General features: G+C 47.6%; 1 protein-coding gene across 1 annotated transcript; it reads right to left on the bottom strand.

The window, feature by feature from the left end:
* Nucleotides 1–63,833: 63,833 nt before the first annotated feature.
* RETREG2 (reticulophagy regulator family member 2) lies at nucleotides 63,834–138,917 on the bottom strand. The gene is made up of 9 exons (XM_063933868.1): nucleotides 137,511–138,917; nucleotides 119,144–119,250; nucleotides 113,430–113,460; nucleotides 111,253–111,397; nucleotides 110,762–110,846; nucleotides 110,541–110,672; nucleotides 106,794–106,888; nucleotides 105,506–105,641; nucleotides 63,834–66,631 (listed from the first exon to the last, which is right to left on the bottom strand). The coding sequence occupies exons 1-9, from the start codon at nucleotides 137,789–137,791 to the stop codon at nucleotides 66,123–66,125; spliced, it is 1,521 nt and encodes a 506-aa protein (XP_063789938.1). The 5' UTR covers nucleotides 137,792–138,917; the 3' UTR covers nucleotides 63,834–66,122.
* Nucleotides 138,918–144,179: the final 5,262 nt, after the last annotated feature.

The raw sequence follows: 144,179 nt of genomic DNA, 5'->3' as shown, positions 1-144,179 counted from the left end.
CACCTGTCTTCTGACTTCTGGCTCTGCAAGGGGGGTGACGGCGGGCTCTGGAAGTGCACCCCTAGGTGTACCTAGTGTTCCAAACCCTCAGGAGCTAATGGTGTCCTGTAGCCAAGAAGCAGAGCATTTAAACTCCCTAGAAGTAGGTCTGACTTCTCTCGCCTAAGTCCCACGATGCAGGGAGACCGTTGCCAGCAGCCTCCCTGAAAATAAAAAGCCTAACAAATTCTTTTCCGAGAAACTCAGTAGAGCTCCTCAGTTGTGCATCCAATCTGCCTGGGCACAGATTCTAAACTGGAGTCTGGAGGAGGGGCATAGAGGGAGGAGCCAGTTCACACCCCTTCAAAGTCTTAAAGTGCCCATGTCTCCTGCAGATCCCGTCTATACCCCATGGTCTTTGAAGCGTCCCCAGGATCCTCTAGGACGTATGAGAAAATATGTTTTTCAAAAAACCATCAACTCTTCTGTCTGTGACATCATTTAATGGTGTAGATGGCAAAGGCAAAATAGATTTTCGCACTAATCGAATGGCGTGCGTATCTACCTTAGGAGGCACTTCTCTTTTTAAACAGTCCCCAGTTGGAAAAGGGTAGTAAGAATCCCATTTTTTTGGAATTCTATATTCCCTATTGGGCGTAGCCCAAGGTTCCTCCATAATTTCTGTCAGTTCCTCTGATCCTGGAAACTCAACCCTGTTTTGGGACGTTTAAACACAGGTGCCTTAGTTTTAATTATTGGCTCAGCTGAATCCTCTAGAGACAAAATAGCCTTCATTGCTCCAATTAACTCAGCTATATCCTCTGAGCTGAAACCCTCTATTTGTTCTTCATATGGTGAAGTAGAGTATATGGAGTCATCATCTGTTGTATCATCCTGTATAGCCTGTGAATTTGATGATATATTTACCCTTGGTTTATCAGCTTGTTGATTTGTAGAAGCTGTAGGGACTATACCATAAGATGGGAGCTGCATGTATGGGTTAATAGTGTACCCTATTCCTGAGGTTGAAGCTGCAGGGACCAACCTGTCAGCTATACTGGATAAGGTTTGTGCAAACCAGGCCCAAGGTGGATCTACTTGTCGCTGAACAGGGATCTGCCTTGCAATCTGCTTGTCACAACTGAGGGCCTGAGCTGACGGGAGGCAGCCTCAGCTGTAGGGGCTGAGATGTACCGGAACCTGGGAGGTTGTATCAGACCCCTGGACATGTAAGTAACATGAATAATAACTGCCCGAAGGCGTGACCACGACAACTTGGATAAAAGTCAATGATGTTTATTATGACAACTCCGCAACACAGCAGCAGTAAAAGAAAACGTAAAAGTCAGCAAATAATAAATACAGTTCCTGGGTACTACAGGATGGCAGGAGCCACAGGGCACTGGTAGTGTGAGATAGTTCTTATGATCTTCTAGATGGAAAGTCCTTACCAGGCCCGACTGTAGCAATGGAGATAACCCAGGATTGTGCCAGCTGGTGTTCCAGGAAAAGCTGGGTTGCTGAAGGTAAAACAGCTGCTGTGGATACTGGCTGGAACCAGACTGTTGTTAGCACGGAGTGGATACTAGCTGGAACCAGTTAAATAATAGATGAACTTGGGAGCGATGAAATATGAACTGAAATGTAGAACTTGAGAGCGGAGAAATAATAATACCGGTGGAGAGTGGTAAAGTGTAGAAAGGACACCGGCCCTTTAAGGGAAGCTGTACTCTGCTGGAAGCTGAGCTGGAAGCAGGTAATGTTGTAGCTGGAAACAGATGAATCCACAATGGATTGGAGAGTCAGGCTACACCGCAGGTGGAATGCTGGTGCGGGTCTCTATGGTGGAAGTCTTGAGACAGGAGCTGGAACCTGGAAGACAATCACAGGAGAGAGACAAACAGGAACTAGGTTTGACAACCAAAGCACTGACGCCTTCCTTGCTCAGGCACAGTGTATTTATACCTGCAGCAAGGAAGGGATTGGCTAGGCAATTATGCAGATTATCAATACTGAGAACAGATTGGTGGAAATGATCAGCTGACAGAATCCAAGATGGCTGCGCCCATGCAGACACTTGGAGGGAAGTTTGGTTTGTAATCCATGTGGTAATGAAAACAGTAATGGCGGCGCCGGCCACCGGAGACAGGAGGCGCCAGGCTGACAGATGCACATCCAACCACGCGGACACAGCGGAGGCCGCGGCTGACGTAATCGCCACTCAGACACTCTGCATGCAGAAGTTCAGGGACGGCGGCGGAGGCCGCGGGAGACGCCATGCCAGGTGTAATATGGCGTTTACTGTGACAGCGTCCCAGAGTGACAGGAGAGGATACAGGAATGTACACATCAGGATAACAGATGGGGTCCGGTCCTGGAGCGCTGAGCCAGCCTTAGGAGGCATCTGATGGGTAAGAAATGGCGTCCAGATACCCGGATCGTGACAGCACCCACCCCCCTTTAGGAGTGGCCCCAGGACACTTCTTTGGCTTTTGAGGAAACTTGGAATGGAATCTCCGGACCAAGGCAGGAGCATGGACATCAGAAGCATTGGTCCATGAACGTTCCTCAGGACCATAACCCTTCCAGTCAATAAGATATTGTAGTTGACCGTAACGGTGACGTGAGTCCAGGATCTTGGCCACTTCATACTCAACGCCTCGTTGAGTTTGGACTTTCGGAGTTGGAGGAAGTGAGGAATGAAACCGATTCAAGATCAGCGGTTTCAACAGGGAAACATGGAATGTCCTGGGTATTTTTAAGAAGGGAGGCAACTGGAGTCTGTAAGCAACAGGATTGATGACTTGTTCAATCTTGAAAGGACCGATATAGCGAGGTGCAAACTTCATACTGGGAACTCTTAACCTCAAATTCTTCGTGGATAACCATACCCGATCACCCACCTTGAGAGCAGGAACTGCTCGACGCTTCTTATCCGCAAACTTCTTGTACCTGAACGATGCCTTGAGCAGAGCTGATCGTACGCTCTTCCAGATATTGGCAAACTGATGCAAGGTGATATCCACTGCGGGAACAGAAGTTGCTGGAAGCGGTTGGAACTCAGGGACTTTAGGGTGGAATCCAAAGTTAGTGAAGAATGGTGTTGAAGCAGATGAAGAATGATACTGGTTGTTATGACAGAACTCGGCCCAGGGAAGTAATTGAACCCAGTCATCTTGAGAGGAGGACACATAGATGCGGAGGAAGGCCTCCAAGTCCTGATTCACCCTCTCGGTTTGACCATTGGTCTGAGGATGGTAAGCCGTGGAAAACTTTAGCTTGACTTGGAGGACTTGACATAAACTTCGCCAGAATTTGGCTGTGAATTGAACTCCTCGATCTGAGATAATTTCTTCAGGAAGACCGTGGAGTCGGAAGATCTCTTGTATGAATACTTGAGCCAACTTGGAAGCTGACGGAAGACCGGTGAGAGGAATGAAGTGTGCCATCTTGGTGAACCGGTCAACTACCACCCAGATGGTATTAAACTTGTTGCACATGGGTAAGTCTGTAATGAAATCCATCGACAAGTGGGTCCATGGTCGACGGGGAACGGATAGTGGAACCAGTTGCCCCGCAGGCGACTGGCGGGATACTTTATGTTGGGCACACTTTGGGCAAGATGCAATAAACTCCAAGACGTCCTTTTTCAGAGTTGGCCACCAATAGGACCTAGAGATAAACTCCAGGGTTTTTTGGATACCTGTATGTCCGGCAAAACGGGAAGCATGGGCCCAATGCATGAGCTTCTTCCTTAGCATCGGCTTCACAAAACTTTTCCCTGATGGGGGCGTAGAGTCCATCCCTACCGTGGAGAATGCCAACGGATTTATAATAGGATGCTTGTCTGAAGACTCTGACTCATTTTCTTGCTCCCATGAGCGGGAAAGGGCATCGGCCTTGCGATTCTGAGAGCCCGGACAGAACTGGAGTTTAAAGTCGAACCTGGAAAAGAAAAGTGCCCATCTGGCCTGACGAGGGTTGAGACATTGTGCGCCCTTCAGGTATAAAAGGTTCTTGTGGTCTGTAAGTATGGTGATTGAATGAGAAGCTCCCTCCAACAGATACCTCCACTCTTCTAGAGCGAGCTTGATGGCTAGCAACTCCTGGTCGCCAATGGCATAGTTGCGCTCAGCTGGGGAGAACTTCCGGGAGAAGAAACTGCAAGGGTGTAAATGGCCATCTTTAGCCCTCTGAGATAACACCGCTCCTACTCCAACGGAGGAGGCATCCACCTCTAAGATGAAAGGAGAGTCGATGTCAGGCTGTTTCAGAACAGGCGCAGAGATGAACCTTTGTTTTAAAAGATGAAATGCTTGCATGGCTTCTTCAGACCACTTGGACGGGTTAGCACCCTTCTTAGTGAAAGCAGTAATAGGCGCCACAATGGTGGAAAAGTCTCGTATAAACTTTCGGTAATAGTTGGCGAACCCTAAGAACCTCTGGACCCCTTTGAGGGTTAAGGGTACCGGCCAATTTTGGATTGCTTGTAGTTTCTCAGGATCCATCTCTAGTCCGGAACCGGACACAATGTACCCTAGAAACGGAATGGACTTGACTTCAAAGACGCATTTTTCTAATTTGCAATAGAGATGATTGACACGGAGACGGGACAGAACCTCTTTAACCCAAAAACGATGTTCCTCTAAATCGTTGGCAAAAATGAGGATATCGTCTAGATAGACCACGACATGACGGTATAGAATGTCTCTGAAGATCTCATTGACAAAATGCTGGAAGACAGCTGGAGCATTGCTCAATCCGAAGGGCATGACGAGGTACTCATAATGTCCGTCACGGGTGTTAAAGGCGGTCTTCCACTCGTCACCCTCACGGATCCGGATGAGATTGTATGCACCTCGCAAGTCCAGCTTTGTAAAGATGGTAGCTCCGCTAACTCTGTCAAAGAGCTCAGTAATCAGGGGTAAAGGATAACGGTTCTTGATGGTAATGTCGTTCAAACCTCTGTAGTCGATGCACGGCCGCAGACCACCATCTTTCTTTTTTACAAAAAAGAAGCCTGCGCCGGCTGGAGAAGAATAAGGTCGAATGAACCCCTTTGCTAGGTTCTCTTTAATATATTCCTCCATAGAATGCGTCTCAGGCAGAGACAACGGATAAGTTCGGCCTCGAGGTGGAACCTTCCCTGGAACGAGATCAATCAGACAGTCCCATTCTCTATGAGGAGGAAGGATATCAGCAGAAGCTTTACTGAACACATCCGTGAAATCTTGATATGGAGGAGGTGGAACATCAGACGACCTGGGGGAGGAAGAACAGACAGGCAATACTTTAAACAAACCTGTCTCAGCACAGGAGGAACCCCATGCCAGGATTTGCGTAGTCGTCCAATCAATTGTAGGATTGTGAAGACGGAGCCATGGAAGGCCCAGGACCACAGGATGTGTGGCTCTTGGAATCACTAAAAAAGAAATAAGTTCGGAATGAAGAACTCCCACTCTCAGACGAACTGGCAGAGTCCTTAAAGAAATAACTGCATCAAAAATTTTGCTGCCATCCACGGCAGTTAAAGAAATGGACGAAGGAAGTCTCTCGGTGGGTAGGGACCACCGTTTAACATAGGCTTCGGTAATAAAGTTCCCAGCTGCTCCGGAATCAAGGAGGGCAATGACGTTCCGATAACGTTGAGCAATTTGGAGCGACACTGGGAGATTACAATCATGAGGAGATGGAGAGGAGATCATCACTCCTAGCCGGCCCTCTCCTAGGCGAGCTAGGGTTTGGAGTTTTCCCGGACATTCGGGACAGGCATTGATGGTGTGAGACGGAGCTGCACAGTAAAGACAAAGAGACTTGGAGAGACGTCTTCGGCGCTCAGCAGGAGTTAAACGGGAACGACCAAGTTGCATGGGCTCATCTTTAGATGGTGACAGTTGACGAGGAGGAGGAGCAGAAGATTTTGGAGCAGATGATCTTCCACGCTCAGTAGCTCTCTCTCTGAAACGTAAATCAACTTTCGTGCAGAGTGAGATTAGCTCATCTAACTTAGAAGGTAAGTCTCTGGTAGCTAACTCATCTTTAACACGCTCAGATAAGCCATGCCAGAATGCAGCATACAGGGCCTCGTCGTTCCATGCCAGTTCGGATGCCAGGATCTGGAACTGTATCAGATATTGTCCTACAGTACGTGACCCCTGGCGTAAACGGAGAATCTCGGATGAAGCCGAGGTTACCCGGCCTGGCTCGTCGAAGATGCGCCTGAATGTTGACACGAAGGCAGTGTAGGAAGATAGCAGGGTGTCGGACCTCTCCCATAACGGTGATGCCCAATCAAGGGCTGAGCCACTGAGAAGAGAAATAATGTAGGCAATTTTTGTACGGTCACTGGGAAAATTGCCAGGTTGTAGCTCAAACTGAATCTCACACTGGTTGAGAAATCCCCTGCAGAATCTTGGAGATCCGTCAAATTTTGCTGGCGTTGGAAGATGAAGACGTGGAGCAGAAATGGGTAAGGTGGGTGGGGTTATAGCTGGAATCACTGTGGTTGACGCACCAGACGCGCCTGATCCACGGAGAGTTGTCTGAATCCCATCCAGTCGAGTAGAGAGATCCTGGAGACAGCGGATGATGTGGCCCTGTGCAGCCTCCTGATGTTCTAGTCGGGCTGCCAGTTCTTGCATCGGCCTGGCCGCTTGATCCTGGTCTCCGGCTGGATTCATTAGGTCAGTGCTTATTGTCACAACTGAGGGCCTGAGCTGACGGGAGGCAGCCTCAGCTGTAGGGGCTGAGATGTACCGGAACCTGGGAGGTTGTATCAGACCCCTGGACATGTAAGTAACATGAATAATAACTGCCCGAAGGCGTGACCACGACAACTTGGATAAAAGTCAATGATGTTTATTATGACAACTCCGCAACACAGCAGCAGTAAAAGAAAACGTAAAAGTCAGCAAATAATAAATACAGTTCCTGGGTACTACAGGATGGCAGGAGCCACAGGGCACTGGTAGTGTGAGATAGTTCTTATGATCTTCTAGATGGAAAGTCCTTACCAGGCCCGACTGTAGCAATGGAGATAACCCAGGATTGTGCCAGCTGGTGTTCCAGGAAAAGCTGGGTTGCTGAAGGTAAAACAGCTGCTGTGGATACTGGCTGGAACCAGACTGTTGTTAGCACGGAGTGGATACTAGCTGGAACCAGTTAAATAATAGATGAACTTGGGAGCGATGAAATATGAACTGAAATGTAGAACTTGAGAGCGGAGAAATAATAATACCGGTGGAGAGTGGTAAAGTGTAGAAAGGACACCGGCCCTTTAAGGGAAGCTGTACTCTGCTGGAAGCTGAGCTGGAAGCAGGTAATGTTGTAGCTGGAAACAGATGAATCCACAATGGATTGGAGAGTCAGGCTACACCGCAGGTGGAATGCTGGTGCAGGTCTCTATGGTGGAAGTCTTGAGACAGGAGCTGGAACCTGGAAGACAATCACAGGAGAGAGACAAACAGGAACTAGGTTTGACAACCAAAGCACTGACGCCTTCCTTGCTCAGGCACAGTGTATTTATACCTGCAGCAAGGAAGGGATTGGCTAGGCAATTATGCAGATTATCAATACTGAGAACAGATTGGTGGAAATGATCAGCTGACAGAATCCAAGATGGCTGCGCCCATGTAGACACTTGGAGGGAAGTTTGGTTTGTAATCCATGTGGTAATGAAAACAGTAATGGCGGCGCCGGCCACCGGAGACAGGAGGCGCCAGGCTGACAGATGCACATCCAACCACGCGGACACAGCGGAGGCCGCGGCTGACGTAATCGCCACTCAGACACTCTGCATGCAGAAGTTCAGGGACGGCGGCGGAGGCCGCGGGAGACGCCATGCCAGGTGTAATATGGCGTTTACTGTGACAGCGTCCCAGAGTGACAGGAGAGGATACAGGAATGTACACATCAGGATAACAGATGGGGTCCGGTCCTGGAGCGCTGAGCCAGCCTTAGGAGGCATCTGATGGGTAAGAAATGGCGTCCAGATACCCGGATCGTGACACTGCTGAAACGCAAAACAATTTGCACATAACCCATCGTGTGCCAGAGTTTGAGTTGATAACCCCACCTTGCAGGATAAACATGTTATGAGTGTTGGTTTTACTGTTAATGTAACCTCGTCACCTTTGCCACTCTTAGACATGATAAACACTCAGCTTTTTCACAGTCTACTACACAATCTGTGACTGAAAACACTTTACATGTATAAAAGTGATATCAATCTGACCCCAACCCAAGCACCAGCATTGAGGTTCAGAAGAAAACACTGACAAACATATAAAGTCAGCAATCACACTAGCAGTCAGTCACATGTTATATATTAGTCATATATTTGTCATATGAGCCTATTATCAACTACAAACACATTTCAAGTATGTAGGAGTACATCTACTGTATTCTGTTCTATACAGTTATTTTAATGTATTCAGACGCAATTGCGGAGAAAACCACAGTATTGTACATACTCATATGCAATAGGCACTAAACTTAACTATTCGTACTGACAAAAAGTAGATAGAAATTTAGTGCTGTATAACCCTTACTCCGTAGAGTGGGATACAGGGAGACTCACCCCACTTCCAGGATCGATCAATACGTTAGCAAACGCTGAGTGGATCCAGACGCTACTAGTGTACACTGCCCCTCCGGTAACTTTCAGTAGACACAGACGCTCAGTGAACGTTAGTGCATGCAGACGCTCATGTCTGCGACCTGGTCACTTAGCGGTAAACTTTAGTGTATACAGACGCAGCGGCCTATGCTGCGACCGAGTCCCCTCATAGTAGCGTCTGAGACGGAAGTGAGGCAATCAGTTCATGGTGGGAGACGCATGGTAACTGGTCATGAACTGGGGGGAGGGGCGACCAGGAGAGCATCTGATTCCCCACTGCTGACATCAACCTTAGGGATTGCAGCCTCAAACTAATCCTGGCGCCTTATGATCCCTAAGGCCTAGCGCTGGAGTACCTGTGGTGGCGGCGCGCCAGCTACTGTTTGGTAGTCTCCTCCCAAAACAGTGCGGCTGTGTCCGTATTCCCCTTCTAAGCGGAACCGATGCCTTACCTTCTCCCCGTGCTCCGGCCACAGCCTGGTAACGTCTGCTGGACCTGCTATTTACATACGACACAGACATCCGTCGAGACAGCACTTGTACCGTGCGACCCGGCGGAGAGTTGTTGGAGCGACTCTTTCCAATATGCGTGTAAGACTATAAAACTAAATCAAATAAAGTTTAGGGCTGCCAAAAAACAGCAGCCCTGTGAACATGGTCCGGCTCCTGCCGCACCAAACAAAAAACTGATTTGACTGAGTCGGTGGGCGGGATTATATGGCCTAACCCGTTGCATCCTGGGAGGCCAGAAAGCTTGTGATTGTTTGGTGCCAATCCGCTGTTGCTCCATCATATCCCAATGTTATCCTGTGGATAACCTGTGGACCCTGCTGGAGAAAATTAAGATTTAAAAATAAAACAAAACACATTTCACCCCTTTTCACCCATTTAGTGGTGGACTTTCGAAAATAAGAATTTACTCACCGGTAATTCTATTTCTCGTAGTCCGTAGTGGATGCTGGGAACTCCGTAAGGACCATGGGGAATAGCGGGCTCCGCAGGAGACTGGGCACTCTAAAAGAAAGATTAGGTACTATCTGGTGTGCACTGGCTCCTCCCTCTATGCCCCTCCTCCAGACCTCAGTTAGGGAAACTGTGCCCGGAAGAGCTGACACAATAAGGAAAGGATTTGGAATCCCGGGTAAGACTCATACCAGCCACACCAATCACACCGTACAACTCGTGATACTATACCCAGTTAACAGTATGAATAACAACTGAGCCTCACGAAAAGATGGCTCATAAAAATAACCCTTTAGTTAGGCAATAACTATATACAAGTATTGCAGACAATCCGCACTTGGGATGGGCGCCCAGCATCCACTACGGACTACGAGAAATAGAATTACCGGTGAGTAAATTCTTATTTTCTCTGACGTCCTAGTGGATGCTGGGAACTCCGTAAGGACCATGGGGATTATACCAAAGCTCCCAAACGGGCGGGAGAGTGCGGATGACTCTGCAGCACCGAATGAGCAAACTCAAGGTCCTCCTCAGCCAGGGTATCAAACTTGTAGAATTTTGCAAATGTGTTTGAACCCGACCAAGTAGCAGCTCGGCAAAGTTGTAAAGCCGAGACCCCTCGGGCAGCCGCCCAAGAAGAGCCCACCTTCCTCGTGGAATGGGCCTTTACTGATTTAGGATGCGGCAGTCCAGCCGCAGAAAGTGCAAGTTGAATCGTGCTATAGATCCAGCGAGCAATAGTCTGCTTTGAAGCAGGAGCACCCAGCTTGTTGGGTGCATACAGGATAAATAGCGAGTCAGTTTTCCTGACTCTAGCCATCCCGGAAACATAGATTTTCAGGGCCCTGACTACGTCCAGCAACTTGGAATCCTCCAAGTCCCGAGTAGCCGCAGGCACCACAATAGGTTGGTTCAAATGAAACGATACCACCTTAGGAAGAAATTGGGAACGAGTCCTCAATTCCGCCCTATCCATATGAAAAATCAGATAAGGGCTTTTACATGACAAAGCCGCCAATTCTGATACACGCCTGGCCGAAGCCAAGGCCAACAGCATGACCACTTTCCGCGTGAGATATTTTTGCTCCACGGTTTTAAGTGGCTCAACCAATGCGACTTTAGGAAATCCAACACCACGTTGAGATCCCAAGGTGCCACTGGAGGCACAAAAGGGGGCTGAATATGCAGCACTCCTTTAACAAAAGTCTGAACTTCAGGCAGTGAAGCCATTTCGTTTTGGAAGAAAATCGACAGAGCTAAAATCTTGACCTTAATGGAACCCAAGTTGAGGCCCATAGTCACCCCTGACTGTAGGAAGTGCAGAAATCGACCCAGCTGAAATTCCTCCGTTGGGGCCTTCCAGGCCTCACACCAAGCAACATATTTCCGCCATATGCGGTGATAATGTTTTGCGGTCACATCCTTCCTAGCTTTAATCAGCGTAGGAATGACTTCCTCCGGAATGCCCTTTTCCTTTAGGATCCGGTGTCCAACCGCCATGCCGTCAAACGCAGCCGCGGTAAGTCTTGGAACAGACAGGGCACCTGCAGTAGCAGGTCCTGTCTGAGCGGCAGAGGCCAAGGGTCCTCTGAGATCATTTCTTGAAGTTCTGGGTACCAAGCTATTCTTGGCCAATCCGGAACAATGAGTATAGTTCTTACTCCTCTCCTTCTTATTATTCTCAGTACCTTGGGTATGAGAGGAAGAGGAGGGAACACATAAACCGACTGGTACACCCACGGTGTCACTAGAGCGTACACAGCTATCGCCTGAGGGTCCCTTGACCTGGCGCAATATCTTTTAGCTTTTTGTTGAGGCGGGACGCCATCATGTCCACCTGTGGCCGTTCCCAACGGTTCACAATCAGCTGGAAGACCTCTGGATGAAGTCCCCACTCTCCCGGGTGGAGGTCGTGCCTGCTGAGGAAGTCTGCTTCCCAGTTCTCCACTCCCGGAATGAACACTGCTGACCGTGCTATCACGTGATTCTCCGCCATCAAAGAATCCTTGTGGCTTCTGCCATTGCCACTCTGCTTCTTGTGCCACCCTGGCGGTTTACATGGGCGACCGCTGTGATGTTGTCTGACTGAATCAGAACCGGTTGGTTTTGAAGCAGGGGTTCTGCTTGACTCAGGGCGTTGTAAATGTCCCTTAGTTCCAGAATATTTATGTGTAGGGAAGTTTCCTGACCTGACCATTGTCCTTGGAAGTTTCTTCCCTGGGTGACTGCCCCCCAACCTCAAGGCTTGCATCCGTGGTCACCAGGACCCAGTCCTGTATGCCGAATCTGCGGCCTTCGAGCAGATGAGCACTCTGCAGCCACCACAGCAGAGACACCCTGGCCCTCGGGGACAGGGTGATTAACCGATGCATCTGGAGATGCGATCCGGACCACTTGTCCCACAGATCCCACTGGAAGATCCTTGCATGGAATCTGCGGAAAGGACTTGCTTCGTAAGAAGCTACCATCTTTCCCAGGACTTGCGTGCAGTGATGCACCAACACCTGCTTTGGTTTCAGGTGGACCCTCACCAGAGATGATAATTCCTGGGCCTTCTCCTCTGGGAGAAATATCTTCTTCTGTTCTGTGTCCAGAATCATGCCCAAGAACAGCAGACGCGTCGCAGGAATCAGCTGCGACTTTGGGATATTCAGAATCCAGCCGTGCTGATGCAGCACTTCCTGAGATAGTGCCACGCCGACTAGCAACTGCTCTTTGGACCTCGCCTTTATAAGGAGATCGTCCAAGTACGGAATAATCATGACTCCCTTCTTTCGGAGGAGCATCATCATTTCGGCCATTACCTTGGTAAATACCCACGGTGCCGTGGACAGACCAGACGGCAACGTCTGGAATTGGTAATGACAGTCCTGTACCACACCCTTGAGGTACTTTGAACTTGAACTTTTTTATATAAATGTTCAAGGATTTTAAATTTAGAATGGGTCTCACCGAACCGTCTGGTTTCGGTACCACAACATTGTGGAATAGTAACCCCGTCCCTGTTGAAGGAGGGGTACCTTGATTATCACCTGCTGAAGATACAGCTTGTGAATTGCCGCCAGTACTACCTCCCTTTCTCTGAGGGCAGCAGGCAAGGCTGATTTGAGGTAACGGCGAGGGGGAGTCGCCTCGAACTCCAGCTTGTATCCCTGTGATACTACTTGCAGAACCCAGGGATCCATCTGTGAGCGAGCCCACTGGTCGCTGAAGTTCCGGAGACGCGCCCCCACCGCACCTGGCTCAGCCTGTGGAGCCCCAGCGTCATGCGGTGGACTTAGAGGAAGCGGGGGAATATTTTTGATCCTGGGAACTGGCTGTCTGGTGCAGCCTTTTTCCTTCTTCCCTTGCCTCTGGCAGAAAGGAAGCGCCTTTGACCCGCTTGCTTTTCTGAGGCCGAAAGGACTGTACCTGATAATACGGTGCTTTCTTAGGCTGTGAGGGAACCTGAGGTAAAAATTTTGACTTCCCAGCTGTTGCTGTGGATACGAGGTCCGAGAGACCATCCCCAAACAATTCCTCACCCTTATAAGGCAGAATCTCCATGTGCCTTTTAGAGTCAGCATCACCTGTCCACTGCCGGGTCCATAATACCCTCCTGGCAGAAATGGACATTGCATTAATTCTGGATGCCAGCCGGCAAATATCCCTCTGTGCATCCCTCATATATAAGACGACGTCTTTAATATGCGCTATGGTTAGCAAAATAGTATCCCTGTCAAGGGTAACACTATTATCTGACAGGGTATCAGACCACGCTGCAGCAGCACTACACCTCCATGCTGAGGCAATTGCAGGTCTCAGTATAGTACCTGAGTGTGTGTATATACAGACTTCAGGATTTCCTGCTGCTTTCTATCAGCAGGCTCCTTCAAGGTGGCAGTATCCTGAGACGGCAGTGCCACCTTTTTTGACAAACGTGCGAGCGCCTTATCCACCCTAGGGGATATCTCCCAACGTGACCTATCCTCTGGCGGGAAAGGGTACGCCATTAGTAACTTTTTAGAAATTACCAGTTTCTTATCGGGGGAAACCCACGCTTCTTCACACACTTCATTCAATTCATCTGATGGGGGAACAAAACACTGGCTGCTTTTTCTCCCCAAACATAAAACCCCTTTTTAGTGGTACTTGGGTTAATGTCAGAAATGTGTAACACATTTTTCATTGCCGAAATCATGCAACGGATGCCCCTAGTGGATTGTGTATATGTCTCAACCTCGTCGACACTGGAGTCAGACTCCGTGTCGACATCTGTGTCTGCCATCTGAGGTAGCGGGCGTTTTTGAGCCCCTGATGGCCTTTGAGACGCCTGGGCAGGCGCGGGCTGAGAAGCCGGCTGTCCCATGGCTGTTACGTCATCCAGCCTTTTATGTAAGGAGTTGACACTGTCGGTAAATACCTTCCACATATCCACCCACTCTGGTGTCGGCCCCGCAGGGGGTGACATCACATTTATCGGCACCTGCTCCGCCTCCACATAAGCCTCCTCATCAAACAAGTCGACACAGCCGAACCGACACACCGCACACACACAGGGAATGCTCTGACTGAGGACAGGACCCCACAAAGTCCTTTGGGGAGACAGAGAGAGAGTATGCCAGCACACACCACAGCGCTATTTAATCAGGGATTTACACTAATAGAAAGTGATTTTTCCCTATAGCTGCTTTTTATATACAGTTTGCGCCTAAATTTAGTGCCCCCCCTCTCTTTTTAACCCTTTGAGCCTGGAAGAAACTGCAGGGGAGAGCCTGGGGAGCTGTCTTCCAGCTGCACTGTGAAGAGAAAATGGCGCCAGTGTGGAGATAGCCCCGCCCCTTTTTCGCCGGACTTCTCCCGCTCTTATAATTGTATTATGGCAGGGGATTTTTACACATATATAGCTTATTATGTTATATTATGTGTTTTTGCCAAAGTTAAGGTACTCTAATTGCAGCCCAGGGCGCCCCCCCCCCCAGCGCCCTGCACCCATCAGTGACCGGAGTATGTGGTGTGCATAGGGAGCAATGGCGCACAGCTGCAGTGCTGTGCGCTACCTTAATGAAGACCGAAGTCTTCAGCCGCCGATTTCCAGGACGTTCTTCTTGCTTCTGGCTCTGTAAGGGGGACGGCGGCGCGGCTCCGAGACCAGACGACCGAGGCTGGGCCTGTGTTCGATCCCTCTGGAGCTAATGGTGTCCAGTAGTCTAAGAAGCCCAAGCTAGCTGCAAGCAGGTAGGTTCGCTTCTTCTCCCCTTAGTCCCTCATAGCAGTGAGTCTGTTGCCAGCAGATCTCACTGAAAATAAAAAACCTAACAAATACTTTCTTTACTAGGAGCTCAGGAGAGCCCCTAGTGTGCAACCAGCTCGGGCCGGGCACAGATTCTAACTGAGGTCTGGAGGAGGGGCATAGAGGGAGGAGCCAGTGCACACCAGATAGTACCTAATCTTTCTTTTAGAGTGCCCAGTCTCCTGCGGAGCCCGCTATTCCCCATGGTCCTTACGGAGTTCCCAGCATCCACTAGGACGTCAGAGAAAAATCCCTTCTTATTCGGTGCCTACGTCACAAAACAAAGCCACTGTCTAAATTTCAAGTTCCTAGTCCTCATGGTTCCGGGGATTTCGTGATGAGTCAGTGGGCGGTAGTCAAATCTCCTTTCTAAAGTGATCCCCGTTATCACGCATATTTCGCCCATAGTAATCAGGTTTAGCTGCGTAAAGGACTGGACACCCTCGCTACCCGGGGGTAGCAAGCTGAAATTATTATACCACGCACATCAGCAGAAACAGAACTGGTGTGAAAGGGGTTGAAAATAAGAATTTACTTACCGATAATTCTATTTCTCATAGTCCGTAGTGGATGCTGAGAACTCCGAAAGGACCATGGGGAATAGCGGCTCCGCAGGAGACTGGGCACAAAAGTAAAAGCTTTAGGACTAGCTGGTGTGCACTGGCTCCTCCCCCTATGACCCTCCTCCAAGCCTCAGTTAGGATACTGTGCCCGGACGAGCGTACACAATAAGGAAGGATTTTGAATCCCGGGTAAGACTCATACCAGCCACACCAATCACACCGTACAACCTGTGATCTGAACCCAGTTAACAGCATGATAACAGAGGAGCCTCTGAAAAGATGGCTCACAACAATAATAACCCGATTTTTGTAACTATGTACAAGTATTGCAGACAATCCGCACTTGGGATGGGCGCCCAGCATCCACTACGGACTATGAGAAATAGAATTATCGGTAAGTAAATTCTTATTTTCTCTGACGTCCTAGTGGATGCTGGGAACTCCGAAAGGACCATGGGGATTATACCAAAGCTCCCAAACGGGCGGGAGAGTGCGGATGACTCTGCAGCACCGAATGAGAGAACTCCAGGTCCTCCTCAGCCAGGGTATCAAATTTATAGAATTTAGCAAACGTGTTTGCTAGAGATGAGCGCCGGAAATTTTTCGGGTTTTGTGTTTTGGTTTTGGGTTCGGTTCCGCGGCCGTGTTTTGGGTTCGACCGCGTTTTGGCAAAACCTAACCGAATTTTTTTTGTCGGATTCGGGTGTGTTTTGGATTCGGGTGTTTTTTTCAAAAAACACTAAAAAACAGCTTAAATCATAGAATTTGGGGGTCATTTTGATCCCAAAGTATTATTAACCTCAAAAACCATAATTTACACTCATTTTCAGTCTATTCTGAATACCTCACACCTCACAATATTATTTTTAGTCCTAAAATTTGCACCTAGGTCGCTGGATGACTAAGCTAAGCGACCCTAGTGGCCGACACAAACACCGGGCCCATCTAGGAGTGTCACTGCAGTGTCACGCAGGATGTCCCTTCCAAAAAACCCTCCCCAAACAGCACATGACGCAAAGAAAAAAAGAGGCGCAATGAGGTAGCTGTGTGAGTAAGATAAGCGACCCTAGTGGCCGACACAAACACCGGGCCCATCTAGGAGTGGCACTGCAGTGTCACGCAGGATGTCCCTTCCAAAAAACCCTCCCCAAACAGCACATGACGCAAAGAAAAAAAGAGGCGCAATGAGGTAGCTGTGTGAGTAAGATAAGCGACCCTAGTGGCCGACACAAACACCGGGCCCATCTAGGAGTGGCACTGCAGTGTCACGCAGGATGTCCCTTCCAAAAAACCCTCCCCAAACAGCACATGACGCAAAGAAAAATTAAAGAAAAAAGAGGTGCAAGATGGAATTGTCCTTGGGCCCTCCCACCCACCCTTATGTTGTATAAACAGGACATGCACACTTTAACCAACCCATCATTTCAGTGACAGGGTCTGCCACACGACTGTGACTGAAATGACGGGTTGGTTTGGACCCCCACCAAAAAAGAAGCAATTAATCTCTCCTTGCACAAACTGGCTCTACAGAGGCAAGATGTCCACCTCATCATCATCCTCCGATATATCACCGTGTACATCCCCCTCCTCACAGATTATCAATTCGTCCCCACTGGAATCCACCATCTCAGCTCCCTGTGTACTTTGTGGAGGCAATTGCTGCTGGTCAATGTCTCCACGGAGGAATTGATTATAATTCATTTTAATGAACATCATCTTCTCCACATTTTCTGGATGTAACCTCGTACGCCGATTGCTGACAAGGTGAGCGGCGGCACTAAACACTCTTTCGGAGTACACACTTGTGGGAGGGCAACTTAGGTAGAATAAAGCCAGTTTGTGCAAGGGCCTCCAAATTGCCTCTTTTTCCTGCCAGTATAAGTACGGACTGTGTGACGTGCCTACTTGGATGCGGTCACTCATATAATCCTCCACCATTCTTTCAATGGTGAGAGAATCATATGCAGTGACAGTAGACGACATGTCCGTAATCGTTGTCAGGTCCTTCAGTCCGGACCAGATGTCAGCATCAGCAGTCGCTCCAGACTGCCCTGCATCACCACCAGCGGGTGGGCTCGGAATTCTGAGCCTTTTCCTCGCACCCCCAGTTGCGGGAGAATGTGAAGGAGGAGATGTTGACAGGTCGCGTTCCGCTTGACTTGACAATTCTCACCAGCAGGTCTTTCAACCCCAGCAGACTTGTGTCTGCCGGAAAGAGAGATCCAAGGTAGGCTTTAAATCTAGGATCGAGCACGGTGGCCAAAATGTAGTGCTCTGATTTCAACAGATTGACCACCCGTGAATCCTTGTTAAGCGAATTAAGGGCTCCATCCACAAGTCCCACATGCCTAGCGGAATCGCTCCGTGTTAGCTCCTCCTTCAATGTCTCCAGCTTCTTCTGCAAAAGCCTGATGAGGGGAATGACCTGACTCAGGCTGGCAGTGTCTGAACTGACTTCACGTGTGGCAAGTTCAAAGGGCATCAGAACCTTGCACAACGTTGAAATCATTCTCCACTGCGCTTGAGACAGGTGCATTCCACCTCCTATATCGTGCTCAATTGTATAGGCTTGAATGGCCTTTTGCTGCTCCTCCAACCTCTGAAGCATATAGAGGGTTGAATTCCACCTCGTTACCACTTCTTGCTTCAGATGATGGCAGGGCAGGTTCAGTAGTTTTTGGTGGTGCTCCAGTCTTCTGTACGTGGTGCCTGTACGCCGAAAGTGTCCCGCAATTCTTCTGGCCACCGACAGCATCTCTTGCACGCCCCTGTCGTTTTTTAAAAAATTCTGCACCACCAAATTCAAGGTATGTGCAAAACATGGGACGTGCTGGAATTTGCCCATATTTAATGCACACACAATATTGCTGGCGTTGTCCGATGCCACAAATCCACAGGAGAGTCCAATTGGGGTAAGCCATTCCGCGATGATCTTCCTCAGTTGCCGTAAGAGGTTTTCAGCTGTGTGCGTATTCTGGAAAGCGGTGATACAAAGCGTAGCCTGCCTAGGAAAGAGTTGGCGTTTGCGAGATGCTGCTACTGGTGCCGCCGCTGCTGTTCTTGCGGCGGGAGTCCATACATCTACCCAGTGGGCTGTCACAGTCATATAGTCCTGACCCTGCCCTGCTCCACTTGTCCACATGTCCGTGGTTAAGTGGACATTGGGTACAACTGCATTTTTTAGGACACTGGTGAGTCTTTTTCTGACGTCCGTGTACATTCTCGGTATCGCCTGCCTAGAGAAGTGGAACCTAGATGGTATTTGGTAACGGGGGCACACTGCCTCAATAAATTGTCTAGTTCCCTGTGAACTAACGGCGGATACCGGACGCACGTCTAACACCAACATAGTTGTCAAGGCCTCAGTTATCCGCTTTGCAGCAGGATGACTGCTGTGATATTTCATCTTCCTCGCAAAGGACTGTTGGACAGTCAATTGCTTACTGGAAGTAGTACAAGTGGGCTTACGACTTCCCCTCTGGGATGACCATCGACTCCCAGCAGCAACAACAGCAGCGCCAGCAGCAGTAGGCGTTACACGCAAGGATGCATCGGAGGAATCCCAGGCAGGAGAGGACTCGTCAGAATTGCCAGTGACATGGCCTGCAGGACTATTGGCATTCCTGGGGAAGGAGGAAATTGACACTGAGGGAGTTGGTGGGGTGGTTTGCGTGAGCTTGGTTACAAGAGGAAGGGATTTACTGGTCAGTGGACTGCTTCCGCTGTCGCCCAAAGTTTTTGAACTTGTCACTGACTTATTATGAATGCGCTGCAGGTGACGTATAAGGGAGGATGTTCCGAGGTGGTTAACGTCCTTACCCCTACTTATTACAGCTTGACAAAGGCAACACACGGCTTGACACCTGTTGTCCGCTTTTCTGTTGAAATACCTCCACACTGAAGAGCTGATTTTTTTGGTATTTTCACCAGGCATGTCAACGGCCATATTCCTCCCACGGACAACAGGTGTCTCCCCGGGTGCCTGACTTAAACAAACCACCTCACCATCAGAATCCTCCTGGTCAATTTCCTCCCCAGCGCCAGCAACACCCATATCCTCCTCATCCTGGTGTACTTCAACACTGACATCTTCAATCTGACTATCAGGAACTGGACTGCGGGTGCTCCTTCCAGCACTTGCAGGGGGCGTGCAAATGGTGGAAGGCGCATGCTCTTCACGTCCAGTGTTGGGAAGGTCAGGCATCGCAACCGACACAATTGGACTCTCCTTGTGGATTTGGGATTTCGAAGAACGCACAGTTCTTTGCGGTGCTTTTGCCAGCTTGAGTCTTTTCAGTTTTCTAGCGAGAGGCTGAGTGCTTCCATCCTCATGTGAAGCTGAACCACTAGCCATGAACATAGGCCAGGGCCTCAGCCGTTCCTTGCCACTCCGTGTGGTAAATGGCATACTGGCAAGTTTACGCTTCTCCTCCGACAATTTTATTTTAGGTTTTGGAGTCCTTTTTTTACTGATATTTGGTGTTTTGGATTTGACATGCTCTGTACTATGACATTGGGCATCGGCCTTGGCAGACGACGTTGCTGGCATTTCATCGTCTTGGCCATGACTAGTGGCAGCAGCTTCAGCACGAGGTGGAAGTGGATCTTGATCTTTCCCTAATTTTGGAACCTCAACATTTTTGTTCTCCATATTTTAATAGGCACAACTAAAAGGCACCTCAGGTAAACAATGGAGATGGATGGATACTAGTATACAATTATGGATGGACTGCCGAGTGCCGACACAGAGGTAGCTACAGCCGTGAACTACCGTACTGTGTCTGCTGCTAATATAGACTGGTTGATAATGAGATGTAGTATGTATAAAGAAGAAAGAAAAAAAAACCCACGGGTAGGTGGTATACAATTATGGATGGACTGCCGAGTGCCGACACAGAGGTAGCTACAGCCGTGGACTACCGTACTGTACTGTGTCTGCTGCTAATATAGACTGGATGATAATGAGATGTAGTATGTATAAAGAAGAAAGAAAAAAAAACCACGGGTAGGTGGTATACAATTATGGATGGACTGCCGAGTGCCGACACAGAGGTAGCTACAGCCGTGGACTACCGTACTGTACTGTGTCTGCTGCTAATATAGACTGGATGATAATGAGATGTAGTATGTATAAAGAAGAAAGAAAAAAAAACCACGGGTAGGTGGTATACAATTATGGATGGACTGCCGAGTGCCGACACAGAGGTAGCTACAGCCGTGAACTACCGTACTGTGTCTGCTGCTAATATAGACTGGTTGATAATGAGATGTAGTATGTATAAAGAAGAAAGAAAAAAAAACCACGGGTAGGTGGTATACAATTATGGATGGACTGCCGAGTGCCGACACAGAGATAGCTACAGCCGTGGACTACCGTACTGTACTGTGTCTGCTGCTAATATAGACTGGATGATAATGAGATGTAGTATGTATAAAGAAGAAAGAAAAAAAAAACCACGGGTAGGTGGTATACAATTATGGATGGACTGCCGAGTGCCGACACAGAGGTAGCTACAGCCGTGGACTACCGTACTGTACTGTGTCTGCTGCTAATATAGACTGGATGATAATGAGATGTAGTATGTATAAAGAAGAAAGAAAAAAAAAACCACGGGTAGGTGGTATACAATTATGGATGGACTGCCGAGTGCCGACACAGAGGTAGCTACAGCCGTGGACTACCGTACTGTACTGTGTCTGCTGCTAATATAGACTGGATGATAATGAGATGTAGTATGTATAAAGAAGAAAGAAAAAAAAAACCACGGGTAGGTGGTATACAATTATGGATGGACTGCCGAGTGCCGACACAGAGGTAGCTACAGCCGTGAACTACCGTACTGTGTCTGCTGCTAGTATAGACTGGATGATAAATAATGATATAAAAAATAATAAGATTTTACTTACCGATAAATCTATTTCTCGTAGTCCGTAGTGGATGCTGGGGACTCCGTCAGGACCATGGGGAATAGCGGCTCCGCAGGAGACAGGGCACAAAAAGTAAGCTTTTAGGATCACATGGTGTGTACTGGCTCCTCCCCCTATGACCCTCCTCCAAGCCTCAGTTAGGTACTGTGCCCGGACGAGCATACACAATAAGGAAGGATCTTGAATCCCGGGTAAGACTCATACCAGCAACACCAATCACACCGTACAACCTGTGATTTGAACCCAGTTAACAGTATGATAACAACGAAGGAGCCTCTGAAAAGATGGCCCACAACAATAACAACCCGATTTTTGTAACAATAATTATGTACAAGTAATGCAGACAATCCGCACTTGGGATGGGCGCCCAGCATCCACTACGGACTACGAGAAATAGATTTATCGGTAAGTAAAATCTTATTTTCTCTAACGTCCTAGTGGATGCTGGGGACTCCGTCAGGACCATGGGGATTATACCAAAGCTCCCAAACGGGCGGGAGAGTGCGGATGACTCTGCAGCACCGAATGAGAGAAACTCCAGGTCCTCCTCAGCCAGGGTATCAAATTTGTAGAATTTTACAAACGTGTTCCCCCCTGACCACGTAGCTGCTCAGCAAAGTTGTAAAGCCGAGACCCCTCGGGCAGCCGCCCAAGATGAGCCCACCTTCCTTGTGGAATGGGCATTTACAGATTTTGGCTGTGGCAGGCCTGCCACAGAATGTGCAAGCTGAATTGTACTACAAATCCAACGAGCAATAGTCTGCTTAGAAGCAGGAGCACCCAGCTTTTTGGGTGCATACAATATAAACAGCAAGTCAGACTTTTCTGACTCCAGCCGTCCTGGAATTATATATATATATATATATATATATATATATATATTTTCAGGGCCCTGATAACGTCTAGCAACTTGGAGTCCTCCAAGTCCCTAGTAGCCGCAGGCACCACCATAGGTTGTTTCAGGTGAAACGCTGACACCACCTTAGGAAGAAACTGGGGACAAGTCCGCAGTTCTGCCCTGTCCGAATGGAAAATTAAATATGGGCTTTTGTAAGACAAAGCCGCCAATTCTGACAATCGCCTGGCCGAGGCCAGGGCCAACAGCATGGTCACTTTCCATGTGAGATATTTCAAATCCACAGATTTGAGCCGTTCAAACCAATATGATTTGAGGAATCCCAACACTACTTTGAGATCCCCCGGTGCCACTGGAGGCACAAAAGGGGCTGTATATGCAATACTCCCTTGACAACGTCTGGACTTCAGGAACCGAAGCCATTCTTTCTGGAAGAAAATCTACAGGGCCGAAACTTGAACCTTAATGGACCCCAATTTGAGGCTCATAGACACTCCTGTTTGCAGGAAGTGCAGAAATCGACCTAGTTGAAATTTCTTCGTGGGGCCTTCCTGGCCTCACCCACGCAACATATTTTCACCACTTGTGGTGATAACGTTGTGCGGTCACCTCCTTCCTGGCTTTGACCAGGGTAGGTGTGACCTCTTCCGAAATGCCTTTTCCCTTAGGATCCGGCGTTCAACCGCCATGCCGTCAAACGCAGCCGCGGTAAGTCTTGGAACAGACATGGTACTTGCTGAAGCAAGTCCCTTCTTAGCTCCCGAGGCCATTAGTCCTCTGTGAGCATCTCTTGAAGTTCCGGGTACCAAGTCCCTCTTGGCCAATCCGGAGCCACGAGTATAGTTCTTACTCCTCTACGTCTTATAATTCTCAATACCTTGGTTATGAGAAGCAGAGGAGGGAACACATACACCGACTGTTACACCCATGGTGTTACCAGGACGTCCACAGCTATCGCCTGAAGGTCTCGTGACCTGGCGCAATACCTGTCCCGTTTTTTTGTTCGGGCGGGACGCCATCATGTCCACCTTTGGTCTTTCCCAACGGTTCACAATCATGCGGAAAACTTCCCGATGAAGTTCCCACTCTCCCGGGTGGAGGTCGTGCCTGCTGAGGAAGTCTGCTTCCCAGTCGTCCACTCCCGGAATGAACACTGCTGACAGTGCTATCACATGATTTTCCGCCTAGCGAAAAATCCTTGCAGTTTTGCCACTGCCCTCCTGCTTCTTGTGCCGCCCTTTCTGTTTACGTGGGCGACTGCCGTGATGTTATCCCACTGGATCAATACCGGCTGACCTTGAAGCAGAGGTCTTGCTAAGCATAGAGCATTATAAATTTGCTCTTAGCTCCAGTATATTTATGTGGAGAGAATTCTCCAGACTTGATCACACTCCCTGGAAATTTTTTCCCTGTGTGACTGCTCCCCAGCCTCTCAGGCTGGCCTCCGTGGTCACCAGCATCCAATCCTGAATGCCGAATCTGCGGCCCTCTAGAAGATGAGCACTCTGTAATCACCACAGGAGAGACACCCTTGTCCTTGGATATAGGGTTATCCGCTGATGCATCTGAAGATGCGATCCGGACCATTTGTCCAGCAGATCCCACTGAAGAGTTCTTGCGTGAAATCTGCCGAATGGAATCGCTTCGTAATAAGCCACCATTTTTACCAGGACTCTTGTGCAATGATGCACTGACACTTTTCCTGGTTTTAGGAGGATCCCGATTAGCTCGGATAACTCCCTGGCTTTCTCCTCTGGGAGAAACACCTTTTTCTGGACTGTGTCCAGAATCATCCCTAGGACCAGCAGACGTGTCGTCGGAACAACTGCGGTTTTGGAATATTTAGAATCCACCCATGCTGTCGTAGAACTACTTGAGATAGTGCTACTCCGACCTCCAACTGTTCTCTGGACCTTGTTCTTATCAGGAGGTCGTCCATTTTCTTTGAAGACGAATCCTCATTTCGGTCATTACCTTGGTAAGGACCCGGGGTGCCTTGGACAATCCAACGGCATCGTCTGAAACTGATAGTGACAGTTCTGTACCACGAACCTGAGGTACCCTTGGTGAGAAAGGCAAATTTTGGGACATGGAGGTAAGCATCCCTGATGTCCCGGGACACCATATAGTCCCCTTCTTCCCGGTTCGCTGTCACTGCTCTGAGTGACTGCATCTGGATTTGAACCTTTGTAAGTGTTCAAATATTTCAGATTTAGAATAGGTCTCACCTAGCCTTCTGGCTTCAGTACCACCATATAGTGTGGAATAATACCCCTTTCCTTGTTGTAGGAGGGGTAATTTTATTATCACCTGCTGGGAATACAGCTTGTGAACTGTTTTCAATACTGCCTCCCTGTCGGAGGGAGACATTGGTACAGCAGACTACAGGAACCTGCGAGGGGGAAACGTCTCGACATTCCAATCTGTACCCCTTGGATACTACTTGTAGGATCCAGGGGTCCTGTACGGTCCCAGCGTCATGCTGAGAACTTGGTAGAAGCGGTGGAGGGCTTCTGTTCCTGGGAATGGGCTGCCTGCTGCAGTCTTCTTCCCTTTCCTCTATCCCTGGGCAGATATGACTCTTATAGGGACGAAAGGACTGAGGCTGAAAAGACGGTGTCTTTTTCTGCAGAGATGTGACTTAGGGTAAAAAACGGTGGATTTTCCAGCAGTTGCCGTGGCCACCAGGTCCCATGGACCGACCCCAAATAATTCCTCCCCTTTATACGGCAATACATCTTTGTGCCGTTTGGAATCTGCATCACCTGACCACTGTCGTGTCCATAAACATCTTCTTGCAGATATGGACATCGCATTTACTCTTGATGCCAGAGTGCAAATATCCCTCTGCGCATCTCGCATATATAGAAATGCATCCTTTAAATGCTCTATAGTCAATAAAATACTGTCCCTGTCAAGGGTATCAATATTTTTAGTCAGGGAATCCGACCAAGCCACCTCAGCTCTGCACATCCAGGCTGAGGCGATCGCTGGTCGCAGTATAACACCAGCATGTGTGTGTATACTTTTTAGGATATTTTCCAGCCTCCTATCAGCTGGCTCCTTAAGTACGGCCCTATCTGTAGATGGTACCGCCACTTGTTCTGATAAGCATGTGAGCGCCTTATTCACCCTAAGGGGTGTTTCCCAACACGCCCTAACTTCTGGCGGGAAAGGGTATACCGCCAATAATTTTCTATCGGGGGAAACCCACGCATCATCACACACTTCATTTAATTTATCTGATTCAGGAAAAACTACAGGTAGTTTTTTCACATCCCACATAATACCCTTTTTTGTGGTACTTGTAGTATCAGAAATATGTAACACCTCCTTCATTGCCCTTAACGTGTGGCCCTAAAGGAAATACGTTTGTTTCTTCACCGTCGACACTGAAATCAGTGTCCGTGTCTGGGTCTGTGTCGACCGACTGAGGTAAATGGGCGTTTTACAGCCCCTGACGGTGTTTGAGACGCCTGGACAGGTACTAATTTGTTCGCCGGCCGTCTCATGTCGTCAACCGGCTTGCAGCGTGTTGACATTATCACGTAATTCCATAAATAAGCCATCCATTCCAGTGTCTACTCCCTAGAGAGTGACATCACCATTACAGGCAATTTGCTCCGCCTCCTCACCAACATTTTCCTCATACATGTCGACACACACGTACCGACATACAGCACACACATAGGGAATGCTCTGATAGAGGACAGGACCCACTAGCCCTTTGGGGAGACAGAGGGAGAGTTTGCCAGCACACACCAAAACGCTATAATTATACAGGGACAACCTTTATATAAGTGTTCCTCCCTTATAGCATTTTAATATATATTCATATCGCCAAATCAGTGCCCCCCCTCTCTGTTTTAACCCTGTTTCTGTAGTGCAGTGCAGGGGAGAGCATGGGAGCCTTCCCCCAGCATTTCTGTGAGGGAAAATGGCGCTGTGTGCTGAGGAGAATAGGCCCCGCCCCCTTTTCGGCGGGCTTCTTCTCCGGAGTTTGTGATATCTGGCAGGGGTTAAATACATCCATATAGCCTCAAGGGCTATATGTGATGTATTTTTCGCCATACAGGTATTATACATTGCTGCCCAGGGCGCCCCCCCCCGCGCCCTGCACCCTCCGTGACCGCTGTGTGAAGTGTGCTGACAACAATGGCGCACAGCTGCAGTGCTGTGCGCTACCTGATGAAGACTGAAAGTCTTCTGCCGCCTGGTTCCGGACCTCTTCAATCTTCAGCATCTGCAAGGGGGGTCGGCGGCGCGGCTCCGGGACGAACCCCAGGGCGAGACCTGTGTTCCGACTCCCTCTGGAGCTAATGGTGTCCAGTAGCCTAAGAAGCCAATCCATCCTGCACGCAGGTGAGTTCACTTCTCTCCCCTAAGTCCCTCGATGCAGTGAGCCTGTTGCCAGCAGGACTCACTGAAAATAAAGAACCTAAAAACTTTTTCTAAGCAACTCTTTAAGAGAGCCACCTAGATTGCACCCTGCTCGGACGGGCACAAAAACCTAACTGAGGCTTGGAGGAGGGTCATAGGGGGAGGAGCCAGTACACACCATGTGATCCTAAAAGCTTACTTTTTGTGCCCTGTCTCCTGCGGAGCCGCTATTCCCCATGGTCCTGACGGAGTCCCCAGCATCCACTAGGACGTTAGAGAAATATATATATCACTACTGCAGCCGGACAGGTATATATTATATAATGAGGGACCTGCTGGACACTGTCTGTCAGCAGAATGAGTTTTTTAATTTTTATAGAATAAAAAAACACCACACAAGTCACACGACGAGTGTACTTTTTCAGGCAGACAATCACAATATACTATACTGGTGGTCAGTGTGGTCAGGTCACTGGTCACAGTGGTCAGTGGTCAGTCACACTGGCAGTGGCACTCTGGCAGCAAAAGTGTGCACTGTTTAATATGTACTCCTGGCTCCTGCTATAACCTATAACTGCTCCCCAGTCTCCCCCACAATTAAGCTGTGTGAGCACAGTCAGATATTATACATAGATGATGCAGCACACTGGGCTGAGCACAGATATGGTATGTGAGTGTGACTGAGTCACTGTGTATCGTTTTTTTCAGGCAGAGAACAAGAACAGAACGGATTATTAAATAATAATAAATTATAAAACTGCACTGGTGGGTCAGGTCACTGGTCATCAGTCACTAGTATAACTCCTCCTAAGCTCCAGTAAGTAAATGAAGTGTCTCACTCTCACTCTCCTATCTATTTTAATTTCTAAACGGAGAGGACGCCAGCCACGTCCTCTCCCTATCAATCTCAATGCACGTGTGAAAATGGCCGCGACGCGCGGCTCCTTATATAGAATCCGAGTCTCGCGATAGAATCCGAGCCTCGCGAGAATCCGACAGCGTGATGATGACGTTCGGGCGCGCTCGGGTTAACCGAGCAAGGCGGGAAGATCCGAGTCGCTCGGACCCGTGTAAAAAAACATGAAGTTCGGGCGGGTTCGGATTCAGAGAAACCGAACCCGCTCATCTCTAGTGTTTGCCCCTGACCAAGTAGCTGCTCGGCAAAGTTGTAAAGCCGAGACCCCTCGGGCAGCCGCCCAAGATGAGCCCACCTTCCTTGTGGAATGGGCATTTACAGATTTTGGCTGTGGCAGGCCTGCCACAGAATGTGCAAGCTGAATTGTACTACAAATCCAACGAGCAATAGTCTGCTTAGAAGCAGGAGCACCCAGCTTTTTGGGTGCATACAATATAAACAGCAAGTCAGACTTTTCTGACTCCAGCCGTCCTGGAATTATATATATATGGGCTTTTCTGTAAACATTTTTTGAATACAATTTGATTGCTTCACTTAAATCCTCGAGTGCCGCTGTTCTTTTTGGATTTCTACATTGCTGCTACTACAGAAGGCACCGGGGTACTTGAACGCCAGTCAGGAGAGTGCCAGTCCCATTTGGGATATATATATATATATATATATATATATATATTTTCAGGGCCCTGACAACGTCTAGCAACTTGGAGTCCTCCAAGTCCCTAGTAGCCGCAGGCACCACCATAGGTTGTTTCAGGTGAAACGCTGACACCACCTTAGGAAGAAACTGGGGACAAGTCCGCAGTTCTGCCCTGTCCGAATGGAAAATTAAATATGGGCTTTTGTAAGACAAAGCCGCCAATTCTGACAATCGCCTGGCCGAGGCCAGGGCCAACAGCATGGTCACTTTCCATGTGAGATATTTCAAATCCACAGATTTGAGCCGTTCAAACCAATATGATTTGAGGAATCCCAACACTACTTTGAGATCCCCCGGTGCCACTGGAGGCACAAAAGGGGCTGTATATGCAATACTCCCTTGACAACGTCTGGACTTCAGGAACCGAAGCCATTCTTTCTGGAAGAAAATCTACAGGGCCGAAACTTGAACCTTAATGGACCCCAATTTGAGGCTCATAGACACTCCTGTTTGCAGGAAGTGCAGAAATCGACCTAGTTGAAATTTCTTCGTGGGGCCTTCCTGGCCTCACCCACGCAACATATTTTCACCACATGTGGTGATAACGTTGTGCGGTCACCTCCTTCCTGGCTTTGACCAGGGTAGGTATGACCTCTTCCGAAATGCCTTTTCCCTTAGGATCCGGCGTTCAACCGCCATGCCGTCAAACGCAGCCGCGGTAAGTCTTGGAACAGACATGGTACTTGCTGAAGCAAGTCCCTTCTTAGCTCCCGAGGCCATTAGTCCTCTGTGAGCATCTCTTGAAGTTCCGGGTACCAAGTCCCTCTTGGCCAATCCGGAGCCACGAGTATAGTTCTTACTCCTCTACGTCTTATAATTCTCAATACCTTGGTTATGAGAAGCAGAGGAGGGAACACATACACCGACTGTTACACCCACGGTGTTACCAGGACGTCCACAGCTATCGCCTGAAGGTCTCGTGACCTGGCGCAATACCTGTCCCGTTTTTTTGTTCGGGCGGGACGCCATCATGTCCACCTTTGGTCTTTCCCAACGGTTCACAATCATGCGGAAAACTTCCCGATGAAGTTCCCACTCTCCCGGGTGGAGGTCGTGCCTGCTGAGGAAGTCTGCTTCCCAGTCGTCCACTCCCGGAATGAACACTGCTGACAGTGCTATCACATGATTTTCCGCCTAGCGAAAAATCCTTGCAGTTTTGCCACTGCCCTCCTGCTTCTTGTGCCGCCCTTTCTGTTTACGTGGGCGACTGCCGTGATGTTATCCCACTGGATCAATACCGGCTGACCTTGAAGCAGAGGTCTTGCTAAGCATAGAGCATTATAAATTTGCTCTTAGCTCCAGTATATTTATGTGGAGAGAATTCTCCAGACTTGATCACACTCCCTGGAAATTTTTTCCCTGTGTGACTGCTCCCCAGCCTCTCAGGCTGGCCTCCGTGGTCACCAGCATCCAATCCTGAATGCCGAATCTGCGGCCCTCTAGAAGATGAGCACTCTGTAATCACCACAGGAGAGACACCCTTGTCCTTGGATATAGGGTTATCCGCTGATGCATCTGAAGATGCGATCCGGACCATTTGTCCAGCAGATCCCACTGAAGAGTTCTTGCGTGAAATCTGCCGAATGGAATCGCTTCGTAATAAGCCACCATTTTTACCAGGACTCTTGTGCAATGATGCACTGACACTTTTCCTGGTTTTAGGAGGATCCCGATTAGCTCGGATAACTCCCTGGCTTTCTCCTCTGGGAGAAACACCTTTTTCTGGACTGTGTCCAGAATCATCCCTAGGACCAGCAGACGTGTCGTCGGAACAACTGCGGTTTTGGAATATTTAGAATCCACCCATGCTGTCGTAGAACTACTTGAGATAGTGCTACTCCGACCTCCAACTGTTCTCTGGACCTTGTTCTTATCAGGAGGTCGTCCATTTTCTTTGAAGACGAATCCTCATTTCGGTCATTACCTTGGTAAGGACCCGGGGTGCCTTGGACAATCCAACGGCATCGTCTGAAACTGATAGTGACAGTTCTGTACCACGAACCTGAGGTACCCTTGGTGAGAAAGGCAAATTTTGGGACATGGAGGTAAGCATCCCTGATGTCCCGGGACACCATATAGTCCCCTTCTTCCCGGTTCGCTATCACTGCTCTGAGTGACTGCATCTGGATTTGAACCTTTGTAAGTGTTCAAATATTTCAGATTTAGAATAGGTCTCACCTAGCCTTCTGGCTTCAGTACCACCATATAGTGTGGAATAATACCCCTTTCCTTGTTGTAGGAGGGGTAATTTTATTATCACCTGCTGGGAATACAGCTTGTGAACTGTTTTCAATACTGCCTCCCTGTCGGAGGGAGACATTGGTACAGCAGACTACAGGAACCTGCGAGGGGGAAACGTCTCGACATTCCAATCTGTACCCCTTGGATACTACTTGTAGGATCCAGGGGTCCTGTACGGTCCCAGCGTCATGCTGAGAACTTGGTAGAAGCGGTGGAGGGCTTCTGTTCCTGGGAATGGGCTGCCTGCTGCAGTCTTCTTCCCTTTCCTCTATCCCTGGGCAGATATGACTCTTATAGGGACGAAAGGACTGAGGCTGAAAAGACGGTGTCTTTTTCTGCAGAGATGTGACTTAGGGTAAAAAACGGTGGATTTTCCAGCAGTTGCCGTGGCCACCAGGTCCCATGGACCGACCCCAAATAATTCCTCCCCTTTATACGGCAATACATCTTTGTGCCGTTTGGAATCTGCATCACCTGACCACTGTCGTGTCCATAAACATCTTCTTGCAGATATGGACATCGCATTTACTCTTGATGCCAGAGTGCAAATATCCCTCTGCGCATCTCGCATATATAGAAATGCATCCTTTAAATGCTCTATAGTCAATAAAATACTGTCCCTGTCAAGGGTATCAATATTTTTAGTCAGGGAATCCGACCAAGCCACCTCAGCTCTGCACATCCAGGCTGAGGCGATCGCTGGTCGCAGTATAACACCAGCATGTGTGTGTATACTTTTTAGGATATTTTCCAGCCTCCTATCAGCTGGCTCCTTAAGTACGGCCCTATCTGTAGATGGTACCGCCACTTGTTCTGATAAGCATGTGAGCGCCTTATCCACCCTAAGGGGTGTTTCCCAACACGCCCTAACTTCTGGCGGGAAAGGGTATACCGCCAATAATTTTCTATCGGGGGAAACCCACGCATCATCACACACTTCATTTAATTTATCTGATTCAGGAAAAACTACAGGTAGTTTTTTCACATCCCACATAATACCCTTTTTTGTGGTACTTGTAGTATCAGAAATATGTAACACCTCCTTCATTGCCCTTAACGTGTGGCCCTAAAGGAAATACGTTTGTTTCTTCACCGTCGACACTGAAATCAGTGTCCGTGTCTGGGTCTGTGTCGACCGACTGAGGTAAATGGGCGTTTTACAGCCCCTGACGGTGTTTGAGACGCCTGGACAGGTACTAATTTGTTCGCCGGCCGTCTCATGTCGTCAACCGGCTTGCAGCGTGTTGACATTATCACGTAATTCCATAAATAAGCCATCCATTCCAGTGTCTACTCCCTAGAGAGTGACATCACCATTACAGGCAATTTGCTCCGCCTCCTCACCAACATTTTCCTCATACATGTCGACACACACGTACCGACATACAGCACACACATAGGGAATGCTCTGATAGAGGACAGGACCCACTAGCCCTTTGGGGAGACAGAGGGAGAGTTTGCCAGCACACACCAAAACGCTATAATTATACAGGGACAACCTTTATATAAGTGTTCCTCCCTTATAGCATTTTAATATATATTCATATCGCCAAATCAGTGCCCCCCCTCTCTGTTTTAACCCTGTTTCTGTAGTGCAGTGCAGGGGAGAGCATGGGAGCCTTCCCCCCAGCATTTCTGTGAGGGAAAATGGCGCTGTGTGCTGAGGAGAATAGGCCCCGCCCCCTTTTCGGCGGGCTTCTTCTCCGGAGTTTGTGATATCTGGCAGGGGTTAAATACATCCATATAGCCTCAAGGGCTATATGTGATGTATTTTTCGCCATACAGGTATTATACATTGCTGCCCAGGGCGCCCCCCCCGCGCCCTGCACCCTCCGTGACCGCTGTGTGAAGTGTGCTGACAACAATGGCGCACAGCTGCAGTGCTGTGCGCTACCTGATGAAGACTGAAAGTCTTCTGCCGCCTGGTTCCGGACCTCTTCAATCTTCAGCATCTGCAAGGGGGGTCGGCGGCGCGGCTCCGGGACGAACCCCAGGGCGAGACCTGTGTTCCGACTCCCTCTGGAGCTAATGGTGTCCAGTAGCCTAAGAAGCCAATCCATCCTGCACGCAGGTGAGTTCACTTCTCTCCCCTAAGTCCCTCGATGCAGTGAGCCTGTTGCCAGCAGGACTCACTGAAAATAAAGAACCTAAAAACTTTTTCTAAGCAACTCTTTAAGAGAGCCACCTAGATTGCACCCTGCTCGGACGGGCACAAAAACCTAACTGAGGCTTGGAGGAGGGTCATAGGGGGAGGAGCCAGTACACACCATGTGATCCTAAAAGCTTACTTTTTGTGCCCTGTCTCCTGCGGAGCCGCTATTCCCCATGGTCCTGACGGAGTCCCCAGCATCCACTAGGACGTTAGAGAAATATATATATCACTACTGCAGCCGGACAGGTATATATTATATAATGAGGGACCTGCTGGACACTGTCTGTCAGCAGAATGAGTTTTTTAATTTTTATAGAATAAAAAAACACCACACAAGTCACACGACGAGTGTACTTTTTCAGGCAGACAATCACAATATACTATACTGGTGGTCAGTGTGGTCAGGTCACTGGTCACAGTGGTCAGTGGTCAGTCACACTGGCAGTGGCACTCTGGCAGCAAAAGTGTGCACTGTTTAATATGTACTCCTGGCTCCTGCTATAACCTATAACTGCTCCCCAGTCTCCCCCACAATTAAGCTGTGTGAGCACAGTCAGATATTATACATAGATGATGCAGCACACTGGGCTGAGCACAGATATGGTATGTGAGTGTGACTGAGTCACTGTGTATCGTTTTTTTCAGGCAGAGAACAAGAACAGAACGGATTATTAAATAATAATAAATTATAAAACTGCACTGGTGGGTCAGGTCACTGGTCATCAGTCACTAGTATAACTCCTCCTAAGCTCCAGTAAGTAAATGAAGTGTCTCACTCTCACTCTCCTATCTATTTTAATTTCTAAACGGAGAGGACGCCAGCCACGTCCTCTCCCTATCAATCTCAATGCACGTGTGAAAATGGCCGCGACGCGCGGCTCCTTATATAGAATCCGAGTCTCGCGATAGAATCCGAGCCTCGCGAGAATCCGACAGCGTGATGATGACGTTCGGGCGCGCTCGGGTTAACCGAGCAAGGCGGGAAGATCCGAGTCGCTCGGACCCGTGTAAAAAAACATGAAGTTCGGGCGGGTTCGGATTCAGAGAAACCGAACCCGCTCATCTCTAGTGTTTGCCCCTGACCAAGTAGCTGCTCGGCAAAGTTGTAAAGCCGAGACCCCTCGGGCAGCCGCCTAAGATGAGCCCACTTTCCTTGTGGAATGGGCTTTTACAGATTTTGGCTGTGGCAGGCCTGCCACAGAATGTGCAAGCTGAATTGTACTACAAATCCAACGAGCAATAGTCTGCTTAGAAGCAGGAGCACCCAGCTTGTTGGGTGCATACAGGATAAACAGCGAGTCAGATTTTCTGACTCCAGCCGTCCTGGAACATATATTTTCAGGGCCCTGACAACGTCTAGCAACTTGGAGTCCTCCAAGTCCCTAGTAGCCGCAGGCACCACAATAGGTTGGTTCAGGTGAAACGCTGAAACCACCTTAGGGAGAAACTGAGGACGAGTCCTCAATTCCGCCCTGTCCGAATGGAAAATCAGATAAGGGCTTTTACAGGATAAAGCCGCCAATTCTGACACGCGCCTGTGCCAGGCCAGGGCCAACAGCATGACCACTTTCCATGTGAGATATTTTAACTCCACAGATTTAAGTGGTTCAAACCAATGTGACTTTTGGAACCCAAAAACTACATTGAGATCCCACGGTGCCACTGGAGGCACAAAAGGAGGCTGTATATGCAGTACCCCTTTTACAACATCTGAACTTCAGGGACTGAAGCTAGTTCTTTTTGGAAGAAAATTGACAGGGCCGAAATTTGAACCTTAATGGACCCCAATTTCAGGCCCATAGACACTCCTGTTTGCAGGAAATGTAGGAATCGACCCAGTTGAATTTCCTCCGTCGGGCCTTACTGGCCTCGCACCACGCAACATATTTTCGCCAAATGCGGTGATAATGTTTTGCGGTTACATCCTTCCTGGCTTTAATCAGGATAGGGATGACTTCATCCGGAATGCCTTTTTTCCTTCAGGATCCGGCGTTCAACCGCCATGCCGTCAAACGCAGCCGCGGTAAGTCTTGGAACAGACAGGGTCCTTGCTGGAGCAGGTCCCTTCTTAGAGGTAGAGGCCACGGATCCTCCGTGAGCATCTCTTGAAGTTCCGGTTACCAAGTCCTTCTTGGCCAATCCGGAGCCACGAATATAGTGCTTACTCCTCTCCATCTTATCAATCTCAGTACCTTGGGTATGAGAGGCAGATGAGGGGACACATACACTGACTGGTACACCCACGGTGTTACCAGAGCATCTACAGCTATTGCCTGAGGGTCCCTTGACCTGGCGCAATACCTGTCGAGTTTTTCCCAACGGTTTATAATCATGTGGAAGACTTCTGGGTGAAGTCCCCACTCTCCCGGGTGGAGGTCGTGTCTGCTGAGGAAGTCTGCTTCCCAGTTGTCCACTCCCGGAATTGCTGACAGTGCTATCACATGATTTTCCGCCCAGCGAAGAATCCTTGCAGCTTCTGCCATTGCCCTCCTGCTTCTTGTGCCACCCTGTCTGTTTACGTGGGTGACTGCCGTGATGTTGTCCGACTGGATCAACACCGGCTGACCTTGAAGCAGAGGTCTTGCTAAGCTTAGAGCATTGTAAATGGCCCTTAGCTTCAGGATATTTATGTGAAGTGATGTCTCCAGGCTTGACCATAAGCCCTGGAAATTCCTTCCCTGTGTGACTGCTCCCCAGCCTCGCAGGCTGGCATCCATGGTCACCAGGACTCAGTCCTGAATGCCGAATCTGCGGCCCTCTAGAAGATGAGCACTCTGCAACCAACACAGGAGGGACACCCTTGTTCTTGGTGACAGGGTTATCCGCTGATGCATCTGAAGATGCGACCCGGACCATTTGTCCAGCAGGTCCCACTGGAAAGTTCTTGCGTGGAATCTGCCGAATGGGATTGCTTCGTAGGAAGCCACCATTTTACCCAGAACCCTTGTGCATTGATCCACTGAGACTTGGCTCGGTTTTAGGAGGTTCCTGACTAGCTCGGATAACTCCCTGGCTTTCTCCTCCGGGAGAAACACCTTTTTCTGGACTGTGTCCAGGATCATCCCTATGAACAGAAGACGAGTCGTCGGAACCAGCTGCGATTTTGGAATATTGAGAATCCAATCGTGCTGCCGCAACACTACCTGAGATAGTGCTACACCGACCTCCAACTGTTCCCTGGATCTTACCCTTATCAGGGAATCGTCCAAGTAAGGGATAACTAAAATTCCCTTCCTTCGAAGGAATATCATCATTTCGGCCATTACCTTGGTAAAGACCCGGGGGGCCGTGGACCATCCATACGGCAGCGTCTGAACTGATAGTGACAGTTCTGTACCATAAATCTGAGGTACCCTTGGTGAGAAGGGTAAATTTGGACATGAAGGTAAGCATCCTTGATGTCCCGAGACATCATGTAGTCCCCTTCTTCCAGGTTCGCAATCACTGCTCTGAGTGACTCAATCTTGAATTTGAACCTCTGTATGTAAGTGTTCAAAGATTTTAGATTTAGAATCGGTCTCACCGAGCCGTCCGGCTTCGGTACCACAACAGTGTGGAATAATACCCCGTTCCCTGTTGCAGGAGGGGTACCTTGATTATCACCTGCTGGGAATACAGCTTGTGAATGGCTTCCAAAACTGTCTCCCTGTCAGAAGGAGACATCGGTAAAGCCGACTTTAGGAAACGGCGAGGGGGAGACGTCTCGAATTCCAATTTGTACCCCTGAGATATCACCCGAAGGATCCAGGTGTCTACTTGCGAGTGAGCCCACTGCGCGCTGAAATTCATTGAGACGGGCCCCCCACCGTGCCTGATTCTTGTAAAGCCCCAGCGTCATACTGAGGGCTTGGCAGAGGCGGGAGAGGGTTTCTATTCCTGGGAACTGGCTGATTTCTGCAGCCTTTTTCCTCTCCCTCTGTCACGGGGCAGAAATGAGGAACCTTTTGCCCGCTTCCAAATGCCGTTTGAAATCCGCATCACCTGACCACTGTCGTGTCCATAACCCTCTACTGGTAGAAATGGACAACGCACTTAGACTTGATGCCAGTCGGCAAATATTCCGCTGTGCATCACGCATATATAGAAATGCATCTTTTAAATGCTCTATAGGCAAAAATATACTGTCCCTATCTAGGGTATCAATATTTTCAGTCAGGGAATCCGACCACGCCAACCCAGCACTGCACATCCAGGCTGAGGCGATTTCTGGTCGCAGTATAACACCAGTATGTGTGTAAATACATTTTAGGATACCCTCCTGCTTTCTATCAGCAGGATCCTTAAGGGCGGCCATCTCAAGAGAGGGTAGAGCCCTTACAAGCGTGTGAGCGCTTTATCCACCCTAGGGGGTGTTTCCCAACGCACCCTAACCTCTGGCGGGAAAGGATATAATGCCAATAACATTTTAGAAATTATCAGTTGTTATCGGGGGAAACCCACGCATCATCACACACACCTCATTTAATTTCTCAGATTCAGGAAAACTACAGGTAGTTTTTCCTCACCGAACATAATACCCCTTTTTGGTGGTACTCGTATTATCAGAAATGTGTAAAACATTTTTCATTGCCTCCATCATGTAACGTGTGGCCCTACTGGAAGTCACATTTGTCTCTTCACCATCGACACTGGAGTCAGTATCCGTGTCGGCGTCTATATCTGCCATCTGAGGTAACGGGCGCTTTAGAGCCCCTGACGGCCTATGAGACGTCTGGACAGGCACAAGCTGAGTAGCCGGCTGTCTCATGTCAACCACTGTCTTTTATACAGAGCTGACACTGTCACGTAATTCCTTCCAACAGTTCATCCACTCAGGTGTCGACCCCCTAGGGGGTGACATCACTATTACAGGCAATCTGCTCCGTCTCCACATCATTTTTCTCCTCATACATGTCGACACAAACGTACCGACATACAGCACACACACAGGGAATGCTCTGATAGAGGACAGGACCCCACTAGCCCTTTGGGGAGACAGAGGGAGAGTTTGCCAGCACACACCAGAGCGCTATATATATACAGGGATAACCTTATATAAGTGTTTTTCCCCTTATAGCAGCTGTATCTTTAATACTGCGCGTAATTAGTGCCCCCCCTCTCTTTTTTAACCCTTTCTGTAGTGTAGTGACTGCAGGGGAGAGCCAGGGAGCTTCCCTCCAACGGAGCTGTGAGGGAAAATGGCGCCAGTGTGCTGAGGAGATAGGCTCCGCCCCCTTCTCGGCGGCCTTATCTCCCGTTTTTCTATGTATTCTGGCAGGGGTTAAATGCATCCATATAGCCCAGGAGCTATATGTGATGCATTTTTTTGCCATCCAAGGTGTTTTTATTGCGTCTCAGGGCGCCCCCCCCCAGCGCCCTGCATCCTCAGTGACCGGAGTGTGAAGTGTGCTGAGAGCAATGGCGCACAGCTGCAGTGCTGTGCGCTACCTTGTTGAAGACAGGACGTCTTCTGCCGCCGATTTTCCGGACTCTTCTGTCTTCTGGCTCTGTAAGGGGGCCGGCGGCGCGGCTCTGGGACCCATCCATGGCTGGGCCTGTGATCGTCCCTCTGGAGCTAATGTCCAGTAGCCTAAGAAGCCCAATCCACTCTGCACGCAGGTGAGTTCGCTTCTTCTCCCCTTAGTCCCTCGATGCAGTGAGCCTGTTGCCAGCAGGTCTCACTGAAAATAAAAAACCTAATTTAAACTTTTACTCTAAGCAGCTCAGGAGAGCCACCTAGATTGTACCCTTCTCGTTCGGGCACAAAAATCTAACTGAGGCTTGGAGGAGGGTCATAGGGGGAGGAGCCAGTGCACACCAGCTAGTCCTAAAGCTTTTACTTTTGTGCCCAGTCTCCTGCGGAGCCGCTATTCCCCATGGTCCTTTCGGAGTTCCCAGCATCCACTAGGACGTCAGAGAAAAGAATTTAATCAGTGAGTCAGTCAATGGTATTTGGCTTTTATATATGTACATATATGTCACGCTCGGCTTGAGTTGAGGATCTGACAACTGACAATTGACTGAGGGAGCAGCTTTCGGGAAAGGAAGGTAACGAAATGGCTGAATGTAGTTCTTTCTCATGGATTGAAGACTTAGGCCCGAAGATGTAGAGGGATAGGCAATGAGGACAATGAAGGAGAAGGATACACTGAAGAAAGATTAATTCAGCTTTACTGAGACCACAATCATACACAACGACTAGGAGATAAGTCTGAGTGAATTCTGAAAGAGGAAATGTTTGTGACTTGTAAACGATGCTGAAGAATACTCAATGAAGAAGTGACTTGTGATTTGTAAATGATGTTGAAGAACACTGAATGAAGAGATGACTTGAAGAATGATGTTGAAGAGAGGATCGCTGTGAGCACTGTCAGCAAACGGAGACCCTCTACCAGATAGAGGACCCTACAGTTAAACTGCAAAAGCAGGTGGACTGGGAGCAAAGGACTGCAATAACAGAACTGACCACCAGGCGGCCACAACAGAACCAGGATACCAGGGGTTAACCTGGGAGCACAGAGCTTCAGCACCTTAGAGCAGCAAGTAACTTGAAGAACTGGCACTATGACTAAGTATCAACCCCTTTTTATTAGAGAAGACTGAACCGGATTGGCTGGATGCGAACTGGGATACCTATTGGCTTGGCTTGGTCTCCAACATGGCGGCCCCCTGCACAGAGGACACACGTGGAACCAGCACACAGCCACTACCTCAGGCCTCAGCCTCCCAGACGCCGCACTCCAGCAACAGAACACTTGGAAACAGACACCTCCGGCTGCCATGCTCCACTCCCCAGGACCCGGACCCCGGCCTCCAGACACCCGGCAGCTGCACCGGAGGACCTTGCTGCCGCAGCTCTTATCTGCCGCAGCCACACCAGCTGGCTAACAGGAAAGCCACAGGCACCAGGACTGGAGGTAAGACTCCAGATGCCGACAGTACCCCCTTTTAAGGGTGGTCTCCTAACACCCACGCTGCTTAGTGGTATTCTTGGCATGAAAGGCACGAATCAGTCTTGGAGCATGAACATCCTCTACAGCCACCCAAGATCTTTCCTCCGGACCATATCCTCTCCAATCTATGAGATACTGGAGACGACCATACCTCTTGCGGGAGTCAAGAATCTTAAGAACCTCGAATTCCTCATTCTGAGCGGCTTGAACCTTGGGAGGGTTAGGGAAAGCTGCCCGAAAATGATTCAGAACAAGAGGCTTGAGCAGAGAAATGTGAAAGGCAATGGGAATTTTCAAATAGGGAGGCAATTTCACCTTGTAAGAAACAGGATTCAACACACTTTCAATTGGATACAGACCGATGAGTCTTGGAGCAAACTTTTTAGTAGAAACTTTGAGTTTTTCGGTGGATATCCAAACACGATCTCCCACTTTGAGACTAGGAACAGCCCTCCCTTTCTGATCGGCGTAGGTCTTATATTTCTGAGAAGTCTTAAGTAGTGCCTTATGAATTAGTCCCCAAATCTTAGTGAACTGACGAAGAGCGGATTCAGCAGCAGGAACCTCGAGAGCTGGGAGAGAGAACCGTAATTAATGGAGTGGAATTGGTAGAGGAATAATCAGTGGCGGAACTAGCAAGCGGTGGGCCCAGGTGCGACAAAATGCTTTGGGTCCCCCCGGTCCACCCCCTCACCCCTGGAGAGGATCTGGTGAGGGGGACCTGCTCAGGGCCAGAGAAATGGATACCTAGCAACAGTGCCGTAACTAGACATTTTAGCACTGTGTGCAAGAAACGGCATCGGAGCCCCACCCCTGCATGCAAAACAGGGGCAGTGCGCGGCGTAGGCGCGCGCAAAAATACATAGTGGCGTGGCTTCGTGGGGAAGGGGTGTGGCCACAAAATAATACCAATTCATAAAACGGTGCACAGTAGTCTCCATTATTCAAATTATGCCGCACAGTAGCACCACTACACCAGGTAGAGACCCTTTTACACCTTACAGCGGACAGATTCCTCTTTTTACACATTATGGCAGACAGCATCCCCTTTTTACACATTACGGCACACAGCGTGCACTTTTTACACATAACGGCAGACAGCGTCCCCTTTTTACACATAACGGCAGACAGCGTGCCCTTGTTAAACATAGCGGCAGACAGCGTCCCCTTTTTACACATTACGGCAGACAGCGTCCCCTTTTTACACATTACGGCAGACAGCGTACACTTTTTACACATTACGGCAGACAGCGTGCCCTTGTTACACATTACGGCAGGCAGTCCCCCTTTTTACACATTACGGCAGGCAGATTCCCCCTTTTTACACATAGCGGCAGGCAGATTCCCCCTTTTTACACATAGCGGCAGGCAGTCCCCCATTTTTACACATAGCGGCAAGCAGATTCCCCCTTTTTTGCACATTGCGGCAGGCAGATTCCCCCTTTTTACACATAGCGGCAGGCAGTCCCCCATTTTTACACATAGCGGCAAGCAGATTCCCCCTTTTTACACATAGCGGCAAGCAGATTCCCCCTTTTTACACATAGCGGCAGGCAGATTCCCCCTTTTTACACATAGCGGCAGGCAGTCCCCCATTTTTACACATAGCGGCAAGCAGATTCCCCCTTTTTACACATTGCGGCAGGCAGATTCCCCCTTTTTACACATAGCGGCAGGCAGTCCCCCATTTTTACACATAGCGGCAAGCAGATTCCCCCTTTTTACACATAGCGGCAAGCAGATTCCCCCTTTTTACACATTGCAGCAGGCAGTCCCACATTTTTACACATTGCGGCAGGCGAAAGAAAGAAAGAAAGAAAGAAAGAAGGAAGAATTATACTTACCCTCTCCGCTGGCTCAGGCTCCTCAGTGCAGCTTGACGATTCCCGGGCAGGAGAGAAGGAGGAGGAGGGAGGTGGAGGAGGGAGCCGCAGCAGCGCTGTGTTATTGGTGGAGGCGCTGCTGTTGCTGCCCCTCTGCTTCACTATAGGCTGTTCTCGGAAGACAGCCTATAGTGAAGCAGAGGAGCAGCAGCAGCAGCAGCGCCTCCACCAGTAACATAGCGCTGCTGCGGCTCCCTCCTCCACCTCCCTCCTCCTCCTCCCCCCCCCGTACCGCTGCTCCTCTTCTCTCACCGGGCGGCTGTGCGCTGCGGGCAGCGGTTGCCCGCAGCGCACAGCGGCATGTAGTGAGTCAGTTTGACTTATTACATGCTTTGGGCCCCTGGACAGAGGTGGGCCCCAGTGCAACGCACTGGTTGCACTGGCGGTAGTTCCGCCTCTGGGAATGATATAGGTTACTGTGTGCAAACTCAGCAAATGGGAGGTAATCCATCCAGTCATCCTGAGCAGGGGACATGAACATCCGTAAGAAAAAGTTTCCAGATCTTGGTTGACTCTGTCTGTTTGTCCGTCAGTCTGGGGATGATAGGCTGAAGAGAAGTTCAACTTGATTCCTAGAACAGAGCTGAGAGCTTTCCAGAACTTGGCCACGAATTGAGGACCCCGAACAGAAACTATTTCCTGTGGGAGACCATGCAAACGGAAAATCTCTGAGAAAAATACCTACCGATAAATCCTTTTCTCCTAGTCCGTAGAGGATGCTGGGGTCCACTTCAGTACCATGGGGTATAGACAGTTCCACAGGAGCCATGGGCACTTTAAGACTTTTCAAGGGTGTGAACTGGCTGCTCCCTCTATGCCCCTCCTCCAGACCTCAGTATAGGAACTGTGCCCAGGGAGACTGACATTTCGAGGAAAGGAATTACTTTTAATTTAAAGGTGAGATTCATGCCGCACAACATGGCATTCAACACAACACATGCCAACGTGCATGAACAATCTTTGCAGCAACATGCTGAAAATAACCGTAACACAACACTTGTGTAACTACAAACTAATAACTGCAGGTAAAGTACGTACTGGGTTGGGCGCCCAGCATCCTCTACGGACTAGGAGAAAAGGATTTATCGGTAGGTATTAAAATCCTATTTTCTCACACGTCCTAGAGGATGCTGGAGTCCACTTCATGACAATGGGGTTATACCAAAGCTCCAGTATGGGCGGGAAAGTGCTGATGACCCTGCAGCACCGATTGACCAAACTATAGGTCCTTATCTGCCAAGGTGTCAAACTTGCAAAACTTAGCAAACGTGTTTGCCCCTGACCAAGTAGTTGCTCGGCAAAGTTGTAATGCCGAGACCCCCTGGGCAGCCGCCCAGGACGAGCCCACCTTTCTAGTAGAATGGGCAGTCACCGAATTCGGTACCGGCAATCCTGCCGTAGAATGAGCGTGCTGAATCGTACCTCTGATCCAGAAGCAGGACACCCAATCTTATTGGGAGCATACAGAACAAACAGAGACTCTGTTTTCCTTATCCGAGTCGTTCTTGTGACATAGATTCTCAAAGCCCTGACCACATCAAGGGACTTTGAAGCAGCAATGGTGTCAGTAGCCACTGGCACCACAATAGGTTGGTGTATATGGAAAGAAGAAAACCACCTTTGGAAGAAATTGTTGACTAGTTCGTAACTCAGCCCTATCTTCATGGAAGATCAGGTAAGGGTTCTTGTGATGCAAGGCCCCTAACTCAGACACCCTTCTTGTGAATGTTAAGGCCAACAGCATGACCACTTTCCAAGTGAGAAATTTAAACTCCATCTTCTGGAGAGGTTCAAACCAATCCCACTGAAGGAATCGTAACACCACGTTAAGATCCCATGGTGCCACAGGAGGCACAAATGGAGGTTGGATGTGTAGCACCCCTTTTTACGAAAGTCTGAACTTCTGGAAGGGAGGCCAATTGTTTCTGAAAGAAAACGGACAAAGCCGAAAGCTGGCCCTTGATTGAACCCAATCGCAGGTCTGCATCCACACCCACCTGGAGAAAAATGGAGAAAACGTCCTAACTGAAAACTCTTCTGTTGGAGCCTTCTTGGTTTCACACCAAGACACATATTTTCTCCAAATACGGTGGTAATGTTTAGACGTTACTCCTTTCCTGGCCTGAATAAGAGTGGGAATGACTTCTTTGGGTATACCCTTTCGGGCTAGGATCCGGCGCTCAAAAGCCATGCCGTCAAACATAGCCATGGTAAGTCGTGATACACGCACGGCCCCTGCTGTAGCAGGTCCTCGCAAAGAGGAAGAGGCCGACGATCTTCTATGATCAACTTCTTGAAGATCTGGATACCAAGCCCTCCTTGGCCAGTCTGGGACCATGAGGGTCACTCGAACTCCTGTTCTCCTTATGATTTTGAGAACTTTTGGTATCCGTGCAAGTGGAGGGAAGACATACCGACCGGAACACCCACTGGGTCACTAGTGCATCCACTGCTATTGCTTGAGGGTCTCTCGACCTAGAACAACATCTCTGAAGCTTCTTGTTGAGACGAGATGCCATCATGTCTACTTGAGGAACTCCCCAAAGACCTGTCACCTCTGCGAAGACTTCTTGGTGGAGGCCCCATCCTCCTGGATGGAGATCGTATCTGCTGAGGAAGTCTGCTTCCCAGTTGTCCACTCCTGGAATGAAAATTGCAGACAGAGCTCCTGCATGTCTTTCTGCCCAGCGGAGGAACTCTGTCACCTCTGCCCTTGCTGCTCTGCTTTTCGTTCCACTCTGACGGTTTATGTACGCGACTGCTGTTACATTGTCCGGCTGGATCTGTACGGTTTGATCTTGAAGAAGATGTATCGTTTATGTGAAGACAAGTTTCTTGACTTGACCATCTTCCTTGGAAGCTCTCCCCCTGTGTGACTGCTCCCCAGCCTCGAAGACTTGCATCCGTGCTCACCAGGATCCAGTCTTGAATCCCGAACCTGCGTCCCTCTAGGAGGTGAGAACTGTGTAGCCACCACAGGAGCTAAATTATGGCTTTGGATGACAGGATTATCCTCTGATGCATGTGTAGATGGGATCCGGATCACTTGTCCAATAGGTACCCCTGGAATATTCTGGCATGGAATCGGCCAAACTGTATGGCCTCGTAGGCCGCTACCATCTTTCCCAACAACCGAATGCATTGATGAATTGACACTCTTGTTGGTTTCAGAATTTGTTTGACCATTCTCTGGATTTCCAGAGCCTTTTCTACTGGAAGAAATACCCTCTGTACTTCTGTGTCCAGTATCATCCCGAGAAAGGACAATCTTGTCGTCGGTTCCAATTGTGACTTTGGAAAATTTATGATCCAACCATGACGGAGTATTGTCAGGGAGAGTGCAATGTTCTGCATCAACTTTTCCCTGGACCTCGCTTTTATCAGGAGATCATCCAGATAAGGAATTATATTGACTCCTTGCAGTCGAAGGAGGACCATCGTCTCCGCTATTACTTTGGTGAATACCCTCGGTGCCGTGGAGAGTCCGAACGGCAACGTCTGAAACTGGTAATGACAATCCTGTACCGCGAACCTCAGATAAGCTTGATGCGGAGGATAAATGGGAACATGTAAGTAGGCATCTTTTATGTCCACTGACACCATGAATTCCCCCTCCTCCAGACTGGAAATCACTGCCCTCAGAGATTCCATCTTAAACTTGAACCTTTGCAGGTAGAGATTCAGATTTTTCAGGTTTAGAAATGGTCTGACCGAGCCGTCTGGCTTCAGAACTACAAATAGGCTTGAATAAAAACCTTTCTTCTTGTTGAGACAAGGGAACCAGGACAATAACTTGATCCTGACACAATCACTGTGTTGCTGCTGCTACCACTTCCCTATCCGGGACAGAAGCTGGTAAGGTCGATTCGAAAATACGGCCTGGGGAAATGTCATGAAACTCCAGTTTATACTAGAGATGAGCGCCTGAAATTTTTCGGGTTTTGTGTTTTGGTTTTGGGTTCGGTTCCGCGGCCGTGTTTTGGGTTCGAACGCGTTTTGGCAAAACCTCACCGAATTTTTTTTGTCGGATTCGGGTGTGTTTTGGATTCGGGTGTTTTTTTCAAAAAACACTAAAAAACAGCTTAAATCATAGAATTTGGGGGTCATTTTGATCCCAAAGTATTATTAACCTCAAAAACCATAATTTACACTAATTTTCAGTCTATTCTGAATACCTCACACCTCACAATATTATTTTTAGTCCTAAAATTTGCACCGAGGTCGCTGTGTGAGTAAGATAAGCGACCCTAGTGGCCGACACAAACACCGGGCCCATCTAGGAGTGGCACTGCAGTGTCACGCAGGATGTCCCTTCCAAAAAACCCTCCCCAAACAGCACATGACGCAAAGAAAAAAAGAGGCGCAATGAGGTAGCTGTGTGAGTAAGATTAGCGACCCTAGTGGCCGACACAAACACCGGGCCCATCTAGGAGTGGCACTGCAGTGTCACGCAGGATGTCCCTTCCAAAAAAACCTCCCCAAACAGCACATGACGCAAAGAAAAAAAGAGGCGCAATGAGGTAGCTGTGTGAGTAAGATTAGCGACCCTAGTGGCCGACACAAACACCGGGCCCATCTAGGAGTGGCACTGCAGTGTCACGCAGGATGTCCCTTCCAAAAAACCCTCCCCAAACAGCACATGACGCAAAGAAAAAAAGAGGCGCAATGAGGTAGCTGACTGTGTGAGTAAGATTAGCGACCCTAGTGGCCGACACAAACACCGGGCCCATCTAGGAGTGGCACTGCAGTGTCACGCAGGATGTCCCTTCCAAAAAACCCTCCCCAATCAGCACATGATGCAAAGAAAAAGAAAAGAAAAAAGAGGTGCAAGATGGAATTGTCCTTGGGCCCTCCCACCCACCCTTATGTTGTATAAACAAAACAGGACATGCACACTTTAACCAACCCATCATTTCAGTGACAGGGTCTGCCACACGACTGTGACTGATATGACGGGTTGGTTTGGACCCCCCCCAAAAAAGAAGCAATTAATCTCTCCTTGCACAAACTGGCTCTACAGAGGCAAGATGTCCACCTCATCTTCACCCTCCGATATATCACCGTGTACATCCCCCTCCTCACAGATTATCAATTCGTCCCCACTGGAATCCACCATCTCAGCTCCCTGTGTACTTTGTGGAGGCAATTGCTGCTGGTCAATGTCTCCGCGGAGGAATTGATTATAATTCATTTTAATGAACATCATCTTCTCCACATTTTCTGGATGTAACCTCGTACGCCGATTGCTGACAAGGTGAGCGGCGGCACTAAACACTCTTTCGGAGTACACACTTGTGGGAGGGCAACTTAGGTAGAATAAAGCCAGTTTGTGCAAGGGCCTCCAAATTGCCTCTTTTTCCTGCCAGTATAAGTACGGACTGTGTGACGTGCCTACTTGGATGCGGTCACTCATATAATCCTCCACCATTCTATCAATGTTGAGAGAATCATATGCAGTGACAGTAGACGACATGTCCGTAATCGTTGTCAGGTCCTTCAGTCCGGACCAGATGTCAGCATCAGCAGTCGCTCCAGACTGCCCTGCATCACCGCCAGCGGGTGGGCTCGGAATTCTGAGCCTTTTCCTCGCACCCCCAGTTGCGGGAGAATGTGAAGGAGGAGATGTTGACAGGTCGCGTTCCGCTTGACTTGACAATTTTGTCACCAGCAGGTCTTTCAACCCCAGCAGACTTGTGTCTGCCGGAAAGAGAGATCCAAGGTAGGCTTTAAATCTAGGATCGAGCACGGTGGCCAAAATGTAGTGCTCTGATTTCAACAGATTGACCACCCGTGAATCCTTGTTAAGCGAATTAAGGGCTGCATCCACAAGTCCCACATGCCTAGCGGAATCGCTCCCTTTTAGCTCCTTCTTCAATGCCTCCAGCTTCTTCTGCAAAAGCCTTATGAGGGGAATGACCTGACTCAGGCTGGCAGTGTCTGAACTGACTTCACGTGTGGCAAGTTCAAAGGGCATCAGAACCTTGCACAACGTTGAAATCATTCTCCACTGCACTTGAGACAGGTGCATTCCACCTCCTATATCGTGCTCAATTGTATAGGCTTGAATGGCCTTTTGCTGCTCCTCCAACCTCTGAAGCATATAGAGGGTTGAATTCCACCTCGTTACCACTTCTTGCTTCAGATGATGGCAGGGCAGGTTCAGTAGTTTTTGGTGGTGCTCCAGTCTTCTGTACGTGGTGCCTGTACGCCGAAAGTGTCCCGCAATTCTTCTGGCCACCGACAGCATCTCTTGCACGCCCCTGTCGTTTTTTAAAAAATTCTGCACCACCAAATTCAAGGTATGTGCAAAACATGGGACGTGCTGGAATTTGCCCATATTTAATGCACACACAATATTGCTGGCGTTGTCCGATGCCACAAATCCACAGGAGAGTCCAATTGGGGTAAGCCATTCCGCGATGATCTTCCTCAGTTGCCGTAAGAGGTTTTCAGCTGTGTGCGTATTCTGGAAAGCGGTGATACAAAGCGTAGCCTGCCTAGGAAAGAGTTGGCGTTTGCGAGATGCTGCTACTGGTGCCGCCGCTGCTGTTCTTGCGGCGGGAGTCCATACATCTACCCAGTGGGCTGTCACAGTCATATAGTCCTGACCCTGCCCTGCTCCACTTGTCCACATGTCCGTGGTTAAGTGGACATTGGGTACAACTGCATTTTTTAGGACACTGGTGAGTCTTTTTCTGACGTCCGTGTACATTCTCGGTATCGCCTGCCTAGAGAAGTGGAACCTAGATGGTATTTGGTAACGGGGGCACACTGCCTCAATAAATTGTCTAGTTCCCTGTGAACTAACGGCGGATACCGGACGCACGTCTAACACCAACATAGTTGTCAAGGCCTCAGTTATCCGCTTTGCAGTAGGATGACTGCTGTGATATTTCATCTTCCTCGCAAAGGACTGTTGAACAGTCAATTGCTTACTGGAAGTAGTACAAGTGGGCTTACGACTTCCCCTCTGGGATGACCATCGACTCCCAGCGGCAACAACAGCAGCGCCAGCAGCAGTAGGCGTTACACGCAAGGATGCATCGGAGGAATCCCAGGCAGGAGAGGACTCGTCAGAATTGCCAGTGACATGGCCTGCAGGACTATTGGCATTCCTGGGGAAGGAGGAAATTGACACTGAGGGAGTTGGTGGGGTGGTTTGCGTGAGCTTGGTTACAAGAGGAAGGGATTTACTGGTCAGTGGACTGCTTCCGCTGTCACCCAAAGTTTTTGAACTTGTCACTGACTTATTATGAATGCGCTGCAGGTGACGTATAAGGGAGGATGTTCCGAGGTGGTTAACGTCCTTACCCCTACTTATTACAGCTTGACAAAGGGAACACACGGCTTGACACCTGTTGTCCGCATTTCTGGTGAAATACCTCCACACCGAAGAGCTGATTTTTTTGGTATTTTCACCTGGCATGTCAACGGCCATATTCCTCCCACGGACAACAGGTGTCTCCCCGGGTGCCTGACTTAAACAAACCACCTCACCATCAGAATCCTCCTGGTCAATTTCCTCCCCAGCGCCAGCAACACCCATATCCTCCTCATCCTGGTGTACTTCAACACTGACATCTTCAATCTGACTATCAGGAACTGGACTGCGGGTGCTCCTTCCAGCACTTGCAGGGGGCGTGCAAATGGTGGAAGGCGCATGCTCTTCACGTCCAGTGTTGGGAAGGTCAGGCATCGCAACCGACACAATTGGACTCTCCTTGTGGATTTGGGATTTCGAAGAATGCACAGTTCTTTGCTGTGCTGCTTTTGCCAGCTTGAGTCTTTTCATTTTTCTAGCGAGAGGCTGAGTGCTTCCATCCTCATGTGAAGCTGAACCACTAGCCATGAACATAGGCCAGGGCCTCAGCCGTTCCTTGCCACTCCGTGTGGTAAATGGCATATTGGCAAGTTTACGCTTCTCCTCCGACAATTTTATTTTAGGTTTTGGAGTCCTTTTTTTTCTGATATTTGGTGTTTTGGATTTGACATGCTCTGTACTATGACATTGGGCATCGGCCTTGGCAGACGACGTTGCTGGCATTTCATCGTCTCGGCCATGACTAGTGGCAGCAGCTTCAGCACGAGGTGGAAGTGGATCTTGATCTTTCCCTAATTTTGGAACCTCAACATTTTTGTTCTCCATATTTTAATAGGCACAACTAAAAGGCACCTCAGGTAAACAATGGAGATGGATACTAGTATACAATTATGGACTGCCTGCCGACTGCAGACACAGAGGTAGCCACAGCCGTGAACTACCGTACTGTACTGTGTCTGCAGCTAATATAGACTGGTTGATAAAGAGAAGATGTCTATGTAACTATATATGTATAAAGAAGACTGAAAAAAATCCACGGTTAGGTGGTATACAATTATGGACGGACTGCCTGCCGAGTGCAGACACAGAGGTAGCCACAGCCGTGAACTACCGTACTGTACTGTGTCTGCAGCTAATATAGACTGGTTGATAAAGAGAAGATGTCTATGTAACTATGTATGTATAAAGAAGAATGAAAAAAAACCACGGTTAGGTGGTATACAATTATGGACGGACTGCCTGCCGAGTGCAGACACAGAGGTAGCCACAGCCGTGAACTACCGTACTGTACTGTGTCTGCAGCTAATATAGACTGGTTGATAAAGAGAAGATGTCTATGTAACTATGTATGTATAAAGAAGAATGAAAAAAATCCACGGTTAGGTGGTATTACAATTATGGACGGACTGCCTGCTGAGTGCAGAGACACAGAGGTAGCCACAGCCGTGAACTACCGTACTGTGTCTGCTGCGACTGGATGATAAATGATATAAAAAATATATATATATCACTACTGCAGCCGGACAGGTATATATTATATATTATATAATGACGGACCTGCTGGACACTGTCTGTCAGCAGAATGAGTTTTATTTTTATAGAATAAAAAAAAAAAAAAACACACAAGTGAAGTCACACGACGAGTGTTTAACTTTTTCAGGCAATCACAATATAAGTATACTACTAACTATACTGGTGGTCAGTGTGGTCAGGTCACTGGTCAGTCACACTGGCAGTGGCACTCCTGCAGCAAAAGTGTGCACTGTTTAATTTTAATATAATATGTACTCCTGGCTCCTGCTATAACCTATAACTGGCACTGCAGTAGTGCTCCCCAGTCTCCCCCACAATTATAAGCTGTGTGAGCTGAGCAGTCAGACAGATATATAATATATATAGATGATGCAGCACACTGGCCTGAGCCTGAGCAGTGCACACAGATATGGTATGTGACTGACTGAGTCACTGTGTGTATCGCTTTTTTCAGGCAGAGAACGGATATATTAAATAAACTGCACTGTGTGTCTGGTGGTCACTCACTATATAATATATTATGTACTCCTGGCTCCTGCTATAACCTATAACTGGCACTGCAGTAGTGCTCCCCCGTCTCCCCCACAATTATAAGCTGTGTGAGCTGAGCAGTCAGACAGATATATATAATATTATATATAGATAATAGATGATGCAGCACACTGGCCTGAGCCTGAGCAGTGCACACAGATATGGTATGTGACTGACTGAGTCACTGTGTGTATCGCTTTTTTCAGGCAGAGAACGGATATATTAAATAAACTGCACTGTGTGTCTGGTGGTCACTCACTATATAATATATTATGTACTCCTGGCTCCTGCTATAACCTATAACTGGCACTGCAGTAGTGCTCCCCAGTCTCCCCCACAATTATAAGCTGTGTGAGCTGAGCAGTCAGACAGATATATATAATATTATATATAGATAATAGATGATGCAGCACACTGGCCTGAGCCTGAGCAGTGCACACAGATATGGTATGTGACTGAGTCACTGTGTGCTGTGTATCGCTTTTTTCAGGCAGAGAACGGATTATAAAGTAAACTGCACTGTCCTCACTAGTAAACTCTCTCCACTCAGTCTCTACACTTCTACAGTAACAGTACTCCTCCTAGTCAGCTCCAGTAAATCTCTCTCAGTCTCTTATAATCTAAAATGGAGAGGACGCCAGCCACGTCCTCTCCCTATCAATCTCAATGCACGTGTGAAAATGGCGGCGACGCGCGGCTCCTTATATAGAATCCGAGTCTCGCGATAGAATCCGAGCCTCGCGAGAATCCGACAGCGTCATGATGACGTTCGGGCGCGCTCGGGTTAACCGAGCAAGGCGGGAAGATCCGAGTCGCTCGGACCCGTGAAAAAAAACATGAAGTTCTGGCGGGTTCGGATTCAGAGAAACCGAACCCGCTCATCTCTAGTTTATACCCGTGGGACTCTCTTTGTATGGCCCACGTGTCTAGGTCAGATTGAACCCAGAACTGACTGAAGAGTGTCAGACGTGCACCCACCTGAGCGGACTCCTGCAAGGAAGCCCCAGCGTCATGCTGAAGATTTGGCATAAGCAGAGGTTGATTTCTGCTCCTGTGAGACACTGTGGACTTTATTTCCTTTTCCCCTACCTTTACCCACAAACAAAGGGGGGCCTTTACCCTTTTTTTTTTTTGGGGGGGGGGGTCAAAAAGACTGCATCTGAGAGTGATGTGTCTTTTACGCCGGCGCAGGAGCATTAGGCAAGAATGTCGACTCTACCTGCGTTAGCCGCAGAACTAAAGCATCCAGCCCATCTCCAAATAAGGCCTCACCTTTATACGGGAGAGCCTCCAAATTCCTTTTGGAGTCTGCGCCAGCATTCCATTGGCTAATCCACAACGCCCTCCGTGCTGAGATTGCCATGGTCGCGTTTCTTGATCCCAAGAGACCAATATCTTTCATGGGTTCTAGCACGTATGCAGCAGCGTCTATGATATGACCTAACGTTAGGAGTATCTCGTCTCCATCTATTGTGTCAATGTCTAATGAAAAGTTTTCTGACCACTTTTCAATAGCACTACTCACCCACTCACAGACAATGGTAGGGCTGAGTAGTGTCCCATTGGCCACATCAATAGATCACCTCACGAACTTGCGGTCTGCCGGCTCCTTAAGTGAAGCCATTCCAGGCGCAGGGAGAAACACCTTTTTCCTTTTATGACAGGGCCCTGTCTAAAATTTGGGGCGACTCCCACCTTTTGGAAAAAGGTAAGCTGCCTGAATTCCTTTTGGGAATCTGAAATTTCTTTTCAGGTTAAATCAGACTCCCTCCAAGACTGTTCAACTCATGAGGTGGAGGGAAAATTACATTACTTCTTTACTAAAGTAAACCCTCTCCTGTGGTAAAAGAGGGGGGCTTCATAACTTCTAACACCTTCTTTATAGCTAAAACATGTTTTGAATGCTTTTCGCTAACTTAGGACCTATTCCCCTGGAATCACTAGTGTCGACACAGGAATCAGAGTCTCTGTCGGTATCAGTTTGTACTACTTGTGCAAATTTGTATGTGACCCAGAGGGGTCCCTGTGGATGAAAGGCAGAATTAAAAATCACATCTACAGATTATTTTCAGTTTTCTGCATGAGATTCAGTCCAACCTCTTACTGATATGATTTACACTATCACGTAACCTTTCACCCAGTCAGGCTCTTGGTGTCATATTACAACTCTGTCTCCCTAACATGGCTCCCACAGAGGAAGAGCTCCCTGCCTCAGACATGTCACACATATGCACAATCACACCACAGACACTCCGGGCTTATAGGGGACAGACCCACAGTAAAATCTGTCAGAGGGACACAGAAATGAATTGTCAGTCCACAACTGAGCGCTTAAATAAAAAATCCCTGTGTCGTGTACTTTGTACACAGAGACTTTCCGCTCTCTCTCTCTCTCTCTATATATATATATATATATATATATATATATATTGCCATAATATCACAATATACACTTTCCCCCCCTCTTTGTACTCTGATACTAAACAGAAACTGAGAGGAGGATCAGCGTTTCTTCCCCTGCTGTTTGCTGGAAGAAAATGGTGCTGAGCAGTGTGCTGGCTGACTAAGGAGGAAGCCCCGCCCCCGCAATGGCGCGTTTCTCCTCAGCATTTATGAGGTAATTTTTTATACTGGCGGGGGTAGGACTGTGCCTCAGCATCTTATGCCCCTTTGCCAGTTTTACTAGGTTTCAAGCTGCCCAGGGCGCCCCCCCCCCCTCGCGCCCTGCACCCTGCAGTGCCTGTGTATGTGTGGGTAGCATGGCGCGCAGCGTTCCCGCCCGCTGCACGGTACCTTTTAGCCGTCACAATGTCTGAAGATTTCTTCTTAACTCACCTGTCTTCTGACTTCTGGCTCTGTAAGGAGGGTGACGGCGGGCTGTGAGAATGAGCACAAAGCCGCAGCTAGCATTCAGTTCCCTTCAGGAGCTAATGGTGTCCTGTCAGCCAGAAGCAGAGCCATGAAACTATTCAGGAAGTTGGTTCCTACTTCTGCCCCCTAAGTCCCACGAAGCAGGGAGACTGTTGCCAGCAGTTCTCCCTGAAGATAAAAAAACCTAACATAAGTCTTTTCAGAGAAACTCAGTAGAGCTCCCCTGGAGTGCATCCAGTCTGCCTGGGCACATTTTCTAAACTGAGGTCTGGAGGAGGGACATAGAGGGAGGAGCCAGTTCACACCCTTGAAAAGTCTTAAAGTGCCCATGTCTCCTGCGGAACCGTCTATACCCCATGGTACTGAAGTGGACCCCAGCATCCTCTAGGACGTATGAGAAACAATTTGGATAGCTGAGGGACAGAGGGAAGACCAGTGAGGAGTATGAAGTGAGCCATCTTCGAAAATTGGTCCCCAATAACCCAAATGGTGTTGTGCCCTCTGGAGACTGGCAAATCTGTTATGAAATCCATAGAAATGCGAGTCCAAGGCTTTTGAGGTGTTGGAAGTGGATGAAGAAGACCCAAAGGAGATGTTTGAGGACTTTTATGTTAAGCACACTTGGAACAGGCTGCTACAAATTCAAAGGCATCCGTTTTAAGATGAGGCCACCAGTAGAATCATTGAATGAACTTGAGAGTCTTTAGGCCACCGGCATGACCCAAGAAAGGCAAAGAATGAGCCCACGTAAGCAATTTCTTGCAAAGATTTGGTACCACAAAAGTTCTCCCCGGAGGAGGAAGAGGAACAGTATGCGTTAAAGCAAATGAAGCCGGATTCAGAATAAATTGTTTCTCAGAGGAATCGAGTGAATCATCCGTTTGAAAAGAACGAGAAAGTGCATCTGCTCTTCTATTTAAGGTTCCTGAGTGGTAAGAGAGTTTGAAGGAGAACCGAGAGAAGAAGAGAGCCCACCTGGCTTGCCATGAGTTTAAACAATGAGCTGTCTGAAGGTACAGAAGATTCTTGTGATCCGTGATAACAGAGATAGGGTGTTGAGCTCCCAATATTAATTTTATGGCCAACAGTTCTTGTTCACCAATAGGATAAGTTTGCTCTGCTTGGGAGAATCTTCAAGTAAAATATGCACAAGGATGGCCTTTCTTATCTTCGAAGAGCTGAGAAAGAACTGCCCAGACTCGCATCGAAGAAGCATCTGCTTCCACCTGAAAGGGGGGATTGAGATCAGGTTGGTGAAGAATTGGAGCGGACATGAAGGCCTCTTTTAAGAACGTGAAGTCTTCCAGAGCCTAGGGTGGCCACATTGAAGGATTGGCTCCTTTCCTGGTTAACATGGCAATTGGGGCGATGATAGTGGAGTAGTTCTTGATAAATTGCCTGTAAAAGTTGGCAAAGCCAAGAAATCGTTAGATCCCTTTTAGAGTGGTAGGAAGAGTCCAATCACGAATCGCTTGGACATTGGTTTAATCCATCTGTAGCTCCTGTCCAGAGATGACGTAACCGAGAAAGGCAATGGAGGGTACCTCAAAGGTGCACTTTTCCAACTTGCAAAAAAGATGATTTTTCCTAAGACGGCTTAAGACCTCTTTGACTTGCTCACGACGGATCATCAAATCTTTAGAAAAAATGAGAATATTGTCGAAATATACCACTAGACAACTGTAAGAAGATCGCTGTATATCTTGTTCACGAAGTTCTAGAAGACCGCCGGAGCGTTGCAGAGACAGAAGGGCATCACTAGATACTCGGAATGCCTGTCTCGGGTGTTAAAGGCGGTCTTCGATTCGTCTTCAGAACGAATACATATCAGGTTATAAACCCCTTGAAGGTCTAGCTTAGAAAAAACGGTGGCACATTTCACTCAATCGAATAACTCAGGAATCAGGGGCAGAGGATATCTGTTCTTCACAGTGATCTTATTTAACCTCCGGTAGTCTATGTATGGCTGCAGACCCCATCATTCTTTTTCACAAAAAAGAAACCTGCCCCGGCCGGAGAGGGGCGAATAAAACCTTTACTGAGATTTTCCGAAATGTAGTCTGACATGGCCTGGGTCTCTGGAAGGGATAACAGGTATATTCAACCTCTTGGAGGAGTCTTGCCAGGTATCAAATCAATGGGACAGTCCCAACTACGATGGGGAGGCAGAGTGTCAGCTCCCTGTTTGCTAAAGACATCTTGAAAGTCCTGATAGACTACCGGGAGTTCAGTAGGATTCAAATTACAAAGAGGTTTCACAGACGCCAAGCACTCATGGAAGCAAGACTCACCCCAAGCGAGCACATCCATAGTCTGCCAATCGATATGGGGATTATGTCTTTGTAGCCAAGGGAATCCGAGAATTAATTCTTTAGAGGCTTTAGGAATTACTAGGAAAGAGATGTTTTCTGAATGAAGAGCTCCAATCTTTAATTTGAGAGTAACAGAGCGGTGAGTAATAATTCCTTCGGGGATGTAACTTCCATCAACTGCAGTGACTGAAACAGGACGATCCAACTTCACCGTCCGAATTCCGGTTTGCTCTTGCTAAGGTGATAAAACTCTCAACTGCTCCAGAGTCGAGTAGTGCTGAAACAAAGAGAGAAGAGGAGAGCTCTATACAAGTGATAAGCACAGATTCTTTCCTGAGAGGTAATTCTGAGGAGGCTCCTAACTTAACCTCTACTGCGTAAGTTAGGAGCCGGAGTTTCCCGACCGATGACTGCAGGACTTGACAAAGTGATCAGCCTTTCTGCAATACATACAGAGGTTTCTTCGTCTCTGCCTTTGTCATTCTTCATCAGTGAGACGGGATCGGTTAACCTGCATGGGTTCCTCTAAGGATGGAGAAGATGGTCTAGGAAGAGGAGCAACCCGAGGTCTCGGACAGTCCGACTTTGATCTCACCAAGCAACACTCTCTATACCTCAGATCCAGCTTGTTGCACAGAGAGACTAGTTTGTCCAACTTATCTGGAATGTCCAGGGTGGCTTGATCTTCCTTAATCTTGTCTGAAAGCCCATTCCAGAAAGCTGCTATGAGAGCTTCTTCGTTCCAAGTTTGGAAGAGAGGGTATAAAACTGGATAACGTATTGACTGACGGTTCGAGTTCCCTGTCGCAAATGCAGAATCTCCAAAGAAGCTGAAGAAGTTCTGCCTGGTTCATCGAAAAGCTTTCGGAAAGTTGATACAAATTCGGAGTACTGTAATTTGAAAAAATGGGATCCGCTCTCTCCAACAGAGGAGATGCCCATTCTAACGTCTGACTGGTCAGTAGAGAAATAACATAAGCTATTCTGGTCCGGGCGGTTAGCAAATTCACAGACTGTAACTCAAACTGAATCTCACATTGGTTGAGGAAACCACGGCATTGCTTTGGAGTACTGTCAAACTTACTAAGTGAAGGTAATTGCAATCGTGGAAGTGGAGCTGGCACAGGAGCTGTTATAACTGGAGTGGCAGGAACGGGAGCTGGCACTTGAGGTACGGATATGAGTGCATAGAAAGAGTCTAGACAAGCTGACATACTTTGCATAAACTGCACGTTTTGAGTTTGCGCAGCTTCCTGCTTAAACATGACAGGATGTCTGAGGCTGCATCACCCCCAGAATCTTCATCACTTGTCAGATCCATGGGGCCAGTGCTTACTGTCACGCTCGGCTTCAGTTGAGGATCTGACGGAGCAGTTTTCGGCAAAGGAAGGAAACAAGATGCCTGAATGCAGTTCTTACTCATGGATTGAAGACTTAGGCCCAAAGATGTAGAGGGGTAGGCAATGAGGACAATGAAGGAGAACGATACACTGAAGAAAGATTAATTCCGCTTCACTGAGACCACAATCGTACACAACGACTAGGAGATAAGTGAGTGAATTCTGAAAGACGAAATGTTTGTGACTTGTAAACGATGCTGAAGAATACTGAAGAAGTGACTTGTGATTTATAAACGATACTGAAGAACACTGAATGAGGAGATGACTTGTGATTTGTAAACGATGATGAAGAACACTGAATGAGGAGATGACTTGAAGAACGATTTTGAAGAGAGGATCGCTGTGAGCACCGTCAGCAAACGGAGACCCTCAGACCAGATAGAGGACCCAGCGATTAAACCGCAAGAGCAGGTGGACTGGGAGCAAAGGACTGCAATAACAGAACTGACCACCAGGCGATCACAACAGAACCAGGATACCAGGGGTTAACCTGGGAGCACAGAGCTTGAGCACCTTAGAGCACCAAGTAACTTGAAGCACTGGCACCATGACTAAGCATCAACCCCTTTTTTTAAGGGAAGACTGCACCGGATTGGCTAGATGTGAACTGGGATACCTATTGGCTTAGCTTGCTCTCCAACATGGCGGCCCCCTGCACAACAGAGGACACATGTGGAACCAACACACAGCCACTACTTCAGGCCTCAGCTTCCCAGACGCCTCATTCCAGCAACAGAACACTTGGAAACAGATACCTCCAGCTGCCATGCTCTGCTCCCCAGGACCCGGATTCCAGTCACCAGGCAGCTGCATCGGAGGACTTCCCTGCCGCAGCTCCTATCCGCCGCAGCCACACCAGCCGGCTAACAGGAAGGCCGCAGGGACCAGAACCGGAGGTAAGACTCTGGATGCTGACAATATATGTAAGTAAATCAGTTCACAAACACTGGGCCCCGGGGGGCCCTGTGGTTCGGATAAGTCCCAGCCACTCAGGATTATTTGATTTAGAATAGCATCAGCCCATTGTCACCAGGCGTAGTGTAGACGGGGGGAAACCTCAGCAGTGCACATGCACGAGGATGAGTGATACTCGACAGCATGATGCAATGCGGCGCCTCTCCCTTGCATCAAACTTGGAGCAAGCGTTGCCCCATTGGATTCCCAGCAGTGCTCGTTAGGAAGTTTTATAAACCGCTGCAGTTTCTACATATCCTTACCGCTGCCGAGTGTGACACTGACTAGGTTAAGGTTAGTAAAATTCTCTCTCTAAATCCATGAACTGTTATTATTTGAGAGGAATCTCGCGCGCTCCCGAAAAAGGGACGTGGCCTAAGGAAAGGGGGCGTGGCTTCGCGGGAGGACCCGCGATCGCGAGCCACGCCCCGTTTTCGTCACTGAGGGGGCATGCCCAGCGCTCTGTGAGCCGCTGGCATGCCCCCTCTTCCCTCTCAATCCAGTGAATAGACGCTGTGCACATGCGCACAGCGTCTATTCACTGCTGCTCTGCTAAGCAGGGCAGTGAGACACAGACTCCCAACTGCCCCCCCCACCGCGGGACACTGCGGCCCGCGTGTGGGACAGCGGGACAGTCCCCAAAAAACGGGACTGTCCCGCGAAAATCGGGACAGTTGGGAGGTATGCACAATGGGCCTAATTCACTAAGGATTGCAATTGCAAAGCTGTATGCAGCATCTTGCAATTGCAATCCTTAGCAATGCATACCACCTCCTCCCTGCATTTGCAATGCGTTCGCATCAGAGATGTTCATCTGCAACGGCAGGCTGAGTGAGCCTGAGCTTTCTCAGCCTTGCTGTCACAGGGCAGCTTGCGAGGCCAAGGAAACTGCGTCTCGTGACGCAGTCCTTGACCTCGCCACTCCCGGAAAACAGGGGAAACACATTCCCATTTTCCCGAACACCCGTTGTCCCGTCCCTCTCCACGGACACCTCTGCTGTCAATCAGGTGTTCACTTTTCTGCGCTGAAATCGCAGGACCCATTCTGACCATCGGGGTAAATGCAGTCAGTGATGCTTACTGAATCACCCCCAAATGTCAGTTACCGAAGCCATCTGGAGGCGAATAAACCTCCGTAGACATGACGTAAACTAAAGGGTCCAAACGCAAAAAAATTAAGCTTTTCAGAGTGTGGTACATAGGGCCTAATTAATTTTATCATGCAATTGCCAATGTTCACGTAAGTGAGTGATTATCAGCAGACTGTGCGTGAGCAGTGATTGCATTGGCAATGTGTTAAGGTGCCTTTGCAATAGTGCTCAATCTTTTTATCATAGTATGAGTGGCAGGAAGGGACCGTTTGGGGGAGGTAACAGGGAGTGGCAAGAACGCAGGCATGTCACGGCCATTTTTGAGGCGTGCATCTGCCGCCAGCAGCGATCGTGTACATAGAGAGACATGGCTCCTGTGTTGCTACTGCTGCGGCCAGTCTGCGTAGCCATAGGGCTACCCTAAGCAGTCGATGACCCTCTTTTTTGCATATGGGCTGTGTATGTGTATTTAATTGCGAATGAGTTTAGGATTGCCCCGGTGGGCGTCTATCATCTTTTCTGGGCGGCAGCTGCACTAAGATATTTCCAATGCGTACAAACATGAATTAGGCCCATGGGGGTCAGATCATAGTCCACTTTAATAATAATGGGGACTCCGATCTGCACAGATAGTTAGCCTTTTGCAAGAGATTTCAGTGAAATCTCCTGCATTAGGCTATTAGTACATAGCACTAATACTTAGAATTATGTAGAAACTGTAGTTCCTACATAAATTTATGGAAATCTGCCTCGATAATAGGCCTAAACAACATTGGGGTTTGGTTTGAGTTGCCGGCGGCCGGGTCCCTGGCGGTCAGAATACCGGTGCTGGGATTCCGACCGCCGGCTGGCCGACACAATAAAGTGATATTCACTTTAAATTCCACTTTTCAACTACCTTCAAGCTAAAACAGTGGCTTTTTATATACTGTGCTGTGACAGAGCAATGAGATACTGCTATATTTACTGCCTACATTAAAACTCAATATATATACTGTAGTTATATTTTTACTACCACATCACCTGTTAAATAATAGGGAATCCTTTGGTGGGAGGGGGCCCCCCAAAGACACCAGTGTACCGGGCCCCAAGATTTCTGTTGCCGGCCCTGGTTACCAGACCATAAAAATGACAAAACAACATAACATTTATGACAGCGGCGGTGGTTGAGCGTGCCCTACTGGATCAACAATTGAATTGATCTGTCAGACACCATCTAGTAGCCGTTGATGCACAAAAACTTGAATTCCCCCCCCCCTCCATAGAGGTGAGGAGCAGCATTAGCCTTTTATTATACAGGAGAAGACATATTTTGGAGACCATATGTATTACATGGATTGTCAGTGACCTCTATGTCTGAAAGATGCTTAACAAATTAAGCATGTTGCGGATGGGTGAAGGGTTCCGGAGGTGCTCTGGGATGGGAAGGGGCAGGGGTGGGGTAGGGGGTCCGGTGGTGCCGCAGGTGGGGGAGGGGCAGGTGCGGCGGATGGGGAAGTGGGTCCGGAGGCACTGCAGGTGGTGGAGGGGCAAGTGCCGGGGTGCCGTGGGTGGGGGAGGGGTGGGTGAGGGGGGGACCGCGGATGGAGGAGGGTGTCTGCAGATGCTGCGGGTGGAGGGGGGGCAGGTGTGGGGGGAGACATATATGGGGGGTGGATGGTGGAGGGGGAGCCGCGGGTGGTGTAGGGGGTCTGGAGGCACAGCGTGTGCAGGAGGGGTGGAGTGCCGCATGTGGTGGAGGGGAAGGTGCGGAGGTGTGGTGCATTGGAGAGGGGTCTGGAGGCGTTGCAGGTACTGTACCTGCCAAAAAGATAGTTGGAGGGTATGCAGTAACAGGGCCAGGACAGGGGTGACGGGGCCAGGACAGAAATGACAGGGACAGGATAGGGGTGACAGGGCCAGGGTAGCGGCGGCAGGACCAGGACAGGGTTGACAGGGCCAGGATAGGGTTGACAGGGCAAGCACAGGAATGACAGGGCCAGGATAGGGGTAACAGGGCCAGGATAAGGGTGACAGGGCAAGGCCAGGGGTGACAGGGACATGACAGAACACAGGGCACGGGAGAGATTGGTATTAGGGACAAAACAGTGGTGACAGACAGATGTGTCTTACCGGAGTCACTGCTGCTGGCTGCTGCTGTTCCACTCCAACCTGTTGGGATCTGCTGCTGGTGGAGACTTGGCATGGCTGACTCTCTCAGGCTGGAGTCCTGCTTCCTCTGCCCGTTCGCATCCCTCCCCCCACTCCTCAGTCACACACCGCGGACCTCGTGCGGCTGGAGGGAGGAGGGGTCATAGCATGCACGTGGCGCGGTCCTCGCGGCTGCCGGGCAGTGTAGTAAGGGGTGACTGGTTAGCCCCCAGGAGACGCTGCGGCTGGAGGGAGGAGGGGGTCGGAGCCTGCAAGCAGCGCGGACTTCTGCAACGCTGCCAGCCGGCTAAAGTGTGTGAAGGAGCTGGGGGCGCACCTCACTGCGGGCGGCAGCGCTGCAGCTAGCGGTGGGGTTGCGGGGCTGGAGATAACAGAGGTAGTACGGAACCTGCACAGCGGCAGGTGCCCCACAAAACTGCAGCTAAAAAGCTGGAATGTGCCAGAAAGTGACACTCCTCCGCGCCAGAGAGACCCTGCTGAGTTTGCTGATGTGGGGGGTCAAGCACAGAGTGAGTCTGTACGGCATACCCCCTCACACCCCCCCATACCTCCCCACTGTCCCGATTTTCGTGGGAGTCCCATTTTTTTGGGTCTGTCCCGCTGTCCCACCCGCAGGCCGCAGTGTCCAGCGATGCAGGGCAGTTGGGAAGCTCCTGTACTCGCTGTTCTGCTTAGCAGAGCAGCGGTGAATAGACACTGTGCGCATGCGCACAGCATCTATTTAGTGGAGACAGAGGAATAGGGGGCATCAGGGGGTACGGATTAAGGTGGGGGGGTCCGGCAGCAGAGCCGGATTAAGGGGGGGCCCAGGGGGTACGTACCGTGGGCCTCACAGTTTTAGGGGTCCCCCGGCTGGAGTAGCTCTGTCCCAGCTCTGAAGCTCCCCCGTCCTGCCAGCAACAGCATTATGCTACAGTCGGCACATGCTGCTGCGTGTTGGCAGGTCTGTGGTGTTGCAGGGAGGCAGCAGCCTCCCTGCTTTCTTCTGCCTATGCGGGTGTGTAGGGGGGAGCGACCACCCCCTCTGGATTTACCCCTAGCTGAGGGGCAGAAATCCCATTAAAAAACAAACAACAATTCCCGGAATTTGCATAAAGGGGCATGGCCACGTGGGGCACAATTAGGCCACACCCCCAAACCCACAGCAGGCACAGCAATGAGATAGGGCCCCCCTGTCTCAAGTGCCCTGGGCCCCCCGGACTCATAATCCGCCCCTGAGGGCATGCCAGCAGCTCACAGAGCGCTGGGCATGCCCCCTCACTGACGAAAACGGGGGCGTGGCTCGCGATCAAGGGTCCTCCGCGAAGCCACGCCCCCTTTTCACCGCGCGTGTGTCCCTCCTTCTGGCTGAAGAAAGCTGGGAGGTATGCACCTCTGTCTGCCTGAAGAAAGCTGGGAGTTATGCACCCCTGCCTGTGCCATGCCCATACCATCTGCTTCGGCTCCTAGTCTCCTATAGATTTGCCCAGATCTGTGACTCATTTGACTAACTCCGCCCAGTGCTGTGACTCCGCCCAGCGTTAGCAAATGAGGCACAAAGTCACAGATCTGGGCTATTATATAGGAGATACATACATACACCCACACACAAAATCTAGGATCAGTTTTCATACTTTGTTCTCTTTATCAAATGTCTAGGGGGGCGATTCAGACTCGATCGCCGGGCAGCTAAAATTGTTGTCCTGCGATCACATAGTTGCCACCCAAGGGGAGTGTATATTCGCCGTGCATGTGTGCGATCGCATGTGTACGCCGAGCAGCTACAAAATCCCTCAGTCAGCGGTCAGCTGCAAATCCGTTCGCACCTCACTCACCAGTGAATGGTTTGTACCACTGTCTGCAGTCTGTGCGCAGTCCAGGACTTACTCCTACAGTGCTATGAGAACAGGCTGATTGGGTCCGGAGCCGAGATCACACACCCTCCCTAAAAACACTTGGGCATGCGTTTTCCCTGACACTCCCAGAAGACAGTAGGTTACCACCCACAAACAGCCTCTTCCTGTCAATCAGCATGCGAACGGCTGCGCGATTAGAATTAGAATTGCCGACGCACGTGCGCATTGTGGTGCATACGCATGCACAATTAATAGCTGATCCCCTGCTGTGCGATAAACGCACAGCAGCATTCAGGTCTGAATCTAGGTTCGGTTGTCTGAGTCAGCAGAATAGCTATTCCTACTTATTAATAAGGAAAGATCACCATTCAAAATAAAAGGATGTTTGTTTTTAAATATAAAATATATTTAAATAAGCGTTTTATGACCAGAAATAAAACTTTCCAATACACCAGTATTGTGTGACAACTTTAATGAGTTATTCATAGAGGGGGCGAGGAAGGGTAAGAACAGTTTCTAATACATTGCTCTATTTCGGGGTTAGTCATATTATTGTACACTGTACACACAAATAAATTGTATGTTTCAAGACCCACACAACTACATACATATACAGCTAGATACACGTATACAACGCTTTACACAGATGATACTCTGCTCATACACACCTGAATCTGCCCACACGTTCAGACATACATACAGACACATACATACATACATACTTTGTGTGACAAGTTTTTTTATAGCAACATATATATAAATAAAGGGTTTTATAGCTTAAAATAAAACTGACTAATCCATACACAAATTGAAGAGGCAATCGCATGGCCATCACCCACAAATATTTAATGCGGGCAACATAAAGTGGGAACCAGACAAATCTGCAAACAATATCACTGAATAAGAGTAAAAGTTACAACCACGTCGCTCCTGTTACATAACTCCTCATACAGATATGCAAATTTTGTCATGTACATTTGCAAGGGAAAGTTCCATTTTACATATTTAAAAGAAACCTTTGTTCCTACAATGGGATCCTGGCGTTTGGATTCCCAAAATTAATTACAATGACGGCACCCAGCTCCGGAACGAGGGACTGCCATTACTTAGGAGAGGTAAGCTGGGTGGGGGGGGGGGGTTAGCAGATTAGTTTTAGGCTGCAGGGGTGCGAGGGTTAGGGTTGGGCTGCGAGGGAGGGTTAGACACCCCCGGGGAAGGTTAAGGTTAGGCTGCGGGGAAGGGAGGGTTGGGTTTAGGCTGAGGGAAAGGAGGGTTAAGGATGGGAGTTTAGGGGTTAGGTACCTCACTGTTTAGGCGTTGGGATTCCAAGCGCTGGGATGCCGCAGCCAGAACTTTGACTGTCGACATCCCAACCACCAGGATATCATATGTATTCCTCGCTAAGATCTCTGTATGGGGCAGTTTAAAAATTAACTGCAGTGCCCTGGAGATAACCAAATATTACTACTTTAAGTATTTGTAAAGGTGCATTCAATCTCAGTGTCATTTGTTTGAGATGTGATCATGACCTGTCAGACAACATAGCTTATTCTGTGTGAATTTGACATACAGGTTGAGTCTCTGAAATCCGCAATGTTTGGACAGATGTATTTTGGATTTTTCCATATTTCGGAATATTGCATACCATAATGAGATATCTTGAGGATGGAACCCAAGTCTAACCACAGAATGTATTTCTTTCATATACACCTTATACACACAGCCTGAAGGCCATTTTCTACAATACTAAAACAAAGTTTGTGTATACTGAAACATCAGAAAGCAAAGGTGTCATCTCAGTCACTCAAAAAAAAATTAATTTCAGAATATCAGATTTTTGTATATGGGAGACTCATCCTGTATCAGAGCAAACCCAATTTCACGAGCTGTAGAGTTTATTTTATTTTTTTAGATTTATCACTCATAAAGAAGCCTTAAGAGGAGAAATAAAATCACATGATGATAAAGTTTAACAGCTTTCTAATACAAAGTGTATGATCTTTATAACAAACTAAGCATCACACAAATTTGTGCCTTAGGACCAACTATGGGTGATTCCTGTGCATTATTCCATAGGCTTTGTTCCATTCTGTTCACCTAACACTGAAAGGAGCTATGACAGACCTCAGATGGAAGAGGTCTGCAAGGGAAGTTCATATGGACATTTGGAGCAAGGCAGAGAGAATGAAGAACATAGACATTTTGTACTTAGTTTCTTTGACCCATCCCCCATTCTCCCGTCACTTGCTTTTCTCATACTGATATTATAAGCCCCGTCCTATGTGGATTTCTGCTATGTTCAATGCCAGGAGAGTGTTGGAGCACTGCCTGATGGTTCTACGTGTGTTTTTATTGGGGTGGTCTCTACTCTGCCTGGATCAATATGGGATTATCACATAGCAGATAATTAATCGGGGTATTTTTACAACCCAAGAGCAGGGACCACAATAAAAACCCATATATCCAGGATGACACACTTACAAAAAATACAGCCATACAACCAGCTGTTTGGATCTATTGAATGAATGTAATAACACTACAAGCAAGTTCAAGAGGTAAAATTAAAAGGCAGGGGATAAAATCCTTCCTCAGTTGAGAAGGTTGGCGATGCTCTGTGCTTTAGCCAATGCCTGATGTGACATACTGCTTTCCTGCTACAGAAGGCAGTACCTACAATGGCATAAAAACTTTTGAGCAGTTGATCAGAAAATGTAAAAGGAGATGAGCTTTCCTTCTCCCAAACATCAGGCCTGGGAATCCGTATTTCCTGACTCTAGCTGGGGAGAAGCTGGTAGAGAAGAGGTGCTGGAGGCTAAATGCTTCTCTGCTTCTTCTAGCTCCTCTTGCATCAAATCCAGCTCTCCCTGTTCCAGAAGCTCAAAGTCCTCTCCATCTCCCCCGGGTTCTTGTGTCTCGGATGAGTCTCCCAGACTGACATTGGGCACTACTGGACTCTGCAGGGCTGTGGTAATGGCTCTGTTGACCATACGCTCACTAAGTGCATGGATTCCACTTTCCTGTCCAGTAAACTGACCTTTCCCATTAAAATGTGTGTTGACGAAGTGGAGTGGAGAAGTCAGTGTAGGCAACAGCTCTTCTGGATTTAAGTTTAGGGGCTGGGTTGGTAAATGTGGCATCTCAGCAGCAGGTAAATGTGTCCCGCCACCTGCATGCTGCCCCAGCAGCAATGGTGCATCAGTAGGGTCTGTGGCAGGAAGTGGGTCTTCAGATACAGCACTCGGCTGATCCAAATCTACAAAGAAGCAGATTATCACTAAGAGAAATGCCCCAGCTTCACATCAAACAATGGCACAAGTTCTGTGACTGGTGATAACATCATGCGCTTTATACAGTAGATCTAAAATATTTCACCACCTAGTCCACTCTAGAACAATAATTGTGCAGGCCGCACAAACTTATTACAGTAGGAACGTATAATTTTCACTGACAAAAGAACAGGAAAACCTTGGGTTGCTTCTTGTCACATACACTGTCAAACAGCAACATAACCTGAATATGTCTTACCAGATGACTCCACTGCATCCATAAACATATTTAAGAAAATTTGTTAAAAATGAAAACATTAGCTCTAAAGTCATACATTACGAATTTATCATAAATATATGTATATCATTATAACTTCTACAGAAACGAATAGCCAGGAACATAAGACATCAATTATGAATGAATACTAGTTTACATGTAAGCTGCTTTTGTATCAACACACTACATTTAATTGTGTTGATGTACAATGCCTTACTCTAGTGCACGCACTAGCAACCATAGGTCCTCAAGGCACACTAACAGTCCTGATTTTAGGGACATCCATGCTTGAGTACAGGTGACTTAATTAGTACCTCATTAATTTAAATTTAACCATCTGTGCTGAAGCTTGAATATTACTAAAACGTGCACTGTTAGAGAGGAATCCAATTGTAGGCGGGATTTTTATAAAAATCAAGCGCTGGTTTTTTTTTGTGTGCAAAACCCAGCAGCCGCGGGGTTATGGTATTCAATTAGAACTCCGGAAATTGGAAGCGGTGATTTCTATAGAAAGTTGTTAATTTTCTGAAAAATCAGTGGGATTTGCTCTGGGACCGCGGCGGCACCTCCCACTGAGGACTAATTGAACAGTTGGAAGTTTCCAATTAACTTAGTCAGCAATTACGCACCTTCCGAAATGGGGTCTTCTTCATCCAGCGTCGGAAGCCAGTCCTCTGCAGCAGTGATGAGTATGTGAAGTATGTGGAGTGTGTGTGAGTGCTTGCAAGTATGTGTGAGTGTGTGGAAGTTTGTATGACTCTGTGTGTGTGTGTGTGTGTGTGTGTGTATGAGACTGACCCCCGCTGTGTGTGACTCCCTTCCCCCCCGTGCGCCTCCCTGCAGCCCCCTCCCTAGCTGGAGTGGGTGGGGGGGGGGGGGGGGGGCAGGGGCAGACCAGAAGCCCAGGAGAGCACTAGACAGATCAGTATGTTTTTTTTTTTATATGTGCTGCAGGGTTTTCAGCCCCTGCTGGTAGGTTGTGGTCTGGACTGGTTATTGCCGGTGATATCCATTGGCTCTGATTGCTTTGCCTTTTTCTAACTGCCTGGGTATCGCCGCTGAAACTAAGGAAACTTTTCCCCTACTCGCATACTCGCAGTACCTTCCCTGGCACCACTGCCCCACTTGCCTTGCCCCAGTGACTTTCAGAAATGTGGCATCTGATCCTCCTTACCTGATCTAACTGTATTCTATATGTGGAAGACTTCTTCCAATAATATATTTCACATTAACCCTAATATACTGTATATACTGATCACGGAGATAGATAGATAGATAGATAGATAGATAGAGATTGATTTATGGTAGGCTTACCATTGTTAAATCTCTTTCTGCGAGTACACTGGGTTCCACAGGGAATAGATCAGGGTATAGAGATGGATCTTGATCCAGGCGCAAACAGGTAACAGCTTTAGCTATCCCAGGATGCATTGGGGCCTCCTCTATAACCCTGCCTCAAGGCACTGTGAGTTCAGTTTCGTTAACCAGTCCAATGCAGGAGCAGGTAAAAGAGAAGGCAGATGTTAGTCACATAGAACCACATTCTCACGACAGGAGAAGGGACCAGCAGCTAATGCCATACAAACCCATAGAAGCTAGGTGCGTCAGGGCGGGCACCCTATGGAACCCAGTGTACCTTGCAGAAAGAGATTTAACAATGGTAAGTCTACAATAAATCTCCTTTTCTGCAGCGGGGTACACTGTGTTCCACAGGGAATACATCGGGGATGTGCTAAAGCAGTTCCTCAAGGGAGGGGACGCGCCTTAGCGGGTATAAGAACCCGGCGTCCAAAGGAAGCATCCTGGGAGGTGGAAGTATCAAAGGCATAGAACCTAATGAATGTGTTCACTGAGGGCCACGTAGCCGCCTTGCACAATTGTTCTGCGGACACGACACGGCAGGCCGCCCAAGAGGGTCCAACAGACTGAGTAGAATGGGCTTTAATAGCAGCAGGAGCTGGAAGTCCAGCCTGTGCATAGCTTGTGCAATCACCATTCTAATCCATCTGGCCACGGTTTGCTTATTCACAGGCCAGCCCCGTTTGTGGATACCAAACAGTACAAAAAGGGTATCTGACTTCCTAATAGAGGCAGTTCTCTCCACATATATGCGGAGAGCCCTACCACAGCCAAAGACCATTCTTTGGAGGACAAGTCAGAGGAGATGAAGGCCGGAACCACCATCTCTTGATTAAGGTGAAAAGATGACACCACCTTAGGTAAACGACCAGGGTAATTTCTAAGAACTGCTCAGTCACAATGAAATATCAGAAAGGGTGGACGATAGGACAAAGCGCCTAGGTCAGACACCCTTCTGGCAGAGGCAATAGCCAGTAAAAACAGGACCTTAGCTGTAAGCCATTTAAGGTCCACTGACTCAAGAGGTTCAAATGGAGACTCTTGTCCCATGGAGCCATAGGAGGGACATAGGGAGGTTGAATCCGCAATACACCCTGAGTGAAGGTATGAACGTCAGGTATAGACACAATTTTTCTCTGAAACCACACCGACAAGGCAGATATGTGAACCTTAAGGGAGGCCAGACGAAGGCTTAAGTCCAGGCCTTGTTGCAGAAAAGCCAGGATTCTGGACGTCTTGAATCTGTGATCATCATAGTTCTTATCAGCACATCAGGTGAAATAAGAATTCCAGACTCTGTAATAGATCCGGGCAGATGCCAGTTTGTGGGCCTTCAACATAGTTTGGATGACCGCCTCCGAAAATCCTTTTGCCCTTAGGAGTGAAGCTTCAAGAGCCACGCCGTCAAAGCCAACCTGGCCAGGTCTGGGAAGAGACAAGGGCCCTGTATGAGGAGATCCGATTGTTGAGGAAGTAGAAGAGGATGCTCGATCGATAGACCCTGCAGGTCTGAGAACCAATGCTGTCTGGGCCACACTGGAGGGACTAGTAGTAGTATTCCTCCTTCTTGCTTGAACTTCCGCAGGACCCTGGGCAGGAGTGACACTGGAGGGAACACATAAGGCAGCCGAAAGTTCCATGGAATGGCTAGTGCATCCACGAATGCTGCTAGAGGATCCCTGGTCCTTGATCCGAAGACCGGAACTTTGTGATTGTGTCGAGACGCCATCAGGTCTACATCTGGTAGACCCCACCTGTCTACTAGGAGTTGAAAGACTTCTGGATGAAGACTCCACTCTCCGGTGTGTACGTCCTGGTGACTGAGGAAGTCCGCTTCCCAGTTGAGGATACCTGGAATGAACACTGCCGACACTGCTGGCAGATGGCGTTCCGCCAATTGAAGGATTATTGACACTTCCAACATTGCTCCAACACCGCGCCCCATCCCCTCAGGCTGGCGTCCGTTGTCAGCAGGACCCAGTCGGGGATCCAGAAGGGATGGCCCCTGCTTAATTGCTGGTCCTGAAGCCACCAGGTCAGCGAAAGACAAACCTCCGGAGTCAAAGTGATCATATGAGACCTGATCCGATGAGGTAGGCAGTCCCATTTGGAAAGGATTAACCTCTGCAGAGGGTGGGAATGAAATTGAGCGTACTCCACCATGTTGAATGCAGACACCCATCAGACCCAGTACTTGCATTGCCGAGTGTATCGATACTCTGGGCCGACAAAGAAAGCATCTTATCCTGTCCTGAAGCTTCAGGATCTTCTCTGGAGACAGAAACAGCCATTGACTGTGCATGTCCAACAGTGCCCCAGGTGCACCATGTTCTGAGCTAGGACCAGCGAGGACTTCTTCTAATTGATGAGCCACCCATGGGCTTGTAGGAAGCTTACTGTCAGTTGTAGATGGCTTAGAAGGACATTGTGGAAGTTTGCGAGGATCAGCAAGTCGTCCAGATAAGGCAGGATCCGGATTCCCTGGCAATGGAGATGAGCAGTCATCACGGCCATAACCCTGGTGAAGATCCGAGAGGCCGTAGCCAGTCCAAATGGCAGAGCCTGAAACGGATAGTGGATGTTGCCAATAGCAAACCGCAGATATTGCTGATGCGACATGGCAATAGGTATATGCAGGTATGCCTCCTGTACATCCAGGGATACCATATAGTCTCCAGGTTCCATGGTCAGTACAACTGAGCGCAGAGTTTCCATATGGAACTTGGATAGCTCACAAACTTGTTCAATGAGTTGAGGTTGAGTATAGGCCACAAAGACCCATTGTGTTTCGGAACTAGAAACAGGGTCGAATAGTATCCTTTGCCTCTCTGGGACAGAGGTACCGGCACCACCACTCCTGTATCCAGGAGGGAACTCACCACCAGTTGTAGAGCATGCACTTTTAACAGATCTGAAGGGATAAAGGTGATGTGGTATGCTGCGCTCAATTTATATTCAGCAGCTCACTATTTAAAAACAGTAAGAGAAAGGAATGAGCGCTCTATGGGGGTCATTCCGAGTTGTTCGCTCGTTATTTTTTTTCCGCAACGGAGCGATTAGTCGCTACTGCGCATGCGCAATGTCCGCAGTGCGACTGCGCCAAGTAAATTTGCTATGCAGTTAGGAATTTTACTCACGGCATTACGAGGTTTTTTCTTCATTCTGGTGATCGTAATGTGATTGACAGGAAGTGGGTGTTTCTGGGCGGAAACTGGCCGTTTTATGGGTGTGTGTGAAAAAACGCTACCGTTTCTGGGAAAAACGCGGGAGTGGCTGGAGAAACGGAGGAGTGTCTGGGCGAACGCTGGGTGTGTTTGTGACGTCAAACCAGGAACGACAAGCACGGAACTGATCGCACTGGCAGAGTAAGTCTCGAGCTACTCAGAAACTGCACAGAGAAGTATTTTCGCAATATTGCGAATCTTTCGTTCGCAATTTTGATAAGCTAAGATTCACTCCCAGTAGGCGGCGGCTTAGCGTGTGCAATGCTGCTAAAAGCAGCTTGCGAGCGAACAACTCGGAATGAGGGCCTATATGTGTGGTGATTCTGGGACATGTAGTGCGGGAGGGAGTAGGAAAGAAGGAGGGTTTTAGGCAAGACTGGGAAGGGGTTACAGTCAATATAAAAACAAGTGTGAAATAATACTGTAATAAAATTAAACATAAAGTAACTAAAATGATGAATACGAGCACACAAGTGTTTAACAGCTTCTTTTTTGCAAAGTTGTAGCGATGGGAGGTAAAAAAAAGGAAGAGGCTTCACTGCATGCCCATCTGGGTTAGCATAGTTTGTATGCACTGACCCTGTCTTACCTATCTTCCCATTGGCGGTGTTTGCAATACCGCTGTGTCTTTACGGGAGAGCTCCGGGACCTCTGCGGCGGCTTCCGGGTGACATCAGAAGTTCAGACGCTTGGTAATGTTCTCTCCTGCCCGCTGCTGCTATCTCCAATGCATTTCAAATCGTACTGATTCTCTCTCAAGGAGTGGAATCAGTACAATTTGAAACGCGTTGGAATAGCAGCAGCGGGCGAGAACAGTCTTCCCAGTCTTGCCTAAACCCTCCTTCTTTCCTGCTCCCTCCCGCACTACAAGTCCCAGAATCACCACACACACAGAGCACTCATTCCTTTCTCTTAGAACCGAAGGGATAACCGTGGTGCAGAACTGGCGAGGGAAACGTCTCTTGAAGGAGACTGCGTACCCGCGATAGACGTCTTCCCGCGCCCATGCTTCTGAAGTGGTCTTTGACCAGACCTGGGTGAACTGTAGAAGTTGGCCTCCCACCCTGGGATCCCCATCATGCGGAAGGCTTGTCTTGTTTAGAAGCAGGCTGACGGGCAGCCCAAGACTGTTTTGTCTTGGGCTTTGTGGTTTTGGTAGCACTAGACTGTCTTGGGTATGCCTGACCTTTTGCTTTCCCATGAGGCCAAAAAGGAATGAAAAAAGTGGTACCTTTTGCCCTATGTGCAGAAGGAGTAGGATTTGGGGGGAAATGCAGTCTTAGCAGCCGCTAAATAAGACACAATTTTATTTAGGTCTTCCCCAAACAAGATGTCTCTCTTAAAAGGGAGTACCTCCAAGGTCTTTTTGGAGTCCAGGTCCACCTTCCATGACCTCAACCACAGAATACGGCGGGCTGGGACAGACGTAGTCATAGAAACATAGAATTTTATGGCAGATAAGAACCACTTGGCCCATCTAGTCTGCCCCTTTTTTTTTATCCTTTAGGTAATCTCAACCCTTTTCGCACCTTAATTCTTTGTAAGGCATATGAATATACTATCTCAAGCATGTTTAAATTGCTCTACAGTTTTAGCCTCTACCATCTCTGATGGGAGGCTATTCCACTTATCCACTACCCTTTCTGTGAAGTAATTTTTTCTTAAATTTCCCCTGAACCTGCCTCCCTCCTTGAGTTCTAATACTTCTCTTCCTTTGAAGAATGTTTCCCTCCTGAACTTTCTTAAAACCTTTGGTATATTTGAAAGTTTCTATCATGTCCCCTCTTTCCCTTCTCCCCTATAGTCGACACCTTAGCCGTCAATACACCTGCCTCAGAGGACGCCTCCTGAATATAATAGGCAGCGGTGGTAATGTGTCAGATTATCTGGCCTTGTCAGATAATTCATAGGGTAGCTCTTCCTCCAGTGCCTGATCCCATGCTTCAATACCTTTTGCCGCCCAGGAAGCAACAATAGTGGGTCTATGTATAGCACCTGTTAGGGCGCAAATAGATTTCAGGCAGCCCACCACACGTTTGTTTGTCTGTCGGTTCCTTCAATGAGGTGACAGTAGTGACAGGCAGAGTACAAGATACCACCAGAAGGGGGACATGGGAATCCACCGGCAGCGGATTTTCCCACTTGTTACATAACTCTGCAGGGAGAGGATATCGATCCAAGGTCCATTTAGATAGGGGGAATTTCTTCCCTGGCTCAGACCAGGGTTCTCGGCGTATGTCCACTAAACGGTCAGAATGTGGTAATAGAGTTTATTTATATTTATATATATATATATATAGTTGCAGAAAGGAGGCGGCACTCAGAGTCTCAGGAATATAGTGAAAAACCGACCCGTGTTTATTTCAACGTTTCGGGGGACGGACCCCCGTCTTCAGGAAACACAAAGCAAATACCCAGGTGGAGAGAGAGTGCCGGACTGCAGCGAGGAGATTATATATATATATATATATATATATATATATATATATATATATATATATATATATATATATATATATAATAAGAATTTACTTACCGATAATTCTATTTCTCGTAGTCCGTAGTGGATGCTGGGGACTCCGTCAGGACCATGGGGAATAGCGGCTCCGCAGGAGACAGGGCACAAAAAGTAAGCTTTCAGGATCACATGGTGTGTACTGGCTCCTCCCCCTATGACCCTCCTCCAAGCCTCAGTTAGGTACTGTGCCCGGACGAGCGTACACAATAAGGAAGGATATTGAACCCCGGGTAAGACTCATACCAGCCACACCAATCACACCGTATAACTTGTGATCTGAACCCAATTAACAGTATGACAAACGTAGGAGCCTCTGAACAGACGGCTCACAACAAATAACAACCCGATTTTTTTGTAACAATAACTATGTACAAGTATTGCAGACAATCCGCACTTGGGATGGGTGCCCAGCATCCACTACGGACTACGAGAAATAGAATTATCGGTAAGTAAATTCTTATTTTCTCTAACGTCCTAAGTGGATGCTGGGGACTCCGTCAGGACCATGGGGATTATACCAAAGCTCCCAAACGGGCGGGAGAGTGCGGATGACTCTGCAGCACCGAATGAGAGAACTCAAGGTCCTCCTCAGCCAGGGTATCAAATTTGTAGAATTTTGCAAACGTGTTTGCCCCTGACCAAGTAGCAGCTCGGCAGAGTTGTAATGCCGAGACTCCCCGGGCAGCCGCCCAGGATGAGCCCACTTTCCTTGTGGAATGGGCCTTGACAGATTTAGGTTGTGGCAAGCCTGCCACAGAATGTGCAAGTTGAATTGTGCTACAAATCCAACAAGCAATCGTCTGCTTAGAAGCAGGAGCACCCATCTTGTTGGGTGCATACAATATAAGCAGTGAGTCAGACTTTCTGACTCCAGCCGTTCTTGAAATATATATTTTCAATGCCCGGACCACGTCCAACAACTTAGAATCCTCCAACTCGTTAGTAGCCGCAGGCACCACAATAGGCTGGTTCAGGTGAAACGCTGACACCACCTTAGGCAGAAAATGAGGACGCGTCCGCAGTTCTGCCCTGTCCGTATGGAAAATCAGATATGGGCTCTTATATGATAAAGCCGCCAATTCTGATACTCTCCTGGCTGAAGCCAGGGCCAGTAGCATGGTTACTTTCCATGTAAGATACTTCATCTCCACCGATTTGAGCGGCTCAAACCAATGGGATTTTAGAAAATCCAAGACTACATTAAGATCCCACGGTGCCACTGGGGGCACAACCGGGGGCTGTATATGTAGTACTCCTTTTACAAAAGTCTGGACTTCAGGAACTGAAGCCAATTCTTTCTGGAAGAAAATCGACAGGGCCGAAATTTGAACCTTAATGGACCCCAATTTGAGGCCCATAGACAATCCTGTTTGCAGGAAATGTAGGAATCGACCCAGTTGAAATTCCTCCGTGGGGGCCTTCCTGGCCTCACACCACGCAACATATTTTCTCCAAATGCGGTGATAATGTTGTGCAGTCACCTCCTTCCTGGCCTTTACCAGTGTAGGAATGACCTCCGGAATGCCTTTTTCCTTTAGAATTCGGCGTTCAACCGCCATGCCGTCAAACGCAGCCGCGGTAAGTCTTGGAATAGACACGGTCCCTGCTGAAGCAGGTCCCGTCTTAGAGGTAGAGGCCACGGATCCTCCGTGAGCATCTCTTGAAGTTCCGGGTACCAAGTTCTCCTTGGCCAATCCGGAGCCACTAGTATCGTTCTTACTCCCTTTTGCCGTATAATTCTCAGTACTTTTGGTATGAGAGGCAGAGGAGGGAACACATACACTGACTGGAACACCCACGGTGTTACCAGAGCGTCCACAGCTATTGCCTGAGGATCTCTTGACCTGGCGCAATACCTGTCCAGTTTTTTGTTGAGGCGGGACGCCATCATATCCACCATTGGTTTTTCCCAACGGTTCACAATCATGTGGAAGACTTCTGGATGAAGTCCCCACTCTCCCGGGTGTAGATCGTGTCTGCTGAGGAAGTCTGCTTCCCAGTTGTCCACTCCCGGAATGAATACTGCTGACAGTGCTATCACATGATCTTCCGCCCAGCGAAGAATCCTTGCAGCTTCTGCCATTGCTGTCCTGCTTCTTGTGCCGCCCTGTCTGTTTATGTGGGCGACTGCCGTGATGTTGTCCGACTGGATCAACACCGGCTGACCCTGAAGCAGGGGTTTTGCCAGACTTAGAGCATTGTAAATCGCTCTTAGCTCCAGTATATTTATGTGAAGAGACATCTCCAGGCTTGACCATACTCCCTGGAAGTTTCTTCCTTGTGTGACCGCTCCCCAGCCTCTCAGACTGGCATCCGTGGTCACCAGGAACCAGTCCTGTATGCCGAATCTGCTGCCCTCTAACAGATGAGCACTCTGCAACCACCACAGAAGAGACACCCTTGTCCGTGGCGATAAGGTTATCCGCTGATGCATCTGCAGATGCGATCCGGACCATTTGTCCAGCAGATCCCACTGAAAAGTTCGTGCGTGGAATCTGCCGAATGGAATCGCTTCGTAAGAAGCCACCATCTTTCCCAGGACTCTTGTGCATTGATGCACAGACACTTTTCCTGGTTTTAGGAGGTTCCTGACAAGTTCGGATAACTCCTTGGCTTTCTCCTCCGGAAGAAACACCTTTTTCTGAACCGTGTCCAGAATCATTCCCAGGAACAGCAGACGTGTTGTCGGGGTCAACTGAGATTTTGGAAAATTCAGAATCCACCCGTGTTGTTGCAGCACTACTTGGGTTAGTGCTTCTCCGTCCTCCAGCTGTTCTCTGGACCTTGCCCTTATCAGGAGATCGTCCAAGTAAGGGATAATTAATACGCCTCTTCTTCGCAGAAGAATCATCATTTCGGCCATTACCTTGGTAAAGACCCGAGGTGCCGTGGACAATCCAAACGGCAGCGTCTGAAACTGATAATGACAGTTTTATACCACGAACCTGAGGTACCCTTGGTGTGAAGGGCAAATTGGGACATGCAGGTAAGCGTCCTTTATGTCCAGGGACACCATAAAGTCCCCTTCTTCCAGATTCGCTATCACTGCTCTGAGCGACTCCATCTTGAACTTGAATTTTTGTATGTACAGGTTCAAAGATTTGAGATTTAGAATAGGTCTTACCGAGCCGTCCGGCTTCAGTACCACAAATAGCGTGGAGTAATACCCCTTTCCCTGTTGTAGGAGGGGTACCTTGACTATCACCTGCTGAGCAAACAGCTTGTGAATGGCTTCCAATACCGTCGCCCTGTCCGAGGGAGACGTTGGCAAAGCAGACTTTAGGAACCGGCGCGGGGGAGACTTCTCGAATTCCAACCTGTAACCCTGAGATACTACCTGTAGAATCCAGGGGTCCCCCTGTGAGCAAGCCCACTGTGCGCTGAAATTCTTGAGTCGACCCCCCACCGTTCCTGAGTCCGCTTGTAAGGCCCCAGCGTCATGCTGAGGGCTTTGCAGAACCCTGGGAGGGCTTCTGTTCCTGGGCAGGGGCTGCTTGCTGCCCTCTCTTACCCCTTCCTCTGCCCCGAGGCAGATATGACTGTCCTTTTGTCCGCTTGTTCTTATAGGAACGAAAGGACTGCGGCTGAAAAGACGGTGTCTTTTTCTGTTGGGAGGGGGTCTGAGGTAAAAAAGTGGATTTTCCGGCAGTTGCCGTAGCCACCAGATCCGATAGACCGACGCCAAATAATTCCTCCCCTTTATACGGCAATACTTCCATATGTCGTTTGGAATCCGCATCACCTGACCACTGTCGCGTCCATAAACTCCTTCTGGCAGATATGGACATCGCATTTACTCTCGATGCCAGAGTGCAAATATCTCTCTGCGCATCTCGCATATAAAGGAAAGCATCCTTTAATTGCTCTATAGTCAATAAAATACTGTCCCTATCCAGGGTATCAATATTTTCAGTCAGGGAATCCAACCAGACGACCCCAGCACTGCACATCCAGGCTGAGGCGATGGCTGGTCGCAGTATAACACCAGTATGAGTGTATATACTTTTCAGGGTAGTTTCCAGCCTCCTATCAGCTGGATCCTTGAGGGCGGCCGTATCAGGAGACGGTAACGCCACTTGTTTCGATAAGCGTGTGAGCGCCTTATCCACCCTAGGGGGTGTTTCCCAGCGCGCCCTAACCTCTGGCGGGAAAGGGTATAATGCTAATAACTTTTTTGAAATTAGCATTTTTCTATCTGGGTTAACCCACGCTTCATCACATACATCATTTAATTCCTCTGATTCAGGAAAAACTACAGGTAGTTTTTTCACCCCCCACATAATACCCCTTTTTGTGGTACTTGTAGTATCAGAGATATGCAAAGCCTCCTTCATTGCCGTGATCATATAACGTGTGGCCCTACTTGAAAATACGTTTGTTTCATCACCGTCGACACTAGATTCAGTGTCTGTGTCTGGGTCTGTGTCGACCGACTGAGGTAAAGGGCGCTTTACAGCCCCTGACGGTGTCTGAGACGCCTGGGCAGGTACTAACTGGTTTGCCGGCCGTCTCATGTCGTCAACTGATTTTTGTAATGTGCTGACATTATCACGTAATTCCATAAACAAAGCCATCCATTCCGGTGTCGACTCCCTGGGGGGTGACATCACCATTATCGGCAATTGCTCTGCCTCCACGCCAACATCGTCCTCATACATGTCGACACACACGTACCGACACACAGCAGACACACAGGGAATGCTCTTATCGAAGACAGGACCCCACTAGCCCTTTGGGGAGACAGAGGGAGAGTTTGCCAGCACACACCCAAGCGCTATAATATATATGGGAACAACCCTATATAAGTGTTGTTCCTTATAGCCGCTTAAATATATAAAAATATCGCCAAAATATGCCCCCCCTCTCTGTTTTACCCTGTTTCTGTAGTGCAGTGCAGGGGAGAGTCCTGGGAGCCTTCCTCACAGCGGAGCTGAGCAGGAAAATGGCGCTGTGTGCTAAGGAGAATAAGCCCCGCCCCCTATTCCGGCGGGTTTTTCTCCCGGAGTTTTAGACATTTGGCATGGGTTAAATACATACATATAGCCTTAATGGCTATATGTGATGTATTCTTTTGCCATAAAAAGGTATTATATATTGCTGCCCAGGGCGCCCCCAGCAGCGCCCTGCACCCTCCGTGACCGTCTGGTGTGAAGTGTGTGACAACAATGGCGCACAGCTGCAGTGCTGTGCGCTACCTTCATGAAGACTGAAGAGCCTTCTGCCGCCTGTTTCCGGACCTTCAATCTTCAGCATCTGTAAGGGGGGTCGGCGGCGCAGCTCCGGGACGAACCCCAGGGTGAGACCTGTGTTCCGACTCCCTCTGGAGCTAATGGTGTCCAGTAGCCTAAGAATCCAATCCATCCTGCACGCAGGTGAGTTGAAATTCTCTCCCCTAAGTCCCTCGATGCAGTGAGCCTGTTGCCAGCAGGACTCACTGAAAATAAAAAACCTAAAAAACTTTTTCTAAGCAGCTCTTTAGGAGAGCCACCTAGATTGCACCCTGCTCGGACGGGCACAAAAACCTAACTGAGGCTTGGAGGAGGGTCATAGGGGGAGGAGCCAGTACACACCATGTGATCCTAAAAGCTTACTTTTTGTGCCCTGTCTCCTGCGGAGCCGCTATTCCCCATGGTCCTGACGGAGTCCCCAGCATCCACTTAGGACGTTAGAGAAATATATATATATATATATATTATTGTATACTAGTCCAGTGCAGTTTTATTGTCATAACTAATAATTATCTGCATTGTCACGGGGGCATGTGTGTGCATGTATCTGCTGTGTGGATTTCACTTTCAGTGTTTACACAGATATATCTATCACCATATTCTGTACCCTATGACCCCCTTGGTGCATCAGGGTCGTTTATATAGTGTGTCACAGTATTTACCGATTATACGTATTGTACTGTGTACTCAGTCACCTACTACCGGATTTATTCGCAGGTGTTGTGTACTGGGTACTCAGTCACATACTGAAGAGTGTACTCTGTCTGGCTTTATCATACTCATACGCTCTATTGTTGCATTTACTGAAATGTATAACAAAAAGGGCAGTAAATCTGGGGACGCTCCCGCATCATGCAGGGCATGCACCAAGGATTTACTTGAGGGGGAAGTTTTACATGGTGGTTTACGTAATGTGTGCTATACCTCTCCCAGTCAGTCCGCAGCTCCTGCAACCAATCAGGAGCCACCATGGTCTATGTCCTCAACTCTGTTGGGTACTCTGGTGGACTGCCTTACGCCTACTATGGGATCACCTGTGCCACTACAGTCACAAATTGTCCCTATGGTTAATCCGCCTTGGGTGGATAAATTGTCTAACCAGTTGCAGCAATTAAACCAATCTTTGGTTAGACATAAATCTGCTATAGGTCACACTCGTGCTCCTAGGTCATCTAAGCGGGATGCTACTTCCTCACAAACCACGCATCTCTCAGAAGTTTCTTCTGATGAGGATGAGGAACTAACTGTTCTGTCAGACACTGTATCAGATGCTTCTGACGAGGAATCTTCTTTACAGGTGGATGTCCCTGACTTGGTGGATACCACTGCGGTGGCTAAGAAACCTGACAAGTTTAAACATCAGAAGGTAACTAAATATATATAAATATATATAAATATATATATAATACAGCGCGGTCCTAGACCGGAGGTATTTATCAGAATACTCGTACAATATATTCTGCCACAGGTACACTTGTTCTTAACTAACGCTGTCTGTATAAAGACATGTAGAATACTTAAGTGTTTGTAAAGTCACAGCGCTGTAGATAGGCAGCTTTACAAGGGAGACCTTGTTCTGCAGTCCCGGAGACCAGCTGCAGCTATATCTAAGATAGCGCCCAGCGTTTCAGTCAGGGAGTGAGGGAGAGTGAAAGGCAGATCCAGGGCGGGAAAATCTGCTCAGAGATGGCGCCCTGGGCCGGGGAAGGGGCTACAGGTCAGGCGCCGGCTCCCTTATGCTGGTCCTCACCACCTGTTCCTACGGAGTCTTATAAAACTGGGTGTTAGTACACCCGACCTGTACTCCTATGCCCTGGCAGATATAGTGGGGTCCCTGTGCGCAACAGTGTCCACGCCAGCGTCACAGTCCATCTCCCTAGACTGCGAAAGGAACACGATTTAGTACCAGGTCCCGTCTGGGGGACCCTTTTACCTCCTCCCTGTAGCAGCCACACGAACCAGGAGAGCGTCTGCGACCGTGTGCCTAGAGCTGGAACGTCTCCACCGCAAGTACCCAGGAACTGAGCCGCGGGAGTATGCGACGCCGCTTGGGAGGTGATGGAGCCGCAGCGCTGAATGTCACTCTGACATGTAACAGTGCTACGGCCCTTGAAGTCTTCTTAGAAAGCTTTTTTCAGGGCTGCCCAGCGCAGCCCTCCTGTTGACTAGCCTGCTCTGCGGGGACCAACTCGAAAAACTGAGCTCACAGTGCCTGGAGGCGGGGTTATAGAGGAGGCCCCAATGCATCCTGGGACAGCTAAAGCTTTAAATTGTTGGTGCCTGGATCAAGATCCATCTCTATACCCCGATGTATTCCCTGTGGAACACAGTGTATGTGTATATATATATATAATTCCAAATAAGGGGAGCACTCACCAGTCTTCAAGAAGGTATAAGTTTTATTCAGGTCATCAATGACAAGCAGGTTAGATCGACGTTTCGGTCATGTTTCTGACCTTTGTCAGGATACCAGTACAGTGAACTGGTGCTACCTAAATACCCCCATAAGTCCCACCTCCCAATTAATCATAGCAACTCCCCCACACCCCATAACAAAAGATAATGTCATTAATTTATGTTATCAAATGAATCAACATACATACATGAAATAGAAAACAAGAGATCATATCAAATATCAGGCATAAATAATGTTATACTGACCTCCTCATGTAGTCACAAGCATGCAGTCACACACTATCAGCTTCGCGTGTGGCGTGCGTTCCACTGCGGCCCGTACTTCCGGTCCGTGGAACGCACATCCAGTACTTCCGGGATATAGATCCCGGGGTGTGCATAGATGTTGCCAGGTAACCATGTGAAGATGCATCGTCATGTGCCATTAAGGCACTTCCTGTGCGCACGATAGTAGGGAAGTTATGTATCAACATAATATGGTTGCTTAGCAACCGTTATCGTCAGTGTGGAATCACAGGTCACCATATCAAAGCAAGAGCAATATAGATCTATATAAAACGGGTTGTTATATCATGATCAGTGGTATGGAGTAAAAAAAGGGCATCACATACCCAAATCTGAATTTAGATATAAACAAATAAATAAATAAAGAGCGATGTCCCACTAGTCATATACTAGGGGTAATGATATATTATAAGTGTCCCATTCTAAAGCTATAGGTTGATAATTGCTATTAGGTTCCCGTGGTCATTGCTGAAATGTGTGTGACTACAAATAGTGACCACTTGGGGGGTAAGTAGGTTGGTGGGCGGTAGGTCGTTTGGGGTATCATTTAACATAAGTATAAATAGAAATTCCAAAGAATGAATTCCAAAAAATAAATATCACATACAAAGATAAATAATCAGATACCATCCAGGTATATATTGGATATTTATATCTCATTAGTATTTGGTTTCAAGGATTGTATAGAAAAAATTCAAAAGAACCGACGACAGGAACAAAAATATAAAAATAGAAAAAAGGAAAGAAAAAAGAAAAAATAGAATTATGTTAATTATATATAAAAAAGTTTCAAAACAGTCCCACATGGAGGGTTGGTGTGAGGTAAACCAACACGGAGTATCCTTTATAAAAAGATACTATAGTGTATTCCATCATTAAGGCCTCGTGGTCTTATTGTGTCCAGTCTGTATATCCAGGCGGCTTCTCGCTTCAATAGCAATTTTGCTCGGTCACCACCTCTTCTCGGTGCCTCCACTCTGTCTATTACCATACTTCTTAAGGATGCCAAAGAGTGTTTTGCCTCACAGAAGTGTCTACCAACAGGTTTGTCCGAGGTGCCACTTGATATTGCATTCCTGATGGAGAGACGGTGGTTGGCCATCCTCTCACGGAATGGACGAACCGTCTTCCCCACATATACCAGGGAACATGGGCATGTCAGGGTGTATACCACATAGTCAGAGGTACATGTCAATCTATGACGGATGGTTATTTTTTCTCCCGTATGTGGGTGATGGAAAAACTGGCCCGTGGTCATGCTTCTGCATGTGGTGCAGTTGATGCATTTGAAGCACCCTAATTTTTTGGGTATCTGCCACATATTGGATGTTTGCTGTACCATCCTGTCGGGCTGCATCAGTATATCTTTCAGATTGTGTGCACGTCTGAAACTGAGTAGTGGTTTGTCAGGTAATTTTTTCCTGAGTACGGGGTCCGTTTTGACCACTGGCCATAGGTTTCTAACTGCTCTCCGGATAATGGGGGTATTTAGGTAGCACCAGTTCACTGTACTGGTATCCTGACAAAGGTCAGAAACATGACCGAAACGTCGATCTAACCTGCTTGTCATTGATGACCTGAATAAAACTTATACCTTCTTGAAGACTGGTGAGTGCTCCCCTTATTTGGAATTACATTGGAGTTGGAATTTTTTTCCCTCATTGGATGTCACCCCAGCATATTACTGCTCTAACGTGAGTGCGGACCCTCTATCTGTATATATATATATATATATATATATATATATACACACACACACACACACACATATATGTATGTATGTATGTATGTATGTATGTATGTATATATATATATATATATAAATATAAAGTAAGTAATGTAACAAAGGAGCGGCACTCGGAGACTGTAAATATCCAAAAATATATTTCACGAGAAACTCTCCAACGTTTCGGGGCTACATGTCACCTTTGTCAAGGTGAATGATAAAGGGGACATGTAGACCCGAATCGGAGAGTTTCTTGTGTAATATATTTTGGGATATTTACAGTCTCCGAGTGCCTCTGCTTTGTTACATTACGTTTTTATTTAAAAGTTCTTTCAGAGGGCACCGAAGCAATACTGTATGCGAGGGAGGAGTGCCGGTCCACACACACACTTAGCAGCACTCCATTCAGAAATCATACTGGATAGTTAAATAGCCGATGCCCTTCAATGGTAAGCAGCAGCCTTAGCAGTCATATATCACAGTGTTCGGCGGCACTCACGGCTCCATAAGGAATGATAGAGACTTATAGCACATCTATAGTTAGATAAATATAGCACATATATGATCAGATTCTCTGACACATATGGGGTGAAGCCCAGCACAGAAGCGATCAGATCTGAATTACCCCCTAGGTCTCGGTCATTCCTAATGGTGCCGTGAGTGCTGCTGACCGCTGTGATAGATAGATAGATAGATAGAGAGATAGATAGATAGATCACATGCAAGGCTGGTTCTAGCCCTTTTGGCGCTCGGGCGGAAAATAGGGGTGTGGCTTTATACATGGGGCGTGGTCAGTTACGCCCCCTGTAGAGTTGTGCCCCCATTTGTGCCCCCTGTAGAAGTAGCGCCGCTTACACACAAAAAAAATAAATAAGATTTTACTTACCGGTAAATCTATTTCTCGTAGTCCGTAGTGGATGCTGGGGACTCCGTAAGGACCATGGGGAATAGACGGGCTCCGCAGGAGACAGGGCACTTTAAGAAAGAATTAGGAATACTGGTGTGCACTGGCTCCTCCCTCTATGTCCCTCCTCCAGACCTCAGTTAAGGAAACTGTGCCCGGAAGAGCTGACAGTACAAGGAAAGGATTTTGGAATCCAGGGTAAGACTCATACCAGCCACACCAATCACACCGTATAACTCGTGATAAACTTACCCAGTTAACAGTATGAACAAGAACAGAGCAGTAGATAAACCTGATGCAACCATAACATAACCCTTATTTAAGCAATAACTATATACAAGTATTGCAGAAGAAGTCCGCACTTGGGACGGGCGCCCAGCATCCACTACGGACTGCGAGAAATATATTTACCGGTAAGTAAAATCTTATTTTCTCTAACGTCCTAGTGGATGCTGGGGACTCCGTAAGGACCATGGGGATTATACCAAAGCTCCCAAACGGGCGGGAGAGTGCGGATGACTCTGCAGCACCGAATGAGCAAACACAAGGTCCTCCTCAGCCAGGGTATCAAACTTGTAGAACTTTGCAAAAGTGTTTGAACCCGACCAAGTAGCTGCTCGGCAAAGCTGTAATGCCGAGACCCCTCGGGCAGCCGCCCAAGAAGAGCCCACCTTCCTTGTGGAATGGGCTTTTACTGATTTTGGAGGCGGCAATCCAGCCGCAGAATGAGCCTGCTGAATCGTGTTACAGATCCAGCGAGCAATAGTTTGCTTTGAAGCAGGAGCACCCAGCTTGTTGGATGCATACAGGATAAACAGCGACTCAGTTTTCCTGACTCCAGCCGTTCTGGCTACATAAACCTTCAAAGCCCTGACTACATCTAGTAACTTGAAATCCTCCAAGTCACGAGTAGCCACAGGCACCACAATAGGTTGGTTCAAATGAAAAGAGGACACCACTTTTGGCAGAAATTGCGGACTAGTCCGTAATTCTGCCCTGTCCATATGGAAAACCAGATAGGGGCTTTTATGTGACAAAGCCGCCAATTCTGACACACGCCTAGCCGAAGCTAAGGCCAATAGCATGACCACCTTCCACGTGAGATATTTTAACTCCACGGTTTTAAGTGGCTCAAACCAGTGTGATTTGAGGAAACTCAACACCACGTTAAGATCCCAAGGTGCCACTGGTGGCACAAAAGGGGGCTGAATATGCAGCACTCCCTTTACAAACGTCTGAACTTCAGGAAGAGAAGCCAGTTCCTTTTGAAAGAAAATGGATAGGGCTGAAATCTGGACCTTAATGGACCCCAATTTTAAGCCCAAAGTCACTCCCGACTGTAGGAAGTGAAGGAAACGGCCCAGCTGGAATTCCTCTGTAGGGGCATTCCTGGCCTCACACCAAGCAACATATTTTCGCCATATACGGTGATAATGTTTAGCCGTCACGTCCTTCCTAGCCTTTACTAGCATAGGAATAACCTCATCCAGAATGACTTTTTCTGCTAGAATCCGGCGTTCAACTGCCATGCCGTCAAACGCAGCCTCGGTAAGTCTTGGAACAGACAGGGCCCCTGTTGCAACAGATCCTGTCTGAGAGGCAGAGGCCATGGGTCCTCTGTGAGCATTTCTTGTAGTTCCGGATACCAAGTCCTTCTTAGCCAATCCGGAACAATGAGTATTGTTTTCACTCCTCTTTTTCTTACGATTCTCAGCACCTTGGGTATGAGAGGAAGAGGAGGAAACACATAAGCCGACTGGAACACCCACGATGTCACTAGTGCGTCCACAGCTATCGCCTGAGGGTCTCTTGACCTGGCGCAATACATTTGTAGCTTTTTGTTGAGGCGGGATGCCATCATGTCCACCTGTGGCAGTTCCCATCGATTTGTAATCTGTGTGAAGACTTCTTGATGAAGTCCCCACTCTCCCGGGTGGAGGTCGTGCCTGCTGAGGAAGTCTGCTTCCCAGTTGTCCACTCCCGGAATGAACACTGCTGACAGTGCTTGCACGTGATTCTCCGCCCAGCGAAGAATTCTGGTGGCTTCCGCCATCGCCACCCTGCTCCTTGTGCCGCCTTGGCGGTTTACATGAGCCACTGCGGTGATGTTGTCTGACTGAATCAGCACCGGATGGTTGCGAAGCAGAGGTTCCGCTTGACTTAGGGCGTTGTATATGGCCCTTAGTTCCAGGATATTGATGTGCAGACAAGTCTCCTGACTTGACCACAGACCCTGGAAATTTCTTCCCTGTGTGACTGCCCCCCACCCTCGGAGGCTTGCATCCGTGGTCACCAGGACCCAGTCCTGAATGCCGAACCTGCGACCCTCGAGAAGGTGAGCACTCTGCAGCCACCACAGAAGAGACACCCTGGCCCTGGGGGATAGGGTGATCAGCCGATGCATCTGAAGATGCGATCCGGACCACTTGTCCAACAGATCCCACTGAAAGGTCCTCGCATGGAACCTGCCGAAGGGAATGGCCTCGTATGACGCCACCATCTTTTCCAGGACTCGCGTGCAGTGATGCACCGACACCTGTTTTGGTTTTAAGAGGTCTCTGACCAGAGTCACGAGCTCCTGAGCCTTCTCCGTCGGGAGAAAAACCTTCTTCTGGTCTGTGTCCAGAATCATGCCCAGGAAGGGCAGACGCGTCGTAGGAATCAGCTGCGACTTTGGAATATTCAGAATCCAGCCGTGTTGTTGCAACACTTCCCGAGAGTGTGCTACGCTGATCAGCAACTGCTCTGTGGACCTCGCCTTTATGAGGAGATCGTCCAAGTATGGGATAATTGTGACTCCTTGTTTTCGCAGGAGCACCATCATTTCTGCCATTACCTTGGTAAATATTCTCGGTTCCGTGGACAGACCAAACGGCAACGTCTGGAATTGGTAATGACAGTCCTGTACCACAAATCTGAGGTACTCCTGATGAGGTGGATAAATGGGGACATGCAGGTAAGCATCCTTTATGTCCAGAGACACCATAAAATTCCCCTCTTCCAGGCTTGCAATGACCGCTCTGAGCGATTCCATCTTGAACTTGAACCGTTTCAGGTAACTGTTCAGGAATTTTAAATTCAATATGGGTCTGACTGAACCGTCCGGTTTCGGTACCACAAACATTGTTGAATAGTAACCCCTTCCCTGTTGAAGGAGGGGAACCTTTACCACCACCTGCTGGAGATATAATTTGTAAATTGCTGCTAACACTATTTTCCTCTCTATGGGGGAAGCTGGCAGGGCCGATTTGAGGTAACGGTGAGGGGGCATCACTTCGAATTCCAGCTTGTATCCCTGAGATACAATCTGTATAGCCCAGGGATCCACCCGTGAGCGAACCCACGGGTGGCTGAAATTTCGGAAACGCGCCCCCACCGGTCCTGGCTCCACCTGTGGAGCCCCAGCGTCATGCGGTGGATTTAGTGAAAGCCGGGGAGGACTTCTGTTCCTGGGAACTAGCTGTATTGTGCAGCTTCTTCCCTCTACCCCTGCCTCTGGCAAGAAAGGACGCACCTCGGACTCTCTTGCCTCTTTGTGATCGAAAGGACTGCATTTGATAATAAGGTGCTTTCTTAGGTTGTGAGGGAATATATGGCAAAAAATTTGACTTCCCAGCCGTAGCTGTGGAAACTAGGTCCGAGAGACCGTCCCCAAACAATTCCTCACCCTTGTACGGTAAAACCTCCATGTGCTTTTTTGAGTCGGCATCACCTGTCCATTTATTCTAGAGCCCAGTAGGCTAATGTCTCTCTGGGCATCTCTCATATATAGGACCGCGTCTTTTATATGCCCCAGGGTCAGTAATATAGTATCCTTGTCCAAGGTATCAAGTTCCTCAGATAAAGTATCTGTCCATGCTGCTACAGCACTACACATCCAGGCCGACGCAATTGCCGGCCTTAGTAGGGTACCTGAATGTGTATAAATGGACTTCAAGATACCTTCATGCTTTCTATCCGCAGGATCTTTTAGGGTGGCCGTATCCTGTGACGGCAGGGCTACCTTCTTAGATAAGCATGTCAAAGCTTTGTCTACCCTAGGGGAGGATTCCCAGCGTAACCTGTCAGTTGGCGGGAAAGGATACGCCATAAGCAACCGTTTGGAAATCTGCATTTTTCTATCTGGAGATTCCCAAGCTTTTTCACATAACTCATTTAACTCATGTGAAGGGGGAAAGGTCACCTCATGCCTTTTTTCCCCAAACATATAAACCCTCTTGTCAGGGACTGGGTTTTCCTCTGAGATGTGCAATACATCCTTCATTGCTATAATCATGTAGCGGATGGCTTTAGCCATTTTAGGCTGCAACTTTGCATCATCGCCATCGACACTGGAGTCAGAATCCGTGTCGATATCTGTGTCAACAATTTGGGATAGTGGGCGCTTCTGAGACCCTGACGGCCTCTGCGCTGTAGGAGCAGGCATGGTTTGAGACCCTGACTGTCCCAAGGCTTCAGCTTTATCCATCCTTTTATGCAAGGAATTAACATTATAATTTAAAACCTTCCACATATCCATCCAATCGGGCGTCGGCGGCGATCCCACATTCATTTGTACCTGCTCTGCTTCCACATAGCCTTCCTCGTCAAACATGCCGACACAAGCGTACCGACACCACACACACAGGGGATGCTCTATTTGAGGACAGAACCCCCACAAGGCCTTTTGGAGAGACAGAGAGAGAGTATTCCAGCACACACCCCAGCGCTATATGTCCCAGGAATTACACAGTAACTTAGTGTTTACCCAGTAGCTGCTGTATATACTGATTTTGCGCTAAATTTATGTGCCCCCCTCTCTTTTTACCCTCTTTCTACCGTGAGGGGAGAGCCCAGGGAGCTTCCTCTCAGCGGAGCTGTGGAGAGAAAATGGCGCTGGTGAGTACTGAGGAAGAAGCCCCGCCCCCTCAGCGGCGGGCTTCTGTCCCGCGATTTTGTGTAAAATAATGGCGGGGGCTCATGCATATATACAGTGCCCAACTGTATATATGCCCACTTTGCCAAGAGGTCTCTAATTGCTGCCCAGGGCGCCCCCCCCTGCGCCCTGCACCCTACAGTGACCGGAGTGTGTGGGTTTAATGTGGGAGCAATGGCGCACAGCTGCAGTGCTGTGCGCTACCTCATGTGAAGACTGGAGTCTTCTGCCGCCGCTTTTGAAGTCTTCTTGCTTCTCACGCCGGCTTCTGGCTCTGCGAGGGGGACGGCGGCGCGGCTCTGGGATCGGACGACCAAGGGTGCGTTCCTGTGTTTGATCCCTCTGGAGCTAATGGTGTCCAGTAGCCTAAGAAGCATGACCTATCCACAGTGAGTAGGGCTGCTTCTCTCCCCTCAGACCCACGTAGCAGACCTCTCTGAAAATAAAAAAATCCTAACAAAGTACTTTCTATTCAGCAAGCTCAGGAGAGCTCACTAAAGTGCACCCAGCTCGTCCGGGCACAGATTCAAACTGAGGTCTGGAGGAGGGACATAGAGGGAGGAGCCAGTGCACACCAGTATTCCTAATTCTTTCTTAAAGTGCCCTGTCTCCTGCGGAGCCCGTCTATTCCCCATGGTCCTTACGGAGTCCCCAGCATCCACTAGGACGTTACAGAAAATAATAATACTTACTATCCCCGCTCCTGATTCCCGACCGCTGCAGACCTCCACCGGCGCCGCTCCTCTCCTCGGATCTATGGGACAAATAGACACTAGAGGTCAATTATGACCCCTAGCGTCTGTGTCAGTCCCACAATGCTGTGCGGTGCGCGATGACGTCATCGTGCACCACACAGCAAATGTCCTCTCCACGAAGGGAAACTAGACTGGTAGCGTCTAGTTCCCTTCACAGCGGGGGACACAGCGGACAAAGCGGAGGGCACAGTAGCGGATCTTGCCATGGTGCGGCGCCCTCTGGATGGCGGCGCCCCGGGCAAAAGTCCTGCTTGCCCGTGGCAAGATCCGCTACTGATCACATGCATACAGATTATATATATCATAACCTTGGTAATTTTATGGTATTGGTATTTTACACTAATTGCTATACGCATACAGTGTGTTATAATTTCCAAAGGGTGGTCTTCAGTATGCCGACTGTCGGGATCCCGGCGTACAGTATACCGGCGCTGGAATCCCGACAGCCGGCATACCGACAGATTTTCTCCCTCGTGGGGGTCCACGACACCGCAGCATGGCAAGCGCAGTGTGGCGAGCGCAGCGAGCCCGCAAGGGGCTCATTTACGCTCGCCACGCTGTCGGTATGCCGGCGGTCGGGCTCCCGGCGCCGGTATGCTGTTTGCCGGGAGCCCGGCCGCCGGCATACCATACCACACCCTTTCGAAATGTATTCTTGTTGTGCCTGCCATTTATTTGTTACCACTGCCACCTAGTCGCTTCTAATTTTATGAGCTACATCACCTTTGGTCAGTGGATTCAATGGTCATCTGTATTTTCTTCTCAGTAGTAAGTACTGTGTTTGCCATTTATTTGTTTGTTAACACTACCACCTAGTGGTTTCTCATTTTATGACCTGAAACACCTCTAGTTAGACTGGATTCAATTGTCGTTTATATTTTGTTCTCACTAGTCAGTGCTGTGTCTGCCATTTATCTGTTTGTCAGCACTGCCACCTTGTGGTTTCTAATTTTATGACCTGCAACACTTCTGGTTAGACATTCCAATGTCATACTGTGGGCATTTTGTTTTAAATATTTTCTAGCTGTTTATTTAAACTACTCATACTGTATTCACAGTACTACCTTGGTTATATATTCATTTGTGACAACCAGCTACTGGTATCTCATTTTAAAACCTACACCAATTGGGTTACACAATTTGTGAACCTAATTTTCAGATTTCTTTTAGATTTTTAATTTTATTCCCTTCTTGTTTCACCATTTCCCTTTCTCTACTACTCAGCTCTGGTACACCATGTAATTTCCTACAGGGTTGTTAGGGGAGTTTACATTTCATTTAGAAATTCAATGCTGTGATTGTATATTGTGTTATTGTGGGTGACCCCTCTATTGCTGATCGGATCATTTTAGGTCCGTTCTAATATCCAGTGTATGGACACATTTCTCAATAAATCCTTACCACCCTTACCTCCTAGATCATCCGCTCGCACCATATTTAAGCCTAATAAAACTCTGGCTAAACCAAGTGTTTCACTTCCATCACCCACTCGTAATACTCTGATGCTGCTTTCAGATCGCAAATGCCGGATCCTACCCGGTAAGAGAAACGTGTCCTTACCGGGTGGGATCCGGCATTTGCTCTCCCCTGCTGGCTTTCCGATCCGGCAATATACCGGGCCGGTTGCCCGGTTGCCATAGCAGCGGGGGACGCAGCAGCAGCAGGGGCGGGGGTGGAGGCGGCGCTGGGAGAGGAGCTCATTTCCTGCGCCGCCTCTCCCTATGCTGTGAATGGGAGCCGAGTCGCATCGGAACGGCTCCCATTCACCCTGCACCTGACCCGGTATTCAACCCGGTAATAACCCTTCTTTTAACCGGGTTGAATTACCGGGTCAGGCGACCCGCTAATTCGGGAAAGGCGCTTTCACATCGCACACTGACCCGTTTCGACACGGCAATATACCGTGTCGATACTGGGTTATTTGTGCGATGTGAAAGGGGTACTAGTGAGCTTTCAGTCTCTGAGAAAGGTGAGATGGTGCCACCCAACGGGGACATGGAAACCAAACTTCTAAGTGCCATTATGCCTAAAATTGATTAGAAATTTGAGTCGCCTATGCTAGTAATTGATGAAAAGTTCTACCAGTTCTTACCAAAAATTGAGGAGATATTAGTGCCTAAAGATTGATAAAAGGCTGGACAGGTTTCAGTCAGTCTTCCCCAGATTCTACCCGGTCTTGCTTATCAGATCATGCTAATCGCTTAGACGCGGTGGAGCAGTGAGTTAGTGACATAGAGGACACTCCGCTCCGTTCAGGCTTTGTCTACTTCTGCTTCCGTCTCTTATCAGTCTTGGGTGGATAAGGTAGAGGGCCTTGAAAAACGCCAGAGGTGGAAATATTTACAGTTTGTAGGCATTCCTGAGCAGATTCAAGGCCCAGCCTTATATTACTACTCGGACACCACTATTGTATAAGCACTCGACCGCCAGCCTGAATTGGGGGTACCGCAAATTTAGAGAACGCACCGTATTGGTCCGGAAAGGGAGGGGGGAAATTGCAAACCTCACCCAGTCATTGCCAAGTTCTTTGACAACCGTGCCAAGAAGAAAATCGTGTCCGCTTATAAATGTCGGAAAGATCTGACGATTGAGGATCATCGGATCCACCTCTTTCAGTACTTCTCGGTGATCCAGAAACTAAAGGACTTTTCCTCAGTTTGCAAATACCTGGTAGACAATAATAAACGCTTTGCCCTTTTGTACCTGGCCAAATAAAAAAACACTGAAAATGGGCAGACATATGTTTTTGCTGATCCTGTAGCAACCCGTTCACACATTCCCCCACAAAATCCTTCAAGGGGGTCAACTCTCCGCGCACTCCTCCGTGATGTAGAGGGGGTTACATCTTTTTTGGTTTAACATAACTTATTTACCCGTTGATGGATGCTCTCCCCCGCTTTACCATTAAGGTATATTGTTAATTTTCTCTTCAAACTCAACTTAGTGATTCATTTTTCTTACAAAATTGTACGTTTATTTTGGTTTGGTGTTTAGAATTGCTCATATGATGCAAACGGTTTATTAATATAAGTTTACCATCACATCTACTGACCTCTGGGCTCAACTGTATGTTTTCATATGATAACTTGGAACACTGGGACATTGGGGGTCATTCCGAGTTGATCGTAGCTGTGCTAAATTTAGCACAGCTACGATCATTCACACTGTCCGCCCCGCATGCCAGTGCCGCCCCCCCCCCCCCCCCCCCCCCGCAGAAATGCAAAGGCATCGCACAGCGGCGATGCCTTTGCACTTCAAGAGTAGCTCCCGACAAGCGCAGCTTTAGCGTGCTGGCCGGGAGCTACTCATCGCTCCCCGGCCCGCAGTGGCTGCGTGTGACATCACGCAGCCGCTGCGGCCCGCCCACTGTTCAGTCCGGCCACGGTAGGCTGGACCGCTCCCACGAAACGGCGGCCGAACACCGCCGGTCCACCCCCTCCCGCCCAGCGATTGCCTCTGCCTGTCAGTCAGGCAGAGGTGATCGCAGCCCTGCTATGGCCTTCGGCCGTCTGACATGCGCCGCATTCGCAGTAGGGACCCGTTTGCTCGGCTGCGGAAAAAAAGCAGCGAGCGAGTCAGAATGACTCCCATTGTGCATATGCTAAGTTATACAGGTCCGAGACACTATTAGGAACAGAACTAAATATACTACCATCCCTGGTGATTATAATCAGTTATATGTTTTAAATCATGTATTTAATGTTTTAGAATAAATTGTTATATTCTTTCTGACAACCCATCTGTTATTTAGTTTAGCGCTGCCTCTTTATCTTGTTTGTTTGAACACTGGGACAACCCTGTTTTGTTTTGGGAGACATATTTTATCTTATGTACGGTAGCTGAACGAAGACAAAACATGATGAGTTACATCATTCCATGCGTAGTACCTACAGATGCCACTCATGCTACCTACATTCAATCTCGCAAACTATTTGACAATCTTCTCTTAGCTCAAGCCCAACTAAAGTTGGATTTCACCAAACAAAAACATTTTCTATGGGGAAATAAAATGGGTACTCTTCTGGCAAATATGACTAAACCATTCAAACGATGCAACCATATAACGGCTCTTCGTGATCTCCATTCTACTACCCTCTTTACTAAGACCTCTGACATTGCCCAGGTGTACCAAAATTATTATAAATTCCTCTATCATGCCACACCCTCTAATCCCACGTTAATGGGCAAATTACTTGACAAAGCAAACATCCCGTTTTACACCTACTCAAAAAAACTGAAATTACAGAGATCGAAAATAGCTCATGCCATATCAGCCTTCCATTCCATTAAGTCTCGGGGGCCCGATGGATACTCTGCTGAATATTATAAATGTTGCAACATGATATAATCCCCGCTATTCGTGAGCCTTTTCATCATATAGAGGTGGAGACTCCGCTTTTTCCTAATTTTAACCAGGCTTTTACCACACTTCTCCCTAAACCAAATACAGATTTGACACTACCCTCTTCTTATCGCCCAACTACTTTAGTCAATATCGAATTTAAATTGATGACAAAGATATTAGCAGACTGCCTACAGTCTTTCTCGCTTCTTTACTCACTGACAAAGCCCAGCTGATGATCTGAGGTAGACATTCTGTCAAGGGTATCTGCAATGCGATTGCAGCAGCAATGGCGGCCAATCTTCAGACCGATACCGGATGTTTGCTATAGTCTTGTGGTCATACCTTAATGATATATTGGCCAGGGGAGGGTTTGGTCCTCGCATCATAACTATGATTAAATCATTTTATACTCAACCTACTACTTTCCTGCTGATTAATGGGACTGTTAGTACTAGTCTCACTATGTATAGGGATACAAGGCAGGGTTGCCCCTCATCACCCTAACTTTTTTAATTTGACCTTAGATCCTATGCTCAGAGTGTTACGGAATTGGTCTCAGCCTTCGCGGATGATGTCCTATTATATGTGTTAGCAGAGGCGGATTGGCCATAGGGCTTACAGGGAAGATCCCCGGTGGGCCGACGCACCTACGGGGCCTGTTTTGTTTGAGGACATGTTGGTCCTATTTATAGACATAATGAATAAGATGCAAAATAATTTGCATATATGAAAATTTCTTTGCCATTTAGCCTGTGATTGCAGATGATCTAGTGTATGCTCTGTCTGCCTGCTTGGCTGACATATAAGATTGAGCGAATAGTGATTGGGGTATGGTTGGTGTAATAAGCAAGAAAAATAAGAATTTACTCACCGGTAATTCTATTTCTCGTAGTCCGTAGTGGATGCTGGGAACTCCGTAAGGACCATGGGGAAATAGCGGGCTCCGAAGGAGGCTGGGCACTCTAGAAAGATCTTAGACTACCTGGTGTGCACTGGCTCCTCCCACTATGACCCTCCTCCAAGCCTCAGTTAGGTACTGTGCCCGGACGAGCGTACACAATAAGGAAGGATTTTGAATCCCGGGTAAGACTCATACCAGCCACACCAATCACACCGTACAACTCGTGATATGAAACACAGTTAACAGTATGAAACAATAGAGCCTCTCAACAGATGGCTCAACAATAACCCGATTTAGTTAACCATAACTATGTACAAGTATTGCAGATAAACCGCACTTGGGATGGGCGCCCAGCATCCACTACGGACTACGAGAAATAGAATTACCGGTGAGTAAATTCTTATTTTCTCTAACGTCCTAGTGGATGCTGGGAACTCCGTAAGGACCATGGGGATTATACCAAAGCTCCCAAACGGGCGGGAGAGTGCGGATGACTCTGCAGCACTGAATGAGAGAACTCCAGGTCCTCCTCAGCCAGGGTATCAAATTTGTAGAATTTTTGCAAACGTCTTTGCCCCTGACCAAGTAGCTGCTCGGCAAAGTTGTAAAGCCGAGACCTCTCGGGCAGCCGCCCAAGATGAGCCCACCTTCCTTGTGGAATGGGCATTGACAGATTTTGGCTGTGGCAGGCCTGCCACAGTATGTGCAAGCTGAATTGTACTACAAATCCAACGAGCAATAGTCTGCTTAGAAGCAGGAGCACCCAGCTTGTTAGGTGCATATAGGATAAACAGCGAGTCAGATTTTCTGACTCTAGCCGTTCTGGAAACATATATTTTCAGTGCCCTGACAACGTCTAGCAACTTGGAGTCCTCCAAGTCCTTAGTAGCCTAGGCACCACAATAGGCTGGTTCAGGTGAAACGCTGACACCACCTTTGGGAGAAACTGGGGACGAGTCCTCAATTCTACCCTATCCATATGGAAAATCAAATAAGGGCTTTTACAAGACAAAGCCGCCAACTTTGATACTCGCCTGGCAGAAGCCAAGGCCAATAACATAACCACCTTCCACGCGAGATATTTCAGATCCACGGTTTTTAGTGGTTCAAACCAATGTGATTTTAAGAAACTCAACACCACGTTGAGATCCCAAGGTGCCACAGGAGGCACAAACGGGGGCCGACTCTGCAGCACTCCTTTTATAAATGTCTGAACTTCAGGTACTGAAGCTAGTTCTTTTTGAAAGATAATCGACAGAGCCGAGATCTGTACCTTAATGGAACCCAATTTAAGGCCCATAGTCACTCCTGCTTGCAGGAAATGCAGAAATCGACCTAGTTGAAATTCCTCTGTTGGGGCCCTTTCGGCCTCACACCATGCAACATATTTTCGCCATATGCGGTGATAATGAGTTGCTGTAACCTCTTTCCTGGCTTTAGTAAGCGTAGGAATGACTTCCTCCGGAATGCCCTTTTCCTTCAGGATCCGGCGTTCAACCGCCATGCCGACAAACGCAGCTGCGGTAAGTCTTGGAACAGACAGGGCCCCTGCTGCCGCAGGTCCTGTCTGAGTGGCAGAGGCCATGGGTCCTCTGATATAAATTCTTGAAGTTCTGGGTACCAAGCTCTTCTTGGCCATCCACGAGTATCGTTCTTACTCCTCGCCTTCTTATTATTCTCAGTACCTTTGGTATGAGAGGCAGAGGGGAGAACACATAAACCGACTGGTACACCCACGGTGTTACCAGAGCGTCCATAGCTATCGCCTGAGGGTCCCTTGACCCGGTGCAATATCTTTTATAGCTTTTTGTTGAGGCGGGACGCCATCATGTCCACCTGTGGCCTTTCCCAATGGTGTACAATCCTATTGGAAGACTTCTGGAGGAAGTCCCCATTCTCCCGGGTGGAGGTCGTGTCTGTTGAGAAGATCTGCTTCCCAGTTGTCCACTCCGGGAATGAACACTGCTGACAGTGCTAACACATGATTTTCCGCCTATCGGAGAATCCTTGTGGCTTCTGCCATCGCCATCCTGCTTCTTGTGCCGCCCTGTTGGTTTACATGGGCAACTGCCGTGATGTTGTCTGATTGGATCAGTACCGGCTGGTTTTGAAGCAGAGGCCTTGCCGGCCTCAGGGCATTGTAAATGGCCCTCAGGTCCAGAATATTTATGTGTAGGGAAATAACCTGACTTGACCAAAGTCCCTGGAAATTTCTTCCCTGTGTGACTGCCTCCCAGCCTCAAAGGCTGGAATCCATGGTCACTAGGACCTAGTCCTGTATGCCGAACCTGCGGCCCTCTTGAAGATGGGCACTCTGCAGCCACCACAGTAGAGATACCCTGGTCCTTGGAGACAGGGTTATCAGCCTATGCATCGGAAGATGCGATCCGGACCACTTGTCCAACAGGTCCCTCTGAAAAGTTCTTGTATGGAACCTGCCTAATGGGATTGCTTCGTAGGAAGCTACCATTTTTCCCAGGACTCGCGTGCAATGATGCACCGCTACCTATTTTGGCTTCAGGAGGTCTCTGACTAGAGATGACAACTCCTTGGCTTTCTCCTCCGGGAGAAACACTATTTCTGGTTTATGTCCAGAACCATCCCCAGGAACAGTAGACGTGTCATAGGAACCAGCTGTGACTTTGGACTGTTTAGAATCCAACCATGCTGTTGTAGCACTTTCCAAAATAGTGCTACCCCGACTACCAACTGCTCCTTGGACTTCGCCCTTATAACGAGATTGTCCAAGTACGGGATAATTACAACTCCCTTTTTTTTTTTTTTTGAAGGAGTATCAACATTTCGGCCATTACCTTGATAAAACACCCTCGGTGCCATGTACAGTCCAACGGCAGTGTCTGGACTTGGTAATGGTAATCCTGTACCACAAATCTGAGGTACTCCTGGCGAGGATGGTAAATGGGGACATGCAGGTAAGCATCCTTGATGTCCCAGGATACCATGTAATCCCCCTCGTCCAGGCTTGGAATAACCGCCCTGAGCGATTCCATCTTGAACTTGAATTTTTGTGTTCAAGGATTTTAAATATAAAATGGGTCACACCGAACCATGCGGTTTCGGTACCCCAACCCGTGTGGAATAGTAACCCCGTCCTTGTTGAAGTAGGGGCACCTTGAGTATTACCTGCTGGGAATACTGCTTATTAATTGCCTTTAGTACAGCCTCCCTGCCTGAGGGAGTTGTCAGCAAGGCATATTTTAGGAAACGGCTGGGGGGAGACATCTCGAATTCCAGCTTGTACCCCTGAAATACTACTTGAAAGAAACAGGGATCCACCTGTGAGCGAGCCCACTAATTGCTGAAATTTTTGAGATGGCCCCCCACCGTACCTGGCTACACCTGTGGAGCACCCGCGTCATGATGTGGCCTCACAGGAGGCGGGGGAAGAATCTTGATTCTGGGAACAGGCTGACTGGTGCAGCTTTTTTCCCTCTACCCTTGTCTCTGTACAGAAAGGAAGCGCCATTTGACCCGCTTGCTTTTCTGAAGCCGAAAGGACTGTACCTTTGTCTGTGAGGAAACCTGAGGTAAAATTATTTCTTCCCAGCAGTTGCTGTGGATACGAGGTCCCAGAGACCATCCCCAAATAATTCCTCACCCTTATAAGGCTCTCTATGCGCTTTTTAAGTCAGCATCACCTGTCCAGTGACAGGTCTCTAATACCCTCCTGACAGAATGGACATTACATTTATTTTGGATGCCAGCCGGCAAAATATCCCTCTGTGCATCCCCCATATATAAGACGACGTCTTTAATATGTTTTTATGTTTGCCAACTAGTATCCCTGTTTGACAGGGTCACCGACCACGCTGCAGCAGCACTATCTGCAGGTCTCAGTCTAGTACCTGAGTGTGTAAATACAGACTTCAGGATAGCCTCCTGTTTTTTTTTTTTTTCAACATGTACCTATTAAAGTGGCCGTATCCTAAGACGGCAGTGCCACCTTTTTTGACAAACGTGTGAGCGCCTTATCCACCCTAGGGGATATCTCCCAGCGTAACTTATCCACCTGGCGGGAAAGGGTACGCCATCAGTAACTTTTTATAAATTACCAGTTTCTTAACGGGGGAACCCACGCTTTCACACACTTCATTTATTCATCTGATGGGGGAACAAAACACTGCCTGTTTTTTCTCCCCAAACCTAAAACCCATTTTTAGAGGTGCTTGGGTTAAAGTCAGAAATGTATAACACGTTTTTTATTGCCGGGATCACGTCACGGATGTTCCTAGTGGATTGTGTATATGTCTCCACCTTGTCGACACTGGAGTCAGACTCCGTGTCGACATCTGTGTCTGCCATCTGAGAGAGCGGGCGTTTTTGAGCCCCTGATGGCCCTTGAGACGCCTGGGCAGGCGCGGGCTGCGAAGCCGGCTGTCCCACAGCTGTTACGTCATCCACCCTTTTATGTAAGGAGTTGACACTGTCGGTTAATACCTTTCACCTATCCATCCACTCTGGTGTCGGCCCCACAGGGGGCGACATCACATATATCGGCCTCTGTTCTGTCACCATATAAGCCTCCTCATTCAACATGTCGACACAGCCGTACCGACACACCGCAGACACACAGGGAATGCTCTAAACGAGGACAGGACCCACAAAAGCCCTTTGGGGGGACAGAGAAGAGTATGCCAGCACACACCAGAGCGCTATATATATACAGGGACTAACTGAGTTATGTCCCTAATAGCTTTTATATAATATACTGTATACAGTGCCAATTTTAATGCCCCCCCTCTCTTTTCCCTCTTACTGTGCAGGGAAGAGCCAGGGAGCTTCCCTCCAGCCGAGCTGTGAGGGAAAAATGGCGCCAGTGTGCTGAGGAGATAGGCTCCGCCCCTTTTTCGCGGCCTATTCTCCCGTTTTTTATGGAATTCTGGCAGGGGTATTTACCTCATATATAGCCCCTGGGGCCATATATTGAGGTATTTTAGCCAGCCAAGGTGTTTTTATTGCTGCCTCAGGGCGCCCCCCCCCAGCGCCCTGCACCCTCAGTGACCGGAGTGTGAAGTGTGTGAGAGGAGCAATGGCGCACAGCTGCAGTGCTGTGCGCTACCTTGGTGAAGACAGAGTCTTCATGCCGCCGATTTTCCGGACCATCTTCTTGCTTCTGGCTCTGTAAGGGGGACGGCGGCGCGGCTCCGGGACCGAACATCAAGGCTGGGCCTGCGGTCGATCCCTCTGGAGCTAATGGTGTCCAGTAGCCTAAGAAGCCCAATCCGGCTGCAAGCAGGCGAGTTCGCTTCTTCTCCCCTTAGTCCCTCGCTGCAGTGAGCCTGTTGCCAGCAGGTCTCACTGAAAATAACAAAGTCTAAGACTATAACTTTCTAAGAGCTCAGGAGAGCCCCTAGTGTGCATCCAACCTCGGCCGGGCACGAAATCTAACTGGGGCTTGGAGGAGGGTCATAGTGGGAGGAGCCAGTGCACACCAGGTAGTCTAAGATCTTTCTAGAGTGCCCAGCCTCCTTCGGAGCCCGCTATTTCCCCATGGTCCTTACGGAGTTCCCAGCATCCACTAGGACGTTAGAGAAATATATCTTTCTAAAGAATTATATAGTTTCTTAAATTCTAAAGGTGTGTCATATAATGTGCTCATAATATTTAATTTTATTTCCTTTTAACTTCCCCCTTGATGCTGGACATGCCACTATCTGGAAAGTCTTGGGGGGAGGGTGCTGCTGCCACGGCCCATGGCTAGACCTTACACCTCTGGTGCTGCCCATGTGGGGCCACTAGTACAAATTTTTCCAGGTCCGCTTTTTGTTCCCAATCCGCCCCTGCGTGTTAGACCTGAGAAGGAACCTTGAACCTCTGATGGAAAGAATAAAAGAATTTGGTTTAGTTTTAGGTTTCACTGTGAATTTTGAAGAATCCGTAGGGGTTATATACGCCCATCATGGTTGAGAAATATTCCCATTACGTGGGTTTCCAAATCAATCACATATCTAGGGGTGCAAATACCTAAAACCATTTCTAAACTGTATGCTTTTAATTTGTTCAAAATTGTGCGCAGCATTCGGGAAGACACTGAAAGAGGGTGTAAACTTACCATCTCCTACTTAGGTTGGGCCAATCTAGTAAAAATTATTTTATTCCCTAGGTCAGGCCTGGCCAACCTGTGGCTCTCCAGATGTTGTGAAACTACACATACCAGCATGCCTTGCCACAGTTTTAGCATTCCCTAATAGCAAAACTGTGGCAAAGCATGATGGGACTTGTAGTTTTACAACAGCTGGAGAGCCACAGGTTGGCCAGGCCTGCCCTAGGTTGCTTTACCCCCTTCAATACCTCCTTATTTTAATGACTAGAAATGATACTCTAGAGATTGAAAAGTTGATTTGCAGCTTCATTTGGAATAGTAAGAGAGCTTGTATTGGACTTATGGAACTTCAACAAAGTAGAGCAAAAGGGGGAATTCATTTACCTAACACCACTGCTTATAGTCACGCCGCTCATCTCCGTTATTTGAGAGACAATGATTTGTATGGAAATATACCTTTAGAATCTGCCTTTTCTGTAGGCTGTAACATAACAAAATGTGGAAAAAGTGAAGCACTGTGAATACTTTCCAGATGCACTGTAATCCTGCTTTCCAACATGCAGAAGCAGGACATATCTTTACCTTGTGGTGTGAAATGGGCCTTACTTGTTTTCGACAACTTACTGACCCCTCGACTAGGAAACCCTTACCCTTTTCGCAAGACATTACAAAATACCCAGTTCTTCGACCTTTACCCTTAGCTTAGCATTATGGGGTCTATTCGTGAAGCAGTGAAAAAAGTGGAGAAGTGAGCCAGTGGAGAAGTTGCCCATGGCAACCAATCAGTGTTGAAGTAACATTTATAAAGTGCATTCTATAAAATTATACATAGCAGCTCATTGGTTGTCAGCAGCAACTTCTCCACACTTTCACTGCTTCATGAATAGACTCCTATGTTACGACTCTCTCTAGAGTATTGCTCCCGGCTAACTGGGACAAAGCACATGTTAATGAAACACTTTTCATGAACATCACAATAAATGTTTAAAAACTGTGACTTTGTGGGCGTATAATATATCAAGGTATCAGAATTTGATTATGAAGGTTTGACCACTTGTGCATTTCTCTGAATCATTTAAATAAAATAATAAACAATGCACATAATATTTTAAGCATAGAGTGAGCCCTCACTATCTTCTGTTACAATAGGAGATATTAAATCCTTAATGGTCTCATATGGACCACATAAATAAACAAATAATATAGCCACATAAAGAGATAAAGTGCTAAGTAAATAACTTTGTGACTAGGAACTGCTGATTTATTTCTATCAGCAGCGACGGCAGCTATAAATAAACTCTTTACCTTGTTACATTTAAACAAGACAAGATCATCATGTATTAACAGCTAAAAGACATCTAGCTGCCAGAGCTCAATCTGTGAATTGACAGCAGCTGTTTCTCGTTTATGCGATACAAATGTATCATATGTTTACTGGCTCTCCTCTAGAGGATGTAACAACATTTATGAAGTGCATGAGGGCACTCAGATACTTTTGAGATACATTCAAGGTCTAACCAGATTTCTGTTACCATTTTTATGATACATTAAAAAGATAGCTCACAGCTTTGGGAGATTAAGTTTATTACTGCTATTACTGAAACACAGTAAACTATTAGAGTATTATTATCATTCTATTATAGCACATACTATGAAAACTGGAGTCCTGTTTTCACAATAGTCTCGTCTTATGAATCCTGGGAGGGATTAGAAAATTTTGAGACACTTTTTGAAGGAGTTCCTCTATGGCTAGCAGAAACACAGCTATATAGGAATTACATACTCCTGATACACTCTTCATTAATCTATAACCTTATAAATGAGATAAAAGTCGTTTGGGTGACATCTGGTGCGCAGCTTTCTTAATTTTAATCACTATTTCTTTCTTATTTACACTACTTTACTTTTCCTTTTAATATTCGCTGGTTTTAGCATATATTACATTAAAAGTTATATTTTAATTAAACTTTGTGTGCACCACTTTAGGGCATTTCGAACCCTTTCTCTCTCTTTTTCATGCAGATTTACTTTGCCTGTGGTAGCACCCCCTAAATGGTTATGAATAACGCAGATGTGTTTTGAATAATACAAATTGGGGTTACTCTCGGAATAAGAATTAAACCTGTGCGACCAGTACTACAATTACTAGTTCCCGGCTAACTGGGGCAATCTATTACTCCAGGAGACCCCTAGCTACAAAGACAAATCTATTCATTATTCCTTTTAAAAACTCTACTAAAATATATAACACCCAAGGAAAGATCAATTCCCTTCCCTAACTACACAGACCTTGTTGCAAACGCTAGTAAATTCAACAAAAATGATTCTCGCAGTGTCATATGTTAACCTCTTTCTTAATATATTCCATATGACATATCTTTCCCATCACTGCAGGTATCTAGTTGGACTGGTGGAAGATCACTCTTGTCCCAGATGCGGGTCTTTAAGGGCTGGCCTATTACACTGCCTATGGCAATGCCCAGTGATACACCGATCTGTACTCGGATATGGAATAACGCCACTCTGTATCGTATTTAGTTTTGATACCCGACTGAGCTATATTCGGGATCTTATCTAGGGGCTCTCTTGGGTGACATGAAGTAGCACAATGTGATATATTCGGTATCTTACTTAAGGGCTCCCGTGTGGCACATGGAGTATGTAAATTATTACTGGTAGTATCAGCATCGGCTAAGAAATGTATTTTACCAATATGGATACAGCCAACAATGCCTCCATTCTCACTTTTTCTAGAAAAACGATTTTATATTTTAGAATGGATTGGCTAGAAGTCTCACTGAAAAAAGAAAAGGATACGATACATGGGAGAGTTACATTGCCACTTTATCCCCACTACTTTAGGGAGCAACTGTGAAAATGTTTCCAAAATACATCATGGTATGAAACACAGAGACTCCCAAAACCCCCTGACTGCTATCGATACTACTCCCACTCCGGCTGGTTGTAACAGGTCCAAGTCTAATTATTGTGTATAATTATTATCACGTGGATAATGCTTCTTTACTCATATTACCTATCTATATGTGATATTAATATTGTTTGTATTTCACATATTGCTACTGTCATACATATCAAACTTGGTTTTATTGTTATTTTATGTATTCATGCTTCAATTTTATGTATTCAGGCTTTAACAAAGAAAACATCTGTTTGAAAAATATTGGTAAGAACTTCCACTTTTTCAGGGCTAATTAGATACCCCCCTTAATGTTAAACCACTGCAAATGTTTAATTATTTTTACACTCAATAACAATAACATGCCTATCCATTAATACTAACAAGTATGCTTGGCAACATATACTGCACTGTATGTTAAGGTGGCTACAATAGCCACACTAATAAAAAATATTATTCTATATTGGGTAGGCTTAGTCCATTTATAAAAGCATAGATTCCAGGATAATGGATGATAGTAAACCTACTATGCAAGCGTTTATTAGGGATGGACTTCGACCATCGATGATTACAAATTACCAACGGTTGATGGCCGTTGTCAAATAGTTTGACATCGATGACCGAGGACAAATGGTTCTCCACCATCGATGGTAAAGACACCACAATGGTTTATTCCCCCCCAACACAATTAAAGCTGGGTACGGAGCCTAGCTCCACTCCATGAAGGACTCGCTGAACCCTGCTTCCAGGCTTTGATTGGCTGGCAGCATACTAATCCATAGCGCAGGGATGACCATTGGTGGCTGAATCCATCAATGGTTTACCTGTGAATGGTTTTAAACCACTGAGGTTAACCACCAATGGTACCATCATTATTAACCCACTGATGGCCATACCTAGTGTTTATACATTATACTAATGTTCTGGAGATTTGTTAAATAATATCAAATACTTTTCTAATTTTTACATATAGGTATTATGCGGAGATTACTATATACTGAATAATGCGGGTGCCATTACTTTCTCACCTTCTGAGACATCCATCATTTGTGGTGTAGTTGCTCTGGATACTGAGAATCCTCCACTTTCCAGGATGGAGGCTTCCTCATCTGATAACTCGGAGTCTGTGATAGACAGGGCCAAGGCTGTTATTCTCACGTCCATCTGGATGGGAAAATGAGGAGTTAATCATATTGCTGTGTATCACAGCATGCACTTTCATAATTACATGCATTATGTATCATAAAGCTATCACATTTTCTCTCCCATCTCCACACTAAGTTTTATCAAAAGCCATTCTCCTTCATCAAAAGCTTAATATACTGTGCAGAATTAAGCAGCATGTACCCGGTGATAAGGAGATTTGTTTTCTTTTTCAAATACCATCCAGTTTATAGTGGGATGCTCTGCAAAACATTGATATTACTTTCTCTACTGTCTTATTGTTAAAAAACAGTAACTATAGATGCTGTTAACATTATTCTGCTTTTCTGAAGCTGAAATACCAAGTCAAACGGTTTCAAGTGGACATACAAATAACTAATTATTCTTTCACTTGGTGAGAATAAACGTGCATACACATGATGCGATGTAACCTTACGATTTTGACTATATAGTCAAAATTATAAGGAAAGTTGGTGCAAATTGCACCATGTGTACACCGCATGCGATACCAATGCGTGCTCCAGCGGGGTCAGTATCGCAAGAAAAGATAGACTGTGCAGGCAAGTCAATCTTGACCATATTGTGTACAATCTAGTACATAGGGCCTAATTCAGAGTTGATTGCAGCAGCAAATTTGTTAGCAGTTGGGCAAAGCCATGTGCACTGCGGGGGGGGGGGGGGCAGATATAACATGTGCTGAGAGAGTTAGATTTGGGTGTGGTGTTTTCAAACTGAAATCTAAATTGCAGTGTAAAAATAAAGCAGCCAGTATTTACTCTGCACAGAAACAAAATAACCCACCCAAATCTAACTCTCTCTGCACATGTTATATTTGCCCCCCCTGCAGTGCACATGGTTTTGACCAACTGCTAACAAATTTGCTACTGTGATCAACTTTGAATTACCCCCATAGTCAAAATTGGCACTTCAAAATCTCAAGTAAAGATAGTCAATATTGGTGGTTCAGGGCTCCAGGGAGTTCAGGGGAAATCGCATAATCAAAATCGGAGATAGTAATATCTCACCATGTGTATGTGCCTTAGAAATTTTTTTTTTTTTTTTAAATGTGTTTATAAAAACACAGATTTAAAAAATGACAACAACACATTTCATTCTTCAGCCTGCACCACTAGCCGTGAACATGTAATTCACCTCAGGAGAGAACCCAGATAGCTCAATCTCACTCTCACTGTCTGTCTCTGCAATCAGTTCTTCTCCTTCTTCTGGCTCCTTCTTAGCTTGTCTTTCTGATAGAGGAAGATACAAATATAAACAGTAAAAAAAACATCCCTGAAGGTGCTGAGTATTATTAGCTAACAACAAAATCTGCTTTAGGAGTCTGTCACACCAAAATCAAACAAAAGAAAAAAGCAAATAGCAGCGCGTAAGGAAAGACAAGTGATGTACCTTTGAGTTAGCATAAATTATATTTAAAGGTTCACATAAATAATCATAAAGATAAATGTCAACAAACTAAAAAACACACAAACAAAAAAAATAGAAACTAAAAACACAAACAAAAAATGCTGGTTCTGATACGCTCTCAGAAGTATAAATGATAGGTTGCCTTGAAATCAATCTCTCCAAAGACGAAAGCCAATAATATAGAAACCATCCAAGTGACTAGGAGCCAGAGTTTGATATTTGCAGAGATGAACAGCACCTTGGTGTATTGTGTGATATAGATAGCTTATTAACTTAATTAGCTTCTACGAGGAAGTGAGCAATAATCTTGATCAAGGAAAAGCAGTGGATGTGGTCTTCCTAGATTTTGCAAAAGCCTTCGAAAAAAAGTTCCTCACAGGAGACTGATGATCAAATTAAAGGAGATTGGCCTAGGAAAAACTATTTGCACATGGATAAGCAGCTGGTTGGATAGTAGGGTACAGCGAGTAGTGGTCAACGGGAAGTCCTCAACCTGGTCCCCAGTAGTCAGCGGAATACCACAAGGGTCCGTACTCGGACCACTACTGTTCAACATATTTATCAATGACCTAGAAATAGGCCTGTAAAGCACAGTGTCAATCTTTGCAGATGATACTAAACTGTGTAAGGTAATTAATTCAGAATTGGATGTGGAGTCCTTGCAGAATAATCCATCTAAACTTGAACTCTGGGCGTCTAAATGGAAAATGAGGTTCAATACAGACAAATGCAAGGTTATGCATTTTGGGACTAAAAACAAACTTGCATCCTACATATTAAATGGGGAACACCTAGGGGAAACAGAGTTGGAAAAAGATTTGGGGGTATTCATTGCTAATAGGCTTAATAACCGTACACAATGTCAAAACGCAGTCAAGAAGGCAAGTAAGGTGCTAGCGTGCATAAAAAGGGGAATTGAGACAAGGGACTCGGATGTAATCATGCCGCTGTATAAGGCATTGGTACGTCCGCACCTGGAATATTGTGTTCAGTTTTGGGCACCATTGTATAAAAAAAAGACATCAGTGAACTCGAAAGTGTTCATAGGCGATCTACTAAATTGATTAAAGGCCTAGAAGGACTGGACTATAAGGAAAGACTTACTAGGCTAAATATGTATACACTAGAAAAGAGGCGCCTAAGAGGAGATATTATTAGTATCTTCAAATATGTAAAGGGACATCACAAAGAGTTATCAGAGGAATTATTTATTAAAAGAACACAGTTTAGGACACGTGGGCACTCGCTGCGACTGGAGGAGAGAAAGTTCTGAACGCAACGGAGGAAAGGGTTCTTCACTGTTAGGGCAATCAGGATGTGGAATTTCCTGCCAGGGAAGGTGGTAATGGCAGACTCTGTAATTGGATTTAAAAAAGGAATGGATAAATTTCTGAATGAAAAAGCTATACAAGGTTATAATACTTAAAATATCAATGCGATTAATCCGGGGGTAACATGAGTTATAGTAGCTAACTAGTCATAAAACATTATTTAGCAAGTATGTAGAATCATCACAACTTAAAATAGGTTGAACACGATGGGCAATTTGCCTCTATTCAACCTCAAATACTATGTTACTATTAACTATCTTTATCAGTGCGTGTGATGGTGAACACAGATTGTTTGTAGCTAGGAGACATCCGTACAACTTCAGAGCAGCAGACCTGACCTTCTCCACTGTACTTCAATCACAAATCAGCAATCCCCGTAGAAGCCCAGTATCGAGAGGGGTGAAACGCGTAGGTATAGCTTCCGCACACTTAAACAGGCTGCACCGGACACATACACTCTCCTGCCAGAGGGTGCAAGCAGCATTATCTACAAGACAGCACTTTACGGTATACCCTGGTCGTACAGGAGAGCATAAAAAAAAAAACTGACTTACCTGAGCCCGGAGGTGGGGATTATAGGGGGAAGGACCAAGCATTCTGGAAAATCTGAAAGCTTAACTGTTTGGTTACACCACCTATAACCCAATGTTATACATTCCTGTGGACCCTAGGGAACCCGAAGAAGAAACCTGGATTTTCATCAGGAGAGCCACTTGCATGTCTGATGGCCAGTAACATCTATAATCAGGGTAAATTACTTGGGGTCTATCCAATTAGCCCTAATAAGTGGGCACTTATCGGGGATTATGCTTCGCATGACTCAGGCACACATCGAAGCAGAAACCCAGATAACCAGCCCTTAGAGACCCATTTTTCTACGATAACACATGCGTCTGGGAATTCATCCTGGATCCCATGTGTCATCGCCCGAAAACATGTAATTTACAGCACGGTAAAAACGGGCATTGGTCAAAAATCGCACTAAAAAATCAGTTTTTGCCATCTGGTAAATTACTGCCGGCAATAAGATATATTGCAAACTGTAGGCAACTATTGTATTTAAGGAAAATTGATTTCTTAACAATTAGACAAGTGCAGAGTCCTATTCTCAATCCATCCACTGAGCAAAACAGTTGTCCTCATTACCAGCCCTATCCTTGTTGCAGGAGAACCAACTGAAATCAGAAGGATCACTGCATATGTTCACCTCTGTATAGCCCACAATTCAACAAACCCATGGCAAACTTGTCCTAAGAGGGAACCTTGTTGTCGCCCAGTTACACTAACTCAGTTGCAAGTGGAGATACAACCCAGATTCCGTACAACTCTCAATTGCTTGTAACTGCTGTAAATTGCACATGCAGGTCACTACGCATGCGTTTGCAAAACAATGCAAGATCAGCATGTAGATGAACTGTGCAACTCAGAATCAGGCCCAGTTTGAACAAATATCAGATTCTCTCTTGGGTTTTTCAACAACCAATAGCAACCACCTGGGCACCAAGATCTCTAGTTAGAAAGTCAAATCCCTTTTATAGATGAAATGAAAGGAACAGCAGCTCCTGTTAGATCTTGGATCTAATGTGTTTCATTACAGTAATGTGATTTTAGCAATGTAATCTGTTATGACATTGTACTTCCTCATACACCATAAATAGGTTATATACTTCAAACTAGCTTTCTTATATGTAGAGTTTTATTGAAAATACAGCTTTTCATAATTTGTGTGCATCAACACCAGCATCTTATGAGTGGATTTTTATTTTGTTTGTTTTTATTTCATTGTACGTATTGTTTATTGAAATTCATAAAGATGGTGCACTATGTGTATGTTATTATTTATACATTTTGATGATTATATTACACTGAAAGGTTCAATTCTTTTTTCCCCAGAATCCATAAGCGATGTGGTTTGCTTTCTGCTATAAAAGATATACATAGATGTCTGCATAGTACAGTATAATTGCAGGTCAAATTTTGGGTACATCACAGGAGGGACTTACTTTGAAACTTTCAAATGAACGAAATCTGAACAGAGTATTAAATCATGTCTAAATATACTTCACACATAGATTAAATGATTTCTCTGATTTTGGGGGAAACAAGCGGGCTCTCTGTATTGATGATGTCTCAAAACTCTTACTCTTGTGTGAGCGTGGTAGATGTTCTCCCTTCATGCTGTACTCTAACTTCATGAGAATGGGTTCTAGAGCAGTGTACATCTTCTGGATCAGTTCTCGATACACAACCAGTGGCCACAGAAGAACACTGAGCACTGCAAGACATAATGGTCGATATAATCACTGCATGTAGGTTTCTCAATACACAGACCGAATGATATTATCAAACGCAACAAAATCTTACGTATTATGTAGGAAATCATAATGCCTGGAACATAATGTCCGACAACAGCCAGCACTGTACAGCACGAACAAACCATTGAACAGAACTGAGGTAAAAAAAGAGAAGACAATGAATACACAGCGTACCAAAAGGGGACACTAGAAGCCCTGCGCAAATTCTGAATCCCCTCCTTTAACTGCAGCTTCCATCGCTACCAGCATATGCAACATTAATATTAAACCCACTGAACTGAATGTCATTTAATAGATGCTTCCTTTTAAGTCCATGGTTCAGAGTTCTAGCAGGATAACTCTATTAGGCTCATAGCCCGGTCATAAAAGCAAATCATCATTCAGACCACTACTGCTATGATGAAAAGGGAAATGTATATTATGTCCTGATATGTACAGTATAACACAGCAATCTGTCCTAAGTATGAATGCAGGTGACTGTAGCGATGTATAAAACAGACTATTTTCATCATGTAACTTCAGTCTCTCGCTTGAACCCACCTTTCCTGGATTCTGCCTCTTGTAAAGCAGCAGCTCCTGGATGTACTGCCGAGAGGTGAACCAGGTCTCAGCCAGACAGTGACACAGCTCCGGGACACTCAGCAAGCGATGCTGACTTGTTCCTCCTACAGACGCCAGGTTTTCACTGCAAACACAGAATGGGAATCCAATATACACTATGTAGACAAAAGTGATGGGACACCCCAACACACAAGCCTGCAGTTGTCCAGGAACTTGTGGACAGTTTGCCAAGAAGAGGGATGCAGTAATCACTGCACGTGGTTGACCTACAAGGTACTGACATCAATGGTGTCCAATAACTTTTGTTTACATACTGCATTATTATATCCTAACAACCAGTTCATTTAAACTACTGTAGAAAATAGGGAATGCCAATTTCTGTAATATATACGCAAGTATCATCTTATGTATGGATCAGAGTGGCCCAACACCTCCCTGTCTTTTAAAGCTATGTGAATGGTAACCCAAGATTGTAAAAAGGACATTAACGTAAATGAAAGTTGAGGCCGCACAGCGCAGTTTGCTAGGAACCAGTGGCTCATATATATAGGATATATAGGACTTGTCTCTGATTGTTTGCCAATGATGTCACAGTTTGCTGCATAAAACCTAAGATGTAAATGCAGGAGTTTCACCCTGTTGTGCATGTGTCCCACATTGTTTAATTAACAGGCTATTTTCAGGGAGAAGGTTCAGTTCCAGTAAACAGTGGACAATTATGGGTGCTACTGTCCCACCTCATTCAAACTGTATCACATCACTGGTAGTTGAACAGAAATGCCAGTCACCAATGGCAGCTTGTTTTTTTATTGGTGGATAACGCTTCAGCCCAGGGCCGGATTAAGGTCTGTGGGGGCCCCTGGACACAAACTTATAGGGGCGTCTATCAACAAAATTATTAAAGTGATAGCGTGGAGATGTCTATGTATCTTTGCTATTTTTCCTTTTGTCTTCCTTTGTTCATTACTGCTGTTCACCTGCAGCCGCATGTCTCACATCCAGCGTTCGCAGCCTGTGCCGGCTCCCTGCTGCTTCCGCTGAGCTGCCCACGGCTGTCCTGCTCTCTGTCCACCCTGCTTCAGTAGCTAGACCACACCAAACCTCCCGCTGCTTTGGTGGGTATGTTGGGGTCCATGGAACAGCAGGCTTTTAATAAGCGTGAGCTGAGGCCATTGCACATGACATGGAGGACTCCACCCTGATGCAGTTGCAGTGGCTGACCTTGTGTCCCTCCATCTGGTCACAAGACACCTCATAAGCTTATGGGTCGGTCAGGCAGAGCCGTAACAAGACCTTATACACGTGCCCCATCCCCCTTTGCTCCCTGAATATATAACACTACACACCAATCCCCCCCGTCCCTCTTCGACTGTTCATATAACACTACACAGCTACCCCACCTGTACATATAATACTCACGTCTGTCCACCCGTACATATAATACTACACACCAGGCGCCCCCTCACTGTACATATAACATTACACAGGTCCCCTTCGTACATATAATAGTATACAACCGGCCCCTCCCCCCATTGTACATATAACATTACACAACTGCCCCCGTGTACATATAAGACTTCCAGCCCCGACCCCCACGCACATCCCACCACCAATATACAAAAAACTACAGAGCGATGTTGCGGCAGCAAGGGTGCAAAGCAGATCCCACTCCCCAGGGTATCCCGCTGTGAGCGCAGGCTCACCAGGCTAATAATGGTGGCTGATTCTGGAGGACAGTGTGTGGTAGCCCCGTGACGACCGCCCCTGTCGCCTCTCCCGTAATCTTCTACCTTACAATAGTTATACACAGTTTTGCCACTACCAACTACAAAATGTTATTCCATTTCCATATGCATCAAGTGTTCCCTCTACCTCTTAGATTATAAGCCCATTTGGACAGGGCCATCTTTACCTCATGATTCATGTCACTGTATGTGTTACAGAAAAAAATCTATAGTTATATCATGAGTCCCTCCATCATATGTTGAATACTGTAAAACTAAAGCAAACAAATGTTATGTATGCATCATAGAGAAAGTTGGAGATACTCTAAAATGAAGACTTGTACTTAGAGAAGTTTCTGAATGACACTGATAACTGTAGGACAAGGGACCAGACTACTACAACCATATACTTGTTGGATTTTAGGTGCTTACCTGTCATTGGATAAATCCCCCTGGGGCTGAGCTGTAGAAGAGAAGACGGGTGCATTAATGACTGATGACATCAGAAAAAGCTACACTTCTGGGGGGCAGTTTCAGGGCATGGAAGCAGAATACTACTCTGCCTGTTAATACTTGATATTTGCAAGCATCCAATGTAAAAATAAGAATTTACTTACCGATAATTCTATTTCTCGGAGTCCGTAGTGGATGCTGGGGTTCCTGAAAGGACCATGGGGAATAGCGGCTCCGCAGGAGACAGGGCACAAAAGTAAAGCTTTCCGATCAGGTGGTGTGCACTGGCTCCTCCCCCTATGACCCTCCTCCAAGCCAGTTAGGTACTGTGCCCGGACGAGCGTACACAATAAGGGAGGAATTTTGAATCCCGGGTAAGACTCATACCAGCCACACCAATCACACCGTACAACTTGTGATCTAAACCCAGTTAACAGTATGATAACAGCGGAGCCTCTGAAAAGATGGCTCACAACAATAATAACCCGATTTTTGTAACTATGTACAAGTATTGCAGATAAACCGCACTTGGGATGGGCGCCCAGCATCCACTACGGACTCCGAGAAATAGAATTATCGGTAAGTAAATTCTTATTTTCTCTATCGTCCTAGTGGATGCTGGGGTTCCTGAAAGGACCATGGGGATTATACCAAAGCTCCCAAACGGGCGGGAGAGTGCGGATGACTCTGCAGCACCGAATGAGAGAACTCCAGGTCCTCCTTAGCCAGGGTATCAAATTTGTAGAATTTAGCAAACGTGTTTGCCCCTGACCAAGTAGCTGCTCGGCAAAGTTGTAAAGCCGAGACCCCTCGGGCAGCCGCCCAAGATGAGCCCACCTTCCTTGTGGAATGGGCATTTACATATTTTGGCTGTGGCAGGCCTGCCACAGAATGTGCAAGCTGAATTGTATTACACATCCAACTAGCAATAGTCTGCTTAGAAGCAAGAGCACCCAGTTTGTTGGGTGCATACAGGATAACAGCAAGTCAGTTTTCCTGACTCCAGCCGTCCTGGAACATATTTTCAGGGCCCTGACAACATCTAGCAACTTGGAGTCCTCCAAGTCCCTAGTAGGTGCAAGGCACCATAATAAGCTGGTTCAGGTGAAACACTGACACCACCTTAGGGAGAGAACTGGGGACGAGTCCGCAGCTCTGCCCTGTCCGAATGGACAAACAGATATGGGCTTTTTTGAGAAAAAACCACCAATTTGACACTCGCCTGGTCCAGGCCAGGGCCAAGAGCATGGTCACTTTTCATGCGAGATGCTTCAAATCCACAGATTTGACTGGTTTTAAACCAATGTGATTTGAGGAATCCCAGAACTACGTTGAGATCCCACAGTGCCACTGGAGGCACAAAAGGGGGTTGTATATGCAATACTCCCTTGACAAACTTCTGGACTTCAGGAACTGAAGCCAATTCTTTCTGGAAGAAAATCGACAGGGCCGAAATTTGAACCTTAATGGACCCCAATTTGAGGCCCATAGACACTCCTGTTTGCAGGAAATGCAGGAAACGACCGAGTTGAAATTTCTTTGTGGGGCCTTCCTGGCCTCACACCACGCAACATATTTTCGCCACATGTGGTGATAATGTTGTGCGGTCACCTCCTTTCTGGCTTTGACCAGGGTAGGAATGACCTCTTCCGGAATGCCTTTTTCCCTTAGGATCCGGCTTTCCACCGCCATGCCGACAAAACGCAGCTGCGGTAAGTCTTGGAACAGACATGGTACTTGCTGAAGCAAGTCCCTTCTTAGCGGCAGAGGCCATAAGACCTCTGTAAGCATCTCTTGAAGTTCCGGGTACCAAGTCCTTCTTGGCCAATCCGGAGCCATGAGTATAGTTCTTACTCCTCTACGTCTTATAATTCTCAGCACCTTAGGTATGAGAAGCAGAGGAGGGAACACATACACCGACTGGTACACCCACGGTGTTACCAGAACGTCCAGAGCTATTGCCTGAGGGTCTCTTGACCTGGCGCAATACCTGTCCCGTTTTTTGTTCAGACGGGACGCCATCATGTCCACCTTTGGTATTTCCCAACGGTTTACAATCATGTGGAAAAAACTTCCCGATGAAGTTTCCACTCTCCCGGGTGGAGGTCGTGCCTGCTGAGGAAGTCTGCTTCCCAGTTTCCATTCCCGGGATGAAACACTGCTGACAGTGCTATCACATGATTTTCCGCCCAGCGAAAAGTCCTTGCAGTTTTTGCCATTGCCCTCCTGCTTCTTGTGTCGCCCTGTCTGTTTACGTAGGCGACTGCCGTGATGTTTTTCCCACTGGATCAATACCGGCTGACCTTGAAGCAGAGGTCTTGCTAAGCTTAGAGCATTATAAATTTACCCTTAGCTCCAGTATATTTATGTGGAGAAAAGTCTCCAGACTTGATCACACTCCCTGGAAATTTTTTCCTTGTGTGACTGTTCCCCAGCCTCTCGGGCTGGGCTCCGTGGTCACCAGCATCCAATCCTGAATGCCGAATCTGCGGCCCTCTAGAAGATGAGCACTCTATAACCACCACAGGAGAGACACCCTTGTCCTTGGATATAGGGTTATCCGCTGATGCATCTGAAGATGCGATCCGGACCATTTGTCCAGCAGATCCCACTGAAAAGTTCTTGCGTGAAATCTGCCGAATGGAATTGCTTCGTAGGAAGCCACCATTTTTACCAGGACCCTTGTGCAATGATGCACTGTTTTTAGGAGGTTCCTGACTAGCTCGGATAACTCCCTGGCTTTCTCTTCCGGGAGAAACACCTTTTTCTGGACTGTGTCCAGAATCATCCCTAGGCACAGCAGACGTGTCGTCGGGATCAGCTGCGATTTTGGAATATTTAGAATCCACCCGTGCTGTTGTAGCAGTATCCTAGATAGTGCTACTCCGACCTCCAACTGTTCCCTGGACTATGCCCTTATCAGGAGATCGTCCAAGTAAGGGATAATTAAGACGCATTTTCTTCGAAGAAGAATCATCATTTCGGCCATTACCTTGGTAAAGACCCGGGGTGCCGTGGACAATCCAAACGGCAGCGTCTGAAACTGATAGTGACAGTTCTGCACCACGAACCTGAGGTACCCTTAGTGAGAAGGGCAAATTTGGGACATAGAGGTAAGCATCCCTGATGTCCCGGGACACTATATAGTCCCCTTCTTCCTGGTTCGTTATCACTGCTCTGAGTGACTCCATCTTGATTTGAACCTTTGTAAATGTTCAAAAATTTTTTTAGAATAAGTCTCACCTAGCCTTCTGGCTTCAGTACCACAATATAGTGTGGAATAATACCCCTTTTCTTGTAGTAGGAGGGGTAATTTAATTATCACCTGCTGGGAATACAGCTTGTGAATTTTTTCCCATACTGCCTCCTTGTCGGAGGGAGACCTTGGTAAAGCAGACTTCAGGAGCCTGCGAAGGGGAAACGTCTCGACATTCCAATCTGTACCCCTGGGATACTACTTGTAGGATCCAGGGGTCCTGTACGGTCTCAGCGCCATGCTGAGAACTTGTCAGAAGCGGTGGAACGCTTCTGTTCCTGGGAATGGGCTGCCTGCTGCAGTCTTCTTCCCTTTCCTCTATCCCTGGGCAGATATGATCTTATAGGGACGAAAGGACTGAGGCTGAAAAGACGGTGTCTTTTTCTGCAGAGATGTGACTTAGGGTAAAAACGGTGGATTTTCCAGCAGTTGCCGTGGCCACCAGATCCGATGGACCGACCCCAAATAACTCCTCTTCCTTTATACGGCAATACACCTTTGTGCCGTTTGGAATCTGCATCACCTGACCACTGTCGTGTCCATAACATCTTCTGGCAGTTATGGACATCGCATTTACTCTTGATGCCAGAGTGCAAATATCTCTCTGTGCATCTCGCATATATAGAAATGCATCCTTTAAATGCTCTATAGTCAATAAAATACTGTCCCTGTCAAGGGTATCAATATTTTTAGTCAGGGAATCCGACCAAGCCACCCCAGCTCTGCACATCCAGGCTGAGGCGATCGCTGGTCGCAGTATAACACCAGTATGTGTGTATATACTTTTTATGATATTTTCCAGCCTCCTGTCAGCTGGTCCTTGAGGACGGCCCTATCTATAGACGGTACCGCCACTTGTTTTGATAAGCGTGTGAGCGCCTTATCCACCCTAAGGGGTGTTTCCCAACGCGCCCTAACTTCTGGCGGGAAAGGGTATACCGCCCATAATTTTCTATCGGGGGGAACCCACGCATCATCACACACTTTATTTAATTTATCTGATTCAGGAAAAACTATGGTAGTTTTTTCACATCCCACATAATACCCTCTTTTGTGGTACTTGTAGTATCAGAAATATGTAACACCTCCTTCATTGCCTTTAACGTGTGGCCCTAATAAGGAATACGTTTGTTTATTCACCGTCGACACTGGATTCAGTGTCCCTGTCTGTGTCTGTGTCGACCGACTAAAGTAAACGGGCGTTTTAAAAACCCCTGACGGTGTTTTTGAGACGTCTGGACCGGTACTAATTGTTTGTCGGCCGTCTCATGTCGTCAACCGACCTTGCAGCGTGTTGACATTATCACGTAATTCCCTAAATAAGCCATCCATTCCGGTGTCGACTCCCTAGAGAGTGACATCACCATTACAGGCAATTGCTCCGCCTCCTCACCAACATCGTCCTCCTACATGTCGACACACACGTACCGACACACAGCACACACACACAGGGAATGCTCTGATAGAGGACAGGACCCACTAGCCCTTTGGAGAGACAGAGGGAGAGTTTGCCAGCACACACCAAAAACGCTATAATTATATAGGGACAACCTTATATAAGTGTTTTCCCTTATAGCATTTTTTATATATTTCTAACGCCAAATTAGTGCCCCCCCTCTCTGTTTTAACCCTGTTTCTGTAGTGCAGTGCAGGGGAGAGCCTGGGAGCCTTCCCTCCAGCCTTTCTGTGAGGGAAAATGGCGCTGTGTGCTGAGGAGATAGGCCCCGCCCCTTTTTCGGCGGCCTCGTCTCCCGCTCTTAACGGATTCTGGCAGGGGTTAAATATCTCCATATAGCCTCCGGAGGCTATATGTGAGGTATTTTTAGCCAAAATAGGTATTCATTTACCTCCCAGGGCGCCCCCCTCCCAGCGCCCTGCACCCTCAGTGACTGCCGTGTGAAGTGTGCTGAGAGGAAAATGGCGCACAGCTGCAGTGCTGTGCGCTACCTTTAGAAGACTGAGGAGTCTTCTGCCGCCGATTCTGGACCTCTTCTTACTTCAGCATCTGCAAGGGGGCCGGCGGCAAGGCTCCGGTGACCATCCAGGCTGTACCTGTGATCGTCCCTCTGGAGCTGATGTCCAGTAGCCAAGAAGCCAATCCATCCTGCACGCAGGTGAGTTCACTTCTTCTCCCCTAAGTCCCTCGTTGCAGTGATCCTGTTGCCAGCAGGACTCACTGTAAAGTAAAAAACCTAAGCTAAACTTTTCTAAGCAGCTCTTTAGGAGAGCCACCTAGATTGCACCCTTCTCGGCCGGGCACAAAAATCTAACTGGCTTGGAGGAGGGTCATAGGGGGAGGAGCCAGTGCACACCACCTGATCGGAAAGCTTTACTTTTGTGCCCTGTCTCCTGCGGAGCCGCTATTCCCCATGGTCCTTTCAGGAACCCCAGCATCCACTAGGACGATAGAGAAATAAGCAGACTGAAGGAGTATTACCTTTACAGTGAAGAAGCAACCAGGACTTCCAGTGTTTCACACCTAGTAGACACAGTAGAAGGAAGCTGACCAAGAATAGAGGCCTCAGGGATAGATACGAGAACAACCTGGGAATGAAAAGCAGACATGATTGATTCAAAATGTTAGGATTTGGTGATTTAAAGGATATATACAGTATATCAGAAAATGATCCAGTGGGGTGCTGGCATCGGCAAGTGCACACAAACTTGCTGATGTAGGCAAAGTCAAGCAACTGTGGGGCCATGCTAGATTCGGCAGCATGGTACTGTTCACCACCTCCTCAGATCCTTCAGCATGTTATAGAGATCTGAGAAGGCGACACACGACCTCCTCTTTATTTATAAATAAGTGGGTCTTAAAAGCCGGAGTGAAAACTTGTAGAGAAGTGAACAGTGTGATGGGGAGAGAGTTCAAATGGCTGGGGGTAGCATAGGCAAAATGGAGACCGGGGGTGGGGGGGGTAACAGTTGGCTCCAGAGGTGGCGTTCTTTTGTGGAGTGAAGTGGACAGGGCGGCTGTATAACGGGAGATGGAGTCACAGATGTAGATAGGAGATGATTTGGGAAGGCTTTTTAAGGACTTTTGAATTTTGACTCCGAAGAGGAAGGGGAGCTAGTGAACGGCTTGTAGGAGCTGGGAGGCAGACTTAGTGCGTTAGGAGAGGAAGATGAGCTGGCAGCAGCTTTGAGTACAGACTGGAGAGGAGACAGGGAGGCCAGGTAAGAGAAGCTTACAAAAGTCCAGTCTAGAAATGATTCTGAGATGGAAACGGCAGGACAGTGAGAGGTACTGGATGTGTGGTTTGAAGGAGAGGAAGGAGTCCATGATGCCTCCAAGGCAGCCAACTTGCAGGCTAGAAGAGATGGTGGTGCTGTCAATAGATAATTAAATTGGGCAAGGTAAGGATATTCGAGAGGGTGGGTGAATTATTAGCTCAGTCTTACAAATGTTATGTTTAAGAAAGTGCTGGAACATTCAGCAGCAAAGAGACAGCTGGAGAAGGAGGAAATAGCAAAGAGACAGCTGGAGATCGGGTAAGGAAAAGGATAAAAAGTCCAGGGAGGGGAAGTAGATCTGAGGGTCTTCAGCTTAAAAATGATAATGGAGGCCAAAGTAGCTGTTGGGTCACCTAAAGAGGATGTAGAGAGAGAATAGTAGAAATCAGAGAATACCTACTAGAATCCAAGAACACCTACTGGTAGTGGTATTGGTGGAGTCGTCTGAGAAGATAGAGAAAGAATGTTCAGAGAGATAGACAAAAGCCAAGTCTGGGCAATACCAAGCAAACTGGGGGAGTGAAAGATTTGGAGGAGGAGAGGGTGGTCCATAGAATCAAAGGCAGCAGAGAGATCAAGGAGAATTAGCAGTAGTGGCCCTTGGAAGGTCCTTGCAAGAAGGCCATTACCGACTTTAGTACGGCTTTTTCTGCGGAGTGAAGAGGATGAAAGCCAGACAGAAATAGGTCAAGCAGGGGGGGGAAAAAAAGAAAGGCAATAAGGCAGTTGTAGATAATGCGCTCAAATAGTTTGGAGGCAAAAGGGGACAGAGATTGGGTGGTAGAGTGTGGGTTTTTTAAGGATGGGCTGCTTCAAAGCAGACAGGACAGTGCTTAATGAGAGGGAGAGATGGAAGAGATGGGAACAGGCAACGGGGGAGTGGAATCGGATGAGGTGGGATGGGATAGGATCAATGGAAGGGGGGGGGGGGGTGACTGGATAAGGGACATGACTTCATCACCAGCTACTGGAGAGAAGGAAATCAGAGTTGGTAAAATGTTAAAATGAATGGGAAAATGGGGACTGGTAGGCTGGAAAAGCAGAGGATGGGACGATGAGGGTCTGGTGGGATGTCATGTCCGGCAGGATGGATTCAATTTTACAATCTGCTACAGACAGCATTCACATCCTTCACAGATATTTATACTAACCTTGCTTGTTTTTGCTCACAACCAATATAGAGGTGCAAGTAAAAAATAAGATTTTAAACCTACTGGTAAATCTTTTTCTCGTAGTCCGTAGAGGATGCTGGGGACTCCGTAAGGACCATGGGGATAGACGGGCTCCGCAGGAGACATGGGCACTTTAAGAAAGACTTTAGATCTGGTGTGCACTGGCTCCTCCCTCTATGCCCCTCCTCCAGACCTCAGTTAGAGAAACTGTGCCCAGAGGAGACTGACAGTACGAGGAAAGGATCTTTGTTAATCCAAGGGCAAGATTCATACCAGCCACACCAATCACACCGTATAACTTGTGATATACTATCCAGTTAACAGTATGAAAACGACATAGCATCAGTCCAAGACCGATGAGACTATAACATAACCCTTATTTAAGCAATAACTATATACAAGTCTTGCAGAAGTAGTCCACACTTGGGACGGGCGCCCAGCATTCTCTACGGACTACGAGAAAAAGATTTACCGGTAGGTTTAAAATCTTATTTTCTCTTACGTCCTAGACCTAGAGGATGCTGGGGACTCCGTAAGGACCATGGGGATTATACCAAAGCTCCCAAACGGGCGGGAGAGTGCGGATTACTCTGCAGCACCGATTGAGCAAACTGGAGGTCCTCCTCAGCCAGGGTATCAAACTTATAGAACTTTGCAAAGGAGTTTGAACCCGACCAAGTAGTAGCTCGGCACACCTGTAGCGCCGAGACCCCTCTGGCAGCCGCCCAAGAAGAGCCCACCTTCCTAGTAGAATGGGCCTTGACCGATTTAGGTAACGGCAATCCCGCCGTAGAATGCGCCTGCTGAATTGTGTTACAGATCCAGCGAGCAATAGTCTACTTTGAAGCAGGGGCACCAATCTTGTTGGTTGCATACATGACAAACAGTGCTTCTGTTTTTCTGACTGTAGCCAATCTGGCCACGTAAATTTTCAAAACCCTGACCACATCAAGGGACTCAGGATCCTCCAAGTCCCACGTAGCCACAGGCACCACAATAGTTCATATGAAAGGATGAAACCACTTTTGGCAGGAATTGAGGACGGGTCTGCAATTCCGCTCTATCCATATGGAAAACCAGATAGGGGCTTTTATGTGATAAAGCCGCTAATTCCGACACTCGCCTAGCCGAAGCCAAGGCTAATAACATGACCACCTTCCAAGTGATGTTTTTCAACTCCACCGTTTTAAGTGGTTCAAACCAGTGTGACTTAATGAAACTTAACACCACGTTAAGGCGTCACCGAAGGTACAAAAGGAGGCTGAATATACAGTACTCCCTTCACAAAAGTTTGTACTTCAGGGAGAGAGGCCAATTCCTTTTGAAAGAAAATGGATAAGGCGAAATCTTAAACTTAATAGATCCTAATTTTAGGCCGAAATTCACTCCAGTTTGCAGGAAGTGAAGGAAACGGCCCAGATGGAATTCTTCCGTAGGAGCATTCCTGGCCTCACACCAAGAAACATATGTTCGCCATATACGGTGATAATGTTTAGATGTCATGTCCTTCCTGGCCTTTATTAGCGTAGGAATGACCTCATCCGGAATACCCTTATCCGCTAGGATCCGGCGTTCAACCGCCATGCCGTCCAACGCAGCCGCGGTGAGTCTTGGAATAGACATGGCCCCTGTTGCAACCGGTCCTGTCTTAGAGGAAGAGGCCACGGATCTTCTGTGAGCATTTCCTGCAGATCCGGATACCAGGTCCTTCGTGGCCAATCTGGAACAATGAGGATTGTTCTCATTCCTCTCCCTCCTACCATTCTCAACACCTTGGGTATGAGAGGAAGAGGGGGAAATACATAGACCGACTGGAACACCCACGGTGTCACTAGGGCATCTACAGCTACTGCCTGAGGGTCTCTTGACCTGGTGCAATACCTCTGTAGCTTCTTGTTGAGGCGGGACGCCATCATGTCTATCTGTGGCAGTTCCCACTGACTTGCAATCTGTGCGAAGGCTTCCTAAAGAAGTCCTCTCTTGGATGCAGGTCGTGTTTGCTGAGGAAGTCTGCTTCTAAGTTGTCCACTCCCGGAATGAACTGCTGAAAATGCGCTTACATGATTTTCCGCCCAGCGGAGAATCCTGGTGGCTTCTGCCATTTCCACTCTGCTCTTTGTGCCGCCTTGGCGGTTTACATGAGCCACTGCGGGGATGTTGTCTGACTGGATCAGAACCGGTAGGTCACAAAGCAATGTTTCCGCTTGCCGAAGGGCGTTGTATATGGCTCTCAGCTCCAGGATGTTGATTTGAATACAAGTTTTTTGACTTGACCCAAAGACCTTGGAAGTTTCTTCCCTGTGTGACTGCTCCCCCACCTCAGAGGCTCGCGTACGTGGCTACCAGAATCCAGTCCTGGATGGCGAACCTGCGACCCTGCAGAAGGTGAGCACTCTGCAGCCACCATAGGAGAGACACCCTGGCCCTAGGGGACAGGGTGATTAACTGATGCATCTGTAGATGTGATCCGGACCACTTGTTCCGTAGATCCCATTGGAAAGTCCTCGCATGGAACCTGCCGAAGGGAATGGCCCCGTAAGATGCCACCATCTTTCCCAGGACCCGAGTGCAGTGATGCACGGACACCTGTTTTGGCTTTAATAGGTTTTTTTACCAGAGTCATTAGTTCCTGGGCCTTCTCTATCAGAAGATAAACCCATTTCTGGTCCGTATTCAGAATCATACCCAAGAAGGGCAGACGAGTCATAGGAACCTACTGTGACTTCGGGATATTGAGAATCCAGCCGAGTTGCTGTGACACCTTCAGCGAAAGTGACACGCTGTTCAACAACTGCTCTTTTGATCTCGCCCTTATTAGGAGATCGTCCAAGTATGGGATAACTGTGACTCCTTGCTTGCGTAGGAGCACCATCATTTCCGCCAATTACCCTGAAATTGGTAATGACAATACTGTACCGTAATTCTCAGGTACGCCTGATGGGGTGGATAAATGGGAACATGAAGGTATGCAGCCTTTATGTCTAGATACACCATAAAATCCCCCCCTTCCAGGCTGGCGATGATCGCTCTGAGCGATTCCACCTTGAATTTGAACCTTTTCAAGTATAGGTTCAGATATTTTAATTTTAAAATAGGTCTGACCGAACCGTCCGGTTTCGGAACCACAGCCAAGGTTGAGTAATATCCCCTTCCTTGTTGAAGGAGGGGAACCTTGAGCACCACCTGTTGGAGATACAATGTGTGAATTGTATTTATTATCATCTCCCTTTCTGGGGGAGAAGCCAGTAGGGCCGATAAGGAAAACCGGCGAGGAGGCACCTCTTCGAATTCCAGCTTGTAACCCTGAGAACCAATTTCTATTGCCCAGGGATCCACCTGCGAGTGAACTCAGATGTGGCTGAAGACGTGCTCCCACTGGGGCGGACTCCCTTAGCGGTGCCCCAGCGTCATGCGGTGGGTTTAGTAGAGGCCGGGGAGGACTTCTGTTCCTGGGAACTAGCTGTGCCCTGTACCCTTACCTCTGGTAAGAAAGGACGCTCCTCGTACTTTCTTGTTTTCAGCGACCGAAAGGACTGCATTTGATAATGTCGTGCTTTCTTAGGCTGTGAGGGAATATAAGGCAAAAGATCAGATTTACCAGCTATAGCTGTGGAGGCCAGGTCCGAGAGCCCTTCTCCACACAATTCCTCACCCTTGTAAGGTAAAACCTCCATATGCCTCTTTTAGTCGGCATCACCTGTCCATTGCATGTTCCACAGGACACGTCTAGCAGAAATCGACATAGCGTTGACTCTAGAACCCAGTAGACCAATGTCTCTTTGAGCCTGTCTTATATATAAGACAGCATCTTTTATATATATCCTAGGGTCAATAACATGGTATCCTTATCTAGGGCTTCAATCTCTGCTGATAAGGTATCTGTCCACGCTGCTACAGCGCTATAAACCCCTGCCGACACAATCGCCGGTCTGAGTAGTGTACCAGAATGTGTGTAAATGGACTTCAAAGTACTTTTCTGCATGCTATCTGCAGGATCCCTGAGGGTAGCTGTATCTTGGTATGTCAGCGCTACCTTTTGGGTAAACGTGTCAACGCCTTGTCCACCCTAGGGGAGAATTCCCATCGTATCCTGGCCCTAGCAGGGAAAGGATACGCCATGAGAATTCTTTTGGGAAACTGCAGTTTCTTGTCTGGAGATTCCCACTCTTTTTCACACAATTCATTTGGTTCATGAGAGGTGGGAAATGTTATCTCAGCTTTCTTCCCCTTAAACATGTGTACCCTCGTGTCAGGGACAGATGGGTCATCAGTGATACGCAAAACATCTTTTATTACAATAATCATATATTGAATACTTTTCTGACAGTTTTGGCTGTAACTTTGCATCATCGTAGTCGACACTGGAGTCAGACTCCGTGTCGGTATCAGTGTCTATTATTTTGGATAGTGGGCGTTTTGAGACTCTGAAGGTCCCTGCGACATAGGGACAGACATGGGTAGATTCCCTGTCCGTTCTCGAATCTTTTGTGCAATAAATTTACCTCAGCACTTAATTCCACATATCCAGTCAGGTGTCGGCGTTGTCGACGGAGACACCACACACACACACAATTTGCTCCATCTCCTCCTTAGAGAGCCTTTTACCTCAGACATGTCGACACACACGTACCGACACACCACACACTCAGGGAATCCTCTTATCTGAAGACAGTTCCCCCACAAGGTCCTTTGGAGAGACAGAGAGTGAGTATGCCAGCACACACCCAGCGCTTATACCCCAGGAAAAACACACAATGTGTTTACCCAGTAGCGCTGTAATACTATTATTTGCTGCCAATTATGTGCCCCCCCCCCCCCCCCCTCTACTCTGAAACCCCATTTCACCGTGGATAAGCAGGGGAGAGTCCGGAGAGCTTCCTCTCAGCTGTGCTGTGGAGAAAATGGCGCTGGTGAGTGCTGAGGGAGAAGCTTCTGTCCCGCTTAAATATAATAAAAACTGGCGGGGGCTCTTTATATATACAGTGCCTAGATGTATGTATGTATGTATGTATGTATGTATGTATGTATGTATGTATGTATGTATATATATATCTATCTTTTGCCAGAAATGAGGTTTATATTGCTGCCCAGGGCGCCCCCCCTGCGCCCTGCACCCTTACAGTGACTGCCGTGTGTGAGAGCAATGGCGCACAGCTGCACTGCTGTGCGTTACCTCAGTGAAGATCATAAAGTCTTCTGCCGCCTCTGAAGTCTTCTTTTCTTCTCATACTCACCCGGCTTCTATCTTCCGGCTCTGTGAGGAGGACGGCGGCGCGGCTCCGGGACGAACTCCAGGGTGAGACCTGTGTTCTGACTCCCCCTGGAGCTAATGGTGTCCAGTAGCCTAAGAAGCAGAGCCTTGAAACTCACAGAAGTAGGTCTGCTTCTCTCCCCTCAGTCCCTCGATGCAGGGAGTCTGTTGCCAGCAGGCTCCCTGAAAATAAAAAACCTAACAAATATACTTTCTGTCAGAAAGCTCAGGAGAGCTCTCTGAAAAGCACCTAGTCTCCACTGGGCACAGTATCAAACTGAGGTCTGGAGGAGGGGTATAGAGGGAGGAGCCAGTGCACACCAGATCTAAAGTCTTTCTTAAAGTGCCCATGTCTCCTGCGGAGCCCGTCTATCCCCATGGTCCTTACGGAGTCCCCAGCATCCTCTAGGACGTAAGAGAAATAATTGTGTAAATACTAACGACTCGTAACTTTCACATAAATGTAAAAAAGAAATCTAACTAAACTATCTTTGAGGCCACACAATGTAGTTTTTAATAACAGTTAATTCAAAATAGCTAGTTCATAATAGTAGATTGTTTCTATTAAAACACCTTTTTTTAACTAATATTTTGGCATTTTATGGGTTTGTTTTGTGGGGTCGGGATTCCGTCTGTCGGAACTCCAGCGTCTATATTTCAACCGCTGGGATCCCATCAGTAGGGAAATCATACTGATCCCCTATGATTTTAATAGTCATAAAAGTTATGTTTTATATTTTAAACTTGACCAGTGCACCTTGCAACTAAACTTATTCTGTTCTTTGGATTGTAGATTGCTTTGATACGCTATATAACAGTGAAATATAAGTATTATAAATATTAGGCGTACACCTTAAAAAAAAAATGCAGATATCCCAACCATTGTTAATTCTAAATACACAGACGGGTTAATCCTTAAAGGAACACACAAATCCACATTGTTATGTAATTTTTTTAGGCCTACTGTATTTCTAAAGAAGCCGCACACGTAATGTAGAGAATCACCTAAAAGGTTTATATATTGAAAATAGCTGCTACAATAAGCTAGAACAGTGATGCAAACATGAATTAGAGTCGTTAACTATAATACCCGGTACCGCAGCAATCTAGAAGAAGTGACCTTCCATACAAGGCTAAATTAATAATTTCATATCGTGTATACAACCCCTACTTGTTTCTTATAACTCTGTATACTGATATTTCTACAATTCCAGTGGCAGGGGGTGCTATAACTGGCAACAGAATCTATGCAGGGTATGCAGTTATATTCCAGACTGTCGGGATTCCGGCGTTTGAAATCCTGACGCCGAAATCCAGACAGCAATCGTAACCGCCGGCCAGAACCCCTCTTGGGTGGTGGTTCATGCCACCACCCGAGGAGGAATAGAACCTTCTGTCGCTGAAAGTGAGGTCGGGATTTCAACCGCCGGGATCCCATCAGTCGGGAAATCATACTGATCCCCTATGCAGGGGGTAGAGAGAAACAGGTTGCGCTAAAGAGAAAGTATTACTTTTAATAAAAACTATAGATTAATTCTAGTGCTCCACGACAGCTCTGCATAGATTTGCATGACATAAAGGTTGGTTGCTGCGACTATGGGGCTGATTCAGGGGTGGATGCTACAGCACAGCAGTAGCATCACTGTATGCAGCAGCTGTACCAAAATATATAAAGGCAGCAGGAGGCATCTGTAGTAGAAAGACGCACACTACATGCTTTTGTAATCCGCTGCCGTGCCTGAAAATGAAGCATAAACACTGGTCATCTAAGTAAAGGCCCATACACATTAGACGATGTCGCTCTGTGAGCGACGTCGTCTAACGTTTCCCCCTCCCGGGCCGGCGGGTCGGCGGCCGCCTGTACTCACTGAGAGATATGACCGCTCATATCGCTCAGTGACGTCACGCCCCCGCCAGCCCTGCATGAAGGTCGTGGACGACAGTCCACATCCTTCATGCATGCCCTACCGACAGCGACAATCGTTGCCGACCCGCGGGGCCGCGCATTGGTCGTCGCTGGCGGCATACACACTTGACGATAAAATGAGCGACGTCGCTCAAGGAGGGGGAAAATGAGCGACGTCGATCATTTTATCGTTAAGTGTGTATGGACCTTAACCCTCAGGCTACTCAGTATGTCCGGGTTATTCACGTGTTTCCGAGGCCAACAGCTTCAGAACACCCAGATAACGGATCCGACACCCCCTCCTCACCATTTCCTATCACCGCCCCTAAACTCCAACAACATGTCAATCATACTGTGGTATTTGACACACTGCGACCTGATCGGCACATGCACAGATCTAAAAATATCGGAGATGTACGTAAACATCGGGTTTACGTACATCTCTGAATTAGGCCCTATGTTCGCAATGCTGCTGTTAACTGCATTTAGTTACTAATTATACTATTTCTATTGAAATCATCTTTCACAAACATTTATGCCCATCAATGTTATTTTTACATTAATGCATAGTAGGATTAAAAAATACAAAAACTTCTTTAGTAATCTGCAAAAAAAATGCAGCCCAGCGCTGCATACATTTCTGGGTGGATGTACTTATCTGACCACCATGCACACACCATTCAGGAGCCTCTTTATACACATTACACACCTATTTCCGGGCATGCGCTCTCACAAGGAAAATCTCATACTCTGTTTACCAACACGCAAAGCCAAACACACACTTAGGAAAAAAATAAAAATAAATTGCCACAAAAATAGGATTTCAGTACCTACCGGTAAATCCTTTTCTCCTAGTCCGTAGAGGATGCTGGGGACTCCAAAAGGACCGTGGGGTATAGACGGGATCCGCAGGAGCTTGGGCACACTGAAAAGACTTTGACTGGGTGTGAACTGGCTCCTCCCTCTATGCCCCTCCTCCAGACCTCAGTTATAGGAACTGTGCCCAGGAGAGATAGACATTTCGAGGAAAGGATTTTTGTTTAAACTAAGGGCGAGACACCTACCAGCCCACACCACAACATACCGTACAACCGGAGTATCAGAAAACCAGATAACAGCATGAATTAACAACAGCAACAAGCTGAATCTAAGTAATACACAACCCACGTGTAAACAACTTTAACCAGTCATAATACACTGCAAGTAACAGTCCGCACCGGGATGGGCGCCCAGCATCCTCTACGGACTAGGAGAAAAGGATTTACCGGTAGGTACTAAAATCCTATTTTCTCTTACGTCCTAGAGGATGCTGGGGACTCCAAAAGGACCATGGGGTCTATACCAAAGCTCCAGAACGGACGGGAGAGTGCGGACGACTCTGCAGCACCGATTAAGCAAACATGAGTTCCTCATCAGCCAGGGTATCAAACTTGTAAAACTTAGCAAAGGTGTTTGAACCCGACCACGTGGCTGCTCGGCAAAGCTGAAGTACCGAGACCCCTCGGGCAGCCGCCCAAGACGAGACCACTTTTCTGGTAGAATGGGCCTTTACTGACTTCGGCAACGGTAGCCCAGCCGAAGAATAAGCTTGCTGAATCGTACTACAAATCCAGCGTGCAATAGTCTGCTTAGAAGCAGGATTTCCAATCTTGTTGGAAGCATACAGGACAAACAGAGCCTCTGGGGTATATGCAATTGCGGTCGAATTCCCGAAATTGTCGAATTTCGGGTCATTTTCGCCCAAAAAAAAAATTCGCCTATGCAATTCAGTGCTTTCCGACCAAAAAACGGACTTTCAAAATTCGACTTTTTGAAATTCGAATTTTTGCAAATTCGACTTTTCTGCAATGATACAAGTGCTGCAATTCGACCAAAGCATATTCAATTCAAGTTTGGAAATTCGACAGCAGTGCTTTTAGACAGCAAATTCGTCATTTTCAATCCGCCACACTTTGGAGGGTGAAAACAATAAAAAAAAAAATTTAAAAATGTTTTTTTTGGTGTTTTTTTTTTTTAGGAATAGCATATCTATTTATATTAGAAGGGATTAGGTATTTTTTTTTTTTTTTTTTTGGAGGCACAAATATTATTTATATATTTTTTAAAATATTTTTTTTTTTTAATTGCTGGAACGGTAAAATCCTTTAAAAAAATGGCGTGGGGTCCCCCCTCCAAAGCATAACCAGCCTCGGGCTCTTCGAGCTGGTCCTGGTTCTAAAAATGCGGGGGAAAAATTGAAAGGGGATCCCCCGTATTTTTAAAACCAGCACCGGGCTCTGCGCCTGGTGCAAAAAATACGGGGGACAAAATGAGCAGGGGTCCCCCGTATTTTTCACACCAGCATCGGGCTCCACTAGCTGGACAGATAATGCCACAGCCGGGGGTCACTTTTATGCCGTGCCCTGCGGCCGTGGCATTAAATATCCAACTAGTCACCCCTGGCCGGGGTACCCTGGGGGAGTGGGGACCCCTTCAATCAAGGGGTCCCCCCCCCAGCCACCCAAGGGCCAGGTGTGAAGCCCGAGGCTGTCCCCCCCCCATCCAATGGGCTGCGGATGGGGGGGCTGATAGCCTTTTGTGATAATGAAAAGAATATTGTTTTTTCCAGCAGTACTACAAGTCCCAGCAAGCCTCCCCCGCAAGCTGGTACTTGGAGAACCACAAGTACCAGCATGCGGGAGAAAAACGGGCCCGCTGGTACCTGTAGTACTACTGGAAAAAAAATACCCAAATAAAAACAGGACACGCACACCGTGACAGTAAAACTTCATACGTCGACACACACATACTTACCTAAGTTCACACGCCGACATCGGTCCTCTTCTCCATGTAGAATCCACGGATACCTGAAAATAAAAGATCAATATACTCACCTCAGCCATGGTCCAGAGATACATCCACGTACTTGGCAAAAAAAGAAAACGAACACACGGGCCACCGGACTGAAAGGGGTCCCATGCTGACACATGAGACCCCTTTCCACGAATGAGACCTGTCAGTGACAGCTGTCACACAAAGGTCTCTAAAGCCAATCAGGAAGCGCAACTTCGTTGCGCTCACCTGATTGGCTGTGCGCTGTCTGAACTCAGACAGCGCATCGCACAGCCCCGTCCATTATATTCAATGGTGGGAACTTAGCGGCTAGCGATGAGGTCACCCGCCGGTCAGCGGCTGACCGCGGGTAACCCCACCGCTAGCCGCTAAGTTCCCACCATTGAAACTAATGGAGCGGCTTTGCGATGCGCTGTCACAGCACAGACAGCGCACAGCCAATCAGGTGAGCGCCACGGAAGTAGCGCTTCCTGATTAGCTGAAGGGACTTCAGTGACAGGAGTCACGTGATGTCCCGTCATTTGGGAGAAAGGGGTCTGATGTGAAAGCATGGGACCCCTTTCAGTACGGCATGGAGCGGGTGTTCGTTTTGTTTTTTTAACAAGTACGTGGATTTATATCTGGACGTGGATGTACCTCTGGACGCTGGAAGGTGAGATAATTTTTTCACAGGTACCCTCGGATCGTCGGAGACCGTGGCAGTCGGCGTGTCAACATAGGTAAGTATGTGTGTGTCGGTAGTGTGTAATAAAGTTTTACTATCAAGGTGTCTGTGTACTGTTTTTATTTGGGTATTTTTTTTCCAGTAGTACTACAGGTACCAGCGGGCCCGTTTTTCTCCCGCATGCTGGTACTTGTGGTTCTCCAAGTACCAGCTTGCGGGGGAGGCTTGCTGGGATTTGTAGTACTACTGGAAAAAACAATATCTTTTTATTATCACAAAAGGCTATCAGCCCCCCCATCCGCAACCCATTGGATGGGGGGGGGGGGGGGGACAGCCTCGGGCTTCACCCCTGGCCCTTGGGTGGCTGGGGGGGGACCCCTTGATTGTAGGGGTCCCCACTCCCCCAGGGTACCCCGGCCAGGGGTGACTAGTTGGGTAGTTAATGCCACGGCCGCAGGGCACGGCATAAAAGTGACCCCCGGCTGTGGCATTATCTGTCCAGCTAGTGGAGCCCGATGCTGGTGTTAAAAATACGGGGGACCCCTACTCTTTTTGGCACCAGCACCAGGCGCAGAGCCCGGTGCTGGTTTTAAAAATACGGGGGATCCCTGCCCAATTTTTCCCCGCATTTTTAGAACCAGGACCAGCTCGAAGAGCCCGAGGCTGGTTATGCTTTGGAGGGGGGACCCCACGCCATTTTTTTTCCGGGTTTTTCCCGTTTTTTCCAATCGCGGCAAAATCCGCCAAATCGGCCGATTTTCGCCCGCGGGTCTGTCGAATCCGTTTTGCATTGAATATGGTGAATTCCAGCAGCCACCTGCCGGAATTCACCTGTCGAATTGTGTCGAATTTAAAAACGGCGATAATTTGCCGCGATTCGCCGTGAATTGCATATACCCCTCTGTCTTCCTGGTAAGAGCCGTTCTGGCAACGTAAATTTTCAAAGCTCTTACAACATCAAGAGACTTTGGAACCGCCACAGCATCTGTAGCCACAGGTACCACAATAGGTTGGTTAATGTGAAACGAAGAAACCACCTTCGGCAGAAATTGTTGACGAGTCCTCAATTCTGCTCTATCCGAATGGAAGATCAAATACAGACTCTTGTGAGATAAGGCCACCAACTCTGACACTCGCCTGGCAGACACCAGAGCCAAAAGCATGACTACCTTCCAAGTGAGAAATTTTAACTCAACCTTACGCAAAGGTTCAAACCAGGGAGACATAAGAAACTGTTAGACCACTTCAAGATCCCACGGTGCCACAGGCGGCACAAATGGAGGATGGATATGCAGCACTCCCTTCACAAAAGTCTTAACCTCCGGAAGGACGGCCAATTCCTTTTGAAAGAAAATAGATAAAGCTGAAATCTGCACTTTGATGGAACCCAATTTCAGGCCTGCATCTACGCCTGCCTGCAAAAAATGGAGAAACCGACCCAAGTGAAATTCCTCCGCAGGAGCAGTTTTTGTCTCACACCACGAAACGTACTTTCTCCAAATACGGTGATAATGTTTCGCTGTAACCTCCTTCCTAGCCATAAGGAGAGTGGGGATGACCTCCCCAGGAATACCTTTTCGAGCTAAGATTTGGCGCTCAACTTCCACGCCGTCAAATACAGCCGCGGTAAGTCAGGAAACACACACAGTCCCTGCAGTAACAGGTCCTCTCTTAGAGGAAGTGGCCAAGGATCTTCCACTAGTAATTCATGAAGATCCGGATACCAGGTCCTGCGTGGCCAGTCTGAATCGCCCGAACCTTTGCTCGTCTTATGATTCCCAGGACCTTTGGGATGAGAGGAAGTGGAGGGAACACATACACCAACTGAACGCTTCGTTACCTCTGCAAATACCTCTTGGTGAAGAGCCCACTATCCCGGATGGAGATCGTTTCTGCTGAGGAAATCTGTTTCCCAGTTGTCCACGCCCGGGAGGAAGACTGCTGACAGAGCGCTCACGTGTTGTTCCGCCCAGCGAAGGATTCTTGTGGCCTCCACCATAGCCGCCCTGCTGGTTTACATGCGCCACCGCTGTTATGTTGTCCGACTGGATCAGGACAGGCCGACCCTGAAGAAGGTCCTTTGCTTGTAGCAGGCCGTTGTAAATGGCTCTTAACTCGAGAACATTTATGTGGAGACAAGATTCCTGTTCTGACCATTTCCCCTGGAAATTTCTTCCTTGGGTGACTGCGCCTCAGCCTCGGAGACTTGCATATGTTGTCAGCAGGACCCAGTCCTGGATTCCGAAAGGGCGCCCTTCTAGAAGGCGAGAGCTTTGGAGCCACCACAGGAGAGAAATCCTGGCCCTGGAAGATAGACTTATTTTCCGGTGCATATGCAGGTGAGACCCGGACCATTTGCTCAGCAGATCCCACTGAAACACCCGGGTATGAAACCTGCCAAACGGAATGGCTTTGTACGCCGCAACCATTTCCCCCAGAACCCGAGTACATTGATGAATCGACAAGCTTGTCGGCCTCAGAAGCTCCCTGACCATTGTCTCTAGTTACAGAGCTTTGTCTTCCGGAAGAAACACTCTCCGTAATTCCGTGTCTAGAATCATGCCCAGAAAGGGCAGCCGAGTGGTCGGAATCAACTGAGACTTTGGCAAATTTAGAATCCAACCGTGCTATCGCAGAACCGACAGAGACAAATCCACACTTCTTAACAATTGTTCCTTGGACCTCGCCTTTATTAGGAGATCGTCCAAGTACGGGATAATTGTAACCCCTTGTTTGCGAAGGAGAACCATCATTTCCGCCATGACTTTGGTGAAAATCCTCGGGGCCGTGGAAAGCCCAAACGGCAACGTCTGAAATTGGTAATGACAATCCTGCACTGCAAATCTCAGGAAGGCCTGATGCGGAGAATATATCGGGGCGTGTAAGTAGGCATCCTTTATGTCGACTGACGCCATAAAATCCCCCCCTTCTAGGCTGGAGATCACAGCTCGAAGAGATTCCATCTTGAACTTGAACACCTTCAAGTATGGGTTGAGGGATTTTAGGTTCAGAATTGGTCTGACCGAACCGCCCGGCTTCGGTACAACAAAGAGGCTCGAATAGAACCCCTCCCCCCGTTGGGACGGGGGAACGGGAACAATGACCCTCTGCTGACAACTTTCGTATTGCTGTATTCACCACCTCCCTGTCCGGAAGAGACACAGTGGCAAGGCCGATACCAAAAAGCGGTGAGGGGGCATCTCCTGAAACTCCAGTCTGTATCCCTGAGACACTATGTCTAGGACCCAAGTATCCAGGCCTGATTGAACCCAGACGTGACTGAAGATCCCCCTTCCTCTACTCTTTGAAGCGAGGAAGGACAAGCCTTTCCCTCGCTTGTATTTATTGGGTCGAAAGGACTGCATCTGCTGATGGGGTGCCTTTTTCTGTTGTGTGGGAACATAAGGAAGAAAAGACGACTTACCCGCAATCGCGGTAGACACCAGGTCCGCTAGGCCGTCACCAAACAAGACACTACCTTTGAAGGGAAGAGCTTCCATATTTTTCTTGGAGTCGGCATCAGCATTCCATTGATGGATCAACAGCGCCCTCCTGGCCGAGATCGCCATGGCATTGGCTCTTGATCCCAAGAGACCAACATCCCTCGCCGCATCCTTCAGGTAATCTGCAGCGTCCTTGATATAACCAAGAGTCAAAAGAATATTATCTTTATCAAGGGTATCCATATCAGAAGCTAAATTATCAGCCCATTTAGCAATAGCACTACTCACCCATACCGACGCCACAGCAGGTCTGAGTAATGCACCCGTATTAACGAAAATGGCCTTCAAAGACGTCTCCAGCTTGCGATCCGCCGGATCCTTGAGAGCTGCCGTGTCAGGGGACGGAAGTGCCACCTTCTTAGACAAGCGGGATAGAGCCTTGTCGACATTCGGAGACGACTCCCATTTCTCCATGTCATCAGATGGGAAAGGATACGCCATGAAAATTCTCTTGGGAATCTGCCACCTCTTGTCCGACGACTCCCAAGCCTTTTCACAAAGAGCATTAATTTCATGAGAGGGGGGAAATTTTACCTCAGGCCTTTTCCCCTTAAATAAACAAATTCTTGTTTCCTGCACCGCAGGTTCGTCAGAGATATGCAAAACATCCTTAATAGCCACAATCATGTACTGAATACTCTTAACTACCCTTGGGTGTAAAGTAGCTTCATTGAAGTCGACATCGGAATCAGAATCCGTGTCGGTATCCGTATCCACCATCTGGGTAAACTAACGCTTTTGTGACCCTGAGGGGGCCTGCACCTGAGCCAAAGCATCCTCCATGGATTTCCTCCATACTTGTGTCTGAGACTCAGATTTATCCAGCCTCTTAGACAATGAGGCCACATTTGCATTAAGTGCCCTTAACATGGTAACCAAATCAGGTGTCGGCTATGCCGACAGAGCCATCTCCAGCCCCGTTTCTGTGCCCCCAGCAACCCCCTCCGGGGAGTAACACTCAGCCTCAGACATGCCGACACACCCACACACTGCCTCAGCTAGGGGACAGACCCACAAGGAAGCCTGGAGAGAGAAAACACAGAGGGAGTATGCCAGCTCACACCCCAGCGCCCATATATCCCACCAAACGAATATATGACAATAGCGCTGTTCTTAATGAATATATAAGCACCAAATATCCCCCCCCTCCCCCGATTTGCTCCCTTTTACGTGAATGGAGCCTGGAGGTCCCAGGCCAGCGTCTCATGCAGCGGCTGTGGATGAGAAAAAATGGTGCTTGTGAGCTGTGCGGCTAAGCCCCGCCTCTTCCCGGCGCGCTTCAGTCCCGCAAAAATTCAAACTTGTATGCTGGCGGGGGTATGGAAAACAGTGCCCGGGCACCGAAAATGCCCGTCTGCCAGCCCCTTAAAGACCCCAGTAACATGCTGCCCAGGGCGCTCCCCCCCAAGCGCCCTGCACCCGCAAGTGCCGTTGGTGAAGTGTGTGAGAGCATGGAGCGCAGCGCTACCGCTGCTACCTCGTTACTGAAGTCTACTCCCGTCTGATGTCTTCGGATCTTCACATACTCACCCGGCTTCTTTCTTCTGGCTTCTGTGAGGGGGTGACGGCGCGGCTCCGGGAACAAGCAGCTAGGCGAACCAAGTGATCGAACCCTCTGGAGCTAATGGTGTCCAGTAGCCAAAGAAGCAGAGCCCTTAACTGAGTAGAAGTAGGTCTGACTTCTCTCCCCTCACTCCCACGCTGCAGGGAGCCTGTAGCCAGCAGGTCTCCCTGAAAACAAAAAACCTAACAAAAGTCTTTTCTAGAGAAACTCAGCTGAGCTCCCCTAGTGTGTGTCCAGTCACTCCTGGGCACAAAGTCTAACTGAGGTCTGGAGGAGGGGCATAGAGGGAGGAGCCAGTTCACACCCAGTCAAAGTCTTTTCAGTGTGCCCAAGCTCCTGCGGATCCCATCTATACCCCATGGTCCTTTTGGAGTCCCCAGCATCCTTTAGGACGTAAGAGAAACTAAGTTTTGAACCATGAAGGTAAAAAATATTGTTCAGGGTTAACACAACTTTCCACAGCAACCCTCCTTATTATGGATTACTCTGGCTTTTCCAACATCTTTAAGACAGTACCCGTAACGGATAGGATTGGAGTATGACAAAAAGCGAAGTCCCTAATCTCAAATAGAAAACCTCCATACCACACAGTACATTTCTGCACAAGTTTGCAAAGTTACTTAGGTAAAAACTAGACAGACATTAAAAGCCCCATACCCCACACTCATGGTGCCTCACCAAAATGCCCCATGCAGAGCCGCTGCTGTCAGTAGGCTAGGGAGCGGTCTCTCCCATACCAAAAGTCGCTGTGCTGCAGTAAGCAAAGGTCCCCATTCACTTAGTTTACTGTACAGACTAGCCTCTAGGAATTGCATGTCCTCCTCTGAGGCTCCAAGAACTCGTCCACTTCTTTCTTCACCTTGGGATGGATCTCCTGATGGCCAAGGAGCAATATCCTCTTTATGCATCTTGCTTTCCCCAGAATCCGAAGGATTGCATGTCATGGCCTGGCCAGACATGTGGTCAGGCCTTGTTTAGCACTTTCTCTTACTCCAAAGCTCAAATAAACAGGAATCAGATACAGCAAGTTTCCTCCCGAGTCTCTCCACAACATTCCCCTGAAGCTCGCCCTCTCAACTGCTCCACAAGCCTAAATACGTAACTTGTACTTAATGTCACTTATCACCAAAATTATTGGTCTACCATCTCCCTCACTCAGGATCCATATTATTATACTAACGTTACTTTGAACCTTAGACGACTTTTAGTCCAAAGAGGTTTTACACCGATTATCTCCTACAAAGGATTTCACATGGGAGCCCTATCTTCACCATTTTGTTTCTTAAAACCACCAGACCAATCTTTATATTTTTATACTTTCTATCATCACCAACTTCTCAGCTGTCAATAGAGTTAATGTTTCTAGTTTGTCATACTGATCACAGAAGTCCAATCCATAAAGCTACAGTATATTGACCATTCTTGCTGTCTGATTAAAAACCCCAACACTAATTTAAAGATATTCAACAATCTTGTTCAATAAATGTTTTGCCCCCACCAGATATCCTAACATGAACTTTCAATATAAATCTTGTACCCAATACTTGTCTGATGTGTCAACTCTCTTCACCCTGCGCCTCTGAAGACCAGTTACCGAATCTCCTGCTAATACACAGTACCTGCTGCCCCTTTCCTGATATGGCAGTATATAGCCTGATCTGTTGGTATATCACATAATGCATGCCTGCCTTTCAGCACATCCCCCTAACAACTCTCTGTCCTGCCAATGTATGCCCCCCGCCTGCCCTGCCAATGTATGCCCTCACCAAAATAGCCCTACTAACAGTACCCTAATGGCGACTATATCCTCTGTCTTACTGCTCAGTATATTCCCCTACCCTTGTGCAGTATGTCAGCATATCCCATCAGCACCTTCCGCCGTAGCTCCCTGTTCCAATTACCATGCCACGGTATGTAAATACCCCTGGTACCCCGTCAGCATAAAGTCCTGCCCCTATGAGCCCTCTTCCCCCCACTGACAGGCCAGCCCCCAGCCCCCGTGGACCGATTTCCAGCTGTCGGTGTCGGGTCTCTCAGCCGGGATGTTGTTGTTATGATGCTGCGTCAGCTGAGCGTCCGTGACGTAACCGCAATGAACTATTTCCGGTCTCTCTGAGCGGAGGCTGCTGGTGACTGTGTAGGGGTGACAGCCTATACAGCAGTGGGGTATTACTTTAATAAAGTGCCGCACCCCAAATTATTTTAATTTTGTGCTTTTCACATAAAGAATGCATGTTAATGATTCCGTGCCCTAGGTCAACATGGCCGCAGTGGTCTGCAGGATTTATTTTGTTTCGGTCACATGACAGGCGTTATTACTGCCGTACGTTGTGTCTCTGTGGGACGGCCATGTTTGTTATTGGCACATGCCATGTAATCTCCTGTGCAATACAAGGGAAACGGTACAGATGCCGCCGCTCCGGATCCCAGTACAGAATCTGCTTTATTTACCAACCATTTAAAATCACTTTTCTGCAGCGAGGTACACTGTGTTCCACAGGGAATATATTGGGATGTAGAGATGGATCTTGATCCAGATGCTACTACCTTCACACCACCAACTATTACCTTTAGTAATCAGGTGGCAAGCGGAGCGAGCCACCGTGCCAAAGCGTGGCGAGCGTCCATTTCTGGAACCTTTGCTGAACTTGCTCCTTCCCTTCCCTTGCGTGTCACGTGGGTCAAATGTCCCTTAGCCCACTAGGAAATAGACACAGCCCAGGCTAAAGCTTTAGACCAGGCTTGTCCAACCCGCGGCCCGCGGGCCGCATGCGGCCCAAGTCGGCTAGTAATGCGGCCCAGGAGCTGCGCTGCAGCAGAGGGTTTTTTTGTTTTTTTTCCAGAGTACGGACACCACATGTGAGGCTGATCCGGCCCCAGCAAGTTGTCAGCACATCCTGATTGGATTGCTGCTGCTGGGACCAGCACCAGCTCACGCCCTCTCCGCTGTCAGTCACAGTGTAGCCCTCCTCCGCTGCATAGCGGCACACGTGACTGAGCAGCGCGAGAGTAGAGGAGCCCAGCAGAGAAGTTGGTTGTACAAGAACACGTGGAGCGGCGGACGGAGACGGAGGCAGCGCTGCAGGAACGGTAAGTATGTGTCTGTGCGTGTGTGTTTTTTTTTTACAGCTACAAGGGGCACAGTACATGGGCGCAGCTACAAGGGGCACAATACAAGGGGGCAGCTACAGTGCCACAACTACAAGGGGCACAGTACAAGGGGGCAGCTACAAGGGGGCAGCTACAGGGCCACAACTACAAGAGGCACAGTACAAGGGGGCATCTACAAGGGGGCAGCTACAGGGCCACAACTACAAGGGGCACAGTACAAGGGTGCAGCTACAGGGCAACAACTACAAGGGGCACAACTAGAAGGGGCACAGTACAAGGGGCACAGCTGCAGGGGCACAACTACAAGGGGCACAGTACAAGGGGGCAGCTACAAGGGGGCAGCTACAGGGCCACAACTACAAGAGGCACAGTACAAGGGGGCATCTACAAGGGGGCAGCTACAGGGCCACAACTACAAGGGGCACAACTACAAGGGGCACAGTACAAGGGTGCAGCTACAGGGCAACAACTACAAGGGGCACAACTAGAAGGGGCACAGTACAAGGGGCACAGCTGCAGGGGCACAACTACAAGGGGCACAGTAAAAGGGGGCAGCTACAAGGGACACAGTACAAGGGGTCAGCTACAGGGGCACAACTACAAGGGGCGCAGCTACAGGGGCACAGTACAAGGGGCACAGCTGCAGGGGCACAACTACAAGGGGCACAGTAAAAGGGGGCAGCTACAAGGGACACAGTACAAGGGGTCAGCTACAGGGGCACAACTACAAGGGGCGCAGCTACAAGGGCACAACTACAAGGGGCGCAGCTACAGGGGCGCAGCTACAAGGGGCGCAGCTACAGGGGCACAGCTACAAGGGGCGCAGCTACAGGGGCACAACTACAAGGGGCGCAGCTACAGGGGCGCAGCTACAGGGGCACAGCTACAAGGGGCGCAGCTACACGGGCACAGCTACAAGGGGCACAGTACAAGGGGCACAGTACAAGGGGCGCAGCTACAGGGGCACAGCTACAAGGGGCACAGTACAAGGGGCGCAGCTACAGGGGCACAACTACAAGGGACGCAGATACAGGGGCACAGCTACAAGGGGCGCAGCTACAGGGGCACAACTACAAGGGACGCAGCTACAGGGGCACAGCTACAAGTAAGTTTAATATGTTAACTATGTTTTCTATGGTTTTTTGGGATGATCAGGTATCGTTACTGTTATTTTATTTTATGTGCGGCCCAATCTAAATTTTCATCTTCTAATGTGGCCCAGGGAAGGTGAAAGGTTGGACACCCCTGCTTTAGACTGTCCCAGGATGCATTGCGGGGCCTCCTCTATAACCCCGCCTCCAGGCACTGTGAGCTCAGTTTTAGAGTTGGTGCCTGCATGAAGCAGGTCACTTAACGGGGGGCTGCAGCACTGCATATGTCAGTGTGACATTCTGTGCTGCGGCTCCATCACCTCCCCAGTGGCGTTGCATACTCCCGCTGTCTCTGTTCCCGGGTACTTGTGGCGGAGGCGCTCCGGTTCCTAGGCACACCACCGCAGACGCTCTCCTGGATCGCGTGGCTGCTACTAAGGGAGGAGGTAAGAGGGTCCCCCACGTGGACCCGCCATTAAATCGTGTTCTGGTCGCGGGCTTAGGAGACAGACCGCGATGCTGGACACTGTGGCAGAGCAGAGCACTATATCCACCAGGGCATGAGAGCACGGGCAGTACGGATGGTGTAATGGTTTGCATTACTGCCTCACAGCACTGAGGTCATGGGTTCGATTCCCACCTTGGCCCTAAAAGTTTGTCTATTCTCCCCGTACTTGCTTGGGTTTCCTCCGGGTGCTCCGGTTTCCTCCCACAATCCAAAAATACACTGATAGGTTAATTGGATCCCAACGAAAATTAACCCTAATGTGAATGTGTCTATGGCCCTCATTCCGAGTTGATCGCTAGCTGCCGTTGTTCGCAGCGCAGCGATCAGGCAAAAAAATCGGGATTTCTGCACATGCGTATGGTGCGCACCGCACTTTCACAAAAGCCGATGCAGTTTCACACAAGGTCTAGCAACGCTTTTCAGTCGCACTGTTGACCGCTGAGTGATTGACAGGAATGGGGCGTTTCTGGGAGTTAACTGACCGTTTTCCGGGAGTGTGCTGAAAAATGCAGGCATGTCAGATACAAACGCAGGCGTGCCTGGGGAAACGGGGGAGTGGCTGGCCGAACGCAGGGCGTGTTTGTGACGTCAAATCGGGAACTAAATAGTCTGAAGTGATCGCAAGGTAGGAGTAGGTCTGCAGCTACTCAGAAACTGTATGAAAAAATGTTGACGTTGTTCTGCGATCCTTTCGTTCGCACTTCTGCTAAGCTAAGATACACTCCCAGAGGGGGCGGCGGCTTAGCATTTGCACTGCTGCTAAAAGCAGCTAGCTAGCGAGCGATTAACTCGGAATGAGGGCCAATGTGTACATGTGATAGGGACTATAGATTGTAAGCGCCACTGGGGCAGGGACTGATGTGAATGGGCAAAATGTTCTCTGTAAAGCGCTGCGGAATATGTGTGTGCTATATAAATAACTGGTAAATAAATACTTCTGTACATCAGCACTGTGATTTTACAGACACTTAAGTATTCTACATGTCACTTTAAGACAGCGTTAGTTAAGAACAAGTGTACATCTACCAGAATATATTGTATGAGTATTCTGATATATGCATCTGGTCTTGGACCGCGCATTGTTTATATATATATATATATATATATATATATTAGAGTTTTTTGTTAACTAGTATTGCGCTTTAAACTTAATCATTTTGGATATGACAAGAATTGTATCCAAAATGTATTTTTACTTCAACTTATTTTTAAAATAATAATAGGCGGCATCAACTCTAATGATTAGTCCTCTACCTGAATTGACCTTTTGCAAGAATCTAAAGTTGTTGTTTCTTTGGGGTACGCCTAATATTTATAACCTTCTAAAAATTGAGATAATGAACCTCTTATACCATTTCAATAGATAAGTAGAATGGCATCAGTCTTTTTCTTCTCCAAGATATACATAAATTTATTTCAAAATTGTTAAAAATTGTTACTAAAAACTTATAGCATCAAGACAGTAGTGAGTACATAAAAACAATTCAGTTTTTCTGTGGGTATTTGCAGAGCCGGCCCTAGGTATAGGTAAACTAGGCAAATGCCTAGGGCATTTGAAATGCCTAGGGGCTCAAGCAGCTTCTGCTGATTAAAATGATATGCAGCATGCCTATATTCTGTGTGTGACTGCGGCTATATCTCCATATGAAATGCTATGTTACAATGTATTCCTGGAAATCACTGTAATGTAGCATTCCGTACGCAGATACAGCCACAGTTGCACACAGTATATAGGAATGCCATATATCATTTTAATCAGCAGAAGCTGCTTGTGCATCCTAGCCACATAGTAATGCAAATAAGATGCATTTTTGTCAAAAAAAGGTGCCCAAAGTTAGCAGAGCTGCCAGATTACTCACGACAGGCATCTCCTGCTGTATGGTGTATTAAGGCAAGATGTATGAGGACACATCTGTATCCAAGTAGAGGCAGAGGTCACAGTGTTAGCGTCCGTGTGAGTGCTGTGTGCGGGTGGGTTGGTTGTGCAATTGTGTTCGGCATATGTGTAAGGGGAATTATGTGTGTTGTGTATAAATGCATTAATAAAGCTTGGCATATGTGTAAAGGACATTATGTGTTTAAGGGCATTAATAAAGCTTGGCATAATGTGTAAGGTGCATTATGTTTATAAGGACATTAATAATGTGTGTCATGTGTGAGGGCATTACTGTGTGGTATTATGTGTATAAAGGCATTACTAATGTGTGGGATTATGGGGGTAATTCAGAGTTGATCGCAGCAGCAAATTTGTTTGCAGTTGGGCAAAACCATGTGCACTGCAGGGGGGGGGCAGATATAACATTTGCAGAGAGTTAGATTTGGGTGGATTATTTTGTTTCTGTGCAGGGTAAATACTGGCTGCTTTATTTTTACACTGCAATTTAGATTTCAGTTTGAACACACCCCACCCAAATCTAACTCTCTCTGCCCATGTTATATCTGCCCCCCTGCAGTGCACATGATCTGTCTCATTACCACCGCCTCCCACTACATTCAGGAGGTGTCCTCTGAGGCAGGTGTAATGGCGTCCAAGGCGTCGACTACATCCATCCTGGCTCGCCGAATTCTGTGATTGAGGTCATGGAAGGTGGACCTGAACTCCAAAAAGACCTTGGAGGTACTCCCTTTTAAGGAAGA

The sequence above is a fragment of the Pseudophryne corroboree genome, chromosome 7 (assembly GCF_028390025.1).
Source record: "Pseudophryne corroboree isolate aPseCor3 chromosome 7, aPseCor3.hap2, whole genome shotgun sequence".
NCBI classification, from domain to species: domain Eukaryota; kingdom Metazoa; phylum Chordata; class Amphibia; order Anura; family Myobatrachidae; genus Pseudophryne; species Pseudophryne corroboree.
This window is presented reverse-complemented; position numbering and strand designations above follow the sequence as displayed.

What these genes read in the sequence shown, in the direction of transcription:
- RETREG2 (XM_063933868.1), bottom strand. Translation starts at nt 137,791, where the DNA reads ATGTCTGGCCAGGCCATGACATGCAATCCTTCGGATTCTGGGGAAAGC. An exon ending in GGGGATTTATCCAATGACAG is followed by an intron (nt 111,398 to 113,429) that starts GTAAGCACCTAA and finishes CTGTGTTTGCAG; the next exon opens with TGAAAACCTGGCGTCTGTAG. An exon ending in AATGATGGATGTCTCAGAAG is followed by an intron (nt 66,632 to 105,505) that starts GTGAGAAAGTAA and finishes GCTTCTTTGTAG; the next exon opens with ATTTGGATCAGCCGAGTGCT.